The 143,186-nt window shown below is 48.5% G+C and overlaps 4 protein-coding genes and 1 long non-coding RNA gene across 5 annotated transcripts; 2 read left to right on the top strand and 3 right to left on the bottom strand.

The window, feature by feature from the left end:
• Positions 1–29,038: 29,038 nt before the first annotated feature.
• Positions 29,039–38,412, bottom strand: NPTX2 (neuronal pentraxin 2; the record flags this gene model as incomplete). Its single annotated transcript, XM_080354165.1, has 5 exons — positions 29,039–29,266; positions 31,120–31,299; positions 32,676–32,920; positions 36,343–36,559; positions 37,960–38,412. The coding sequence occupies 5 exons, from the start codon at positions 38,410–38,412 to the stop codon at positions 29,039–29,041; spliced, it is 1,323 nt and encodes a 440-aa protein (XP_080210291.1).
• A 32,463-nt stretch (positions 38,413–70,875) lies between these two features.
• On the top strand, positions 70,876–102,454 carry BAIAP2L1 (BAR/IMD domain containing adaptor protein 2 like 1; the record flags this gene model as incomplete). Its single annotated transcript, XM_080354074.1, has 14 exons — positions 70,876–70,926; positions 79,814–79,889; positions 80,500–80,586; positions 94,229–94,290; positions 94,389–94,460; positions 94,766–94,903; positions 96,419–96,571; positions 97,016–97,183; positions 98,288–98,438; positions 99,586–99,793; positions 100,089–100,166; positions 100,516–100,681; positions 101,907–101,947; positions 102,379–102,454. 14 exons carry the CDS (start codon positions 70,876–70,878, stop codon positions 102,452–102,454), a joined length of 1,527 nt encoding a protein of 508 aa, XP_080210200.1.
• A 1,450-nt stretch (positions 102,455–103,904) lies between these two features.
• On the bottom strand, positions 103,905–115,529 carry BRI3 (brain protein I3). Its single transcript, XM_080353641.1, has 3 exons — positions 115,147–115,529; positions 112,319–112,433; positions 103,905–104,286 (listed from the first exon to the last, which is right to left on the bottom strand). Exons 1-3 carry the CDS (start codon positions 115,310–115,312, stop codon positions 104,154–104,156), a joined length of 414 nt encoding a protein of 137 aa, XP_080209767.1. The 5' UTR covers positions 115,313–115,529; the 3' UTR covers positions 103,905–104,153.
• A 161-nt stretch (positions 115,530–115,690) lies between these two features.
• On the bottom strand, positions 115,691–118,274 carry LOC308046027. The gene is made up of 3 exons (XR_013922848.1): positions 118,217–118,274; positions 118,020–118,140; positions 115,691–116,804 (listed from the first exon to the last, which is right to left on the bottom strand). It is a non-coding gene; the product is annotated as an uncharacterized lncRNA (long non-coding RNA).
• Positions 118,275–120,421: 2,147 nt separating this feature from the next.
• TECPR1 (tectonin beta-propeller repeat containing 1) lies at positions 120,422–142,235 on the top strand (the record flags this gene model as incomplete). The annotated part of the gene is made up of 24 exons (XM_080353879.1): positions 120,422–120,652; positions 122,073–122,255; positions 122,669–122,791; positions 123,443–123,568; positions 124,989–125,163; positions 125,258–125,358; positions 126,062–126,163; positions 126,548–126,693; positions 127,503–127,981; positions 128,823–128,965; positions 129,887–130,042; positions 130,544–130,693; positions 131,318–131,475; positions 132,106–132,233; positions 132,505–132,607; positions 133,251–133,347; positions 133,734–133,813; positions 134,132–134,188; positions 135,659–135,833; positions 137,000–137,135; positions 137,465–137,557; positions 138,265–138,371; positions 138,838–138,957; positions 139,620–142,235. The coding sequence occupies 24 exons, from the start codon at positions 120,422–120,424 to the stop codon at positions 139,806–139,808; spliced, it is 3,558 nt and encodes a 1,185-aa protein (XP_080210005.1). The 3' UTR covers positions 139,809–142,235.
• Positions 142,236–143,186: the final 951 nt, after the last annotated feature.

Here is a 143,186-nt window from a genome sequence, read left to right as displayed (position 1 = left end):
ATCTATAAATATCTCCCAGAGCCAGGCAAAGACAACTACTTTTATGTCCTTACAGCCCTTTTTTCTCTAGTTTGGTTCACGTAGAATATGATTTTAGATGTTGCTGTTTCTCTTTTTCCCAATCATAAATATTTGGTTCCATTTTCATTGCTTCTTGTCCCTTATCTTTAATATCATATAAATAGAAACCTGCACAGCTTCTCCATTTACAAATACATCAAGATTAATTTGCACACTGAAAGCTTAAATCAAATATTTTAAACCGGACATGGATAAAACAGTAATCCACTGCTGGGCTGAATTCCAAACCAATAAATAAAATAGATCTCATATCAAAGCAATAAACAACAGCAATGCCAATTAATCATTAGAATTCCTACTCTGCAAACATGACTGACAAATACTTTATAAAAGCAATGCAAGTACCAACAAAAATCTCAAGCCCCTGCACTCCCATTACTCTTCACGCTTTCCTCCTTGTCTACACCACGTTGATATGTGCTTCCCAAATACCTGGAGCTCTGAAGCACTTAGGGGTTAGAGTTCATTTAAATGCTGAAATCAGCCTATGTGACAGGAAAGGAATCAAAGCATTTCCATCTAATTTCTAGTTCACCTGTAAGACAGCAAAACGCCAAGGCTCATTCTTTTCCTGAGCCACCAGTGGTACTGCGTGTAACGCTGCACCCCTATGTGCTGCAGACACCCGTGTTCCTGCAGGGCTGTGCTGGGAGGCGCTGGGCTGGGAGGCGCTGGGAGGCGGTGGGCGCTGGGCTGGGAGGCGCTGGGCGCTGTGCTGGGAGGCGCTGGGCACTGTGCTGGGAGGTGCTGGGCGCTGGGCTGGGAGGCGCTGGGCGCTGTGCTGGGAGGCGCTGGGCACTGTGCTGGGAGGTGCTGGGCGCTGGGCTGGGAGGCGCTGGGCGCTGGGCTGGGAGGCGCTGGGGGCTGTGCTGGGAGGCGCTGGGCGCTGTCCTGGGAGGCGCTGGGCGCTGTGCTGGGAGGCGCTGGGCGCTGCCCTGAGCATGCACTTGCCAAGCCAGGCTCGGTGAGTCAGGCTGAGTCACGCGGCTCCGCTCTAGCGCTTGGTCGGCGGCTCGATGCAGTGGGGACGGTGCCCACGGGAAGCGGCGCTGGGTATTGCCAGTGTGTAGTATTGGGATACCGTGAGTCAGCCCCCCACGCTGAAGTCAGGTGGCTGGCTTTAAAAGTCACGTCGTTTTAAAAATATAAAGTTTGCGATAATTTCTTTATCACTTTCTGATTGTTATTTTTATCTGGTCTAAAAGCACGCCTTTCTCTCCCACCTCCTCTCCTCTCCGCTCTCCTGCCAAGTGAAAGGCGAGATTCTCACATATTGACTCGGTTTAATGCTTCAGAAAACACACTCATAATGCACCAGGCAGGTCCAGACCTCGGGGGCGGCACCACCCCCCTCATCCCACAGACGTGGGTCAAGTCAGGATGCCAAGAATTCACTCCAAATTTAACATCTTTTGTTCTTTGCCCCTCTCAATGCTCTGCTGAAGGAATAACTTCCAGCTGCATAGCAGGGAGCATCTCTATCTATATAAAGATTTTGTGGAGGATGGGAGCATTTGTTTCAAGCCCCCAGAAGCGGGGATACGTACTGAGCAATGGCTGTCACCTGCAAAATCTCACTCAAATCTTCAGGCTTTCACGGGTACAATTTAACTTTGCAGCAACAATTCCTCTCCCCTTCCTTTCTGCTTGTGGTGGCCGCTGCACAGCCAGAACCTATGAAAGCAGGTTGGCCGCAGGAGCCAGGCAGCCTCCGCGCAGCCCCTTGCACCGCCGGGCAGACAGAGCGCAGCTACACGAGCGGAGAGCAGGGTCTGCTCCGCACCATGGAGACCCCCAGCCCGCAGAGCCCCACGGATCCGCCTCGTGGATCAGCCCCACGGACCAGCCCCATTGATCAGCCTCGCGGACCAGCCCCACGGATCAGCCCCGTGGATCAGCCTCGCGGACCAGCCCCGTGGATCAGCCTTGAGGATCAGCGCCACAGACCAGGCTCACCAGCGCCGCGCTGCAGCCCAGCGAGGGCCAAGTGGCCAGATGGGAGTTTTGGCCTATGGCCCCAACTTTGTCTCCACCGTACTGAAGTCAGACCTAAATACCATACATTGGAGGGGGGAGCGTTCAGAACTTGTATGCGTGAGGGGAACGAGCACCCAAAAGAGCACCTCTGCAGTAGGTGACTGCCTTTTTGAGCGCCTGCCTTTAGGGCTTTTCTTCTTGAAGATACACGCAAGGCTCCTTGTAGCCTGGTAATGAAAATCCCTTCCCTTGTTGCTCAGTAATACCTCCCTGTGTGGCAGAGCTCAAAGGAAACGAGCTCTGCCCAGGGCTTCATGGATCCTGCAGCCTTGATCTGCTCGGAGGTCGGTGTCTGTGTGAGGGGCTGAGGATCCATCCTGCTGCCCGCAGCGCCGGGACAGTGCTGCCTGGGGGGCTCAGGGAAAGGCTGCAGCACGGCTTCACGTGGCAAACACAGCCAAATGGAAGCACAAACAGGGAGGCAACACATGCTGATGTTGTTTCCTTTAAAAAGGGAGAAATCCAGCGTTCTCTTGAAGTAGCATTAGTTTGCTTTTAAAACAAACCCAGCAACTTCAAAGTCACTGCTCCTTTTCTTTCTTCTCGTTCACACCAGTAACCTGCAGCTCCTTGTCCTGAAACCCTGCTGTGGAGCGGGACCGAAGCCCTGGGTCCGGCCCGCGTTCGAACCAGCAGCGCTCCCGAGGACCGCGCAAGCTGCTCAGCAGCGGTTTCTTTTCATTTCCATTCACAAAAAAAGGTAGGAAGAAGCACAAAAGAAGGTTGTCGTACCCTATAAGCCCTGTCTCCTAAAAAGGGGCAGTGCCTTTGAGGACAGCACCATTCTCCTCTTAGAAACAACAAAAAGAATCTTTACCCGTTGTCAGGTGAAAGCAGCTCTTCTCTTTCTCCCCTTCGTTATTGGCATCACAAGACAACATATTGTTCCAAGAGTTTTACCCCAGGTTTAGGCATCTCTGGCTTGTTCAGCCTAAAGTTTTAGAATCTCTCCACTATTAGTGGATGAGAAATCATATCAATAGAAAACCACCTAAATTTAAATCAAGAGGAATCACACAAATAGGAAGGAACAACTTGCCATAGCACTCTGAACTGAATACCTGTATGTGGTGATAAATCTAATACAGCAGTCCAGACAGACCACTCCACAGAAAAGGCTAAATATTATACACTTCTAAACATCAGTTTTCCCCACCAATGACATTTCTTGAAGGAACAAACAAGAACAGCTTAGCACTTACGAGTGTTTAACACTTCACAACGACTTCTATATTTATTTTTTTAATCGTGTTGTAACATGACCATCAACAGACACAGCCACCAGCTTTTCCAACCAGGCTTTTGTGATCATGGTACCAGCACACGCCTGTGACTAAGCTGTAGTGAACAGGATGTCCTCCAATCCACGAGCAAAGACAATCTCACAATAGGGCAAACACTAAACCTGTTTGGTGGGCAGTGATGTGTCGCTGTCTGAAAACAAACGCTGTTCCCCTGGATTTAATCTGCCGTGACTCACACGCCGGTATTCTCTAACAAAGAGTATGCTGGCAATTTTTAGCCCACCTCCCCAGGGCATCAGCTCCTTGTCAGGAGGTTGCCATAAATCCCAAGTGTCCAACTTGCTCACATCGATGTCAGAGAAAGTCCTTTGAGACTCTGCTCCCCCGCAGGGAAGCCTTTGCATCCTCATCCTAGGAATCCTTGCATCTATTTTTCAGCAGTATCAGTAGAATAACAACACTGAACTGCTACACCACATCATTTCTACGGCGCCCACCGAGCCCCAGACGGGCCAGGCCCCTGGCGGCAGCCGGGCTCTGCCCCCAGCGCACAGCGCTGCCCGAAACCACCGCAGGTCACCCGAACGACTGCTTTTGGCTGTAAGATCTTAAATCCGGCCACAAACCCCCTCGCCTTTGACGATCACACATGCAGTTTCCTTTATTTCCACGTCTAGAGGAAACTGGACCTGCGTTTGCGCATTCTGGACTCTCCTGGCAGACTGGTAGCAGAAGATCAATTGCCATCAGCCGCTCTTTTGTTGCCAGCCCATTTGTTCCCATCCATTGATTCTTCAGGAACAAACTTGCACTGGTCATAGCTTTACCATAAGCCAATGCTCCATGTCTTCTTTAAGAAGAAACTCAGAGTAGTAAGTCACTCGGTTAGTTTCCAGGACACGATCTGTGTGACAGCAATGAATGACCAAACTCCGCACAGCAGGTCGGGTTTGCCGTTGGAAGGCTGGTGGTAAAATTTAACTCGGTTCAGGTTTTGGTCCCGGTGGGACGTTAACACGTCTGGGCCAGAGGAGGGGAGCGATGGGGCAAGGGGACAGGGCCAGCCCGGGCCAGCCGCCATCCTCGGGCCGCGTGTCCCACTGCCTCAGGGGAATATGGACGCAAACATCGCCAGGCTGGAATTTCACTCTCTCAGGGTAAACTTATCAAGCAAAGAAAAATGCCATCATTTTAAACCCCTCACTTTCCCAAATACACCAACTTCTTTTTTCCCCTTTCCTCTTTTTAAGAAGGAAAGAAAAAATACCTTTTAAAATAAAAAAATCTGTAACATAATCAAAACACAAAGCAGCTGGAAAAGTCAGAGTAGTACCAGGATCTCCTTGGAAGAAAGTGGTAAGATCTGAAAATCCACGTGGACAGGGTCAGTTTTTAAATCCTTCAGAGAACTAAGCTCAATCTGCTGTTTCATTTGTCAATGCAAAATACAAACACATCAAAGCTCAGCTCTCATGCAGTCCACCCTTCAAGAAGGTCCACTTTCAGCTTCGGGTTAGATTCCTTCTTCAAGCTTGTTGCACAGGAAAGTTGTCCATCAGATTACTGGCCTCCTCGTTGCCTTTTCTAAATTCCGTGTGGCTCCATGGCCCGTTTCCTGGGCCGCTGTAAATCCCTCTTCCAACACACAGAGAAGGAGAAATCTGGTGTTTTGCTTTATCGTGCGTATCATTCACAGGGTTTTCATTCCATTCAGTAGATTACTTTAGGAAAAAAAAAAGACGACGTAGAGGACGCCTTTTCAGGGAAGACAATTCCTGCTAACACCTCCTCAGCTCTTCTTACAAGAGAGACATCAGTACCATGTCATATTTAACAAAGCACTTTGTAAGCATTCATTAATCATGTAGTGCCCCTGAGAGGCACATTATGTAATGTTTAATCTGCTCAGCTGAGGCTGTAAGTACAAGAAAACTCTCAACATTTTATCAGCTTTACAATAAGTGATGTATTTTAAGTATGAGCAGCGCAAGCAAGCACTCACTGTCCTCTCGTGGGGCCACCACACCCAGGTCCCTCCATCAAGAGATTTTCCCCACTGATGACAACAGAGCCACGCTCAGGTTCACAGAGACGATGCACTTCTTGCTTCCGAGAGCCACTGCAGACTCTTTACACACAACTTCTGGGCGCCCGGGTTCCCGCTCCAAGTCCACAGTAGATCCAGCAGAACTGCTCCAAATGAAGCTGGTGTCCAGCTGGACTTTTCCTCAAGAACCAGCCTAAGCAGCAGTTTGCTCGGTCGCATCCCTCGGTGTGTGTTCCCTCCCCAGCAGCCCTGGGGGAAGGAACACAGCAGCACCCAGGGAGGACGGTGGCGCACAGAGGCGGGACAGGTTCAGTACTTTGCCGGGGCTCCCTGCAGAGGTCCCACGGAGCAGGAAGGTCCCGCCATGGGCAGGAGCTGGGCAGGACCACGTACAGCCCGAGGAGCGTGGAAGCGGCAGAGCTGCCCCGGGGCCGCTCCGGGGTGACGGGACAGAGCCGCACGGGGACCGGGCTGTGAGCAGCGTGGGCAGCACTGGGGGCCACAGCCGGTTCCTGCCCCCCCTGCCTCCAGAGCTGTGCTTCCCAATACATGCGCATGTGTTTCAGGATCACCGGGTCCCTTTAGTTATTATATTTTTCCAGTCATTGAGAGATGCTGATCTACCTTTTGATACAAACATGTCAAATGTAAATCATTCCTGACTTAAGAGTGGAAAACTGCCCTCATTCCATAGTGCATGTAGCTTTCTGGGACAGAAATGACCATTTCTGAGTTTTCTGTTCATTTCTTGTATTCCCCTCCCATCTCCCAGTTATCAGTATTTCAGTTCCACTCTATGAGAAGTTTCCTTGCCACTTGTTTCCTCTATTGCCACGGATCCCTAGGCAGTCTTTAAAACTTTCATTTCAACCAGTTCTCTATTTCAAAAGCTCTTGCTTTGTGGAGTACAAAGCTTTTTTAAACATTCATTTTGTAGGTATGGACCTGCTTCCCTGTATTGCTTTTATTATGAGCTGGTCCATTCAGGCAAAAGCTGAACAATAGAATCAAGCTACCAAGACAACAGAGCTGTATATTTCAAGCATGCTGTCGGTCCTACCAGCCTTTAAAAGAAGAAAAAAATCAGCAGGTTCGCACTTGTGAGAGTTATAAGGGCTTCTGCAGCGCTCCTTCTGAAATAATCCATTTAAATGTTGTATGACATCTGTTTCCTCTCTGGGAATATCTCTGTAGTGTTTCATCTTCCTCTGCCACCACAAAGAGAGCTGGCTGCACCACTGGAGACCACGCGTGCTCAGCACCCTGGGGCTGCCGGTGCCTTCACGTTTCCTGACATCACCAAACCCATCACCTCCCTTTGCCTTTTTGCAATGGAAGTTCAGGGGACAGCTCAGGTTTTGCCAGGCTTCTTGAATTCGTATTGTTCATCCAGCCCTGCACAAATGTGTCCCAGCATGCACACAGCACCGGGGAGTTGTGGTAATTAGCAAGAGCAGGAAACGAGGACACCGGAGCCCTGATCTAACCCCCGACACCGGCACACAGCCGCAGCACATGATTTGGGGCGGGTCTGGGGAGCGTTTCTGCCGTGCCAAGGAGCTGGTTGATAATAAATGAGTTTAAAAGAAAAACTGGGGGGCAGGAGAATTGCTTAGAAAAGAGTGGAAACATGAATCTGGAGTGTCCTGTTTTCAGAGCACATCACGTGAGGTCCTTGGAACCAGATACATCACAGTGCTGATTCACAATTACGCCACCTTTGCAGAGAAAAAAACGTAGCAATGTACATCAATATCTCTGTAAATTCTAGAGGATGCGTGACTGGCACCTCTTCCTTTAACATAAAAAGCATTTGCCCACATTACAGTTCAAGCTGCCTTCTGTTTAAATAATTCATAATAAGGCTGAAACACAAGATGACTTGGGGAGTGGAGGTTAACCCAAGTTTAAAGCAAGATATGATTTTTTAATGCTGGATAGTGGAGAAGTGGCGTTCTTATGCCCAAATGTACAGTATCAAATCACAGGGCACAGCTACAGACACCCAGGTCAGCATCAGCGGGCAAGTTCTGCACTGGGTAGAAGTACAAGACGTGTCTGCAGGGGCTGCAGAGTCACAGTGCAGAAAGACCCTGCCCTCCCTCCTGCCCTCCCTCCTGCCCTCCCTCCTGCGCCCAGCTGGACACGGCCGTGGCAGCACGACCAGGGCAGCGTCTCCGAGCTGCACACACCACGACCGGCGCTCTCACCTGCTCCAAGCGCAGCACCGTTTGTCATGTGCTTGCAGCGGTGTGAATCAGAACACAGCCCACTCAAAGCCTCGGGCCTGTGCCAGCGTGTACGTGGGCGGCAGGAGAGCATGAAGAAGGAGAGGCTGCACCTGCCCGCGGGCACCAGCACCGGGCAGGGCTGCACCCCATTGTAGAGCTGCACCCCATTGTAGAGCTGCACCCCGCTGTGGAGCTGCACCCCGCTGCGGAGCTGCACCCCGCTGCGGAGCTGCTGTCATACAGCCCCAACAGAGGCCTCGGCCATTTGTTCCCACAACCACCGCTTTTTTGTTTGAGAAACACTTTTTCTTCAAAGCACTATACAGCAAGATGTGATAAACTGGAGCTCTGGGAGCAGGGGATCTCTTTGGTCATAGCAGCAGTGGCAGAATACAAATGTGTCAGCTTCCCTGAGAGCAATTCAGGTTTGAGCAAAGAGAAATTGCTGCTGGTGTGTCTGCTTATTTATTCCTCTTCCACCTCCTTTTTTTGGTGTGTTGTTTGCACAACAGAACAGAGCGTTGTTGAACAGAGTGATACTATAATACATGATATAATGTGCTACAATAAGCAAAGACAAGTATCTTTGCTTTAAAAAATCATTTCCAAATTGTATAAGATGTAGCAGAGATTGTGCAGAAACAAATTAGCAACTGATAGAGAAAACCAACCCAGTTTGCTTATAAACTCAACTTGCAAATATACCTTTCATCATTTCATCTGCTGTTTGTATATGCACACACAAAAGCCTCACAATAAACTGGCACGCCAAACCTCCTATTAAATATATCAGCACTCAGAGAATAACGTTTCAGACCATGGAACAAAGGAGGAAAAATCACCAACCAGAAGGAGGAGAAACAAGCCCAGTTTCCCGAAGCCTCCCTCATCAGGGACAGACCCGGCCTCGGGCTCCAGAGCCCGCTGGGCTCCGCAGGGCTGTTCCCCGACACCAGCGCCCCGGCCCGGGCCGTACCAGAACCAGCAAACATCCTCTGTGCAGGGCTGGTCTGCAGCGCCAAGACACCCCGTGACCAGCCGTGCCAACCGAAGCACGGCGCAGGGGTGCGCAACCCGCTCCCCGTTGTACGAGACACCAAAAAGAAGGGGGTGTCATTCAGCGAAACCGCAAACACGAGGAGCCCCTGCAGGTGCTGGGTCTGCTCATGGACAGCACCAGGGATTTGTTGCTTATTCTTACCCTGAATTTCCCACCCCATCCCCAGAGAGGGTGAGAATTAGGATCTGTCGAAACTCTGCATGTGCTGAAGGCAACCGGGCCTCCAGAGAACCGGCCGAGCAGTGGACTGGCACCCCTTGGAATTAAAGCAGCTGAACATGGGCTTTGCTGGAATGAGAACGCCTGCAAGAGAGCTGCTCAGATCAAGACTTCAGCTTGGTCAGACACGTTCGCCACGGCTCGGAGCTGCCCAGACAAACTGCAGTCAGCAGGTAGCTGTGGTGATTAGAGAGGGAAGAGGAAAGGAAGAAAAGAAAAGAATAAGCAAACAAAACCCCAAACACAAGCTTGAAACATTGAGGCCAATCAGCTGTGTCACGCAGAACAAGACGTCTGTCCTCTCTTTGCCCAGTCAGCCCCACCAAGGGCCCCTTTGCCAGCGCTGGGTGACAGAGCCCCCAGGGCTCTGCAGAGCAGGAGCACGTGTGGTTTCACCCACAGCCACCTCTGCTTGCGGCTCTCACCTTTCAACCAGCCAGAAAAGGGGCTCAGTGACCCAGCTTTGCAACACTATCTGCATTTCCAGGGCATATCTCCTGTCTCAAGCGAGGATGGGTTGCAGGACATGACCTTCACTTTAGCTTCACATAAAAAATAATACCACTGGCAATTTTCCATAGGTAAGCTGAGGTCCAGAGCAAGAGCACCGCTGAACACCGGAGAACCTCGCCACTGATCCAGGACTCTGCCTGAGACATTGTTAGAACATTGCTTCCCGTCGATCTGCTCCCAATAGCACCTGATGTATAGCAGTGATGGGTCTGATACCGAGGTCCACAGCCCCGCTCCCGCTGAAACCACAGCAGAGGATCCCGTCTGGAGCTCCCACCTCATTTCTCCATCCCGAGGTTCATCTCACCTGCTTCTCAGCCTGCTTCCCCACGCTCCCGGTCCGAGCAGGCAGCGGGAGCTCCCGGCAGGGCAGCAAGGCGACGCGCGGCATGGGACAGACACCGGGCAGGACAGAACAGGAGGGGACAGACACCGGACAGGACGGGAGGGGACGCCTCGTTTACCCTGCAAGATTTCACGCCATGGTGACCAACCGCTGTCCCGCCAGCCTTGCAAGCCCCGGCCCCAGCTCCGGTGCTGCCCATGCAGCCCCAGCTGGAGAGGAGCCGAACTGGCCAGCACACGGGGCTCCCCGCGCCTGCCACGGCTTCAGCCTCAGAAGACTACAGTTTAATTATGACTGTGTTAGAGCAAAATCAGTTGCCTAATCAAGCTTAAATTAAATGCATATTTAGCGATATTCATGCTAGCATTCTCAGAAATGTGATATTTGCACAATGAATTATTTACTTTGTATAGATCACAGGTATTTAAAAAAACCCAAAATCAGTAGACCAGCACTCCAGGAAGGCAGGTAAATAAATTAACAACACTTTTCTGATTAACCTTCTCCCCTACTGTCTTGGCTGCTATGCACTTAGAGCTCTCACGGTAAAATGAATGAGGAGCATTCCAAAGCTGCCAACCAAATGACAGTGTACACTTCCAGTGTAAACACGGATGGAAGGATTCTTGATTAACAACAGCCTAGAGGTAACATTTGCTTCATTTCCGAGGCTGGAGCTCCAGAGACAGACTTGCTGCAGCAGGTAGTCCAAAAATAGGTATTTCCCTGTTAGCAGGCGAGTGTAAAGCTCAGGAAAGCCACTGTCTAAAACGACACGATGCCAATGGTAGTCGCCAGGTACCCTGCTCAGTGCACCACGAGCCGTCTCCAAGGACATGCCCTCACCTGTGCACTCATCAGTGCCCCATCCAGCAAACCGCTGCCTGCAGCCAAACCATTAGCAGCTATGCAAATCCCACTGATTCCTAGTGAATTTTAGGAAGGATCATCTGAAAGTTAATTAAATTGACTGGGAATTTTGGTTACATAGGTCTAGACTTGGCAGAATACCTAAGTGACTGAACAGGCCTAGAATTAAGCATGTGCTTCAGGTCCTGCATACAGACGGTGCTTGGCAAGGCTGAGTACTTTACATCCCTGTGCAAACCTCTACTTGACTCTGTTCCAGCTTACCTGTCTATTAAGCCAGTACGACAGCACTCACTGTGCTGTTATGAAGCATGAACAATATTGTTTAACAGTTCAGATCCCACAATAAAAAGTGATATGAGCACCAAGTATGGCTATAACAACACAGCATTATACTATAGAAGTAATAAGTGTCATTAGAGTTAGACATAGGTATTTAATTTTAATGCTGTGCAGTTTCCTGCCGAGTCCATTAATGATCAGCCATTATAGTAACGATAAATTACTTAAGTAATAACTGAAGTACTTAAGCTTTTCACGTTGTAAGCAGTAGCTGAAGTTTAATGGAAGCAACAGGTTGAATTCCCAGAGACACCTGAATTTTGTACATCATCTGGTTTAGACAAACAGCAGCACAGAAAAAGAGGAATCAATGTAGTAGAGCTTTCACTGAGCACAGAATGATCTTATTTCAGTTATCCATCATAACTCCCACTGAAATCGCCAACATCGAGGGGAGCAGAGAAATCTGTAACAGCACTTTGGAAAAAGCAGAAGGGGATACTTTCTGCAAGCCCTTAAAGCCATAGAGCCCTTTCTGAAGCTTGATAACCTGTGCTTTAACAGTAGTTGCAAATCAAATTCCATTGTCTGTGACTGAAAATTGGGGTCCAAAGCTATGTTTTCCCCTAATGTATCAAAGTCCACCGTCAGTTTTTAATTTTTAATTTCTTTAAAATAAATGAGTTTCTAGCTGGGAAGAGGCCTCAGATAATGGCCAATTGCTGAAAAATCTGAGGGAAGAAACTCTGTAAAATCATTATATTTATAATGTGCATATTTGCACTTTAAACCAAATTTTTTATCACCTCAGAGTACCGGTGCTGAGAGCAGAAAATTCGTATATAATCCAAAAGCATTCAACAATTTCGAATGGGTTCTAGAACATGCACAAGACGCCGCTGCTGGAGGGTGCTCGGCAGGACCACAGACCGCTGGACACGGGTTTCTCTGCCAAGCATATGGCTGCTCTGACACAGACACAGCACTTTGGATTAGATATTAACACAAGGAGCGCAGAAATGGACTGTCATATGTTAGATCCTGCACAAAAAGCAATATCATATCTCTCCATAAATCTAATTGTCTGTCTGGGCTTCCCAAAGAGGACTCCAGCTTTTAAAGCATTAAAGGCATGATTGCCACCACTGCCACCATGGCAATGCTGTTTTGAGCAGACAGGCCTGACGTGCTATCACTCTCATTGCTTTAGTCAAGGCTGCTTTAATAACAGCAGAACATGTTTTATTCATATTCATAACAAAGCTTTAGAAGAATGCACATTTCACCTGTGTTACTGGCAAATGACTATGTTGAGTATCCCAGTTTGCCATCACAGCCCAGTTGGCGGAGCATAAATTTGAGGAAACGAGCTCAGAAGTGTTTCCAACCAAAGGACTCGGTTTCACAGGGAAATGACCCCCACCAATATTCTCTTCACTTGGTTTCTCTTGCCACTAAGAGGACAGACTGAAATGGACCTTGGTGAAGCAACCACTCAGCTCCTAAAAATTCCTGCACACCACCCCCTGCCTTCCCGCATTTCAACAAGCCCTTTAATTTGGTGTTCAGAGAGTAGCTGGGACATGAGCTGATCAACGTTGTGCTCAAGATAGAAGGTAAAAGCGTGAGAGACCTAATCTACACAACCTACTGGAAAAATCACAGGCTCGTCCCAGCACTGATGGCGGGGAGGCGTTCAGGCGGCATGTGAGAGTAGTTGAGGAGAAAACAACCCATGAACGAACAAACCCGGACGTTCAGGCTCTCTCCCATGACAGGGCAACCGCCTCCGCTCAGGCCATCGCCAAGGACAAGGTTTGTGTCACCAGGGCGACAGGGGGTGCTACAGACTGTCCTGCAATGGGCAGCTTCTCCAGGGAAGTCCAGACCCCCTTGAGGTAGAAACGTCTTCTCCACACATTTCCTGCATTAATCTTAAACCAGCAGCAGCTGTAAATCCCATAATGGCATCTCACGGCATAAGGCTGATAACCCGCTGTAACCTCAGCCTTGCCCTTAAAGCAGTGTTCACAGCTGCCCAAAATAGAGCATGCGAGCAGATGTTCGGGAGAACAGAAAGCGAACATCTGTCCTGCTGGAAATGCGACTCCGCCATAGGCAGCCCTGCCGCTCTGAGCTCAGCACCCATCCGCCCCTCCCGCAGCGCAGGACCGGCCCCATCCCCACGCTGGGTTTGGGTGAAGCGCAGCATCAGGCCCAGCCCGGTGTCGCCAACGCAAGCCCAGGCTGGCTTCCCTCCCACCGCGTCCAAGCAGACGGGCTGGGGGTAGCGGGATGCCCAGCTGTGTTTACCAAAAGCAGTTTTGCACTAAAAGCAGATAAATCACTCCATCACATGAGGCCACGCGCACATGTGAACCACGCGCGTACGCGTGATTCTGCTCGGTCGCTTGCGACACACAATGAAGCTGAGCAAGTGCGAGAAGTCCCGGGAGTGCCAGAAGGAAGCCCTAGCTGCTCCTTTAGCCGAAAGCGCGCTTGTTTGCTGCGTTCTCTGCTGGCAGCGAGAGTACTTTAAATAAAACATGGCCAGTAATTTATTTAGCAAGCAAGTCTTTGAAAAGTCCTTTTGCACAGCTCTTACTAATTTATGCCACACAAGATTAACCCACCTTTCACTCCATATGTCCATGTGCCTGAAGTGACTGGGGACAAGATCCACATTAAATGCTTTGCTAAAATACAACACTTGGACACCTTTCTAGTTCTGTTCCAGCCACCCGACTGCCTCAAAGAGCTTCAGGAAATATATGATCCAGCCAAGGAGTCAGTTTGATTCTTACCTCAGTCAGTGCTTTTCCTCAGGAGTATACATTATTCATCCTGCCTGTTACGGTGCTGCTAACGGAGCTGTAGTGCACAGACTCCAGTCGTACGTCTGAAATAAGGGGAAAGACCTTACGCAGTGCACACGACGCATTCCACATGCACAGACGCGAGCACACGGCGGCAGCGGACAGCGCGTCCCGCGGCAGGACACGGGTCCTGCGGCTGCGCCGAACTCCCCGCCGAGCGCGGCGCGCTTGGGGCTGGGCTCGCGTCGCCGGGGGTTGACGTACACGCTGCACCTCAGGTTTGGTCGCTCCTCTGCCCACGGTGTGGGGAAGCACACGCATATTGGTGTGTACACAAGCAACTTGACATATGTGTGCACATACATGTATATGTATGTACAAATGTGTACAATCCTTGCAAGACAAGGATACACACACAATGTTTGTATACACAGAAAAGTTATTTTCCCCAGGAAAAAAAAAAGTGAGGAATACATGTAAAAAACCCCTAACGACAACAGCCGAACAAAGCCACCACGTTCTTCATGTCCAGAACAGGCCGTTTATCCTCCCACGAAATGGCACCAACTTCAAGATAATGACCACAACTGCCCAGCATTTCTTATGCATTTACAGCCTGGCTCATCTTCCATTGCTATTTTCTATCCTCTCTATATTATTATCTAAATATATTCAGGCTCTCATGTGCTGAGGAGTAACCTAAATCTTTTGAAAAATATATTACAATTTTAAGCAACAATAGGGTAAAGTGATTACAACTTAGCCGTACTGAAACTCAAGAGACTACTGTACTGGTGTGCCCGGGAGCCCTGGGACGGCAGCAACGGCTGTTCACAGCTTCGGAAAGTTCACGCCAACCATAGCGGGTTTTCAGCTGTTTGGCAGAACTTCAGGAACTTCGTGCTTTGTCTGACCAAAGTCCCAAGTCAGCTACAAGCACCAAAGCGATGATAAAAGCACGTGCATATATACACAAGCACACATACACAATAAATGTATATCTTTCATATAGTATAAAATGGGGTGTTTCAAAAAGACGGACTCAATTTGAAATCAGTACTGCTTTGAAACTGAGTCCATCTCTTTGAAGCACCCTGTATATTTGTTTGTATATTATTATACAGTAATATTTATAAACCATGTCTCGCTTTAGTAGCATTGCTTTTCAGATCACATTTTGGGAATGTATAAAAACCAGTTATTCAGATATGAGTTTGTTCTACCATATTTAGTAGAAATCTTAGGAGCATGTTCTGAAGAATCTGTAAACCCAGGTGCTTTTACACTGCAAAACAACTAGTTATCAACTCAAAATGCTATATTTAGAACACAGTGTTATTTTAGATGTTTTGGTTGTGAACTTGGTGAGGATGGAACAAGAAGAGAGGAATTCTTGGATCTGTGCCTCCCCAGACATTCGAGTGCCCAAAATAGACGCTACTTTGTGTTGTTTTCCACAGCAGCAAAGGTTCGTGTTCCACGGCCACGGTGTTCACGGGCAGCAGCATCCCTCGGCTCCCTCCGAGCATCCCGCCCCGCTCCTGTGCCAGACGCCCAGGAAATAAACCTGCTGCATTGTGCCCCTATAGATTTTGGAGAGCCAGAGCACCTTCAGGAAACAGAGACTACAACTCGGATAAAGATTATCTGATTAACTCTGCAATTTTACTTATTGCTACTAGACCCCTTTTCTCTTCTTAACGGGATTATTGATTTAGAGCTTATAGCAACTTCAGTGTAACAACAAGACATGCTGTGCACGGAGATAAAGCAAAGAAAGAAACATTAACTTTTATCAAGGAGAACAAAATAATACTTCTCTGAGCACATAAATGAAGACAGCCCAGCTGTTAAAATAATGGACTTGTCAAGTGTCTCCTGTAAAAGGTGGGATGAGCGCACGCGGGGTGTCCGGCTTTGCCCTGGCACAGTGGCACCCGCCTCCCCAGATGCGCCTCTGCCCTCCCAGGGGCTGTCCTGGCTGGGTGGCCGGGGGGGCCTGGCTGGGGGGGGCCGGCCTGTGGGGCTGGTTTGTACACCAGCGTCCCCCCAGTTTACACCAGCATGGGAATACGGGCCACTCACCTTCCCCACCCCATGAATGGCACCTGTAGAAAATCTGAGACTTAACAAATAAGTGTATCTGTAAGAAAAAAGTACTCATATTTAGCAGTGAACATTACTATTATTGACCCCTGAATGGTTATTTTTTAAATAAGTGTACACAACAGCACTTAAACACAACCAGATAGCACAGAGTGAGGAGGTGGAAATGCGGCAGAACCACGCGCTGCGCTCCGTGGTGGAGACGCCCTGCGGAACGGTTACTGTACACAGAAACGGTGTTTTGCAGAACAAGAAATCCAAGCTGGTCCTCCAAGAAGGGGAAAAAAAAACACAACAAAAAACAAACCCACCTGAGCATTTAACCTAACAAGATACCAGTCTCCAGCCAGCTCTACATGCTGAAGTGTTTCCCTGAATTAAGCTGGGGCTGTTTTTTGGAGAGGCAAAGTTATCTTTCTATTGCAACTCCCACAAAAGACAACGTTACCATGTACATGAGGAGAGTTTGGATAGAAAAGCTGAGAGACATTAAAGAGGAATTCGGTGCTACAACTTGAGCACGCTGCAGAAATCTCAACAGAATGTTAATGTCAAGAACTACCTATTTTGTAGGGCAACAGTCTATGCTCTGTCGAACGGTCCAAGAGGTTCAGTCCCTAAATAAAGGGGTGTTGGGTGGGAGCAGAAAGAGAGAGAGGCAAAGTGAACAGGTATTATCAGCTCTGGGGACGTGCTGGGAGGAAGGACCACACGCACAAATCAGGCACCTGAAGACTCCCGGGGCATCAATTTTAACATATTTATTGTACCACTTTGTAGTTTCAATTAAAGTGCATGTTAAATGAATTCAGGGTGGGGGAAGCAACACATCTCCAAAAGTAGATGTCTACAGGGAAGTATCAGCAAATGACTCTGTGGTCCACATGGATTCACACCAAGCCTCGCATACTCACGACTGTCATTTCTGATATGGAAATAAATAGATATTCTACTAGCAGTGAACTTACAGACTACACAAAGAACAGCACATTAGTAAATAAAGATGGAAAGAGGCCAAGAGAGTGGCCTGGATGGCTTAATAGATTGGGCTCTTTCCAACAAAATAGGCTTTAATAGAGCCAAGACACAAAGCTCCATGTCTAGGAGCGACCAGCACTCAGCATGAGAAACTGCATCCTGGAAAGCAGCCTGAGCAAAGGATTCGGACAACACAAAGAACAAGCAATTTGTTAGGCATTCCCAGTGGCAAAGCTATCTAATATCATCCCTGAATACATGAATCCAAGAACAGCGGCTGGGAGCAGAGATGTTATTTGCCTTCTCCACAGGGCATTGGCAATAACCAATTTCTGCTGCAGAGCTGATGCTGATGAAAGACTCATGATAGAACAGCAAAACACCAAAGTGCGAAGGGCTGCAAGAAGTACACAAAATTGCTCCCAGTTGTCTATGCAACAGGCAGAAGGAGGATGGGCACAGCCCACCGGCAGTGAAGGAAGGTGCCCAAGAGACAAGCACGACAAGGACTAGCGAGTGAAACCTGGAGCCAGAAGATAATCAGATTAGGAAAAAAGGCCTTAACCTGAGAGAACTGGCTGGAACACAAAGGGAAATGCGGATTCAGTGCCCGCCGACAGCTTCAGACCGCTTTCCAGGGAATCTGGTTACAGAGCACACCACAGGCTCAGTCGAGGAGCAACGGGGACCTGTGTGTCTACAGATCTTGCTACCTGGAACATGTTTCAAGCTGAGAATTGTGATTTCCTTTTCTTTGGTAACTACTGCGAATAAGGAGTTCTGAGATCCCTGTGCCGAGTTCCCAGAGCAGGCCGTGCGCAGCGAGGAACGCAGCCCCTCGGACCCCTCCTCCAGCCGACCACCGAGCCCAAGAACACACTCAGAAGTGCCGGTCGCAGGGAGAGAACTCCCAAACAACAGCTGCGATGCTGAAGGCGTCTTCAGCCCACCTCTCTTTCCACCCGTGGAGGAGGTTTCTGCGATGACTACATTATTAACACAGGTCCCTTAAGAACTGGTTCTCCTGCCCCCATGCACTTCACGCTCAGGCCAGGCTGGTGACCCCACTGAGATTTTTGTAGCTGCTGTTTTCTTCTAAGCCTTTTTTAACTGAAGTCAAACACTTTCATTTCTGACCGTGGTGTAACGGCGTTCTTTCCTCCCCAGTGCACCCGTCTGCATTATTAATTTCAACACAAGACAGTATCTGCTATTAAAAATTTCATAATAAATACTACTGCCAAGTGCTGATGAGCAGATGTTGAGCAGCATTTAAAGATTACGAGACCAAGGTAGGTCAAGTTATTTTAGTTCTCTGGGATCTAGAAAGCCTTTTTAAGCTGATTTTATGATGAACCTGATCGCCTGCTTTCATTACTAGAAATTCACCATATCTAATCCCCTTGTTTCGTGTGGCGGCGCGTGCTGAGCGACACACGAGTTTCTCTTTGGTCAGTTTAATCAACCAGCTGCAGTTGCGTTCAGTCATCGTCACTGCAGAACGAGCCTTCACTCGTTAGGGCTTCAGCCAGAGAACAAGTTGGTGTGCACAAAGAGACCAGGGCTGCCGATGACTGTACCGCAACGTTGATTCAGACCTGTAGTAACAGTCTGCCTGCGTCAGGGACCCAGGATACACATAAACAGCTTGTGTAAGTCTGAACACCATGGGCAATAATGCAAACTAATTCCGCTTACAGCTGAACGAGCGGCAGGCTATCTGAATGGCGGGTGGAGCCCCGACTGAAGGTAAGAACTGAGTTAGCTTTCCGAGGCAGTCTGTCCCGTCAGCCGTAAGAGGGCATCACCCTCCGGAGGACGACCGCGCAGGGCCCGCGGGCCCGCTGTGCGCAGCTCTCCGGAGGGTGCCCGAACATGCGGGAGCTCACTCTTGTGGCCTGCACCAAAAACCTGTTTCAGCGTGGACTCTTACTGACTTGCCCCTTCCCGCCGCTATTCTGTATGTAGCTTTCTCCTCGTTCCAGTTCCTACCACCTTCTGCGGTTAACGACTACGATGACACCACTGGCACAACCAAGGAGGGGAGGAGAAAGCAAAACCAGGGACCACTATCATGATATTGTACCCGGAGGAAGTGCCGGGGTAACAAAGTCTTCAGGGGGCACAAAACCTTTGGACGGACAGCTCTGGTCTTTGGGGAACTGTCACGCCGAGATGTGGAAACCCCACCCACTTGCTCTAATGGAAGTAATTAACAGTCACAATGAAGTTTCCTTTCTCCCATCCTCTATGTGTTTTAGAGGAAAACAGACATCAAACCAAATTGTGCACATTGAAGTCTGAGCTCCGCAACAATTATGACAGAAAAATATAGAGCAGAGTAGAACTTAATGGCTCTATTCAAGTATTTTTTCTCTCCTAAGGGACTGTTTCAGAAACACAGCCGAACTCGGAGGCACGGACTTTGATTTCCTTCCCCCAGCCTCCCAATTCAGAAAATCATTTCAATTACAGGAGTGCTAAACTGACCTTGCGCTCTCCTCTGCCTGCCTACTAATTAGAGCTTAACAAGTGGTGCTTCCAGCCCTCCACAGCACATCCAGAACAGAAAGTGATGCAAATACGAGCTGATATGATCAGAGAGCTTTACCCTACCATCAATTTCTACATAAACCCAGATGGGACATCAACAGGAACTTTACAGACAGACGTGTCCCAAAGCCAAATGAAAGCAGCACTAATAAATCTTACTGTGGTCATATTGTTCTGTTACACTTCCATCCTTCTGGAGGCTTAAAATATCACAGCAATTCCCGCTTGGGCAAGGCCCAGAATGTAATTTCATTCTGTTCTAATGCTTCCAGGTGACAACGCTGTCAACAGGCAGGTTTCAGCCAGGGAGACCAACACAGCTGCAGTGAGCCAGGAGCACTGACATCTGAGATACACTATGCATTAGCAAACACAATATACCTTAGCATAGCTCTTAATTAAATCAACACGCAGTTGTTGCTTAGGCCTTGATAATGCAGCATATCACAGTGATTTTCCTAGGAAGAAAGCAAGGCTCCCTCAGAATCTCCCACCAGTCTTGATTTTCTACTCCAGATGGATTTTCAAAGTCCTATTTGGAATTCACCCTCCCTGTTATACAATATCCATGTAGACTGTTCTTAGACATATAATTTGATCGAACCAAGATTTATGGGCTTTTGGTTTGAATCTGTATTTTTCAAAGCCAAAAAGCATACAGAAATGTTTTAATAATGTCTGACACACTGCTGAGAATACAGTCAAATAACAAAGAGCCCGCGTAACTAGATTTGTGCCACGCACCATTGTAACAGCACCGCTAATGCAAGAAGATGCAGAGGTATCAGCGGGATGCTGAGGAAGCACCATAACCATGTTTCAGAACCAAGTAGCATCTGTCAGCTCTTCAAGACACACAATTTATGTACAAGTGTCTCTAACAGCCTTTTCTGCTGAGGGGGAAGGGGAAGGGAGTGCCACAGAACAGTTTCCCCCACACCACCGAGCCCTTACTGGAAGCTACAAAAGCCTGGGATGCGCATGTTGCACCTCGCACAGACTCCAGTGGACGCGGGCACTGCATCCAGAGTCCCCTAAAGCTGACGGACGGTTCCGAAGCTCCGGCACACTCCCGACCAGCCCATCGCGCAGTCAGTTCCCTGCCCCTCCGAATGGCACCACACACCCGCTGCCGGGCCCAGCGGTGAGTTAGTAGTGAAGAGTCATTCCTCAACACCACTAAACACAAAAATAGCTGAGGAGTTTTTATTGCCCCGATGCACACCAGAACCACTTGCAAGTCTGAGCCGGGTTCCTACAGCACCTGTTTCAGCTCGGCACTCGGTTCGGACGGCTCCAGAGCAGCCCTGCCAGCGCCCGGGGACAGAAACCAGGGCGTCCGGTGACAAAAAGGGACCCGCTGCACCCCCCAGGACAGCGGGGTGACAATGAGCGCGTCTGAAGGCAGCTCATGCAGTCCGGCCTCCCGAAATACAAACACGGCTTCTATGCAAAGCCCAAGGGGAAGATGGTTCTTCCCGTATCTACAATGATCACAACAAGACATTATTTTCAACTTCTAGTGCTGAATTCAGAGACAACTTCCCCCTTACCGCACATATTGCGACGGTCACCGTTCCCTTCCAGCCCTCCTCCCAGGTGGTTTATGTCGTTTCCCCCTCCTCCTCGTCTTCCTCCAAGTGCAGGAAATACAGTGAACAGGGAAAAACAACTACATCAAGAGAACTGACACGTTTAGCGCAGTGAATGCCATTGAAATTTGCATCCTTCAGCTGAAATACAAGTATACGAATCACCAGCCTTTGAATTCAAGCACTGAATATAAAACCAGGACCAAATCCAAGCAATTTTAGTATGATTCTGCTATTATTTATTACAATTAAGTTAGGTTATTTCTTAGTGCCCACCATCAGCTGCAGGGAACTCATCCCCAAGGGCTGGTGGAGAGAGAATGAGCAGACAAAGAAACCCCCAGCACAACCCACCCACCAAAGGTTTGTCCCAAGATTCACTAAGCAAATGACAGGAAGTACCATCCAGTTTTCCACAAAAACAAAGGAAGGAAGTGAAATTAATATTTTAATTAAAACAATGAATCAACCACCTTCTTTGGTTCTCTGAAATGGCTTGATGTAAATTCTCACCTACTACATTTTTGCTATAACAGACAGGGACGTGCTGAATTGGCAGCGATATTTGTTGTGCTCGGCCGACACCAGCGCGTCGCCCCGGTCACACGCAGCCCCGTCCGAAGGCGCCTCCGCTCACCGTGTCCGCAGAGCTACCGAGCGCGAACAAAAACCAAGATTTAAAAATAAAAGCAAGAAAGAAGGACACAACAGACTCCAGTGACCCAGAGCAACCCACTCCAACTTGTGGTTTAAAAACAGCTTTAAAGTCACACCAGATTTTTTGTCTCATTTTTACCAGTATGCTCAGACTGGTCTCAAACCGTTTCTTGCTCTTCTCCCATTCAAATCTATGGAAATGTTGCCTCCATTGTAATCAGAGGAGGAAATTCAGTCCTATGCGTTTCTCCGGAGCAAAGCGACCAGGCAGGCGCTGAGGGCAGAGCCAGCGGGGGCACCACTACTGTGGAGTCACTTCATAGCGACCCTTTTCCAAACTCTGCCCGTGGTGCCGTACAGAACAGATCTCACTGAATTTCTGGGACCTAAGCAAGCCCATGTGCCAACTCAGCTCACAGATTTGCTCAGGATCAGGCGATTAAGGTCAGGGCTACATCCCCAGAAGGCCACCCCTGCAGCACCTTGCACCTTCCTCACTCTAACCCCAGCCCCGGTCTCCCGAGAGCTGCTGACATCTCACCCTGGAACCGTCAGATGGCAAACAGGTCTAAGAAACGCACAGCGGCCCTTCCGCGCCCAGGGATCACGGTTGCGCCGCGGCTGCTGGTGCCACACTGCGGTGCGGATGAGCCAGCAGCACCATCGCAGCTCGGTCCGATCGGCACTGAGCCGCGCAGGAGCCTGGACTCCTCATCAGGATGCTCTGGTTCGTACATCCTGCTTCCACCTGCGTGCACAAAGCTCTCCAGCCTGCAGGCAATTCCCAGAACAAATAGGCTGACTTCTATTTTCAGCAGGAGCCGCTGTCATTGCGTGAACTCACGTCAAGGTGATGTTTTTCTTACGCTTTTTCCAAATCCCAAGCATAGGGAAAAGCGACAGACAGTATCCTCCATGTAACTTGTTCAAACTCATGCGCCAGGTCTTAAATTAACAAGCGAGAGCTGCATTCTGTCCCAAATACTTTGTTCAAAGCTCTTCCAAGCTGACCTGTGCAGTCAGTGATGCCTGAGTAACCATAGCAGCATATTTGAACAATGCCAAATACTTGTGAACAGACACACACAGATTCGAGAGGTGGAACGCACGAAGCGCCTCGGCAGAACAGAGAACAGCGCTAGAGAAAGCGCCCGCGCTGCTGCTGAGCGCCAGAGCAGAGTCAGAGCCGCTGCTTGCCGAGAGCGCACCGAGTGCCGCGGGGGGGGCGACACCGCGAGCACAGCACCGAACAACAGCACCACACACACCCGTGAAACTGGCCACGAAACCAGCTCTGGAAGCGCCCTGAATCGCGCAGGTATCTGTGGCCACCGTGGGTACCCAGCTGTCATGTTCAGATCACTCCCTTACAAAAGCCTGGCTGGTACTAATTTTCCACTTGACAAGAACCCCAGACAGGAGAGAAGTCCAAAGCACATATTGACAGGTTTTTCCAGTTACATTAAATTATACTTGATGCAGAGAAGCATTTACATACTGCAATTATCCCTGGAGCTGGAAGTATATCCAAGACCTTAGAAGCCTTGAAAAAGCTAATTAATGCACTGCCATAAATAATTTGATCTCTTAGGAGGATATGTACTGTCTGCACAGTAAGTAACAGCTTTCTTTAATGGAAAAAAGGATGATTTGTCAATTCATGTCTGTGTTTTATTATAGGTGTTTATCAACCATTTCTAATTTGCCATAAAGAAAGCAGAAAAGGTACAAAGAGAAGCCCTAGCCTGAAACATGGCACATTCCTGCAGGCTGCACCATCCCTGGAAAGCAAATGAAGGTCTGGCCTGTTTTGTCAGGCACAAACCATCTCCCGCAGGGGAACCTCACATGAAATTAAGAGTCAGCGCAGATCATTTCTCCAGCCGCTTCTGCGGTTGTAGAGGCAGGAGCAGGCAGCACAGAACAACTCCCAGCTCCGCACCCGGGGACGCGGCCGCCGGCCCCCTGCCCTCTGCACCGGACCAACCAAATGGCTCCCTGTGGCAGAAACCAGCGGCGCCCGGGGCCGCGGCACGGCGGCACAGCGGCCCTCCCGCCGCAGAGCGGCACAGAGCACCACGGGTAACAACAGAGGAGTGTTACAAATCACCTGCTTACCTAGTGCTGCTACCCAAAGGTTTTAGCACACTTTTTAATGCAGGAGGTTGCCCTTTAAGTGGGTTTCCTTTTGTCCAGTGAGGTCAGGAGAGCAACCTGTTGCTGGAGATAAGCCTTGGTGACCAACTCTGTTGCAGTAGCATAAGGACTTTAAGTTACTCATGAGATGGCTGAAGCATTTTAAAGATAAAAAAGAAAAGAGTGTCTAGTACCTTAAAAACCACCTAAACCCTCCTAAGAAATAGTCATTCCATTCCCTTTCAGAATACTTAATAAGCACTCCAGAACTGCTGGTGGGAACAGATAGTGATCTAAAAACCAGGGCAAACCTCTTGCAAATGCCTTGTAGAACAGAGGGAAAGCGCAGCCTGTGCCACGCATGCCTGAGACCACCCTTTGCAAGGTGACCGTGCTCCCGTGGCCCAGCACAAGCCACCTGCAGCAAGGTGACCGTGCTCCCGTGGCCCAGCACAAGCCACCTGCAGCAAGGTGACCGTGCCCCCGCGGCCCAGCACAAGCCACCTGCAGCAAGGTGACCGTGCCCCCGCGGCCCAGCACAAGCCACCTGCAGCAAGGTGACCGTGCCCCCGCGACCCAGCACAAGCCACCTGCAGCAAGGTGACCGCGCTCCCGTGGCCCAGCACAAGCCACCTGCAGCAAGGTGACCGCGCTCCCGTGGCCCAGCACAAGCCACCTGCAGCAAGGTGACCGCGCTCCCGTGGCCCAGCACAAGCCACCTGCAGCAAGGTGACTGCGCTCCCGTGGCCCAGCACAAGCCACCTGCAGCAAGGTGACTGCGCTCCCGTGGCCCAGCACAAGCCACCTGCAGCAAGGTGACTGCGCTCCCGTGGCCCAGCACAAGCCACCTGCAGCAAGGTGACTGCGCTCCCGTGGCCCAGCACAAGCCACCTGCAGCAAGGTGACTGCGCTCCCGTGGCCCAGCACAAGCAGCGCGGGAACAGGTGTGTAACAGAGACTGATGCTGGGCGTTCTTCACATGTGGGGCACCTGAGGACAGCACTGCTGGCAGCTGAACCACGCGGACAAACGTGTGCCGGGGCCACCGCAGCCAGAGCCCCAAAGCATCTTTAACACGTGAAACCATTTTTCTCAGTGGCATCAAGCCGCCAGGGAGATTTCTGTATTTGAAGCTGTACCAAAACATGGCCCAGCCCTCCTGTGGAGAGAGAAACAGACCTTTGAACTCCTTGTGCAAATTTACACTTTTCTAAGTGCTGCCTTTTAGAAACGGCTATAGCCAGGGGTGCAATTAATTCAATTATTTCCAGAAGATTTTTAGCTCTATAAAACTCATGTATTATTTAAACCTCACAGCTTAAACCATGAACATTATCAAGATCCAGCTTTTTTTTGGGGGGAGGGGGGAGAAGACGTTTTGGTGAAAGATCTCTGGAAAAAAGCCCGCAATACATTCAAACCCCCAGAAGCCCCGGCTCCCAATAGAGACCTTCCATTTCTGCAGCGATTGCGATGGCACCCGGCTCCCCATCAGCAGGTCTCTATTTCAGCGGCTCTGTGCTGTGCCAGCCTCAGATTCCTACAGCGGCCACAGAGGAACGTGACCTGCGCCAGCAGCCTCCGCCGGGCCCTTTTCACCTACCTGCGCCCCAGGAAAAGGCCGATCCCCTCGGGGACGCCACAGGGGCGGCTGAGCTTCCCTCGCAACACGGGTAACTGAAACCAGCTGGATGAAGAATCCTTGTACACACAGATAGGTGCCACCAGCAAACAAGAAATAAATTTAACCTGTAGTTATATAAACACTTTTTTACAACAGTTATCCTGATTGAGAAAGATACACCTAATACAAGGCACCAGCTTCGCTACTGGTTGGCATTCCATCTTTGGGAAAGGCCTGAGGGAAACCAGCTCTCCGGAGCAAAACAGAATCGGTGTGTGTAAAGATGATGGTGGAGCTTTCACCAGCAGGAACGCCTGTGGTCTGCCTTGGCTTTGCGAGACCTACACCAGCAGTGCACTGAGCAAGCACCACCCCACAGGAATTCAGCAGCGGGAGGGAGGTGTTCCCTGTTCACCAGGGGGCCCAGAGGGATCCTTCTCCCTCAGCAACATGCGGCTCTAGTTTGACAGCAAGTGTGCGACTGAAGCCTTCAAGCAAATACCAAGCATGTGGTATGACCTGCATTTTCCAACGGGCAGCCAGTTAGTCAGAACAACCCCAGTGTCTTTGAAGAAATGTAATTTGGATTTAAACATACCAAATACTAGATCCTTTGCTGCTCAACAGCCATTAAATGCATGAAGGACACACAGAGCAGCGCGACAAACGAACTGAGCAGCGTTCACACCTGCAGACGTGGCTCCCGAGGGGCCGCCCCGCGGGGATGGCGCTGCCCCCCGGCCCGGCTCCCTCTGCCTTTACACAGGTTTACACGTGCATCACCGCGTGTTCCAAGTGCTGTAGCTGTCAGTCAGTTTGCCATAAGTTATTACTTCTGTGTATTCAGAGCAGTTTGGGAGCTGAAGGTTGTCTTGTCACTTCCACACTCCGTAAACTGTATGGATGCTGGAATATGGTAATATTTACTCCTGTTTTGCCATCTGCTTATGCATGCACATAAAATATGTTACTCCCAGAACGTGGAGCAGCAGAACAACAGCCATAGCTTTTCATTGCAAGATAAAGGTACAAAAAAATCAATACGCATTTTTTCTTTTTAGTGAAAAAGGTACTATTGCACCAAAGAAAGAAGAAAAAATATGCATAGTTTAAAAAAAATACTAAAACATGAACTTTTCAATGGAATATATACTCCTTAGCTTTGAGTTTTACTGAAGAGTCAGTGTCTAAAAAACCCAAACCCCTCACCAAACCCCTGCCATCGCGGCTGTGTAACCAGCAGCACCCACCCAAGCTGAAACAGAGGACCGGGCTGCCTGACTTTGGGAGGAAAGAGCCAGCCCAGCATCAGGGCAGGATGCAACAGGATGAACGTCCCCAAACACCCTCTCAGCTGAGCACCTTGACGTACCTTAGAGAAAAGCCAACTTCTAGCGCTGATTCGCAGGCTGAAGAGAAGCTGTGTTACACCAACAGCAGCACCCGGGAAGAAGCACCAGCCAAACCGCAGCCCCAGCGCAGCTGTTCCCACTGTGCACAAACGGAGCAACCACAGCCCCCAAGCCCTCCCCAGGCAGGGAGGCTTCCTGCTCAGCTGTTTATTGTTAAAGTAAAGACAGACCTAAGGTTCAGTGTGTTTAAATAACTACAGAAAGATCAAGACAGCAAATCAAGACTCTCTGCTTCCCTCAGCCAACAACTGAATCCAAACATGGCCCCAGTGTGTCAAAGGACAGAGCAGCCACACGCAGGCTCCCAGGGAGGCGCCCAAGACCATGTCACCATTGTGCCCTTCAAAACCAGACTGAGATCTGCAAAAGCTATTTGCGGAAAGGGCAGAGCTCGGCACAGTAACTCCAGACCCCAGCTCCTTCAGCTTATTGTGAATAGAGCCGAGAAAGCAAGGTGGGTTGAGTGGAGGGCCGGCGCCTCCGCTGGTTTCTGGTTCCTGTGAGATGAGAATTTTGCAGTCTCCCTGGTCTTAGGACAGATTCTTTGGGTATTGACGGGTTTGGGTTTGTTTTGGTGTTTTTTCCGCGGTGGTTGGGGACAGCTGAGCACAGCCGGAGCGCCAGACCCCCATCACACCCAAACACGGAGACCCTCTCCCCAGTTAAGATGACACACACCACAAAGCCTCTTCTGGCTGAAGACTGTAATGTAAGACATGTAGGGAACAGAGGTAGCTTCTTACAGGACTATCCGTCTAAAGAGATGGAAGCTGAACTCATCGTAGCTATGAAAGAGAACATTCAGTGTCTTGCGTGACTATAAAAGAATTAAAAGACTCATTTTACAGTGCATTTTAATTAAAAGTTCATTATAAGAATTTTCTTGTAAGGACAGCATACTACATATTCATGGAAATATGTAACTTTATCCTACAAATGGGACTGTCACCATATTATTCTTACAATTCAAACATATGAAAAATAAAATATGATATTTAGCTTTATAAATTCTCCCTCCCCCCCCTTTAAATCCTTTTTCTTTTAAATAACAAAAGTATCGACTCTTTGCCAGTACAGTGCATTTGCTATCTGCGAGTCACAAACCAAGTATTCACAGCAACGCCAAGGAAACAGCAACACTGGTTGCAAAATATTGAGAAAATTAGAAAAATATAGTAGTCAGCCTGGTGCTTACAGAAAAGACAGTCAACAGGGACCAAGAACCAGCACATTTTCATATTACACAGGACCATCATAATAACATAGAAAACAGTGCAGAAGACTTATGTTGGAAAAATATATAGCGATTCTCAACAAGCAGAAACTGAACTTTGGCACTTGCTCATAAAAAGGCCTTTCAAAGCAAAACAAACTGGAAATTCACTTAATCACAGCTTGTATATTTAAAAAAATAAAGACATTGACTAAAGCAAGAGAAACAATAGAGAAAAGTTTACAAGCCAGGTCACTATGAATTCAGTACATTCAGCCTACAGAAAATACAAGTGCAATCTTCATCCGCTCCCTGTGCCGGGATGCTGGTTGGCCAAAGACAGGCTTGGGATAGAGCCTCACCTGGGGCACCCGCGTGCCAGCGGAGCTGCGCTCATTGCACAGCCCCTTCTAATTGAACTGGAACAACATGTCTCAAATACATCGCCTCCGCATCACAAAACAAGGATTGCTAACCTGCAAATTAAACACCAAGATCCTCGCACTCAGACAGTGGCCGTTCTGCTCTACCCACAGTTGCACCAGAACCACTGTAGTGTAAGGATTAAGTCATTTTTTAAAAAGGGCTAAACAAGAATGGCTTCAATGCAAAGGGGGGACAATAGACTGGAAGGAAGGATTCACTGAGCCTGTTAATCTCAGCGCTGCGTCAGCACTGCGCATGGTCAAAAGGAGCACTGTGGCTAACACGTGCACAGCTGTTTCCCGCCCCGAAAGAACTGACATCCTAAACTCAGGCCCGACCAAAGGCTGCTGCAGGCCACAGCTTATTTCTGGATGAGGCCACGAGACAGAACGGGCTGCGCCAGCCAAGAAGTGCTGGTTCCGTTGTCGGGCTCAGTGCCCCAGACCAGCCGCGATCTTTGCACCGACGCAGCTTTCTCCATTTTTTATTCTTTTGAGGAGTTATGATGGGGAAGGGCAGAGAGAAAAATAAGTGCTTTAGATTGCACAGAAGATTGTCCTACTAAAGGGGGCACTTGAATTGGAAATGACTGCAGCTATAAATCTAGCAGACGCTCTTCACATGTCTCCACAGGCCATTTAGTAGCACCTCCAAACACATCAACGTTGTTATCGACCCAGGGTATGATGTTGCCAGGCATGTTGATAGAGCAGTTAGCAATATTCATGATGTCTTCAGCTTTTAAGACCCTGTCCCATATATTGAACTGGCTCATCTCCCCAACGAAGGCTTGAGTTGCATCAAATCTTCCTCCTACTGTGTCCTTTAGGCACACAAGAGTTAGATTAGACGAGAAGGTTAGTTCAGCATTTTGTTCCAACTCGCAGACCCCCCAGCCACATTGCCAGAAGGAAGCGCAGAGCCAGGTCACAGCCAAACAACCGCAAGTTCCTACAAGGGCTACTTTGGACAGAATGTTCCATGGAGCAGTAAAAGCTCCAATCTGAAATGTGTCAAAACAAGTCAAAGCAAACAGTGGTGACTTGATACCATCACACAAAGGTTAGACACAACTAACCCTTTCCCCACGCAGCAGAGAAGGAAGTCAGCCGCAGATATTGAGGCTAATTTAAGAGCCACTTTGCAAGCCTGGCACAGGACAACTTCAGCAAGAACTGCACAGATGCGCAAGATTATGCTGAAAGTTTTATAGCTATAGATTAAACCATAACTGCAGCCCCTGACCAGTTGTCTGCAGGGCCTATGAGACCTTTGGGTGTAAATACACAGGCTGCTCCAGTTGTACCAAATGACTAACTCAAACTGCTACTGCATAAGCCTAAAAGGGTTTGTTTGCTCCATCCACTACTTAAGGACAGAAAACACACATTTTGTGTGATCACACTCACAAGAAACTGATAGCAGAGGATAGAACCAAACGGAGTAGAGGCAAATGGCACAAGAGAGTTACAGAAAAGCTGCCAGCCACTTAATAACGAGCTGAAGCATGTGCTGTGCGGAGTGTATCAGCATTCTGCATTCACCATTCTGTCATTAACGTCACAGGTAAGTGTCTACTGAAATCAGTATCACGATAAAACTGTTTTTTCATTGCCTTGCCCCATTGTGAACCTGGAAATCCTGGAGAAAGGCTATGTCCTGCTACTCATTACAAGATTACTTAAGCATATGTATAATCATGCAAAGAACAGGTAGAGAAAAAAAACGAAGAGCCACACAATTTGTAGGCAATAGCTCAGTAAGACGTTAACTAGCAGAAGACAGTTAAAAATCTTTTGGGTTTTTGTTTGTTTGGGGCTTGGTTGTTTGTGTGTTATTTTTCCAATATTCAAAAAGGACTTGAGCTCACAAATGCTTCCTGTGGGCAATACTAATACTCAAACGTTATCAACATCTGCATTAGGAGAGTTATTTACCTACATATTTAATGAGAAACAAAATGTCTGATTTAGAGTTTGCCCCTTTGACTTCAGACTCATATTTAAATAGACAAATTGTGAACGAGAGACAGGCTCCACTATTCTAAAACTGTGTGACATACCTGAGAGCTGCAGAATTGGGTCAGGAGGGAGCTCTCCATAAGAACCAGCCATGCCCACAAGCACCCTAGTGCTCGCAGCTGTTGGTCCCCTCACCCCAAGCACACACTTTCCTTGGTCTGCTCCAGGGCCCAGGGACTGACATTCTTACTGTTCTTGGGACCAAGACAAAGGGAAGGGACAAACCAGTAAGCTGCTACAGGGCACAGTCAGCTTGGATTGAATTTAAACAAAAAAAATCAAAGCAATTCTGCTTGGTCCACTGTCAGCACTGGCTACTTCTGTCCTTGTCTGTAACTTCAGTGGTCACATCGCTAGTCACCAGCAATCCAGTTCAAAGGTTTTAATATAAGGCATTATTCAGTTCACTGACAATGTTGCACACTGTAGCATTAAGAGTAGAAATAGGAATAGTTGCATCATGAATATTCAATAAATGAAACAAAATATACCAATGTGTGATCGCATTAAGTATTTGTTGCTTCGATTTAGTCTTTCTGATACTGTGTATACAACAGGACTAAGTGTTTAACAAAGAAATTCTTTTCTTACAGCTGCTGTTTGGCGAGTTTTGATGTATATTTTTAAACCCTGGAACACACTGTCATTCACTCACCTGTTCCTGACCCAGGATCAAGACACCTCCGGGTTTAATTGGGTGCCAAGGAGCAAGATTCTCCCCAGTGCCCAGCTTCTCTCCATCCTGAAAAGCCTCCCACATCCCATCTCTGGTGGTCCAGGTTATACAGATGTGATGCCATTTTCCATCACTAATGAAGAGAGGGAGCTGGGCAACCTACAAAACCAAAGAATAATGCATATTCCAAACCAAGTCTACCAGGTCAAGCGCAACATTTAACAAGGGACAGAATCTACTCTATCCTCAGGAGCCAAAAGTTCCCCACATCTTTCTACTTTGTCCCAGCTCTCCTGCATTCAGGACAGCCATGCTTCTTATTCTATATGCGAGCCTTTGTTCCATCTAGAACCAAGTGACACAAGTACCACAGTCCAAGCTGTTATCAATCCACTGACCCTGCACATTAATATGTGGCATTTCTGGTTTAAATTTCAGTGCTTAGACCTATTAATGACTTTTCACCCAGTGCTCATATTAAGTTTCTCTTAAAACCTAGGGTTTGCTGCACCATTTGCAGTAACAGCTCTGACAAAAGGATCTGCCTGCTTCCAGTAAAGCTTGTGGGAACTGTTACGTAGGGCTCCAAATAAGAAGGAACTATGGTCCTTTAGGAATGTGATCTGAAAACTTACTCAACATGAAGACACACAGTGGTCTATGGAGCAGCTGTGATGTGGGAGAAGGAAAAGCCTCAAAGAACATTAGTAGTACTGACATAATATTGAAGAGAAAAAATTCTTGCTAAGGATCAGCAGATTCAAGTTTCCTTCTCTTTCATCAGCCATTAAAAATAATCAGCTTTTCAGTTTTATTGATTTGGGAAGATAACAGGGGTGTTAGAAATCCTTAACGAGCCACCCAACGGAAGCCCCCGAGTCGTGGTGCAGGTCTGTAAACGCCTGATCCCTCAGAGAACAGAGTTACTAGGAAACCTAACCGAATCTGGTTTAATGCCAGCTTTCAATGGGTCTTGTTTTCCTCAAGCCTCATCCCGAGGCTTGTCGGAAACCATTAATTGTTGCTTTTTGTACATAAAGTCTGAAAAAACTGTACCTAAACTGAGGTACAGTCACTGAACATAAAACCAGCCACAATTACATGCCTCTCGCTCTCCGTCTTGTGCAAAATTCACTTTAACATATCTGAACTTCTAGGACTAGAAAGACAGAAATACTGCAACTGTCTTAGATCTTAGAGGTTTTGCAACAGTGTGCCTTCAAATATTGCTTCTGTTTCATAAACTGAAAAAACAGAGGCCAAGATCCGCTTGTGAATTCCGAGGACGTGCCTAAGCGTCTGCACATCTAGATGTCATGCTGCTTTTTCTCAACACAAATATATGCACCCATGGGCTTTGTTTTGAGGACTTTTATGAACTTAGAGCAAACACAGACATCAACAGACAAGCAGACACTACCAGCTCAAAGGCCCAGAACCGGCTTCTCTCATAGGGAATGAAGGAGTCACTAGAGAGGGGCCAAAAGTTTACGCCTATTCTGACCATATAAATAAAGAAGTTAGTCGATTCTCACCTTATCATTAATTAGCAGTTCAATTGGATTATTCCCCCATTCTATGAGGACAATCTCGTTGGCCTGCCCGGGAACCGCGTAGGAGAAGGGCGTGCCGATGCCGGGCGAGGCGCTGGACCTCAGCCACAAGCACACGGTGAACGCGTAGAGCTCCGGCAGCGTCTTCTTGATCTTCCCGTACAGGTAGTTTGTGCGAAGGGGAAGGGAGACCTTGAACTCGTCGGGTGACTTAAACGCACTGTTGCCTAGAATTACATTGGGGAAGGAAAACCTTTAGCTTTAAGCAAAACCATGCATTCACAATTCAGGTTAAGAAACAATATAACTGATATTGAGAATCTTTGGAATTTTAATCACATTAGAGAGATATACAAAAATACATTGCAGTATTAGTGAACGTGGATTGTGCAGCACAAAAATACAACTGTATTTTATACACATCATGCTCATTACTTAGCCTATTTTTCCTGCTCATTTAGAGCAGAAGAATAGATGACAAACAACTCATGAGAGGCTGTTAAACATTTTTGTTCCCCATTGCTGAGTCCATGGCTGAAGGCCTGCCTATTCCAAACAACTCAAAATGTTTTGGAAGGTATTTACTGTTACCAGACATGCATTCTCTGGTATGCTCATTATTAAAGCATCACAGTGCTTCAGAAACCTATTTCTTCTCCTCTTGCCGCCACACAGGGAGCGAGCAGCAGCATCCCCGGGTTACAGACGGCAGCCTGAGGAAGAGGCTGATACTCTCATTTTGAAACAAGAAAAAGCTGCCGTGTTCCAGAAAGCAGAGTTAAACTCAGAGGAACTCATCTCTGCCTGGTAGACACATCGGGAGGAGGTCTGAACAGAAACATAACGCCCAAGTTCAAAGTGACCTGACGAAAACCGCAATTCAAAGTACAAAAACATCAGGTGTTTTTCCTAACAGTAGGAATTATTCTTTAGATTTTTCTAAAAGATGTGATAAAAACTAGTGAGATAGTCCACAGAGATGTTTGTGAAATTGAGAACTCTTAAAACTTCACGAAGATGCAACACTCTGTACTAGTTTGTGTATACTTCTGTAGTTGCTTATAGTAAAATTCTATAATTAAATATTAAGATAAGAGAAATTCCACATTGTGCCACAAAATAAAACCCCACAGTTCTGTTGTACAGCATTCCCCTCAACCTTTCAGCAACCTGTTCTTCTGAGTCCCACTCGTTTCCTTTACTCACATTCCTGCAACAAATTCTATCCCTTTGCCATACTCCACACTCCAGTCCACATGAAGAGCTGTCGCCACAAAAAGTTGCTACAGTTGTCATATGTAATTTGCAAACTGTTGGCATTCTCTCAGTTGCCATTCTTAGAAGCAACTGAAGTGTTTTGACTGCACTTTTCACAGAAGAAGGGGGTGGAAAAAGAAGCAGCCTGTCTGATGCTTGGACCTGCCTTGAAACTTACAGACCAACATCTGAAATATTCCAAACTCTAAGCAAAAAGAAATCCCAGGGTCCCAGGGCTGATTTGAGCACCTCTACTAGGCTGGTACAGCCAGACTCATACTAAAAAAAGAAAAAAACATGCTCCATCCAGAGCATTAGTCGTTTCATGAAAGAACTTACAGAATCAATAGTGAATTGGAGAACAACATACAATATTCATCTTTTAATATTTTTCACTTTGTTGTCATGACTTGAAAACATCCACAACTCCAAATGGTAAAAAGATCCTCCAGTTCTGGGCAATGAGCACATGCATGGGATAAGACAAGACTTTTCCTAAAGAATCTGAATTATTCTTGGACAAGATGTGCAAGATATATGGTTATTCCCTTTAAGAGATGGAGAAAATAGATTTAGACATAGCAAGTGAGCTCTTGTGCCTGCAGCAAAGGCAGGAATCACACTCGAGTCCAAGCACTACCAATTGCAGGATCATTCGTCCACCCAGTCCTGCTTTCTAATGCACCATCTACTGCTGGCGAAGGAGACGACCAGTGAGGGAGTCACCAGAAGACTTCGTGAATCGCAACAGCTGTACAGACTGCAAACTCTGCCCCAGTGGTGACTACAGACAGCTGCCACAGCTACAGATTAAAACATTACGAAGTTCACAGGGTCACCTTATAAGGCCATTTAGTCTCAGGACAACAAAGAGCTTATGACACTGGCTAGTTGTCAGGAAGAGATGCTAAACAATATGCCATTTAAAAGAAAAGCACAATAGAAATACTATTTTGAAAAGAGGTCGGGTCACTTCAAATATTGTTTGCATTTAATCTACAAAATCATTAAGTTCTCAGATCTCTATTACCCCCACTTTGATTTGACAGAGGCACAGAACAGCTAGTAAGAGGGAGCTCTGTAAAAGAGAACAAATTACACAACTAAAAGAAAGCCTGTGTCTTGGTTCCTGGCCCAAACTCTTCAGCTCCTTGGAGACTTTAAGACAGTCCTCTCTCCTCACATAAAAAACAGAGGTGGAAGCACTATTTTTAACCTCAATAAATTACACATACTTGAGCTCCCACCACTCCCTTTCTCTTTCTGATGACTTGCTGGTATGAGTCACACCTTTCAGAGACAGGACTGGCAACACTTGCCACATAAGACATCAAGAGGCCACAAATCCTCCAGAATTTTAAGTGCAATTTAGGTTTTATCCTGGCTCTCAGGAAATACCAAATGATAGAACCCATAGAAGATCTCTTCCTTTTCCCCTCCTTCACACTTTCTAAATGAAAAGAATAGGTATGATATTACACAAATGGATCCATTAGACTACATGTTAAAATTCATGAGATGCATGTTTGCACCGTTTTTAAAGCATGTCCATTAAGTTACTTTTAAGCAGAAACCCTATTCACCTTGGAAAATAATTTAAAGTGATATTTACTGGTACTCTAGTCCCACACAGTCCACTCTGTGGGTGTCTATAGTCAATACAGAAAGACAGTTCTGTTCTTTAGCTCATTTCCATGAGCATTTATACGTCAAATAAACAGACCCTACCCAAGCACAGAGAGCTCAGTAATAATTAATCTAAGTATCTGAATAAATGACTAGGATTAAGAGAGTGTCCCCCAGTGGCACCATGTGTACTCTGCTGTAAACTCTGAAGGCGACACACTGGGGACAGGACACAACTCAAGTATCTGCAGTCACCCGAAGTCATAACCAGCAACAAAAGGAAAGATCACCAGCAATATTTCCAAAGGAGGAAACAGTTCTGGCACGAAATGCCATTCACTACACCAAAGGCAGTTATGCTAATTAAGTTTAGCCCATCTGATTTTTCACTCCCAATAAAGAAAGGCAGCTCTACCGGAGTGTGCACATCTAGGTATCCGCCCAACACCAATGTCATGCTTCCTCCCACTTTGACTTGTTTCCTTACATATCTTTCCATCCCACAAACACTGAGCTCCATCCTAACCACCCACATATGCCAAATTAAGAGACAGGGAGCAGAAGTCAAAGCCATTGCGAAGGCCTGGCAAGCAGGAATCCTGTGACAAAAGGAAAAAGGGTCTCAAGTATGTGCACTGTCACCTACTATTTCACCCAGCACCTTGCTGTCTTTCCCTCAAGACCCACATCCGGAGTGCTGCGCTGTAAGGAAGGAGTAAACACAATCAATCAGCCTGGAGCAGCGCTGCGGCTCTGTGCAGGTTACCTTTCTCCAGTTCAGACACTCTTTCCAGCAACGCATTCAGGGCTGTCTCCGTCTTTTGCCGATGGGCTGACGTCTCATTATGAAGCAAAGACTTTTCATCCTCGAGCTCGGCCACTTTGCTCAGGAGTTGGCGTTCCAGGTCCCCGAGCCTCCGCTGAAGCATCTCTCGGAGGTCACTGGGCAGTGCTGCATACGACACGTTGGCCTGGAGTTGGTGCTTTAGGGAAATGAGAATAAAAAAATATGTCATTTCTAAAAGAGAAACTCTGAAATGTGGATATGCTTCCGATTCAAAGGGAGGAAAGCACGATCACCCATTCCTCCAGCAAGCACAGAAGAGGCATTGCTTTTAGCACTCGTCATGTTCAGTGCTTTTATCAGCACTGTAGCTAAACAGGCCCTGAAACAAAGGGGCACTTTTGTCAGAGGCTTCCAGCATTCCATATGTAATCTTCGTACAGTCGAGCTCAAGAAGATCAATGTAGGAAGCCAGGCCTGATGCACTTTCATTAGCACAGGTACATGTGGCACACCAGTTAGTTTTTCTTTACTTACTGCAAGTGACACTGCCAACTTAAGTAAACAGAAACACTTATTTTTTTAATAGAAAATTAAGCTGCTTTCAAAGCAAGTTTACCCACTTTACCAAAGTTTCCTCAGTTTTGATTTCCAGAGTAGGGAAGTCAGATGCTCTTTAGATCAACGGTAATTATTACCAGGTAAAAGTATTTTTATTCAAACCACAAAAAGCACACATGCTTTCTTATCTAACATTGGTATCTTTAAGGATACCAAGAACCCAATGGTTCCAGGTGCCATATTACTGTAGTAGCTTCCCTTCTACAACATTTTAAAAAATGCCTCAAAAAGAAGAAAACATAGTAAAAGGAAGTACCAGATCACTCAAAATGGCACTTGAAAAGCAGCCCAGAGCATTCAGCCCTCGCAGAAAAGCCTTGCGGCAGCTACTCACCAGGACAGCGGAGCGCCCGCCGGCGGCTCGGAGCGTGGCAAGCTGAGCACAACACCCAGCAGGAGTCCCGTGCCGATGCTCTGAGTACGCCCGTGTGTGCCACTCAGCCGTGGCACTGTCCAACGGTGCGTGGAAATCACTAACCGGTGGGCTTGGACCCAACCCGCTTTCTATTCACAGGCACACAGAACCAGGTTCTTTTTATTTTATGTCAGCTCTAAATACATCATCTTAACTTCACAATCTGCACCACACAATCTCCTCATTACCATTGCTCTGCTCGGCTCCATATGGCAAGGTCTTACTGCCCGAGACGTCAGCTTTATACCTCAAACCCCATGATGACACATGCCCGGAAAGAGAGATTTAGATGTATTAATACAGAAACTAAGCTGGTGACCAGGAGGAAAACCATAATCTCCCTCCGTGCAGTGGGAGAACACACTTACAGAGGAGCCCTTCAGGTTTTTTGCCATTGAAGCGAGCAGACAATGGGGAAAACCGGACAAGCCAGCCAAGGAACTCACTCCCAGGGCTTGGCCAGTTGCATTTCCACAGGGGCTGCGCGCAGCGGCCGCGCTGGCCCGGCCAGCCGAGCCCGCCGCACGAGCTCCGCGGGGCAGGCGCGCCGCGCCCGGCCCTACCTCCAGGCTCTCCAGCCGGTCCTTCAGGGTCTGCATGGTGCGGCTCAGCTGGTCGATGACCTGCGCCGGGTCCCGCGGCAGGTCGCCCATGGTGTCCTTGCCCTTGCCCAGCTCCTTCTTCCAGGTCCCGGCGGCAGCCTTGCCGTCGGCGCCCTCGCAGCGGCTCAGCTTGCCGGTGAGCTCCCGGATGGCCTCCCGCTGGCTGCCGATGGTCTCCTTCTGCTGCAGGACGGTCTCCCGCAGCTGCAGCACCGTGGCTTTCAGCTCCTCCTCGGGGGGCAGCGCGCCGCCCTGCATGGGCACCGGGGGCAGCGGGCAGCCCGAGCCGGCGGCGTCCAGCGGCAGCGAGGTGCACACGAAGCGGCTCCCGGGCGGGCTCTCCTGCTCCCCCGCCGCCGACCCCCGCACTCCCGCGGCTACGGCGAGCAGGAGCCCGGCGACCGCAGGCAGCATCCCGGCTGCTGGGCACACGACGGCGGGGGCCGGCGGGCGCTGACACGAGCCGCTCCCGGTCCTGGTCCCGCGCCGCCCGCCCGGTGCCGTCACGCTGCTCGCGGCGCTCCCGCGCTCGCGCCGGCACGCGCATTTATAGGCAGCGCGGGCGCGTGGCGGGGGGGCGGCGCGCGCTGGTTGGCTGCAGCCCGCGCTGACGCCGCGCGAGGACCGGCCGGGCGGGACCGGCGGGATGCGGCCCCGGAGGGTCCCGGTGCGGCCCCGGGGGGGTCACGGTGCAGCCCCGGGGGGTCACGGTGCAGCCCCGGGGGGTCACGGTGCGGCCCCGGTGCAGCCCGGCACTCGCAGTCAGCGCCGGGACCGGCGGGATGCGGCCCCGGAGGGTCCCGGTACAGCCCCGGGGGGGTCACGGTGCGGCCCCAGGGGGTTCCGGTACAGCCCCGGTGCAGCCCGGCACTCGCAGCAGCGCCGGGACCGGGGGGATGCGGCCCCGGAGGGTCCCAGTGCGGCCCCGGGGGGTCCCGGTGCAACCCCGGAGAGTTCCGGTACAGCCCCGGTGCAGCCCGGGACTCGCAGCAGCGCCGGGACCGGGGGGATGCAGCTCCAGTCTGCTCCAGACGGGTCCTGGCAGCCTCCACGTGCCGAACCTCTGGTCCAGCGTCCCCACGGGGAAGAAGCTGCTCGCTGTGTCCAGGCTGAACATCTGACATCAAACTTTGCTACCACACTTCTGTCCAGCCACGGTCACTAGTGCAACCTGCAAAACCTTCTACATGAGCTGGGAGGCTGTGTCTCGTTTGTAAAGTGTAGCTTAAGGACGTGAAAGACAGTATGTAAGTGACTTTAGATGGAAGATGTACTTATTATTTGTTTGATACTTCCGTTTTGTTCCACTAGTTATTGTCCAGATGTTCAGTGAAATATTTGCCTAACTATCTGAAAGGCTCAACTTAGTCTAGACCTACCGATCCGGGTTTAGAACCTTTTATAGATGATCTAGAAGTTCGGGTCTTATTGTAATGAAGTTAAGCATTTAACTGCCTAGTGAAATTTCCACACGTGTCAACCGTCCAGCTCTGTCAGTGAGGACCTGAATCCTACAGCCTGGCCCCAGGGACACTCCAAACACCTTTAATGTCTCTACACATCCCTTCTCTGTTTATAAAATGAGCACGTTGTTCCCTTTCCCCTCTGGCCTGTCTCACGCTGTCTATTCCCGTATGTCTGTGCATCACAATGGGACAGTTTTCCCTGGTGCTCGTGGTTTGTATCAGAGTGGCGTTTATCCTAGCTAGGCTATATTAGTCCATTTAACCCAAATTATTTCTTTGCTTCTAAGAAAATGCTACTTGGGCTGCCATTTAAAACTGCCATAAGCTTAAAAAAAAATGCACAGTTCCTTAAGAATGTATCACTTTGGCAAAAAAGACCAATTCCACTTGTACGGTAAGAAGTCTGGCAGAACGATAGAACTGATCGCCAGCAACAAAACCAACTACAGCCAGAATCTCAGAAGGAACCCGTCATTAAGAGACATGCTCCCTTCTTCTTTCCATATCCTAGGCTGCTCTAAGAAAATCATAAATGAAAAATGTATTCCCTTTTAAGTCAACAGGATTTTTCCCATTGATCTGAAGAAATTCAGGATTTCTCTAGATCATCTAAATGATGCATTACGTTTCTGAGAATTGTTAATTAGGATGACCCTCCTTCTAGCAGAAGGCAGGCAGACCGTACCGCAGAGGTGCTCCCGCGGAAGCTGTGTCGGGCAGATCCGCTGCGGAACTCCGAAAGAACGTGAGATGTAATGTACCGGCCTTGTGACAGAGAAAGGAAAGAACACACGAGAGATTAGAACTCCAGGACAAAAGGCAGCGCCTGTCCAGCAGAGCACAGGCCGCAGAGCACACGCAGCAGAGCACACACAGTGGAGCACACACAGCAGAGCACACGCAGCAGAGCACACGCAGCAGAGCACACACCGCAGAGCACACACCGCAGAGCACACACCGCAGAACACACACAGCAGAGCACACACAGCAGAGCACACGCAGCAGAGCACACGCAGCAGAGCACACACAGTGGAGCACACACAGGGGAGCACACACAGCAGAGCACACGCAGCAGAGCACACGCAGCAGAGCACACGCAGCGGAGCACACACAGCAGAGCACACACAGCAGAGCACACGCAGCAGAGCACACGCAGTGGAGCACACACAGCAGAGCACACAGCGGAGCACACACAGCAGAGCACACGCAGCAGAGCACACGCAGCAGAGCACACACAGGGGAGCACACACAGCAGAGCACACACAGTGGAGCACACACAGTGGAGCACACACAGCAGAGCACACGCAGCAGAGCACACGCAGCAGAGCACACACAGGAGAGCACACGCAGCAGAGCACACACAGTGGAGCACACACAGGGGAGCACACACAGCAGAGCACACGCAGCAGAGCACACACAGCGGAGCACACGCAGCAGAGCACACACAGTGGAGCACACACAGCAGAGCACACACAGCAGAGCACACGCAGCAGAGCACACACAGAGGAGCACACACCGCAGAGCACACGCAGCGGAGCACACGCAGCAGAGCACACACAGTGGAGCACACGCAGCGGAGCACACGCAGCAGAGCACACACAGTGGAGCACACGCAGCAGAGCACACACCGCAGAGCACACACCGCAGAGCACACGCAGCGGAGCACACGCAGCAGAGCACACACAGTGGAGCACACACAGTGGAGCACACACAGTGGAGCACACGCAGCAAAGCACACGCAGCAGAGCACACGCAGCAGAGCACACACCGCAGAGCACACGCAGCGGAGCACACACAGCAGAGCACACACAGTGGAGCACACGCAGCAAAGCACACGCAGCAGAGCACACACAGCAGAGCACACGCAGCAGAGCACACACCGCAGAACCAGCTCATCCTTCGTGTGGGTGAGGGAGCTTTTCAATTCTGTTAGAAGTGCAGTGATAGCCTTGAGTTCTACAGGGATTTCCCTCCTCCTCTCACATTTTGTGCCTCTTTCTGTGGCTGACAATTAGAATCGCTATTGTGTCCTGACCCATCCGACATGTGAAATGCCAAAGCACCCGGTGTTCTGAGATGATGTGAAGTCGGCTCAATAGGTTTCATCTCAGGTTGTAATGAGTGTGACAAAGGGACGATCCATGGAGAGGCTCTGTGGAGTTCTGGGAGGCCAAGAAAAGAAAGTCGTTGTGGATACAGTTTTTGCAGAAAACTCAGATGTGCCCAGATGGAATAGGATTAACACAAGAACATGACAAAATAAAGGGTTACGTAATTCTAGCTGAGGGTTCTGTGCCAAGTGTGTTTCAGACAGAGCAGCTGGGGCCAGGCTGCAGATGGGATGGTGAAGCTGGAGATTAGTTGATTTACACCAGCAATTAGATTGTAGGTAATTTGGCTTTCCTGCGCTCCACAGCAGCTCCAGCGCTGACCTGAGCCGCGTGTCCCGCCCCTGGCCCTGCTGGGGTTATTTGCGCTGAGAGGTACTTGTGTGTGAGAAGAGTCAACAGCTCAAATCTGTTTAGATTATAATGGTTGAAAATGCATTTACTTGTCACGTTACTAACTCTATTTGGCCAGGCTGCAATCATCTCTCCAGAGGGGCAGATCTAAATAAACTTACTTGATTTTAATGCTCCTAGCAGATTTACCTTCCCCTTCCTGCCACTGGCCCAGTTCCATTTGGATTTAACCTGCTATCATTTCATCATTGAAGATGACAAGATCTCTGATTGTCCATTTTCTATGTGTTCATAGCACCCAGCTAACTCTCCACTGACAGCCAATACAAATACTCAGTATTGTAGCTGCATTACCTCATCTCTGCTTCCATTACCTGAGATCTGAATTCACCGGTACTTTGGTATTTCGTGGCTGTCCGGTGTCACACAGAACGCCACCGGGAACGGCGGCACAGACTGAACCTCTTTCCTTGCAGACCGGGGGATGCTCATTAGAAAACATGCACCGAAACAGCAGTGATGCAATGTATACATTTTCAATGCTTTGCGTTTAAGCGGTTAGTGATATTTGAAGTATTATGAAGTGAATGGCGCTGAGGTAATTCATTTGTGAAACAAATCCTGCTTCAATGTTCTCATTCTATAATGCACGTCAAAAATCTGCAGTCCCAAGTGACGTAGATTTCATTTTAAAATAAAATGGAAAATATTTTGCTCCTCAATCCCTCATCTTCGGGCCGTGAAGCACACCCTGGCCTCCGAAAGAGCACGTTCCGCGTCCTCACCGCGCCGCGGCCGGTCTGGGCAGAGGTCTAATGAGTGCGAATAGCGTGAAAACCCTGATCGTCAGGCGGTGGGGCAGGAGAGATCCCCCGCCCGCGTGTGATCGAGACTCAGCGAACCGCCGGCGCCCACCCCACCGCGAAAACGGGACTGGAGGCCAAAGAGGCATTAACAGTCGGCATGTTGTGCATCTGCTCCACAGATGATTTTCACACTTCACAGATTTAGCTGCAGATCACTCTCACAGCACTTCCTAGGAAGCTAAACCCCTTCTCAACGGAATTATTAAAAACAACCGAGAATTAAAGCATCAAAATCTATGCTCTCAGAAACCTTTCCAAAACGGTAATAGTAATGATGAACAAAGATAAAGTAGAGCACTTACAGCCAAATCTTCAAAATAATTAGATGTCCGTACGTCAAAATCCAATCAATCTGCTCGTACAACGCTTCAAGCCTTAGTCATCTATTTATTTAGCACTAACTCTGTGAATCATTAACCATACACCAAACTGATTTTTAACTGTGATTATGGAAGTACAATATGACTTCAAAGGCTGTTCAAATTATAAGGATGAGACTAAGAGCATCACCTCAGCTTCTTCCTGCTCATGAAACGCCTGCAACCAACGCCTCCAAAAAGGACGACTGGAAGCTATCCAGTGAGCTGCCGTCTGACGCTGGTCTAGTCTGGATCAACACAGAGCCACTGAGCTACCACAGGCAATAAGGCGAGGAGTTTCTTTTCTGTGTTTGATGTGCTAAAGGGTTCAGCGTCAGGGCTGTCAAGGAGACGCTGGAGATCCAGAAGCGCGGGCTCAAGGCCTGGCCCGTGTGGCACAGTCGGCGCTGAGCCGGAGCAGAGGTGCCGGCTGGCTGAGCCGGAGCCGGAGCCAGAGCTGGAGCCGGAGCCGGAGCCGGAACCAGAGCCGGAGCTGGTCCCAGCTCGATGCGCCATCACCATGCCGTGGAGAGACAAGTGAGATCCTCGAAACCAGGAGGAAATGCTGGAATCTCTTCCCTAATATACGAAAAATAGGGCAAATATTTATTTTTCTGCAAGAGTATTTTTAACCTTTTCATAAGTGCCACAAACATCAGGCTGCGATAATATTTACTAATTTGCATCCAAGTATCATTTTTAGTGTCATCCTATCATACTTACATAAAATCCTGTTTATGAACGAAAGCCCCTAAGGGGACTATTCTAAAAATAAAGCCAACAAGTGTCGGAGTGGCTTGCGGCGGTGCTGCCCTGCAGAGCTGTGCTTTGCGACACCCGCACCGAGCCCAGCACCAAACCTCTCCCTCCGTTTTCCAAACCAGAACATGAGAGTTAATGCAACAGTGATGAAACTAATTGCTGGGAAAACCAAACATCTTCTCTTCTCATGAACAGAAACCTCTTGTTAGAGGTTGTAATGTTTCTGCCCAGTCAGAAAGATCGCTCCGTTGTGGAGTTAGTTATCGGTAACTGCTTTTCCTTTTTCTCCCAGGTAAATTTGATACACGCTCTTGATGCTTCGGATCTACAAAGATAAAGCAGATGAGAATGAGAACCGAGGTAAGGTCTGCTCCGGAGAAAGGCAAAGGGCGGGCGCTCTTGTGAATGAGTTTCGTTATGGAACTGCATTTGCTCCCCAGTTGCCCCAGTTGCAGCAGAGGCGAGACGGTGTGAGTGTGTCCCTGCTGACTGCGGCACGGGGACTGCTGGACAAACAGCTTGATCTCAGTAGTAACTCTGATGCAGGAAGGATTGCCAAGCAGCAGCCAGAGGGCTCCAGATTTGACAAGTAGATTGTTGCAGTAAGAACCACTTCAAAAGCAACGGCCATCTCCAAGACTCTTTATCTACAGCGCGGTTCTTTGGGGCTGCTAAGGAGGTTGCGCAAGGTTTATGAGATATTTAGTAATGTAGCACAAACATCGCAGCTTAAAATTCAGAGTCTTAAGAGGTGTGCGCTCTCACCTCAGCAGTATTCTCCTGAGTCACAGTTTTCGTTATCCCAGATGTTTTAATTTTCAGTTTTATCCAAAATCACGAGCACTGCCAAACGGGATAGTGGTGTCCTGAGAACTACGTACAGATGGGAGGAGTGTTCACCTGAGAACTGTATTCAAACGAACGCACTAACAGAGTGCGAGCCCCTGTGTAATTGCCACACGCACACAGAGCTGCCCAGTCCACGGCCACCCCAGCCAAAACCAGAGCTCGGATCTTGCAGTGAGACACAGCGTTTCACAATATGGTTTATTTAGCCAGTGCTACTCTGAGGCACTCCAGTCTTCCAGAAATGCCCCAGTGTATTGTATGCACCTCTCAACAGACGTGCGGTGAACTTAAACACGTCATGAGAACAGCGGGGCAGCTCCAGGATCAGCTGAGCGAGAGAAGGGGTCCCTGGTTAGCCTGAGGCTGGCCTGGAGTATCCGGAAGCATTTGTTGAGAGAGGTTTAAATATTCAAGTACTATTTCAAAAAATCACACATGAGAAAATGATTTTGGCAGGATGGGTTTCCCAGGATCCGCAGCGGTGTGTCCCGGGTGCGTTTCTGAACTGCCAGAGAGCCCAACGCGCTGCAGTGGCAGCCTCTAATTAATCCACCGAGTACCATTAATCCAGCTGCCGGAGTGTGCGTCCTGCCTGCGGAACCCGCCCTTTGGAAGCAGCACCTCGCAACGGGGCGCAATGAGGTGGCTGCACGAGGTACCTGATATCATTTTCAAAGGGCATGTTTATATGTGAAAGCCAATATATATCATATTAAGGAGGTGTATATTTAGCACATTAGCTTTCTGGAGCACAATTTTCTACATTCAATTGAAACCTCTTTATATTTATGTAAATTCATTAACTCTTCTATACACAAGTCTACGTGGAATTCTTGCTCTGGCTGTGATTTCTCTCTTGCTGGCGCTCACCGGTCCCACGCAGCATCACTCGACGCTCCTCATCCCCACTGACTTGTTTCTGAGTCAACTGCAGAATCTTCTGCCAAGTTTTTAGCATCATAAATTTGGTTCCTCTGACTTAATTCTTCCAAGATAAGTTTTCTTTTTGTTGTTGATGAGATGAAACTTGTAACATCAAATCTTCCACGTGGATGCTACATCTTATGGAGACGATTGTTGTGCACACAAAGGTTGTGCTGGGATTTTCTGGTGAATGTTCCCAGTTATAAATCCTGTTGTCCAGAAACGCAAGAGGCTGAAATGAATTCAACTCAGCATCCAGTCAGCCACAAACCATGTCTGTTTAAATCTGCTCGGCTGCACGGGGGATTTCTGAAGCATGTCAAATTTCTTTGTAGTGAAGTCACTACACGTCATGGTTTAAACCATTCACAGGTTTTAATTATTCCCTTTATTAAAGCTGTATTCCAATGATCTAACCAGTCTGAGCATGTCCTTGTCAAAGCTGTATCAATAACCTCACCTCTGTGTGCCCTGTTCGAATCGCCTGTAAGCATATGAAGACATGATTCTATGTGGCACCTGTAATACACTGTGCACACCGATGGCAGTGGTTGTAGCCCCATCAGCGTTGCCTCGAGGGAGCAGTCACGGTGTAACCACAAGGGCTCAACCAGGTGTTGTTCTTTGGGCTGACAGACAAACGAGCCCAGGATGTACCCAAGCGTTAACTCTCAGCCCTGTTGCTGTAGGGTTCCAGTGCGTCCAGGAAACCGTTTCCTGAACCAGAACTAAAGGGCTGCAAATAAGATCCACCAAGGAGTTCTGCTTTGATACAAAAATACATTTTATCCTTCAATTGCAACTGGAATTATTCCCTGGAGATGCCCAGCCTGAGAGGAGACTCAGGATATCAGACACTTGTTGCTTCCAAAAATCAGTTTAGAAGTGAAGAAAATTGAATCCTTGAAAAGCAAGCTAGAATGAGAAGGAACGTTTGTCCTTTATGGGAGGCCCGATCCTTTTCTCATTTACACTTGTGTCAGGATGGGAAATTCTGCTTCGTCATCAGCTTTTAATCTGTTCTGAAGTCCAGTGAAACTAGAGATAAAACACTGCATTTCAGTATAAAAGTATAACCCTCTTTGCCTAGAACGCTATTGTGATTCCACAGTATTTGCAGGATTTTGGATTCATTTGGCTGTACATAACGACTCTGGACGCAAGGAAGCGTTCTCGGTGCCTTGGCCGTCAGCAAGCGTTGCTCCATTGACTTCGTTTTCAGCAATCAGCTCCCCAGCTCTCCTCTGTAAAATGGATGGATGGTTTCATTTGGGTTGGTTTGGTCTGCAGAGCTAAATAATCCATTTCTTATACCCCCGTGGATAGAATCAAAGCCTCTCAAGTCAGAGAGGGTGATTAAGGCTTAGAGCACACAGATAAGCCTGTTAGAGCAGACGGGATCTGCTCCCAGTAACACTTACAGAATCTGCTCTTACAACACCTGGTAGGTGTTCATCTGATCTGCTGCCAGGGCATCTTATTTACCGCTGGGGACCAAAGCCAAATGCAGGTCAGACATTTTCCTATTATTTAAAACTTTAAGAATATATTAGCAATCGAATTACTATCCACCTAATGGCTCTAGGGTAGCCTGTTAGTCAATGCAAAAAGTGCCTGTATAGAAGAAAATCTATCAGCTTTCCTTTAAAAACGTTTGAAGAAATGAAACTGCTGGGTGGCCCAGCACGGCCGACCCGCCGAGGTCGGCGCGGATCCCGGTTACGTGCTGTGCCGTTAACTGTCCCGCGTTACGTGCTGCGCCGCTCCCCCTCGCTCCAGGAAGGCTGCTCACTAGTTGTACTTTGGCAGCTTTCAAATGCATTTACAGTTTTAGCTAATTAACAAAAATATTTTTCAAAATATCTGAGTGGAGGTAGGCAAAAGAAAATACACACAAAAACTCTCCTTGATGGTGCCTTTCGAAGACCAATGTATAGAATAGTTCCACAGGGAACTATAGAAAGCCAATGACTGATGTACATCAGACTGTATTTTAAAAGTACCCAGAGTGTGAAGAAAATCCCAAAGGGGAAAGGACAAAGAAACAGGGAATAAGCTATCTAGCATACAAGCACATCTTGGAAAATAGTCAAGTAACATCTGCGTTCAAATGGTCAAATGGCAGCAGCTCACCAGAAGTCAGGGAGCAGTGTCTGACTGCAGCGGGGACGCGCTGCGGAGGGGGCTGGCCCAGCTCTGCTTCCCCGCTCTCAGCTTCTCGTTCCCTAACCGCAGGAAATGTGATCGACACTGCGGGGTCCAGATCACTGACGCAGAAAGAAGAACATCCATGCAGTAGCAGCAGAACGCTGCCACCGTCTGTAGGGCGCGCTGGGCAGAGCGGTGTGCTCCCTGATCCACAGCATGTCCTGCAGAGCTGCTCGTGCTGCGCAGGCTGGCCCGTCACACGCTGCGCGGCCACCGTGGGGCTGACCACGCCACGCAGCCCCCGCGAGCTCAACGGCCAGAAGCGCCCAGTCACTCCTATGTTGTACCCGTTTAAATCTAGATCTACAGTTCTCACTTTCCCTTCCCAAATGTGCCTCTGAGATTCCTTGTAGGATTTAAAAAACAAAAGGTGTTTTTTTCACTGTACACATATTAGCATATTATGAAAGAAATAATTAGCATATCAAATGCTGGGGATCAATTAGCTGCCAAAGCACCAGTCTAGACACGAGCACCTGACACTTGTAATAAAATCAAACCAGGCTGGCCAAGCGCTGCTGCTAACTCAGCGTGGCTGCTCAGAACAGAGCCGCGAACGTTCATTCATTCCCCTCTGCACCAGCAGTGCCGGAGCTAATTAGCCTCTGCTTCCATTTACTGCCATTGTTGAGCCAAACCCTCAATGAGTTCACAGATTCGGTGGCTACTCGTTTATTGTGTGTGGCCACTGGCGGTGCGGTTCCATCCTAGCTGCCGCGGGGTCCCAGACCCGCCCAGCAGGCTGCAGAGCCCCTGATTTTCAAAGGAATGTATGAAGAACAGCTAATTTGTACTTCTGTCTTGTGCTTAAGATACACTAACATGCACCCTATACCCTAAGAAAGCCAAACCGGAGTGGATACGGACCCCTGGAGGAACAGAAGGCAGTGCAGAACACATCTGCTTCTTGTATGATTGGAAATGTTGAGGGGCGGGGGGAATGAACAGATGCATTTCAGTTTCACTTGCTGTTGTCATTAGTGCAGATTTAATGTAACAATTATAATTCAGGTAATCTAAATTCAAAGACATCAGCCTAGTAAGAAAACACATAAATATATTGATAACTTAGACATTTTGAGTGAAATCATCTACTACTTGTCAAGAATTGAGAAACTCCTAAACATCTGCACTGAGCTCAGAAAAAATACCACAAATGGCTAAGAATTCCCCGAATGTCCATTTCATTGGTTTGTGTTTAATTTGCAGCATATGAGTTTTTATGCTAGTAATTGTGTAAAATCAGCAGTTACGAGCACAGACAGTGACGTTCACAGAAGCAGACGCAGGCAGCGCAGCCATGTAACAGCGTAATCCATTTTAAAGGAAAGAGAAGAAGAAACCCAAACACCTGGCACAATTTCAAAAACATAACGTGTTCTGTACGGCTGGAAGAAGCATTTATTATTTATACTCCGGAGGCTCTTCGTTCACATCTACCAACACGTTTGCCATCTGGAATGAGATGGACTAGCGAGACAACAGCGCAGACACTCCTTCCTCTGCACCACGTGTCCGGCGCAGCGGCGCTCGGGGCGGCCGCTCCGTTTGCGCTCCGCAGCCGGACAGCGATGTGCGCGGTGCGGAATGCGTGCGCTAAGCTGGCGGATGCTATGTCACACTGTAATTTCTGGATTTGGATGCATATCTGAGGTTAAATGCTAGAAATACATTTAAGCCTGCCAGGGTAGGCTGGGGTCATGAGTAATGTATCGCATTCTACAACAGAGGAGCCACCATAGAGCCTTTCACTGCTGCCCATTTAGCTGCTGGTCCAACACACCGAGCGTGGATTATCCCCACAAACGCTGCCTGTGGATTTGCCTGCGGACACAGGGCCAGCGACTGTCGGGGCACCAGTCGGCACAGGCCAACAGTACAAACAGCCACCAAACCCGCAGAACACCACCTCGTTGTTTCAAAATCTGCCTGCATCATTTGTGTCACACTTCTGTCAGCCACACCAATAAATACCTGCACTACAATCACGGCTGTACTCACATGCACAGAAAATAATGTTTCAACAAATTGCTGAGAACGATTCAGCTCTCTCTTTGTGGAGATAATCGTTGTGGAAAAGCACTCGTCACCTCACCTGGTTAATCTTCACCTTATTTCAAGTTGTAAAAATGCAAATTCCCCTTTGACCCTTAAGACAGCACTGGAGCACACCAACCTCCGTACACATTTTTTATTCTATTTCGAACAATTTCTGCATCTACATCTCAAACTACACCAAAGCCAGGCTTGCCCCAGCTGCTTCCCAGCACCCCTTTCCACCTCAGGGCCCCCTGGACAGAGAGCTCCTCCCTGTGCACAGCTCCAATTACCCATCCCGAGAAGCCCTAACATCTCGTTTGCTGAGGGGTCTAACCCTAGGATGGGTTCAAGACATCCTGTGGCCAGGATAATACAGAGCTGCTAAGTCTCTGTTGTAAGATACAGGTGTGTATTTTCATACATGTATTTTAATCATGGCCTGGAGATCAGAAAACTCGGAAAACAAGAGGTTCAACACTACAGTAGCTTCAGTGTCACGGGCTGTGACTGTAATGTAAAGGTTCCTCGGTACCCGCTCGGGAGTGCTGAGCAGAGCTCACAGACCGGTCCATCGCGGGTCCCACCGCAGCTGCGCTGGAGCCTGGCACGGTAACACTCCGGCGACAAGCGGTGTGTCTCGGGGTCCGTACCGGCACCAGCACCGATTAACACCCTCATCAATGCACAGGCAGTGGGACAGGGGGCACCCTCAGCAAGCTGGCGGGTGACACCGCGCTGGGTGGTGCGGTCGACAGAGCTGAGGGCCGGGATCCACCCACGGGGACCTGGACAGGCTGCAGAAGTGGGGCCATGTGAGCCCCAGGGGGTTCAACAAGGCCCAGCGCCGGGTCCCGGGGCCAGGGCAGCCCCGGTAGGAACAGGGGCTGGGACGGAGGGCTTGAGAGCAGCCCCGTGGGGACGGACCCGGCGATGCTGGCGGATGGAAGGCCGGACATGAGCCGGCAACGTGCGCCTGCAACCCACTCGTGTCTTGCGCTGTATCACAAGGACCCTGCCCTCTGCACTGCAGGTGTATCGCGCCAGGTCTCCCCCGCTTCTTCTCCAGATTTTGTTTTCATTGCCTATAAAAAGTTACTCTGACAATTAAGACTATGGCAACATAAATCTCCAACATTAATCTATTAATCTACTAATATTCAAATCTATTAGAAAGGGAAAGAAATAGCTCGCGTTGCCCTGAGAGCCCAGGTCAATAGTCAGGACTTGCTGCGTTTCTAAGAAGTCTCTACCGTTGCAGAATGCCATCAGGAGACAGACAGCATCCTAGACACGTCTCAGGATGTATTTTTTCCTGTTTATTCAATTTCAGAAAACAGATACACTTCCCTTAGAATAAATCTATCATGGAAAAATCCATAAGACTAAAAGAATTTCATTGTTTTGTCAATATTTCAAAAGAGTAAATAGTGTGACTGTTACTGTTTTGAGTCATCCACCTTAATATTGATTTCAAGGAAAATAATGCAATATCTGATGGAAGATTATTACTTACTCTAAAAGGATTAATTCTATTTCATAGCACTCGGCAGGTTTGGGGGAAGATAAGTCCTGTCACGTCAAACGCTCCCACTAACAAATGACAGCAGCTCTTAACAACACATTTCTGAGCATGTTCAAGCTTTGAACTCAGTACCACACAAGCTTCTCATTCTGAGAGACAGAACGCTCAGAAGTTCTGTGGCAATATCAACTTGGAAAATACTTTCTTGATACTACATTTCTTAATAAGTAATGGTCAATTATTTAGGGTGAAAAGCAACCTAGAGGCCTGCTTCTCAGCCCACGCGTAATGTATTCCTTTACTACAAATACAGAACTAAAGCTGTGCATGTCTGCAAAAGGAGTGAGGACGCACAGAACGGACAAGGGTGAGCAATAAGAGAACAGAAGAGGGGGCTGGGTAAGCTGGGCTCAAGGGTTCTGAACAGCCACGTACAAACTCGCGGTGTTGAAATGAAACACTAATCCCTGACTCTTCAAAGGACCTAAAAATTGTCAATGGTCAGTATATTAATATGAGCCACCAATCCACAAGTTGAGAAAACAGCTGAAATTTATGATCTGTGGTTTTGTAGACAAACATATTAGCTGCTCATTATTCTAAATGTTACTACTTGTAAAATCTATAAGTAACAAGTGCTGCAGAAATCATTTGAGCTGAGTTTCCCCTGTGTAATCTCATAATAGATTACATCAATCACAATGCTGCTGCTGCCATTATTGACACGTTTGTAAATTGGAGTTTGTTCTTTAATGCTTCTGCAATTCTGACTTTGATACCTGGAGCATATCAAGAAAAAATCCATAGCAGCCAGCCATGGGCTTGTCGGATTTCGCACGTTTGATTTGAAGCAAAGCTGCAACGGGCTTGATCAATGATGTAATATGCTGAACCTGGACACAACTATGAACAACACCACTCGCATTTATAGAAATAAACTTCCACCGTTTTCTAAGTAAAATTATAGACCTGTAAGAGCAGAAACGTACCGAGGCAAGCAAAGCCAGCGCGCCTGCGCATCGCTGCTCCGCGAACAGCGCCAGCCTTGGTGCAGCGCAGCCTCTCACGGCGAGGAACAAACGCCTGTCTAATTGTCACGGCGAGAGGCGGGAGGAGAAACAATGCTGTTCATTAAACCTTCGTTTTTACAGGATTCTTTGACCCAGTCAAGTACAACAGAAAAGCTAAGTATCACTGTCACTACTATTCAGTTTTAAGATTACCAACGAAAACAATGTTGCAGATTTTTCATTGGATTGATGAAAGGATGCACAGCTATTTTCTGGCACATGTATGGCATAAAGAGAAAGAAATACAGATTGCAAGACCAAGGTCTGCAATTTGCAATTGGAAAGCAGCAATGGACTAAAGAATTAGGAAAAAAAGCACTTTCAAACCCTGAAGGTTGTTTGGAAGCATCTTTCTGGTGATATTTCATATCAGAGCAGATATTTGGAACAATGACACAAAGCCAGTCTGTTCCTTTTCCTGGGCACAAGATACAATGTGCAGCAGTAACGTTTAAAGAGCGGATCACAGGATCCTCATCTTCCATTGCAGGAAGAGGCTGAAGGGATTTGCCGTCTCTAGTGGCATCTCCATGTTTGCTAATTCTATTACCCGCGCTCTGCCAGAAATGATGCCCAGCACCAGCTCATGCTGCACTAGAAATGATGCCCAGCACCAGCTCATGCCGCACCACGGCGTGCCGGGCTCCGGGGCGCGCGTTCCAGGCGGGGGGTGGACGCCTGTCCCTGCAGCCGCACCACACCATGGCATGCCGACGCCTGTCCCTGCAGCCGCACCACACCATGGCATGCCGACGCCTGTCCCTGCAGCCGCAGCCGCACCACGGCGTGCCGACGCCTGTCCCTGCAGCCGCACCACGGCATGCCGGGCTCCGGGGCGCGCGTCCCAGGCACAGGGCCCCGCGCGGTCCTCCTGCCCCTCTCAGCGCTCCTGTGTCCCGGGGCCAAGGGCCAGCCGCCCCTATTCTGTGCATGGCACCCAAACCCGTCCGCTCCAGCGCAGCGCTGGGGGTTATGGAAGTGCCTTCGGTACGTGGAAAAGCAGACGGGTGATTGATAAGGAAACTGTAGCCCATGGAAATGCTAATCTCATGAACTGGAAAAAAAAAGGAAAAATTATAAAAACTGTATGGCATTAATCTCATGAAGAGATAGATTCTAAATTATACGTTTTATTATCCTATGGAGATTTATACTCCCATTATCTCTTACACCCACACGAGATAAAGCAAGTGTAAATCTGTCTTTCTCCATGCAGGGAACTTCATAATACTGTATTAGAGAGGTGATTATTCTATCCCCACATCTCATAACATTGTTTTCTTCACAACCAGAACCACTCTCATTTAATATTAAGACAGATGTTTGACTGAGATGGACTGTGGATATGTGCTGAAACTATAAATGAAAAAACATATGAATAAATATTGACATGTACATTAATCCTTATTCTAAGGGTGATCTTCCACAAGTAGTTAAGATGCTTGGCCAAGATTTCCTCTACATATTTGCAGCAGCCAAAGGGATTACATTTTTATGCAACTTTTACAAATCACATTTACTCAAATTGCAAAACATCCAATTCTTTCTTGTTCTGCTAATTGTACACTGGGTAGGGCCATCACACCAACTCACACTCACATAAACAACAGAAGCACAGGCTGATCGCATCCAAATTTAGGCACAATTTTTAACAATGCAAATGGTATGAGAAGAAATTTTTGTAAATATGTCAAATTTGTGTTTGACATATTTTCCTATACCATCCCACGGCATGACGCACACCATGGATCCAGCTGCTGAGGCTTCTGCCTGCAGCTCGCTGCCGTTTGCAGCTGCAGCTGCCTGCTCAGACCAGTAAGACATTCCAGCTGGCACAAGGCTCCCTGGAGAACACGGCGGCTCGGGTAGGAACAGTCACCGCTTTCCGGTTATGATACATTAAATTCATCCTGTGACTTAAGAATGTAATGGGTAAGACAGTTTAACCGTTAGAAAACTAATATGAAGAACTCCTAAGAAATTCTTGATTGGTATTGGAAATAATTGCAGGAATATTCTAATGAAAGAGCAATGTTTGTAATTTGAAACAGCCGAGGTTCCTTTCAATAGTACTAAAAGGACATTGTTTGTTCTATAACACTTGTTAAATTCACAGATTGCATAGTAACTGAAATGTGATTAGTGGAGATGTACTGCAACACGGTTATACGTGCCGTTTCATAGACGTACGTTACAGGTATCTATATGAACTAACATTTTCATGCAAGAGAGCAGTTTAATGAATTGCAGAACCATGTACGTGAAGCAGCAGTAACGCACCTTGGAGAATACTCCCAGCTCGATGCTTGGGAAGGTTTGCATACCAAACAGTGCTCCTCGGAGTGCAAACCTAAACCCCCGGCTTCTCGAGTGAAAGCGGCGATTCCTGGTGGAGATTTCCGCTGAACCGAGGGGCACCCGCAGGGCAGAGGCGAGGGGGCACCTCCCCTCCGCTGCCCACGAGCCCCACGGCCACCCCCGCCCGGGCCGATCACGGGACGCTTGGGGGCTCTACATGGTGCCCCAGCCACTCAACAGCCTCCAAGCACCCGAGCCCAGCCAGGCGCTTTTGGGCTCCTGTCCCGCCAAGCGGTGCCGCCCCGGCCCACGTCCTGGGTGGGTTAGCACGGGGAATCCCCCACCAGCTGCTGAGCTCCCTTTGCAACCAGCTCCGACCCAACAAAGTAGCCAAATGCAGCAAGAAAAAAGATTTGTATATAGAGAGATATGCCTCTTGGTATTTTGCACATATTGAACCAGATCCTCATCGTAGTTTGATTAATGCAAATCCAGAAGAACTTAATCACAGCTGAAGCAGATCTTACCAATAAGTCCGTCCTGACCTTAGGGAAGTCTTGGTTCTGCTCCGAGCCACTCTAGTTACTTGGTTTTACATTCCTTCCAAACTGGAGCTTACATCATTAATTTCAGTTCTATTATTGTAACTTTTAACAAAGCACAGAGCATCTGAATGGACAGACAGACCTTCTGAAAAAAACTTCAAGCTTGATGCAATTGCTTAAGACCCAGGAAATCAGGTTTTTAGGTCATAATCAGAAGCAAAAAGAACAGCAGCTTTTGAAGAAACAGGGAGGGGAAGGTCAGCAACATCCCATTAGGATGTGGCAGAGACGATGAGACCGTTTCCTTGGGGAGCTGACGTTACTGAGCACCTTGCACGGGCAGTGCCTGCGCTGGGTGCTGGGCAGCCAGGGGCAGGAGCTGCCACGCGCAGCCTGGGCGCAGTGCCGCGCGCGCCGGGGGCAGGGCCGCCCCGCTCCGAGCCCTCCGGCCCCGTTTCTTCGTTTCTGCTCTCAGCACACAGCCCATCTCCCCTCCCAGACCTCCGCCTGAAATGGGTTTGGACTGGAGGCCAAAATCGTGATGGCTGATGGCAGTTAAGTCATCGTGTCGCACTTGTTAAAAATAGGGTTGGAGGATAACTGTTCTCAAAACCCACAGCTGTCATTTGACACAACGCTTCTTGTGATGTGAAACTGCTTGAAGAACCGGGCAACACTTCATGTTTTAATATGTGCAGAATCAAGAGATACTTTAATTTCTTCTATAAAATGATGAGAATATTAAAGTATTTCTAAAAAGTTATTTATTCTCTTTTAAAAGTGCTTTCAAAGAGGGTGTTAACAACTGATTTATTTCATTCCTCCTACATTCGTCTGTTTGTCTTCATCATTACACTTCAAGGAAAAGCTGTTCCACTGTTTTAACTTGTGGGCTGTTATTTTTTTAGCCTGACTGGCGTTGTCACATCCAGTTTCTCTGTGAATCGCTCCATAAGGCTCTGCACCTTTCATCAGTTTTGCTTCTGCTACTGTTGTCCCTAAAGTCTGTCTCGGAACAATGACTGTCCTCATCTCATTGAAACTGCTGCACCATATGTCAGTGATACGGTTCCAAAACAATTGTTAAGCTGTGCATTCCAGAAAAATACTCTCACGTGTTTATTCACAGCAGCAGCTGCTTTAAGCGTTACTGTTGTGTTGGGCACCAAGAAACACTCAACCTTACACAGAACTGACAGTGACGTGTACGTGTTTCCTACTGATTTGATACGAAATTTGCTGTCACTTCTACCACCCCTCAGCAGGAGAGCTGAGCAGGTTCAAACACGCGTTTCCACGCGTGCCCTTCCTCCTGCTCCACGGGATGGCCCGAAAGCAGCAGCTGCAGCCTCCCGTTGGGCACAGGAGCAGCGCGGGGCGCGGGACGCCGCTCTGCCGGGGAGCGATGGAGCCCACGGCCAGGCCACGGCAGCCGCCCCCTGGGACAGGACCCGCTCAGTGATGTGCCATCCGAACCCCGTTGGACAAACAGCGGATCTGAGCAGGTTTCGCAAGCATGCTGGTATGGCTGTGCAGAGTGTCCTACCTAGAAATGCAGGTTTTACTGTGTTATTTCATTTGGTTCAGTTCCGCTTGTGAAATAAGACAATGTCGTCTATATGGACTTTTATCACAAGTATGCCAATGATTTTACTGCCTCTAAGCACTGACGAAAGGCTATTTTCTAAGTGGGATGGAAGATATTGTCAGAACTGATACATTGGCTGCAGTTCCTTGCTCTAACACCACGCTCTGTATATTCGAGCCGAATGGCTTGGCCTTAGTTTTCAAGCTGTGGAAGAAGCAGAAGTTTCTGCACTGACTCCGCAGTACTGCTCTAGGGCTTTATTCATGCACACCTTGTGTTTTCATTCCTTACAGTACGTACCATTCCACAACTAGTCCCGTTAATTCTGGTGGATATTCTCAGCTGGATTTCTATTGCTCTTTGTGCAGGTCATAGACTTTTTTTGTTAAGAAACAGCAGTTGCTTCCCCCACTTCAATGCCTTTTCTAATTAAAAGTACATTAGCTACTTGAGAGCACCAGAAACAGAACTACCTTCTCCTCAAGTTATATTTCCTATCTGCCCTTATTAAAGGGGAGAAAGACCTACCTGACACCTAAGTTGGTTGAAGCCCTGGCAACAGAAACAGAAGTTTTCCTTTCTGCATTACTGTTACAAACAAAGACACGTTCCCTTTTCGTTCTGCTTTAGCCTGAGGCTCCCGGTGTGTAAAACCTGCTGCCTAAAATGACACTTACACATTTAATAAGAATTCAAATCTGTCTGAGGAGAATTGGCTCCTTTATTAACTACATAAGTCTGAAACTCAGTGAGACACTGTTCGGAGTTCTGTAAATACGTCCGTATTTCACCGTGGACGTGTTCAGAGACCAGCAGCACTGTAAACAGGGTGACTCCCGAATGAACGTGGCGTCTTTTGCTCAGAGTGGTAATATCCACCCAGCTACTGGGTACTTTACTCTTTCCTGCAATGTTCTAGCGGGGATTTTTGGCTGGTTTTTTAAGGGAAAAGAAACTTGCAAAGAACAATCAACATATGAACAGCAAAGTTATTGCTCATGTTTTTATATGACATCCAAAATTGCAATTACTATACAGACACCGTGGGTACAACACAGTGTTTTGGTTATGAATAGAGCTACATATCTGTGCTACCTAAAAACCAACCAAACAGACTGAAAGGAAAGAAATTCCTTCCCTGCCTGCACTGGAGGGAAAGAGAGGAGAGGGGAGGGAAGGGGAAGGGGAAGGGGAAGGGGAAGGGGAAGGGCAAAGGGAAAGTGAAGGGGAAGGGTGTTGGTCGCACTGTCAGATCCCGGGACTGCTGGTGCCACCTGGCCCGCGAGTTCCGTGCCCGCAGAACTCCAGATGGGCAGATGGCAGGAGCCCCAGGAGGGTGACGCATTTTCTGCTCGGCCCTGGCAGTCGACAGACCGAAGGGTCTGATGTTCCTCTGGCCACTCAGGAGCCAAGACCGAGTCTGTGTCTGAAAGACAGACCTCCCCGAGTTCCTCGGCTCCGCTGTCAGCAGCTTTGGGAAAATCCACAACTCCAGTGCAGTTGGGATTTGAATTTTTTACCTTTGGTGGGAAAAAAAAAGACCAAAAATGAATATCTGAACCTTTACTTTTAAATCTCCAAGGCAGAGGTCAGGTTGCCAAGCTCTCCGTTGTGAACGGGATTTGTGTGTTTGTACCAAGCCACTCGAATCTGGCTCATGCACCGGAACACCTCATAGAAACACTATAACCAACGGCCAATAATCAAGAAGGGCAAGAATACAGCCCGTACAATTTTCAAATACCTAATTGCACTTTTTACTATAATCTTTACTTACATAATCAAACCCTTGTTTCTCAAATAATCCAATATAATATCATGCATTTTTCTTAAGGACTAATTTAGAACTGCACACACTGAAGTGATTTATATGTTAATTCCCGTGCACTCATCTAAATTGAATTTAATCTGACGTCTTATTACCAAGTTCTATTACATTCTCCTGAAGCTCTTAGTAATCTTTTCTAATGTTGCCCAATTGAAATGGGTTGATGACAGCGGCGTGCATCGGCAGCCTGCCCGTCACCCCGGGCAGCCAGCGCGGCCCCGACCGGCCGGTGTACGAAGCCCCGGGGAACCCCAGTGCCCGTCCCTCTGCAGCCCCCCGGCAGACCCTGCTCGTTCCCTTCCTGCCTCTTCGTGCGTTTTGCACGACTGGCAAAACGTTCCCTCTGCCTTCGTTTCTCCAATTTTCCTTAATAACTTTGTATGAGTTCCTTTAGCAAAAACCTCTCAAACGTCTAAATTACAGCTCTCAGTTCTGTTGTTCTGTGTCTCATTAAATCCTTCAAGAATTTGTGGGAGTTGAAAAGATGTCATTTAACTTTATAGAAGCTATGCGGAGTTGTCCTTTGAATTACTTCACATAATATCACTCATAAATACAGATACAAGAGATTTTTGTTATCTTTTATGACCATCTCAACTGCTTTCCTGGCTCTAGCAACGATTCTTCATGCTTTCCTCAGATGAACTGTTGTCTTTCCAAAGGGCGACTGCAAACCTGAGTCCCCGTCAACCTCTGGCACAGACAGCACCGGTAATGGGAAGTTATGGCCTTGCTGTAACTGTTACTCTGAAAAGTCCTGCAAGATTCCCCCCAAAACTTCCACTGCAAATTTATCCCAATATAGATCTGAAGCCTGATTTCTTCACTTTCCCTCCTTTCTCTTTTCCCAGTTTCACTCCCAGCAGAGTAAGTGCTGTTCTCCTTTAATGCCTGTTTCCATAGTAAAACAAGACAAAAAGGCAAAAGCTAAAGAAGAAAGCAAATCAAAAGCTGTTCCCAGCTGAACAGAAATGTATCCAGCAGAAAATATGGATTTAGGTAACATAAAACATTTCACCTTATTTATTTCAGATTTTTATCCTCTTTTAAAGAATATGGAGAAATCCAAACATATAAAGATTTTCTTACACTGTAATAAATGTCATCTAAACATTTCAGGACTAAAAAATTAAACCGTCTCTCATGTAAAACTTTTATTTCAATTAATTAGCCTTTCTAAAAAATAAAGGGGGCAATCAGAATAAGAACGAATTGTTCCGGCCGTCAGCAGCTCACACACGATGGGCAGATATTGGGTGGTTTTCTTGGCCGGGGTGCCGGGCACTTCACGTGCACCCACCGGCCGCTGAGCGTTAGGCGCAGCTCTCCTGGAACCGCGTGCGCACGCTGGTTCCTTCAGCGAAAGACTGAATTCTGTTACCTGCCCCATCACTGCCTGTATTTGGTTGCTATTCTCATTTTCTTGGCAATAACTGTGTTTATGCTGAACTAACTTGCCTTCCCCAGGAGCAGCTTCTGGTACGAGTCGGTCGCAGGTGAAGGTCCCGTCTCACGTCAGAAACGGTGACAGCGCAGTGCAGTAACTGCAGCCCAAAGCCCATACAGCAATCACACCATTGCACCGACCTCTAGGATTACTTTTGATTCATGTACAGGTTAGTCCTTTTTCACCTTCTGGCCTTCTTTGAGAATATAACAACACAGTAACCTTGACGAAATTGGAATCAACTGTTAATTAATATTCTGCTAACTGGAGATGAAAGCCAAAGCATTCTGACTAAGAGGACACGGCACAAGGCATTCTGACTAAGAGGATACTGCACTTATTACGTTAAGCTATATATAACTGCATCAAACGGAATATTTAAGCATTTTAACTTGAGCATTTTATGCGTTAGTAATTCACTTAATTATTTTCTCTAGAGAACAAGTGGTATAATATCATGCTGATGCAAACAAAGGAATCTTCAAGCATGAGGATAGGATCGGTTACCCAAGAGCCCCAGTTAAGTCAATAAAAGCAGGAGGAAGCAGTGGGAAGGACGCGGCTCCCGGCTTATTTCACATCGCCGTGTGTGCAGCAGGTACACGAATGATGCTGAAGACCTAGTTGCCTTAACTTAAAAATGTATCTCAAATTTCCACCGTCATAAAAATCAAGAGCTACCTTTGTATGTTACATTCTCATTTCAAGTGTGTCTGCTGGCCCCCTTGCTTCACAATAATCATGTTCTAATGAGTTTGAGCTGTTTAGGTCACATCATACACAGTCGCTACGATCCCAGAAAACAGGTGAGAATGAATCAGTAGAGAGTGAGGGTGTAAACAAGCAACTTCACTAACAATTCCCTGCAGAGCAATAAATTAATGTGTCGCTATTCTCCAACACACAACCTCACTAACTCAACTAAACAGCCTTCTCTCTCAAATATTTCCCTCACTATGAACTATTTTTATAGCTCTGAACTTGATATGGGAAATATTACATCTGTAATCAACAACTGCAGAGAGGAACTAAGATGGGAAAGAGCCACAAAATGAGCAATAAAGGCAAGGAGAAAGGGACATTACGTCAGAGACCTGAAAATGGAATTCTGTCAGCTTGTCTGCATGTGGTTTATTTCATAGAATATTTTCACTTTATTATCTCGGAAAACAGTACTCACAGGTGCGCCAGCAGAAATCAAAAATCAAAGAAACAGAATAAGAGGCTGACTGAAAACTGGTGAAGAAAAAGGAGCTGGGACCTGGACGGGCCCCGTCCCAGCTGCACGGGTGCTCGGGGCCGGGCGGCAGCCAGGGGCTCCGTCCCCAGGCCCCAGAGCCCCCGGTGAAACGCGGACCCGCGGTGGGTCGGAGCAGCACCAACGTCGAGCAGAACCCCGCTGCAGCACTGCCCCATTCCCACGCCGCCCGCCCAGCCGCCCGCAGCTGCAGCGAACTCCCCGCTCTTGCTGTGCTCAGGAATTTTAGCAGGTCGCTGCAGATCGCTGCAGGAAAGTTGACGTTAAGCTGCTGCGGTAGTTGCCCACTATCCAGGGATTCCTCCGCTGTGAGTGGAATTCCTACCCAACCACTTTGTCTGCCTTCTTAACTACTTTGTGCTGCTGCTGAAGAGAAGATGTGATTTTCGCCCACATTGTCTAGAATCAAGAGCTAACAAAATATGACACATTTTTACCTTAACCCATTAACATTACCCAAACAGCACCAACTGTTGGCTCTACTTTGCAAGCTGAGTATTTCTGAACATTTTGGGGAAAATATCCAGCTGCTAGCTGGTGAATCACCATAACAAAATGTTCATTTCTCTGTGAAGTTATCCATCAAGCTAAGCAATGCGTGGTTTTAAATTCCCAATTACACAGACCAGTTGACTTGGTCATTTTGACGTCCCTCCCGACGCAATGCCAGGTAGCTGCCATAGTTCTCTTGAAGACTTGGAGAACTCCCCACAATGAAAGAAAATCAAAGGAAATTAACTATGCTATTTTCCCTCCTTGCCGGCAGTTATTCCTGTAATTAGTTTCACTGTTGGTACTAATGAAGGTGTTCGAGATCTCCTTGTCCCTTTGCTGCAGTGCTGCTCACCTTTGCCCTTTTTGTTTCCTGTGAGTACAGATTTTGGTCCTTGGCTGTCAAGGATGCGTTTATTCTTTTTGTAAGTTTTATTCCATTATGAATTCATAGCCAAGCACAGTAAACCCAGCTTTCAGCCCCACCTTGCAGCCCTTGTCGAGTTGTCATTGCTGCTGTTTCGGCTCTGATCTCACCTGTGCGATTCGCAATATCCCTTTTTGCCCGCGCAGCCTCCGGGTGACACGGACAGACGTCCGCTGGCCATCGCCCAGAGCGCGGCGAGCGCGGCAAAGCGCTTCTGCGCACAGAGGCTCAGGCAATAACGCCTGGGGAATGAGGCTGTAGAAACTCCCCCGTGCGTTCCAACCGCGGTGCTGAAGAAGTACTATTTGTGTTGACATTTTCATCGGCAGTATTAACTCTACACACCATGTCTTCCCTTAGAAATTTCCAGAAAAATCAGCAAAACAGGTTAATACTAGAAGCATTAGCCATAAAATTGAGAATTAAAATGGAGCAGCGGAACAGAACTTCTGGAAAGAAAGAGCAGCCCCTGGTGCTCACAGTGTGGATTTTGAAGGATTCGGAGACTGGAGGAGAGAGATGAACCATCTGCTCTGTCAGCTGGGGAGGAAGGGGACTCCGTTTACTGATCTGGAATAAGCGCCCAGTAAAATATTCCATCTTCTTTGGTACCAAAAAAAGGGGGAAATCTTAATTGTCTTTTTTTTTAATGTATTACTACGTATTGTAATACTTTTGTCTCATCCTTGTGTCTGTAAATGCAACCTACAGAACACCAAAAGCAGAGCCCAGTCACTCTGGCAACTTTTCACGCTTAAAAGTACAAAACCAATGTCAGGTCCCTGAGCTTCTGGAATTTTCAGATCCAAACTGACACCTGAATTTTGCAGCTTTGGCCCATCTCTGTTGTCAATAAAGGGTTTGAGTGGTTTTTTGGTTTTCTTCTGATTTACTTCTAGTTGCTAAGCAGTATTACAATCGCAGCAATGTGGGCAGAGAGATAAAACTTTATATAAGGCTTTAGCTGCAAAGTTTGTCTGTTCCTTGATACCAATGAAAAACAGCTTCACGAAGAAGTTCCATCTCTATCCACAGCACAACCAACTGATTGACGAGGAGCAGGCAATAAAAACGTGGCACGTACAACAGCTATCTCCTCACATTGTAAGAGTCAAAGGAGGAGGAAATAGCACCAAATTACGTTTCACAAATCCTATCAGTGTAAGAGTTCCTGAGGAACTGTTTTCTCTCTTAAAAGTTCACATTACTCCAAGCTTAACACAAATCAAGAGAACAAAAATGAAAGCTGAGCTTCACAGAAATATATCAAAAACTCCAATTGATTCCAGTTCAAGCAAAATTTTGTCTTAAATTTACCAGAGACATAAATCTCATAAATGACCTTGATAAAAAGACCTACTCCATGCCTTTTTCCTTACTTTGGACAAGTGGTATTGTACAGGCTTTCTATATGAAAAAATAGCTTCAAAATTCAACACATCATCCATGTAGAAACCCCTGAAATTAATAAGAATCTTAATATTGGATTAAGGGAACTCTAGGGTGGTGTGGCGTTGATAAGCAGCATAAAAGCAACTCCATTTATCTCCTGCACCCAGACACAAGATTCTCTGGTTCCAGGACAGAGCGAGCTCTAAAAGATCCCCAGGAACCCCTGAAACTGAAACTACAGTCCTTACGTGAAAAGGACAAGAGAAACAGCAAAATTCTTCTTCCTCAGAAGCCATACAACGGAGCAGCCATCGTGTCTATATTGTAGCACAACACAAACAATTCTTACCTAATAAGTTTTTTGTAACTCTGATAATTCACTGGCTTCATATTGTGGAGAATTCTGCCTTGGAACCCCACAGCAAGTCAGTGGCCGCTGTGCAGCTGTCAGAAGCCAAGCGCTTTCTTCTCCTGTGCCAGGTGAGGATGCCAAAGCAGCTCCTTAGTCCAGCCCGAGATCCCAGCTCCCTGATCATCTGCACAACACGTGTTACTTCACACGCAGGATCTCTTTTGCTGCTAACTTACCTTTAAAGTGAAAATTGAGCTGCACACGGAGAAAAACTCATTGCAGGGGCCCACCTTAAAGGCCAAACATATACAACCACCTTGCATTTAGGTGCCTCCCCTCAGCGTGCTGCTGTAACGCTGCGCAGCTCCATTCGCCCTCAGACTGCCCAAGCCCTGTGCCAAGCCCCAGGGCACGCACCACGCACCTGCGGTATCACTGCAGGCAAATGCTACTCATCCTCGGATGCGTTCAGACGCTTTGAACTGAAAAATGCAAACCAAAGTAACGGTGAAGGGTTTAGAGCCCCAAGGGTGGAGCGCAGCAGTGACCCAAAGCGAGTGTTGACCAGCACGGCTGCTGTCAGTACGCTCCAGAGCAAACCCACCAAGAACCAGGTGGATTTGAGCCATCTGTACTGACTTCAACTAAGACAGTTACTCATGAGCTGAAAAGCCACCCGTAATCCCTCCAACTTCCCTAACCATGGGATTTTCCCAGTCTTAATGTGACTAAAGTGAGGAGGTTTGACCCTGGAGCTACCACCTTTCAGACAACCAGACCAATCATCCTCTCCATCAAAATGTCCAGGAGTGCCCCCAGCAGTCTAAGCTGATCAACGTTGTCCCATCTTTGCAGAACAACCCACTGCCTCCAACCATGGCCCTTCCCAGGCACTTTGAAGCCCAAGTGGAGACAGTAACCCTCAGCGGCTGCTTTGGGGTCTGCTGCAGAGACACACGCCGTGCACACACTTGTGATAGGCGGGATTATAAACACCCATCATGTGCTGCACGGATTGCTCCCAAATGTGCGCTGCTGAGCACCAGCCACCACTGCCCGTGTACTTTGTGGGAAGCAGTGGCAGCGTGGCCGCCAGGCAGCGGGCGTCTGGAGCGGACGTGGGCAGGCAGAGCAGCGTCCCGCTCTGCTCCAGCAGCTCCCCCGAGCAGCGGAGGGGAAGGCAGGCTCACAGGAGGCCATCCAGAGAAACTTCAGCACAGTCCAATCCAACAATATCCACGTATGGGTTTGGAATCATCATATTTTTATTACCAAAAAGTAAAAATTGATTACTTTCTTGGTATCAGTACAGCTTCTAAAAAATGATCATAACTAAATGGTAAGTTACAGAAAGAATGCAATGGTATTTTCTTTGAACTGTTTATTATTAATACTATCATCTTTCCTGAACATTTTTCTAGAAATTCCTCATTACAGTACAACTGCATAAAAGGGCTGTTGATGAGCTACAAGTTTCTTCTCAGTACGGAAATGCAGTTCTAGGATTTTTGCCATTTTTCAAGTACAATCAAATTATTAGTATTATGTACTTGTTCTGTAAGGACAGCATCAACATTTATGTTTGAGTTCTTGGAAAATACTCACAGAAATGCTACTGGACGCCTGGTGCACGTTTAGTTCCCAGCCCAGCAGCAGTGGCACGTCCCACGTCCCACGTCCCAAGTCTTTATGTTCTACCCCATAACAAACGTTGATAACTCTTGCTCTGGCTGCAGTATGCAATCTGTTGCTGTGACTAAGACCAGCAATGCGTAGATGCTGTGTTTAGCTGCAGTTCTCTGCACTCAGCCCCAGGCAACCCCGGTTTATCCATCTGGAACAGAGTACACCTGTTGTTAGTTCATCTCAAGTTGACAAATTACAAAAAGGGAGAAAAACAAATAGGTAGTTATTTAAAATACTGTGGTTTTGGCGTGAGGCAAAACCCTGGAACATAAACGGATAGAAGTTTCTAACAACAGTTTCACCAAATGTTGGCTTCCTACTAGTGCTGACTTCCACGAGGAAGTCCCAAGGCATACCTAGATTTCAGTAACACGAACATCCTAACAGCACTTACACTCTTGAGAAAATAAACCCAGGGCTGTGTATGAGCAATATAAAGGCTGTTCCATTTGCTTACCACTAATATCTATCTCGTTACATTGCAAAACACTGGGAGAAGGCCTTGAGCATAAAAATGAGACGTTTCTTTTGTTGCATCGCACATAGCTTGCTTGCCATCTAGTGGACAGAGCCAGTGAATTAAAGCCAGCATGTCTACTTCAGCAAGTGAGCATGACCTACCGTGGGCATAATAGCTTTTAATTAAATATTGCAATTAGCAGCAGAAAAAGATTAGGATTGCTAACAGTACTGCCTATTAGATTCCCTTCAATGCTAAATTTCATCTAAATCCTAGGCAATGTAAAAAAACCTTTAAAAAAATGCATTCTTCTATACCATACATTCTTTCCCTTTTCAAAAAATAAACCACAATGGAGAAATCAGATTATAATTCAACTTATAATATTGCCAAAACAATTTGCAACATGAAACAACTGAGGCACAAAACACAAACACCCGAAGCGCTCACCTGCAAGACAAAACCATCACGCCAAGTCTCGTCAGAAAGGAGTTCAGAAACAGCATTTGGCACCTCCTTGATTTTCCCCCCATAAAGTACAGTGAATTAATTACAGGTTTATATTAAGCATTTGATTAAGTGTCTTCCCTGATCAGAGTGCTCAGTATCTTATTGAATTGACCTGTGGTTCTGAGTTACAGCTCATTTGCTCTGAAACCAGCTCAGGACAATGAGCAGCAGGGAACAAAATGATTTTCCGCTTGCTTGCACCAGTTTAAAAATGGGGTAACTCCACTGAACTGATCAGAGCCGAATCAAACCCAAGGGTTCAGTAAGCCTTCAAAAGCTTTATATACATCTTTTGAATGACACTTTGTGTCAGTTTTACTGTGCTTTTGTATTGTCAGATTGAAGGGATTAAAATACCTGAAAAATTCCTTCTAAGGGTCAAGAGAGAACAAAAAGTAGATACCAATCAGAAAACCAAGCAGGTAGAGTCACTTTGATTTCCTGTTCAGAAAGTTTCACTCTGACTCTGAATGTTGTTCGATATCACTAAATAACATGCAGTGTACAGATTTTTTTCCTTAATCAAGTTCAATGTCTGCTAATGACCACAGGGAACGCAACGGGCCACGGCCGTGTCATGCATACGCGATTGCTGCTTAGCTACAACTTATGTAATTAGTTACAGTCATATTAAGCTATCTGAAACATATGTTAAAGATCTAATGATGAGCTGACATGAACGGGTCATTACAGCATACTTAAATAGTTTCCAAAGAATATTGGAATATGCTGCTGACATGCAAATAGGATACTTACAGAAAACAATCATACATAGAATAGTACTGATTTGAAAGAAATGCATCTTTTTACTCAAAAAATATTTCTGAGTATGTACTTTTTCAAAATAGATATCAATTATCTCATTTTCTTATTACAATTTCAATTCCATAAGGCTGACAATGCATGGGGAAATTTTTATTGCTGCTACTCATGTTCCGAAGCTTAAACGCTAGAAAGGAGAACTGGCCTTCTGTGTGGATTAAATTTAAGCACTCATTTTGATTTAGTCCCTCAACAGCAGTTTTGCTACCAAACGTATGTGATTCTACTAACCTGCCGGGTCCCCTCGAACCTGCGTTACTCTTGAGACACAATTATTGCTTGAGATGCAGTACAAATATGGACACAACGAACATACCACAGGATGGGTTCACCATCGAAGTAAGAATATTCCCTTCTTCATATTTTCTGGCCATCAGAACAATACATGTTAAAAGTAAGCGGCAGAACATAATCAGGTTAATTTTAGTTTCAGAGAGCACATATGACCAGTGATCACAGCCACTCTCCCGCTCTGAACTCCTCCCCAGAGCAAGGTCAGCAGGGAATCCTTGAGTCTCTAAGAAACCATTCCAGATTCACAGCCCTGAGTACTCAAACACTGCTGTGCCCAAAATCCAGCGCTAGTGATGAATACAATAAACCCCAAAGTAGTAAATAAAAGCATCATAGCTGATATGAGCATGTTTCTTATAAATGCTTACAGTAGTACATAGGCAACGGAGCATAAAGTTGTATTCATTAGGGTTTCAGTTTTGCAAGTTATTAAGTATTCTGTCCTGAACAGACAAAACACAAGAGGCCTCCTGCACACGTTTAAATGTAAGAGCATCCTTAAGTAACTCGCAAAGCTTAAATCTCATTGAAGCGTTCTTAATTCGTGTTGTTTGCACACATCAGGATCAGTTCTAGCTAAGTCAGTAACGTAACACTAATCTTAACACAACGCAAGATCAAAAATTCCTAAGAGAACAAGATACTTGTACTACAAGCTCAGGCAGACTTTTTTCTGAGTGAATTTGAAAATTGATGATTTATAGCAAATATCTGGATACTTGTACATTAAGAACTGGATTTGCCTGTCAAGCTTCAAGCTTTCCAGTCACTCGGTAAAACACAATACTGAACTAGAACAGAGCAATACTACCAATCATTCTAATTTTAAATAGTCTACAGCACTAAAAACTTTAAAAAGCTTACATGAAAACTCTAAAAATTGTATATACATGAAGCGTGCGAAAACTAACACCAAAGGTCAAGAAGAATGCAAGAGAATATGAAGTTCAGCAGACCTTTAAAACACTGACATCTGCTTACAAAGCAAAAAGACCTTTAGAAATGTGGATTTTGAAATGCTGAGCATCCCCACAATATGTTAAGTATTGTACCATTTTTAAACAATTCTGCCTGCATTACTTACCGTTATAGTTTCTTTCTGATATGTGTATTTCATTAATACCTACATTGCCATTTACTACAACTGAACTTTGCACACCAGTTGGAAACCAACGCACTGAATCGCAGGTGAGCTCCAGAGGCCAGAGGAACCCAGACAAACGCTTTGCCCCTAACGGGAGTAACACCCTCCCTGCTATACAGTGGACTCCCTGCTATACGGTGGCCTCCCAGCTCCTTTAGCAGGACTCGGAAAAGGAAAAATCCTTTTCTCCATCTCCCTTTAGACACCTGCTCCCTCAGATTTGAATGCCACGCTGTTGCGGAGGAGCATCCTTCCCGTGCACTGGCACATGCAAGCAGTAAAATCTCTTCGGACAAAGGACTTGGGAGTAAACAGCGGGATTCTTCATCCTGCTCTCAGGCGAGCAGCCACCTCACATTCGAGAGGACTGTCTGTATGAGCAAACGCTGCTTAGTGGTAACATGAATTGTAGACTTGGGCCCAAAATAATTCACCATACCTACAGGATAATGTTATAAAGTGGATTATTATGGAAAGGTGATGAATACCATAAATACCAGAAGTCTACAAAGACTTTACCTGGGAGTACGAAGTCTCATAGAACTCTCTCTGCCCAGCATTTTAGCCGTATCCAAGATAACGCCCTAAGTGCCCACTTTTTTTCCCAGAAGCTGTAGTTCTAGAGGTACAAACACCTCCATGTGCTTGAATGAAAACATTTTTACAGCTCTTGAAACCTGATAACAACCTTGTCCCACACCAGAGTCCAACACCGAGGGTTCTGTTCCAAGTCCAGTTTTTGTTGCGTGCCTGCCATGATTTTATGGCTGCAATAAAGTGGGGGAAACGGAGAGAGAGTGCCCAAGAGAAGGATTTCTGATGCTTGAGGATGGTGATTACGCCTGGGGCGCTCAATGCCTAGCGCTGTGTCTGAGTTTTAAATACCCAAGGTTATGAAATTCCCATAAAGTCCTTCAAGATAGTGCTGGTATTATATTATCAGAAAGATATTCCAACAAGCATACTTTAAATTAACCTCACAATCTCTAGACAATTTATGGTCCACAAAAATTTATAGCTCGCCCCAGTCTTCCTTCCCCCTCACCCTGCCCACGGAGGCCTCACGAGGCATTTCGCAGAGGAAAGATCGCCGGGGCACTGCTTTATTGGTGTATATTCAAAAGAAACAGAAAACCTAAGCACATAGCATGGGGCTCAGGTGGTGCCTGGACCAGGATTCAGGAGAAGGCCATTTCTGTCCTCGCCTGAGAGGAAACCCCACCCTCTCCCTCGTGTGGACGGAGAAAGGGACCTTCACCAGCAGCGCTGGGGCTATGCTAATTAATTCTGACAGGATTCATTAGTTAATTCTTAGAGAGCCCTCAGCTGCTCGGAGGAAGAGTTACCTCCGACTTCGCTGGGCACCCACCAGCAGAGCTGCCTCCTGACGGCCCCGCACGGCCCGGGGCCCCCGCGGAGCCACGGCCCCGGAGCCTCGGGGGAGAGCCGGGCGCTCCCGGGGAGGGGAGGGGAGGAAACGCGGGTGCTCCCGGGGAGGAGAGGAGAGGCGAGGCGGGTGCTCCCGGGGAGGGAGGCGGGCGGCGGGCGGGCGGGAGGAGGTGCCCCGGCCGGAGCGGGCGGTGCCGGCTCAAGTGCAGTGAGCGAGCGGGGCGGTCCCGCCCAGCCAGTCCTGCCGCGTCGGGACCGCGGCCCCGCAGGCCCCGCTCGCCCCGCTCCGCGGCTGGTTCCACAAGTTTCTGACAGTTTCTCCGCGGCGCAGGAGCAGGCGGGGCTGCCGGGCCGGGCCGGGCCGAGGCGCTCTGCGGAGGACGAGGCCGTTCCCCCGGCCGCCTCCCCGCCGGCACCATGTCCCGGGACCCCGAGGAGGTGAACAGGCTGACGGAGAGCACTTACAAAGTGAGTACGGCCGCCTCGCCTGAGCAGGCGGCGGCCGCCTTTGCCCGCCGGGCGGCGCGGAGCGGGCGGCGGGGCCGCGGGGCGTGCGGGCCGGGCGAGAGCTCGGGGCAGCGCAGACCGGACTCTTTTGTTTATCTCCCCCTTCTCTTTCCCTTCCTCGTGAGGGATCTCGCCCGTCCCAGCGTGTCACAGGCGTGTGAGTAACGCGAGCGGGCCCTGGCCGCAGCCCCCGGGCGCCCCGCCGGGTCGCTCCAGGGCCGGGACCGGCGGCGCCGGGGCCGCGTTCGCCCCCTCGGGCGGGCGCGTTTCTCCAGCCAGCCGCAGTTCCCCGGCGTGCTTTGACGATGAGGTGGTTTGGAGATCTTGGTGCGTGTGGTCCTCTGCTTAAACCGTTTCCTCACACGGGACAGAGCCTGAAAATGGCTTAACACTGCATTAAGTTGCGTGGCTGCGTCCGAGCTGGTAATGGGGTCTGTGTGGTACACCCAGCACTGCCCTAAAGCACCCACCAGTTTAGGACTTTTAACCTTTCCAAAATGCCTCATTACTTGTAGAATTAAAAATATTTTGCATATGGGTAGTATCCAATTGTTTTGAACCTTTTTTTTCCTCTATAAACTCAGCCCTTCAAAAACCACCAATTCTAGTTGGGCAAAATTCCCTTAAGAGTGGTACTTTGGTTGAGTAGTGCTGGGTCTCTAATCTTCGTTCTGTACAGTGTGTTGAACGAGGGAAAGCACTTAAATTTGCAAATGCATTTAATCATGCAAATGAACTTAAAGCTACAATGCATTTGCAGCTCTGAGCCCAAAGGAGGGCTTTCTGGGGGGCTGTTTTATTTTACCATTTACCAAATCTTACTGGTTTACCAGCGAATGTTTTCATATTTCTGATCATGTTATAGTTTAAAGCTCTGTAAGAGCGTTTTCTGGCGTGTTTTGTTGTTCTCTAACACACTTAAGTCAACTTTGCTCCTTCAAGTAGTCCACGTATATTGACATAGTATTTGATGTTTACTTTGTTTAGACTTAGATATCAAATTCATGTAGAACTACAGAAAAAAACTGAGATGCCCTGACTATGAATGTTGTCCTCTAGAATCGGTGCAGGTCGTCTCAACGGTCTGGTGCTTTTTGGTATCAGTTACGTTCACAGCAAGGCCATAAGCAAACAAGAAAGCCTCTTTCCCAGAAGAGCAGCCTGTAAATACAGGCTCGCGGAAGAGACACCTGGGCAGCTGACTGTTCAGGGCTGTGCCAACAAAGGAACGTCCTGCCCTGGCTGTGGACTTCCAGAATGGAGCTACAACAGTTTGACAGAGGAGAGGGAAGCAAATCTCTTGTGTGTTTTAATGGATAGAATATAAAATAGGCTTTAAAGGAAGGACAGACCTCTAAATAAACAAAACCTTCCCTGTTACTCAGTACTTATTTCCTGGGAAAGTTTACCCTTTTATTTTTTCAACTAATTCAAAGGGATACTTAAGGCTGAAACAACCAGCAAAAACACAGTACTGCACAGTTAATGTTGAGGGTGTGATGAAACGTCGTCTCTGTGGGTATTTTGAGAGGTCTGGTATGTTGCATCACATAGCTGGTACTCACAGGCCTGGAAACCTCCTGCCCTGCCCTCATTGCAAATGGAAACTTTAACCAGATAAGGTATAAAGGCTGCTTCAGATAGAGAGTGGACTCTGAGGCTGCTTTAGAGCAGTTATTTCTATATCGAAGTTAAAATCTTGGGAATACTTAAGGGCAGAGAGCAGTGGGCTGCGTATTCAGCACTTGCTGTGACTGTGATCACGGCTCCCTCATCTAAAACAAATGAACACCTCTTTGTGCCGTGCTCTCCTCGGCTCTTGTTGTGTGCCGTCCTAGCAGCACAGTGCGTGGAACGCTGCGCTGGGATGGGTGAAATCAGGAGCGGTGTTTGTGCTTCCCTTACCAATGAGAAGAAAGGCTTAGTCTGGGGAAACCAATTCAGCACGGTGCTGGCATCTGTGTGCCTCGGGACTAAACACGGGCTTCTGCCTTCTCAAAAAAAAATCCATTTTTGAGTGACCTGGAAAAAAATAATAGAAAATGAAATACCTTGCTGGTCTGTTTTCCATTGCTTTTCTTTCTTACAGTGCTAATCCATTGGATTTATTAAATACATAGTAACCCGTCTTACACAAAGCTTCAAAATATACTTACAGAAGTCATCAGGTTGCTACGTAATGCCCTCATGTTTTTGTTATTCACCTTTTTTGTTGGCAACAACATTGGAAAGCAAATACCTCAAAGTTTTTTAGCTAACCTGACTAAATAAACAACATAATCCACAAATAATGTGCGTGTGTGCGAACACAAACATCAAGGCTGACATTTACTCTTTATGTAATACCTGAAGAGTCACTTCAATGCATGATCGGAATGGCACGTGCAAAATGAATCCCAAGGGTGTGGGAGCTGATGACTGCGCTCAGAGCCGCCCTTTGCCAGGGCCCTGCTGAGGGTTCACTGGTGACGCGCTGCCCTGCCCGGGACGTCCCGCAGCGCCGTGATGAGCTGCCCTGCCCGGGACGTCCCGCAGCGCCGTGACGCGCTGCCCTGCCCGGGACGTCCTGCGGTGGTGTGACACGCTGCCTGCCTGGGACGTCCCACAGCGCCGTGACACGCTGCCTGCCCGGGACGTCCCGCAGTGGTGTGACACGCTGCCCGGACTGGGACGTCCCGCGACAGTGTGACACGCTGCCTGCCCGGGATGTCCCGCAGCGCCGTGACACGCTGCCCTGCCCGGGACGTCCCGCAGCGCTGTGACGCGCTGCCCTGCCCGGGACGTCCCGCAGTGCTGTGACACACTGCCCTGCCCGGGATGTCCCACAGCGCTGTGACGCGCTGCCCTGCCCAGGACATTGCCATCCTTGCACACACACTGTCAGCCAGGAACGCTGTTACATCTTGGTGCGTTACCGCGGCTCGTACAGATTCATTTTATCTGCTGTATATGGGGGAAACCCTTTGGCATCCGCACGGTGCAGGGGCAGGGGTGCGAAGCAGGGAAGCACTGCGCCACAGACCTGTCTGTCCGTCCGCGTGGTCTCGGGCTGGGCGGGCGGCTCACAAATCACTCCTGTGGTCTGAGGTTTCCGGAGCTCTTGATAATAGCGTGATGGCTGTAATTCATCAGTACTTGTAGTCTTGGATTTTAAAGATGTATTTCTCTGCATTCAAGTAAATCTTGCACAGAAATTCTGATAATCAACTAAAGTGTATGATTAGACTGTTTAAAAAACAAATGAACAAAGTCCCACAAAACAAAACCAAACAAACTGAAGCCACAAAACTGTGTTCAATGGAGTGCTGTGTTCTCCTGAGGGACATGCATTCTCTACAGGGGCATGTGGAATTCTTTTGCTAGGCTATTGGTTTGCACCACTGAAATAGAAATTTCCCCTAATGTAGGGAAAGAGTTTTTGAGGGTTGCGTGTGTATAAAGTCCACTGCGATCTGGGTGCAAATGATGTGTTTGACCTTACTTAGAGCGACGGCTGCTGAGAGTCTCCTGGCCCATGTGTTCATAACCTGAAAACTTTGTATTTGTAGCACACTGATGGATGATGTATTAATATTTCTCTTAAGGAAGAAATGTTCCATCAAGCTGAATAATAATTAGTCATCAGAATTAGTCTTTTTGAATGAACACTGGTGTCCTGATTTAGCTTTATGTTATTTTAGAACAGATTTAACAGAATGGAAAAAAATAACTTAAAACTGAGATAGCTTAATGCGAGATGTCCTGAGGGCTTAATCAGGCCCTCTGAAAACTGCACTGTGGATTTCAAACGCTAAAGGACATGAAATGAGTAGTGCACAAAGTGCTCTCCAGGGGGTTCTCACATACAGTGTAGCGACACTAAAGACTTCTCCCAAAAACTTCGTTTTGCTGTCTTCCAAATTGAGGAATAAGAATTTAAACTAAATTATTAGTGCTATAGAAAGGTTAGCTATGAATCGCTATAGTGATGGTAATATGAGTTCACGTTAGACATCAAGATCTGTTTTTCTGTGCTAGTTTTATAATTTCAGATTTCTGCCCAAAAACATTGTTACCCGCTCTTGCAAAAGCGCCTGCAGGATGTAAACTTGAAACTACAGGGAGTCTATGCATTGTTCAGTTGTATTCATACCTGCTGAGCTATTGTTCTGCGAGGTGTGTCTTTAAGTAAAAAGCAAAGCTGAGCATTTACAGGAAGGCACTTTTACAATGGCTGTCATTTGTTTTGAAGATTAACGTTGTTTATGTGGCCGTCAGGAACTGCGGAAGGTATGAGCCCTGTACCCAGTGGAAATGCGGGCCGGTTCCCCCGCAGGCCGGTTCCCCCGCGGGCTCCTCGGGGCGACTCCCGATGGTTTGTGTGCGGAAAGGCACACAGCAACTTTCAGACCTGATTACATGAGGATTTAGTGACTCGAATGACCAAAATAGGTTTTTCTTATGCCTTTTCTTGGAATGTCACTTTTGCGAACTCCAAAATTCTCTGTATAAAAAGACGTTTCCAGTTGCCTATTTGGAAAGTGTCTCCCTTTATTTCCATTCATCCTAAATAATAGAAAGCTGTAGGATCTGATCATGTGCCTCCTCTTCTGTTCTAGTTAATTGCTCTGCTCGTGAGAGGTAGTGTGTCACTAGAATATAGGACACCAGACTGACAATTAGGGCGCTGGGTCCATGTTCCTCGCTGCACGGGCAGATGCTGTGTTGTGAACTACTGCGTATCCCCCAGTGGTTTTCTTACTTTGTCGTGTCTATTGGGATTAAAACAAGGGTTTATTCCCGCGACTGTACAGCGTGGCAGATAGCAGGATTGCGATATTTTTCTGAGACTTTTGACAATTTTCAATTAGTGGTGCTCTTGGTCAGAAATTCTCTGTTTGTCTCTCTGCTCTCATTTTGGAAGTTCTCAGTCCAGTTTTAAGAGCCGACTTGCACTTTCGCGCTGGAGTTCAGTCCCGCTCATCTTCATGATCTTTCCTTTAGACTGCAAATAAGGGAAACTATAAAACTGTAAGACATCATCTGAAAAATAAATAGTTATAAAATAGATTTCTGAGGGGCTTTCTTTCCGCTATAACTTGTGGAGATGAACAAAATATTCTGATCATTTTAACAGTTCTGAAATGTCTTGGCAATATTAGTTGTACCTGATCCTGAAGCGGGAGCTGCCAGTGACGGTTCCCTTTTTCGGAAGGTTCTCTAGATGTCTCTTCCCGGACAGCAACAGTGGTTAACTGTATAAAACGAGCACTAGAAGCACAGCCAGGTTTTTGTTTGCTTTGAGAATCTAGTCTTCAATAGAAATGTAAAAATACATACTGCGCTTCTTGCTGATGTTGAAAAGAGGAGAGCAATCTAGGGATTATTTCATTAGATCATCTTGTTCGGGGGGAGAGGGAAAAGCAAAGTCTTTGTGTCAAACACAAACCCTCAGCAGGAAAGCAGACGGGCCCGCTCAGCGCCGTGAGAGCAGCTCACCGTTCCCTGGCTCAAACCAGCCCGTTCCAAGGGGCATTTCCATTGCGAAGGTTTTTGCTGCTCCTCGGGCGTTCACGTCTAGAGACGGTGCAGACGCCCCTGCTAACAATCAACCACTGTGGCAGTGAGGACTGAAAACCTTCCAGAGCGGCGTGGTCTGATGGAGAAAAGATCCCTAGTTGTACGCCTTCCAGCTGCTGAAGGACCGAGCTATAAATTGTTGCTCCGTGTTTCCCAGCAGCTTTACGCGCGCGGAGCAGATGCGATGTGCTGGAGCTGTTCGCAGCGCTGTTTGAGCAGAGCCGCTGTGTCTGCGCAGCGTGCGCTGTGCCCGGTGTGTGCCGAGGCCCCGCTGAACGGAGAGCCGCGGCTCTGGCTGCGGAGCCGGAGCTGCCGAGGGCATTGGCGCTCCTCATGGCTCCTCCTCAATGACAGCAACTGGCATGGGAGCACTCGCTGTTCTCTGCTTGAAATCTGGATTAGAAGAGGTCACAAGAACTGGAATCTTAGCCCCTGAATCATTAAAAAAATCAGTATTTCCTGACCAATAGGTATCATGTTGCCATTAGAATTTTGGGTGAGCAGCAGTAACGGCTTTACCCTGGAAGTTCTTGTTGTGAGGAGCAGGGTAAGCAGGGACAGGATCTGTCTTTCAAGAAAATCCTTTTCAGTATTCAAGGTGGCGCTGCGATTCTTGCTGCCCGTGCACACGCGCGGTTTCTGCATCTCATACACCTTTCCTCTCCCTCGTATCCTCGGCATACAGGGCTCTATATCCCAGCATAATACCCTCAGTCACCCCTTTTTTCCTTATGATTTGCTGATTCCATATACACCAACAGAGATCATATTTAATACTGCTGGGAAGAAATGGCAAGAAGTTGGAACGGGCAGAGACCGAAGGCTGGGAACAGCAGCCTTGCGGCGCACGGCCTCGGCTCCTCGGCAGCGGTTACGGAGCCGGGCAGGGGTGTTCCCAGGCTCCGGAGCCGGAAAATCATCCCGTGGAGTCGTCACAATAGCCCTTGGCATTGTTGGCTCCTGTGAAACAAACCTTCTCAAATGGTTTCTGGATGTGGTTTATGAGTTAACACAGATCAAGGGCCCGGGGACAATAAGTAATTCGCTTGCAGTGATCGCGTTTGGTGGGTAAGAGTTTAGTAGGAGGGACCAGAAAACACTTCCAGTTGCATTTAATTTGTACAGTGGAGGCAGTGGGGCTAGGTATTGTTGTTTGCTGGCTGGTTTTGATCCCGTGTATACTATACCTGTGTCAGAACCTACTAGTTTTTTATATATATACGCATATTTAATATCTACATTTTTTACTCAATATGACTGTTAAAACTGGTGAAATCTGGAGTTAATCCTTCACTTTTTAAATTGGCTGGAATTCAGGTATAGCACCTTATTTGAAAAATAATAATAAAGTTCAGTCTGAATGACCTTGCCTGAAAGTGAGAGAAATATGACGGTGGTTCTGTTCTTTCGGGTCCACGTATGTACTAAACATGAATATTTTCATTCTGTTAGCAGTATAACAGACAAAAGCTTGACTCTATTGCACTTGTCCCGGGTCTTGTGTTTCTTGTAAACAGAACGTGTCTGGTTTGAATTCCTTCGGTTGCAAGTTCTGCTGTGTGAACAGTAACTAGAAAGATGGCAGTTGTGTCACAAAATATTGTCATAAAACAGCACGAATGACAGAATGGCGGCTTCAGGTCTTTCATGATCTTCCTTCCATGACTGTACAGTTTCGCAGGGTAATGTCACAGCTGAGGTTTGTTAGGAAGACTGGGAAAAGAAGGTCTAGAATCTGCAAAAACTTCAAAGGAAATATAGGGCTTGTATTAGTGAATATTTTCTTTTAAACATAAATTTATCAAATTGTTCCTGAGACTTAGCAGCTGGTGTTATCTGAAATGGTATAACTGATGGAAGAGGCGAAAGAAAGGGTTAGAACGTTGTGGTTACTTTCAATGACCAAGGATATATGGCAAATTCTAGAGCACTTGTTCAGAGGTAGCTATCTACGGACACACAAAGGGGTTTTGTTAAGCAAACGTGCTGTGTCCTTAACTCAGACAGCAATTCCACCTGAAGAAACCAAGAAACCAGCAAACAAGGGCAGCTCAGGGAGCTCTTGCCAGCTTCTGTAGCATTATTTAAAAGTCAATTGCAACATGCGGTATTTTGGAATACTGCTATCTATGCTACATGTGTTCCAGACATCTTAAAGGGAGTAGCTGCTGCATCTATATCTGCATGTCAGCATTTCTCTTTTGTCGGCGCCTATAACAAGGTAACAGTAAGTCTGGGGCACTGATTTGGGGCGGGAGGGTCGCTGGCTCTGGCAGCGCGGGGAGCTGCGGCGAGCAGGACCCCAGCCCTGCGCGGGCTCCTTTTGGGGGGACAAGACTTCTCTTCTTCCTCAAACAAGTTCAGATTTGGATTCATACTTCATGGCTTAACTTCTTTTCTACTTTTGACACACTTGAAACTTTTCTGTATAATGGTGTGGCTGTTTTCTTGCGCTATGAAACTACTGGTCACAGTTCTACCACCTCATCAGCTTACAGAAAGTGCCGGGTGCGAGAGCAGTCATGCGTGGAGCTGCTGCGCTTCAGATTCGGGTTATTTCAGCCAGTAATTGTATTTCACAGCCAGAGCAGCTGCACTGGATTTTTTTCCCCTCCTTCTATTTAAATAAAGTCATAATTTTCACCTTCTTTCTACAAGAACTACAGCTTCACACCATCAAATGCAGAATTGCAAAACTAAACCCAAACAAACAACAACAAGAATACCCAGCTAGTTTTCCTAAATGCTCTCTGATGCTTAGAAAGATGAATAAAGTGCTTGTTCTTCCCCTGTTCAGATATGTGATGAATTGATTTCATTTTTTCCTTTTCCCAGCATTATTATTTCTTTTCCAGTGGGGGTGGGGGGAAAGAACTCAAATCTTGATCCATTGTCAGAAAGTTCTTGTTGTTGTCTGACTGTATAGAACAATCAGTGGATGAAGGGTTTTGTCATGTTGTTATGCCACCATCACCTGCTGTAACAGAAGGATCTGTGCAAACTTGATCATACACTGCACATCCTTTTGTGTTATGAACAGCCAGATCCCTTTTTACCCATTGAAATAGTTCACCTGTTTTTCCTGTTTGTTGATCTGAAATGCTCCGTTTCGTCTCCCCTCCGTCCGTTGCTCTTCCCTTCCTCCCAAGTCTCGTTTCTCACCCGCCCACAGACTCTTCGGGTGCGCGGTGCCCATAAACGTGAGCCAGGCGCGGGGGGCCGGGCAGGTGCTCCCGCCCGCCGCGGAGCTGCCTGGGTCCTAACGCAGACTCCGCTTTCTGTTCTCTAGAATGTGATGGAGCAGTTCAATCCAGGACTGAGGAATTTAATAAACCTGGGCAAGAACTATGAAAAAGCTGTTAACGGTAAGTGCTAATGTTAGAATGTTTAGTTTTCATCTGAATATGCATATTGGATATTGGTTGAGTATAAACTTAATTTCCAAGTGGAACTTTGGATGTGTTTAATTCAGTGAAAAAAACAAAAGCGCAAACACCCAACCGCACGTACCTTCTCTCGCTTGTGTTTCAGTGTCCTGCAGAAGCTGGGTCCCAGACACTTAGGCACAGAGCTACTGCAGAACAAATTGAACATACAGTGTAGATAACCCACATCAGAATAATAATATAAATGGAAAAATACCAAGTTACGTAAATTAAATATTCTCTTTTTTTCCCTGGAAATACCTTCCAAAAGTATTTCCCATCGCTAGGCCTGTTCCCGCTCCCCTGTGCACATCACTGCCCAAGTGACCCTGTGGACAGAACAGCTCGAGGGACGAAGGGTTGTGGGACCGGGTTGATTCTTTTCCTTATCCGTACTAAACCCACTGGTACCCTTTCAATGAGTCAAAATTGGAACGGATCCATCTGAATCTACGGACCGAGTCTCTCACACTTTTTGTAATGTGGTTGCTCACATGGAAATGGAAAATACTTTGTTTTGTTTTTAAACAACATTTTTTCTCCCCCTCAGCCATGGTGGTGGCTGGAAGAGCGTATTACGATAGCCTTGCGAAGATTGGGGATATATCAGCTGATTCTCCAGTTTCTAAAGAATTAGGTAAGTGAAATCTCATTTTTCAAACTTGCTTCACAATATAAACCGTGTTTCTTTTCCTGCTGGCAGTTCACAGAACGGATGTGGAGAGGATTGGGAACAGTGGTTTACTCTTAAATAACGTGTGGCTGGAAGGGATTAGATACCTTTAAGGCATATTCTTTCTCAAGAAGTAATGCTTTGACTAAATCACCTTTTTTAACTTTTGTGAATATATTTCTATGCATTCAAAAGCGTGTATTTTTTAACTTCACATAATACATAAATATGGAAAAATGTGTAGCTTGATTTTTAGTGAAGATGAATGTTGAATGGCTTGTGTTGAACATGCGCGTGGGCAGTGCCGGCGCGTGACAGCAGCTCTGGCTGGAACCGTGTTCTGGGTGAGCTCCCTGTGAAGAGCTCAGCTCTGCTTCACCAGCTCTGATCACATACATCACTAAGGGTTCTCTGCATTGTATTGCTTTTCTAGCTGAACTTTTGAAAGAGAAAATGTAGAGTCAAAGATGAAGAACATTTACATTAATGTAAAATTAAGTTCTTTACTTTCCTGAAAATAATTACTGAATTTTTAAAAGATTGTCATCAGCTCTTCATTTTGTTCTCCTTCGGCAAACAGTGAAATGACAATGCTCACTCTGCAGAAGCGAAGGTGTCATCCAAGTATGTGTAATATTTCTGACAAAAGTTTCTAACATGGCTACAGAGTGAAGTAGAACCTGTACCGCAAAGAGGAAACATTTGTTTAAAGCTTTTTGACAAAAACAACTTGATAAAGCGTCTTGGCTCTGAACTTTGGCTTATGGGCACTGTAGGATTCTTTCTGTGATGTAACACGCATCTGCTCCTGGGACTGACGACAGTACATTAACTCAGCTGATTTAGCAGGTTGTTTTTAGTGAACGGTTTTCAATGGTTCTGCTGGGGCAGAACTGGGGGGAAGGACTCTCCTTGGCCGGCGGCACCTGCACGCGCGCCGCGGTGGTTCCGAGGGCGCTGCGGTGGTTCCGAGGGCGCTGCGGTGGTTCCGAGGGCACCGCGGTGGTTCCGAGGGCGCTGCGGTAGTTCCGAGGGCGCCGCGGTGAGCGCCGCGTGCCGTGTGGGAGGCTGGGAGCGGCGGCACAGCAAACAGCCCGAGCAAACAGCCCCAGCGCTGCGCGCGGTGTTTGCTGTGCAGGCTGGTACAGCACGCGGGCTGGCTGCTTTCACGCTGGACAACACAAGTATGAGCAAGTTAAAAGCAATAACCGTGCAGAGCCTTTTAAAAATATCCACACATGCACAATTACAATTTTTGCAATCATGCAGTTGGTCAAATGCATGGAAATAATCTATTTATTGAACTTCATGTGACTGGGATATTATCTGCTTGTTTGAAAACGTCATTGGGTAGTCTCGAGCTGAGTTCTGGAAGTAACTGGTTTTCTCTGTTATTGAGGACAATACAGTATTATGATTGAAAATATATTTTTGTGTAACTATTAATTCTTCCCCGCAATTATAAACCTTTTTCTTGATATCATATTGAGAAAACGTGGCTTTCTTCAGGGTCGGGCCTCTGCCACGGCTCCTGTTCATCTGCTTAAACTCCTACAGCAGAAAAACATTTTCTTAAGGAAAACAGCAACTCTGGATTTCTTCCAGCGTTCTCACCAACAGAGAGCGTAATTAGGGATAAGAGAAGTCCATGAACGTGGGAGAAGGCAGGATAGCGTGGTTAGGATCCTTCCGAGCCGCCAAACCCGGCTCTGTGCACCGTGCGCCCTGGTTTTTGCAGAGCGGAGATCGGCGGTGGGTTGTTCCATGGTGTGCCTGTGAGCTGCTGCTCTGGAACGTTCTGGAGCGGCGAGGGAGCTGACCGGCTGGCTCGTCGTGCAGCAGCACTCGAGAGGGCACTGGCGAAGAAGCAGAGAGCAGCAATTTCTGATTTCACGTGTGTGTGTGTGGTATCTGTATCCAAGTCTGTTTAGAACATTTCTGTAGCTTTTTACCTTTCCCTTGTTTCAAACTAGAAGGCCTCTTCCTGTATCCTGTATTAACTTGAATCAATAGCAACATTCCCACAGAGGTCAGTAGGAGATCATTATATTTTTAACATTAAAGACATTATCCTGGCTTTTCACAATGAATTAGATTAACAAACAATGGCAAAGTTCTACAGTGGCTTGGACCGCTTTAGCTCCTGAGCACAACCCGAGGTACTGCGGTCTGGATTTCCACTCTTTAGGTCTTTGGAAAACCGCAAAATGTAGGAGTTTTCTCCTCTGAGTAATAAAAAATGGAAACATCCAAAGTAAATATTTAAACCAGGCCCTCCATGGCTTGCGAGTTTAACCACAGCCAGACAATTGGCTCGTGGACTTCATAGTGGTCAGGAATCCATGGGCTGTGGGCTGGGTTTTTCCAGCCTCCTCCCACCTGCAGCAGAAATGAAGGGAGAGCATCTCTGCCAATTAATTACCTTTGACTCATCTTAAAAGTACTCACTCCTCCTCTTGCTTTGCGTGTCACCCATCAGCCAGCACATACTTTTTGGCTGTAAAATGAGGTGTTAGACCAGGATTCCCCGCTTTCCCCCTTCTCTAACAGTTAGTGTATCAAACTATAACTTTTGCAGATACAGTTCATATTAACATGAGTTTACTGAATAACAAACAGGGGAATGAGGCAGGAACGAAGGTTTCAGGTCTTTCCTGTAGCAACTTCACCTCCAGTAGTGGCAGATGAAAAATAATGTATTATTCTAAATTCAGTTGTGTTGCATTAACTTCTTACGCTTAGTTAGGAAAGGACTACAAGGCTCAGGTGGCTAAAACACAATATTATTAAGAATTTATGGAGAGTCTTTACGGGAATATCGCACTGAGTCACTTTACAGTTCAAACCCAAACCTGCTGGGTGACCTGGAGCACATTTACTGCCACGTGTGACGTCAAGATTTGTATCAACAACACAGTCAGCCTTTGCTTCTCCTAAGGAAACGCAGAACGTGGCCTTCCTGCAATGAGACGCTGAAGGGGACTCCAAGCGCACGGCAGGGCAGAAATAGAAATGGACAAGAAATAGGGAAGAAAGTTTTTGAAGTAGAGAGTAAAATCTCAGAGAGCAGAGAGGAGGTGGGGCAGAGTGAACGGAGACGCCAGCAGTGCCAGCGGTGCCAGCGGTGCCAGCAGTGCCAGCGGTGCCAGCAGTGCTTCTTCTGTCGGCTGAGACAGGAGCAGGAGGGGAAACGAGAATTCAATCCAAGTCTGATATGCCAGCTGGTTCAGAGCTTTTGTACTAAGCATCTGTACCTTTCATCTGTCTGGTTGAAGCTCTCTGCTTTATTTTAGTACAGAATAACTTAATATGAGTAAGTTGAGGAAGCAGAAGAATATCCCTTATTCATAATGATTCTATTATGAATGGAGAATAAGTTGATTTAGATCAACATTCTTTCTATTTCCCTCCGTTTCTAAGCTTGCAGTCCCTCAGTCGTGGCCGAGAGCTTTTAGGAACATAACCTCCATTTCTGTAGTTCAGGTTACTCTGCAATATGAAATCTGCATCTTTTCCTTTCCTGGGCAGCTTTTGGAAATCCCACTAGGAGAAAAGGTAGGAGATGTGAAACTGCACCTTTAAAGTGCTGAGATTTCACACTATTCAAATTCCAGCATACCGCACCACGTCAGTGCATTTCAATAATGACTGAGAATAATTTCACATAGACACTAAACCACTCAGTGCTAAGATAGTCACTTTCATGACGTGTTGCTATTTTTTTTTCTCTTGCCCAAAATACAGGTTTGTGAGGCTTTGTCTTATTGATTTCTGGAGTGTTGAATTTCAATAAGCTCTCTCTTTGTAGTCGTCACTTCTCCAAGGAGTTAGGAAGTTGTTTCCTGCTCACTCACTGAATGTCGCTACAACTCATTTGTGATACCGGGCGTGTAAAGTCCGAATTTGTTTGCTGTGTAGCAACAGTATCTATAGCAGTCGCCCACAATTATATTACGGCTCTGTCCCTATAGGTTATTGCTCAAGACCCAGTAAGTGTAAATTATGCATTGCTTGTCAAACTATAAAAAGCCAAGCTGTAGGAAAAAATATTACATTGCGTGGTCTTGACCAATGGAACTAAACTGCAGAAATTCAGCATGTTAATAGGAAAATCAGGAGAGAAAATTTCTACCCTAGTCTGACCATGATGGGTAATTTACTTAGCGATTGCTCTGTGTTATAGGCTTGTTTTTAGCAGTCTCCCTGTGTCCAAACGGATCTGCAGGTCTGCAGAGCGTACGCTCACCTGCAGCCCCGAGTGTCACAGTGTGGAAACACGGGTGTTCTTTTCAGGAAACGTTTTATGGTTCAAAACCTGGGAATCCCTGTGGACGTTTTGCTCTCTCCTCATCTCTATTTGCAGAAAGGAGAGATTTTTGTACATCAGAAGCTGTGAGCTTTGTGGCCACACATACAGAAAAATGTCTGGAACCGAATTGGAAAATTCTTATTTTGCTCAAAAGAACATATTTCCTTGATGGACAATTTCTAATCAGACTGTAATGTAACAAAATAACGTCTTTTTAAAACACTTATCTTGCAAGTATTTGCCATTCAAAACTGTCTGTTTCCTTCCTGATTAACAAGCAGAATTGCCACTCGAGTGGGTGCTTTTCCAAGCGGCTCCTGTGGTGCAGCACTGAGTGTCTCTCTCACTGTTGGGAAAGCCAAAAAAAGGAAGAGCAGGAGAGGGATGGAGTGGTTGTTGTGGGCTTCCTTTGCACATCAACTGACCCCTTCGGCCGGAGCCCTGTGTCCCTTGTCTTGGAAAGATGACACCGTGCGCCCGGCCCAGCACCGGCTCCTGTGGAGAGAGGAGATCCGTCATTCCCCCATCTCCCTGCGGCAGTTGTGCTCTGGGAACGGGCTGTGTTGGAGGCGGGCGCCGCGGGACCGCGGGCCCCTGGTCTGCCGGGGGGGCCCCGGGTCTGCCGGGGGGGCCGGAGCCCCGCTCAGCGGCTGCAGACGGAGCAGTCGTGCGTCGGGCCAGGGTTCCTATGGAGCTCCGTAAAACGCTCTGCCAGTCTGTTTATAATGGAACTGCGTTGGAAGAAGCCGCTTCATACTTATAAAAGGAAAGTACGCAGAGAGCTCTCTTGAAAAGGAAATACAAAGTCATTGTGTGTTGTGGCTTTGGGGTTTTTTTAAGGAGTGAGGTTTTGTATCTTCTAATTTGATAATAGCATTCTGGGTTTGTGCTGTATAGACCTCCAGTCTGCTCTAAGAAAGCTAGAAGGAGGTGAGCCAGCCTTTCTAGGTACATTTCTACTGATGAAAGCAGTAACTGCATTAGCAGAAACTTCCTGCTATTCATATTTCTGCTTTTCAGGGTCATTTTTAAGGTGAAAGCAAATCAAACAATCATACTGACAAACGTTTTTCTCTAGAACTGATACTGTGGCTTTTGACCTTCAGTATTCTACACGTAAACCTGTAAGAGAAGCCTTCTGGAAGAAAGACCAACTTCTGCCTTAGATTGTTAAATATGAACAACTTAACGCCACATCTGATGGTGTGCCTGGCCATCTCTCGCAGAGCTTTGGAAGCTGTGTCTGTTCGCTGATTCGTAAATCACTGTAGCTGTTCAGATGTTGATGAGCCCATGCCCTGCCAAGGCCCAGCAAAAGCTCCCGCAAGTCGCCGTTCATGAACCGCGGGGAGTACTTGGCACGGTGCTGTTAGAAAACCAGAGAGAGGGGCAAGAGAAGCCTGTCACCGTGTCACTCACCTGCAGTGAGTGTGGGCTTACGTGGTATGTCCATGCTGTGCCGCAAAGGCCTGGGCAAATAAAAAACCCCTTGAAGGACATCCTTGAAGGTTTTCTGAGTGTACTGGAACGATTCGGTCTCGCCGGGGTCTCCTGTGGCGGAGACGTCTCTCCTCTGCAGCGCACACCCGGCTCAGCACGCCCTGCCCCTCGCCGGCGCGCGCGGTCCGGGTGGACTGCGGCCTGTGCTGGTGCAGAGCGGGGCGCCGGCGCAGCGCCAGAGCCGCAGTAGAACCTGCAGTGATTCCGTGCACTTTATTGAGTCCTATGTAACATTTATAACGATAACTTACATATTATCCTCTCTAGTACTGGAAACCCATAAAGAGCTCCAGTTTCCGCTGTTCAGTGTGATTTGTGTGTTCCAGTCCTGCTCAAAACGCAGCTGGCGTGCGGTCGTTCCGAGCCGCCGTGCTGGAAGCAGCAGGGCTCCCGCGGGCAAGTCCCGGCTTGTGCTTGTGTTGTCAGCTATTTTCTTTGCACCTCACCTGTGTGGATTACAAGTGGCTTGTTTAGCACCATTGCAGCTCAAGTGTGAAAAACTGTTGTATATAAGGCGTTCAAGGCCGTATGAAAGACAGTCTCTGGCAAACGTACCTTAATATATTGTGGGTTTATATGTTTGAGTAAAAAAGAAGCCTGCAGCAGTCTTCATATATATTAGCAACGGAGTAACAGGTGGAAAAACAAGTTTGCCACTTTTCCTGCATTATTTATGTGTCATATGCTTTCCTTTCCTTTTTTAACATTAAAATCTAGTTACTATGCTTACCAATCATCTGAAACAAGATGAATATCTCATGTTAATTAACATCTGTTCAACGATGCAGCAGGTTTAAAAAATCATAATCTCCGAATTCTTTTGACTAAGAGATCAAAACAGCTTGGGAGAGGAAGGAGAATTAGACCAGCAGGCTGAGCTTTGCTAAAACTGTAATAAAGTCACATTCCTCTTTAAAATATAATGGGAGCTAATATCTTTGTGCTGTTTAAAGTTGTGAGATAGGAGCATCACAGCAAGAGCAACCCAGAGTGACTGGGCACGGTAATGGTCTCGGTCATCTCTGAAGGGCTCGCTCTTGGGAACAGCTGATGTATGAACCATTTATCGCCCACTTTATAGCATGTAGTGCATGGTGTGAACTTTGTAGTACATTTTAAAATCACTTGTGTCAACCTGAAAGAATTTGGCATTGATTTTAGTCTGAGAAAGGTGTATTTAAATAGCAAGTTGATCCTTGGGTTTAACTAAATATGGCTTTTTTAATCAACAGTCATAGGCTTTCTGAGCTATAAAGAGCTGAGGAGTTCTCTGTATCATTTAGTACTTAAATATACCAAAGTTTTAAAGAAAAGTCATGATTTTAATTCTGTCTTATGTATTGGGAAGTACTTCACTATGCAGTCTTGCACTGTTTTCTTTCACGTGATCACCAACAAGGTTTTAGGAGAAGATGATTGCGTGGTTTGGATGCTGAACGCGGCAGAAGGCGCGGTGAGCAGCGGAGGTGCTGGGCTGCGGGGCTGACGGGCCGCGCTCTGCCCCTCGCGTGTGCCGTCGCAGGGACCGGCTGCGGCTGGCGGCGTCCTGCTGCCTGCTCTGGTTCTGCCGCTGTTTGCCCCGGTGCAGCGGAGCAGGCTGGCAGTGAGGTGTAGATAGGAATCTGGGTGTATATGCTATATATGTACATACAAATATGTACATATCAAAATAAAGCAAATCTTTTGGGAAGCACAGAACTTGGTGTACAGCATTCGCTGTAAAAGGGTAAAAGGTCCTTTTCTTCCAATAGAAGAAGGTATGTTGTACCTAGAAAGTAGTTCCTGCAGATTGAAGCAGCTGAGGACTCTGTTGAAGTAGCTGGAGAGACGTTATCTGAGTGGATAAAAACAGAGGCTGTAGTCGGTTTTGTTTCATTTACTTCTTTGCTTCCCCTGCTTGATTTTTCACTTGGAGCAGATGCAGCTTTGCCTTGGATCAAACGTGCATAAAAACCACGTGCATAAAAACCAGGTGCATGGGCTAGCAGGTATTTTTGCACGAGGGACGCCCTTGAGGAGCGTGGGCCGGGAGAGGGGGGCAGCGCGCTGGGGCGCGGCAGCTGCTCCCCACGCAGCCCCGGGGTCCCCGTGTCCCGGGGTCCCCGCGTCCCGTACCGCGGGCCCCGCTCTGCGACACCTCACCTCTGCGTGTCCGTGAGACCGGAAATGTCTGAAGAGATCAAGTATTCAGAAGTAATGGAACTTCTGAAAAAACAGTGATAAACCTGAGCTGTGGAGAAATTGAAACTTCTTAGCTGAGCGTTCAGTCAGTGTCAGATAATTACTTGAAATATTGTGAGCTAACTTGAGATGAGAAATGGTGCTTTTAAAGCAACTTCATCTAAAATGCTGACACAGCTAAAGCGGAGCTGAAAGCATCAGACTCTGTGTTAGATGAGTAACCACTGCTGTTTATTTAGTGTTTATTTATTTAGGGAGCCTCCTGTAAACAACTGACAGCACATGCTGTTAGCAGGGCTGCATTTCCAGGTCTTTATGTAGCTTCATATATCTTAACTGTATAGCACTTTAAATAATGTTTTTACATACCCAATAATATCGTAATGTTCAGTTTCATTCCTTATGGTTCATCATCAATATCACTTTTGGATTTTATTTGACTGGACTAGTACATGAAAACCCAGATTTCGGCCATTGTGTCTTGGAGGGGTTTTTCATTTCCTTTACCCCAGGCCTAATCTGTTTTAAATTAATGGACTTATTTGCTAGTTATATCACAGAAACATATCTGCTGTTCACAGCCTTAGAGAGAGCTCTGTGCATTTGAAAATCAGATTTGATGTGAGAACGGCATTTAGAAGAAATTCTCTCTGCTTCTATTTTTGTTTTATTTACATATTTTATGTAGTTATCTGCTGTTGTAGCAGAACACAGCTCCATAGAACCCAGCAGAACCCAGCAGAACCCAGCAGAACACAACAGAACCCAGCAGAACCCTGCAGAACACAGCTCTGCAGAACCCAGCAGAACCCAGCAGAGCACAGCTCTGCAGAACCCAGCAGAACCCAGCAGAACACAGCTCTGCAGAACCCAGCAGAACCCAGCAGAACCCAGCAGAACCTAGCTCTCTAGCGGCGCTGCCTCAGGGCGCTGCGTCTAAATACTCATTGCACTCTGGAGTCTCTCCTCCTTTCTTTTGGGCTTTATTCTGGTTTGATTCTTCACCTTGCGCCGTCACCTTCAGAAAGTGGCGCCGAATGGTCGCGTGTCAGGGCCATTTCATAAAATGAACTACGGAGCCGTTTCCTCCTTGCCTCCTGTTCCGCGTCCGTTCATGCAGTACAGAAGGGCAGACCTGACCTAGTCCTGTTGATTTACGAGCGTATTTGGTTTAATTCTACAGCTTGTGGATTTTTTAAAGCAATGTGGACAAATTGTATTAGAAGCGAAGTGCAGTTAGAGCTCGGAAATTTTTACGTTACTTTATCCTTCTTTATGATTTTATTCTTTCACATTAAATTCCATTAAGGCTTTTTACCTTCTTTAAAGCATCTGTTGCACAATTAAATCCTTCTGCAATAAATCCCTCTTGTGAGAGAATGATAAATACAATGCATTTGAGGCTCAACAGGTGCTTTGTTCAGTCAGTTTTACTTGGTATGCTGTCTGCCTCTGAAACTTTCTGGTTTACCATCTCCAGGGGCTGTTGGCTTGAAAGGACTTTGTTTCTGCCTTTCCCTGGCCATGAACGGCTTCCTGTGGGCAAAGGGTGACTTGGGGAAAGAGATCTTGACAGAAACGAAGTCTAATAATGTACTTGAACCATATTGTCTCCATGTGTAGCTTTGACTCAGCCTTTCATTCTCTTGCTTAATGTCTATAATTAGGCGGTTTAATCTCCAAGACGTGAAGTTACTAGACCTGCCTGAATGCAAAATAGGGCAGCAGGAGATAAATGAGAGATATAATTAAGCACTTTGTCCGTTCCCAGACATCTAAGAAAATCTCTCTGTTAAGAGACCTGAAATTTTTCAAGAGTGGCCTCCTCTAAATAAAACAAAATTGAAGCCTATTTCAAATAAGGAGTTGCAATGAATACCGTCTTCATTCTAACACAGCCATTTAGTATTTTTAAGTGAATTTGTTGGTAGCCGTTCATATTTGTTTCTATGATAGAGCTCTACTGATTGAGCTCCGTTTTTGTTTCTGATTTCAACTAGTTCTTCCAGTCTCCTATGGGGAAGCAGACTGGAACAGCTGAAGAGGTGGGTAACCGGCGCGGGGCCGCGGGGCCGCATGCGCTGTGTCCTGGCCCTGCGGGGACGGTCTGCGGTGCGGGCTGTTCCAGCTGCAGCGCGGACAGCTGGACGGGACGGGCGCCGTGTGCGGAGAAAGAGCTGCCGCGCGTGTTGGGGTGGTGGCTTTTCTCTTTGGTAACAAAACCGACACCATTCATGGAATTCTAGTCTGTCTTATTTTCTCACAGAACATATAGAAACAACTAATAGCCTTGGTTAAGCCTAAAAATATTCCACAAATTCCTGAGATTTCAGTTTAAAATATCTTTCTATCTGTGCATTGAACCTCTCTGAAACTAAAATCAATTTACTACGGAACTGGGCATTACTGCTCATGGTCACGTTTCATATTACAGCCGTGTTATGCAGGATGGTCTCAAGAACCGCGCAGGAGATGATTTCTTTTCTCCCCTGTAACAGCAAAACAACAGAGCAGTGTCTATCTGTAAACACTCGCAACTGCGGTTTGCTTTCCTAAAACAGATGTGGGAATACTGAATGTCACAAAGATTTCACCTTCAGAGCGGGGGATGGAAAGCTGAAAGAAGTATGTTGGAAAGGCAAGTATTTCAACAGTTTATCATCCAGACCGGTGGTTTGGGATTATTAATTAATTGCATAATGTGATGCCTAAAACCGGTTCACGTTTATGGTCTGTCTGCCACAAACTGGACCTAAGTGGCCTGTGATCTTGCACTACAGTCAGGTCTTGTGTTTGTTGGGTTCGAGGTTTGCCAATAAAGGATGACAAGGTTAATATTTGGTTATTGCATATTATGAGCTCTCAAATACAAAACCTGATCATGAGCAGCTTTAATACACAGGAAAATATTTTTAGTCGCTGTGAGAAATAAATGTTTGTCTTCATCTTAAATAGTTTTCTGTACCTTGTTATAAGATGAATAATTACTGAACATTAGAGCCTGGCCTTAGCTTATGCTGTTATTAATCCAGAGTAACCCATTGTCTTCATTAGAGCTATTCTATAATTCACTGTTGTAATTAAAATCTAAATATTATACTGAGGCTGATGAATTTCCATTCCACTTGGACATGATTACATGTGGGCTCGGTGTCTGTGATCCCGGTGCGGTGTCAGTGCAGGGGGTCCCTGGCTGAGCAGCCGGAGCGTTTCCTGGTGCGGTGTCGGTGCGGGGGGTCCCTGGCTCAGCAGCCGGAGCGTTTCCCGGTGCGGTGTCAGTGCAGGGGGTCCCTGGCTGAGCAGCCGGAGCGTTTCCTGGTGCGGTGTCAGTGCCAGGGGTCCCTGGCTCAGCAGCCGGAGCGTTTCCCGGTGCGGTGTCGGTGCAGGGGGTCCCTGGCTCAGCAGCCGGAGCGTTTCCCGGTGCGATGTCAGTGCCAGGGGTCCCTGGCTCAGCAGCCGGAGCGTTTCCCGGTGCGGTTTCGGTGCTGGGGGTCCCTGGCTGAGCAGCCAGAGCGTTTCCCGGTGCGGTTTTGGTGCTGGGGGTCCCTGGCTCAGCAGCCGGAGCGTTTCCCGGTGCGGTGTGGGTGCCGGGGGTCCCTGGCTGAGCAGCCGGAGCGTTTCCCGGTGCGGTTTCGGTGCTGGGAGTCCCTGGCTCAGCAGCCGGAGCGTTTCCCGGTGCCGGGGGTCCCTAACTAAACAAACTCTGTTGTTTTATTAATATCTGTATTTCTTGAATTTCTTTTCTTGACTCCTTTTAACACGTTTTCCTTTTTAAGTTGCAGATGAGTGTTTACAAATTTTTCCTACTGTTAACAGCCTATTACAGTCTAAACTGTATCTTTTCAGTTGAGTTTGGTGAAACAGAAACACTGTGGGCTAATGTGTATTCACTTCTACAGCCTTAAAATAAGCTGGCTTAACTCATGCCTGTTACTTCAGCTGTTTATGTAACTACATTTTATTTACTTTTCTATTGCCTGGGAGCAACTACTTACTGCAGCACCTCCCAGTTCTCTTAGTATTTATATTTCTGTAGTTACCAGCAACTTTAAATACGACCAAAAAAGTTTAGCGCTCAGGACTAGGGGGAAATGCAGCATCCCCTGTGTGTGCCGCCCAGCTCTGAGCGCGAGTTCCTTTTGTACCAGCCCAGGGGCTGGTGTTCTCGTTACATTCCGATCCGATCGCTGCTTGGCGGGCTCCGCGGTGCGCTGTGCACGGCGCAGCATGCGGCCGGGACACAGGGCACTCCTGGAAAGGCAGGAGGGACGCGAACTTCTCCCGAACCGCCTCGTGTTTCCCATAAGCAATAACGCAGACCACACTTAGAGTATTTAGTTAATTAATTAGGACTGGGTAATGCAGGAGTAGTTACATTTATCCAGTCCTAAAATTACGTTCAGCCCTTTGAAGGCAACCGAGGCAGATGTGGCCCCGGTGAAAATGAGTCTGACAGCTCGGGTGTAAGATAACAGGTGGGACGGGCGCACGGAGCAGTCCCGGGCGGTGACCCTGCCGGTGATCGCGCCAGGAACGCAGAACTGGGCACGGCTTTGCCAGGCCCGCCCGCGCCTTAGGACAGCACCAGAGCAGGTTTAGTCCTCCTGCTTGAGACACGGTCACTGCCCACAGGTCTAGTGGGGTGAGGTCAAACCAGACACTTTTTGGCACTTTTGGCTGCTCCTCTCAGGAGGGTGTCGCAGTCTCCCAGACAGGGCTGGCACACAGGCCTGCGTCACGGCCAGCGCCAGGGACGGAGCGGGGATGACGTGGCACCGTCCCCGCAGAGGGAGGTGATGTGGCACCGTCCCCGCAGAGGGAGGTGATGTGATGTGGTGTGTCTGTGTGTGCACAGGGCAGGACCGGCCGGCACAGCTGACGTGGGTTTGCACACACAGCCACACCCAGAGGACTGAGGGTTTTTCCTCTATGTCCCCCAGAGCACAGCGCAGCAGGCGGGAGCGGGAGCGGGAGCGGGCCGTGCCGGCCGCAGGCGGGAGCGGGAGCGGGAGCGGGAGCGGGCCGTGCCGGCCGCAGGCGGGAGCGGGAGCGGGAGCGGGAGCGGGAGCGGGCCGTGCCGGCCGCGGGAGCGCGCGGGGGCCGGCTGAGCGGAGCGCGGAGCAGCCTGCGGCTCCTCGCTGCGCTGGCGCTGGCTCAGGCTGCGGCCGCTGGTGAAGCAGGGTGGACGTTCACCAGCGTATTCATCCGGTCTGTTTTAGCAGGTGTGCTGTGAATGCATGTGAAAGGTTACTTTGTTAATTCTGAAGGTGCAGTTAGTTAATAAAGTTTAATTTCCAGACTAAACACGGATAGCAGCTATTTGGATAGTAACAACTATCTCTGGTTCCTGTATGCTGTTCTCTGACCTGGCAAGAAAAGAGGCTGTTACTAAATCCACATGACTGTTCTGGGGAGAAGGAAGGATTTATTTTGCCTGGCACTCCATGTTCCTTTTGCACAATAACATATGATTTATTATTCTTCTATCACTTATGAGCGGTATCCCTCTTAAATGTATATTCTACTTAATAAATATATAGTTAAATCTGGTTGATTACTGTGCTTTGTTAACTTCAGAACTCTATGAAATACACAAATATGCTTGTATATCAACAGGCCAAGTTCTCGTAGAAATTTCAAGAACACATAAGAAACTCAATGACAGTCTAGAGGAGAGTGTAAGTTAAACCATTTCTTTTTAAAATTGATTTTCCTTTTGAAGTTATACATTACTTTTTCTGTTTTTTAATAACCCTTCATTTATTTGCTTTTGAAGTTCAAAAAATTTCATAAAGACATTATATCTGAACTGGAGAGGAAAACAGACCTGGATGTAAAATACATGACGGTAAGTACATTCAATTCTAAATGCCGTATTTTATTGATCTATTCCTAGTCACAACATTTTTCAGAAATTGTTCCCTAACAGCTAATGAATCAACACGTTAGAACTGAGCTTTAGATACATAAACATAGCAAAAAACCTCAAAAAAAACGATGCATGACTGAATAGCATTTCTAAACTAAAGGTGAGGAAGGCGGTTTCCTAACTCGATTGGTGTGTGTCAGCAATACCTCAGGGATTCTGACAGCGCGTTTTGGTCGGTTACACGCAGAGTGCACCATGAGATGTGTTAAATGCTTCCATTGCAGGCAACGTTAAAGAGGTACCAAACGGAACACAGAAGCAAACTGGATTCCTTAGAGAAGTCCCAGGCTGAGCTAAAAAAAATCCGAAGGAAAAGCCAAGGGGCACGAAATGTACTGAAGTACGAACATAAAGAAATGGAGGTCAGTGCATTGTCTCTTACGTTACGTGTCTCTTTCTTTGTGTGAGGAATGGTCAACAGAACCTGTTCAGCTATTACAGGTCACATCTGAGGCCGTTTTCAAACTTGTGAAGCTTCCCACCATTTCTGCATCTGCAACATTTCAACCTTCGACCACTCCTTGATATTCATATTTAAAGTACCTCTGCAACGACACCTTTATGCAGAGGTTTGCGCAGGGAGCCAGCCGTGCTGTGCAAATTCAGTGCTCGTTTGCTCTGAGTTCCCAAAAGTAGGCAACTGCCAACTTCTGTTATCACTTATTCTTACCTTTCCTATTGCTCTTAAAACAGCATTGCCATCTTGAGGTGAAACAAGAAATGGCAAGGCAATGAGGAGATATCATAGCAAGCCAGACTCTGGTTGTCATGTATCTCTCACGCTGGGTGTGCACGGAGAGAACACTGGGTGTGCACGGAGAGACCGCTGGGTGTGCACAGAGCGCTGGGTGTGCATGGAGAGAAGGCTGGGTGTGCATGGAGAGACAGCTGGGTGTGCACGGAGAGACCGCTGGGTGTGCACGGAGAGACCGCTGGGTGTGCACGGAGAGACCGCTGGGTGTGCATGGAAAGAAGGCTGGGTGTGCACGGAGAGACTGCTGGGTGTGCACGGAGAGACTGCTGGGTGTGCATGGAGAGACCGCTGGGTGTGCATGGAGAGAAGGCTGGGTGTGCACGGAGAGACTGCTGGGTGTGCATGGAGAGACCGCTGGGTGTGCATGGAGAGAAGGCTGGGTGTGCACGGAGAGACTGCTGGGTGTGCATGGAGAGACCGCTGGGTGTGCATGGAGAGAAGGCTGAGTGTGCACGGAGAGACTGCTGGGTGTGCATGGAGAGACCGCTGGGTGTGCATGGAGAGAAGGCTGGGTGTGCACGGAGAGAAGGCTGGGTGTGCACGGAGAGACTGCTGGGTGTGCATGGAGAGAATGCTGGGTGTGCACAGAGAGAGCGCTGGGTGTGCACGGAGAGAGCGCTGGGTGTGCACGGAGAGAGCGCTGGGTGTGCATGGAGAGAAGGCTGGGTGTGCATGGAGAGAATGCTGGGTGTGCATGGAGAGAATGCTGGGTGTGCACGGAGAGAACATTGGGTGTGCACGGAGAGAACATTGGGTGTGCACAGAGAGACCGCTGGGTGTGCACAGAGAGACCGCTGGGTGTGCACGGAGAGACTGCTGGGTGTGCACAGAGAGAATGCTGGGTGTGCACAGAGAGAATGCTGGGTGTGCACAGAGAGAACATTGGGTGTGCACAGAGAGAGCGCTGGGTGTGCACGGAGAGAACGAACGCTGGATGTGCATGGAGAGAAGGCTGGGTGTGCATGGAGAGAATGTTGGTCATGCATGGAGAGAAGGACATGGCAGCAGAGCTGCCCTGCCCTGCCCACCTGCCCAAAAACTTCTAAGGCTTTAGGAGTTTCCCTCAGTAACTGGTATAGTTTCAAATAGAACTTGGAGACTGTATGTGATTCTTTTTCGTTAGTACTTGGAAACGGTGAGCTCCCGCCAGAGTGACATTCAGAGGTTCATCGCAGAGGGCTGCAGAGAAGCTCTTCTTGAAGAGAAGAGGAGATTCTGTTTCCTGGTTGACAAGCACTGCAGCTTCACCCAGCACATGCACTTCTACCACATGCAGGTCGGTGGCGGCAGCGCGGGCAGAAGGGAAACTCCTGAGATCGGGTGGCGTGGGAGACGTTCAGTGTCTCCCGCAGTGTGGAGAGCACTTGGGAACAGTGTAGTGCCAGGAAAGTGTTGTGGTCAGCTCAGAGAAATAGTTTACAATGCAATAGTTTCTTAAATGTATTGTAGCGACAATAAAGGGATATGGTGACTTTGTAAAAATAATATACTAAGAAAAAAATGTATGGACTGATCAGGTATTCCCGGTATCTGACCCTGAAGGAGGACAGCCTCTTTCTAAACTGTATTATTTATCCTGAAGAGGTATTACTTGTGAAAATATTTTCAAATACTTGCATTTTGAAAGTGTTCTTATTTTGGTATAATAATAATCAAGTAGATCTGTGGAATTTTATGAAGAAGCATATATTTGACAAGTATGTTTTAAACTCGGGCGCAGTGTGCAGACTTCCTGAAGGCCAAGCTGCCCGGCTGGCAGGAGATCTGCAGCGACGCCACCAAAGTGCCTGAAAAAGTCCGGATGATGATCGATGAAATAAGGACGCCCGGGTCCACCCCGGTCTCAGGAACTCCACAGCCTTCACCAATGATAGAGAGAAGCTCCCTGGTATGTTGTTCTTTGATGGGTAGCGGTTCCCTCTCTCAAAGGGAGCAGAGCAGCTCCGCTGGCTTCCTTTGTACCGGAGCATTTGGGGCTGTGTATGACGTGCGCTCTGCCAGGATGTACTGGGGATGGGTGCAAGAGCAGAACCGTGAAGCTGCAGCTCTGCTGCTGAAGAACCCGGTCTGGGGCGGCTCTGGGGGCACAGCTCGCTGTGCATGGGGCACGGCTCGCTGTGCGGGGGGCACAGCTTGCTCTGCAGGGGCGCAGGGCTTTGTGCGGCTCGCTGTGCGGGGGGCACGGCTCGGTTTGCAGGGGCCACGGCTCACTGTGCGGGGGGCACGGCTCGGTTTGCAGGGGCCACGGCTCGCTGTGCGGGGGGCACGGCTCGCTGTGCATGGGGCACGGCTCGCTGTGCGGGGGGCACAGCTTGCTCTGCAGGGGCGCAGGGCTTTGTGCGGCTCGCTGTGCTGGGGGCACGGCTCGGTTTGCAGGGGCCACGGCTCGCTGTGCGGGGGGCACGGCTCGCTGTGCTGGGGCACAGGGCTTTGCGCAGAGCTCAGCCTCAGGACTGCTGTTCCAACCGCCCCGTGTCCTGTGTCCTCATCTCTACGCGAGAGTAATACATACTCAGTAGTTCAATGTAAACAAAATGTTTTCTACTTACCTTCCTTTTTCCTCCTTCCCTCCCTGATTCTCAATGGCGTATTAGAGTACAGGTTAAATTCTATGGATTTTTACCTTCCTTTTTCCTTCTTCCCTCCCTGTTTCTTCATAGCATATTAGAGTAGAGGTTAAATTCTACATATTTGTATGTTGTGTCACCATTAGTAGTTAAATTTTTAAATGATATTAATAAACTTTTTAAAAGATCTGGAGATTATCCAGGTGTAGCTGTGCTATTAGTGGAACAGAAGGGCCACCATGGCATTCCCACTAACGAACGTTTAGCATGGGACAGCAGCAATTTCACGGGAACGTGAGGACTTTCTGGCGGGTCTAAATACGTACCATTTGGGAATATTTAAGATTGCTTTCTAGAATTTAATGTTGCACATAAGTTGCCACTGTCTCCTCAGTACTGGGATGCTGTTGTTCTTGTGACTCTAGATTGGAGATGACTTTCATCCTCACCATGACAACGCGTCGAAGGTGCCCCCGGCGCCCCCGGGCCGGGCGTTCACCAGCCCGCTGGTTGACATGTTCAACAACCCCGCGGCGGCTCCCAGGCCGTCTCCTGAAAAGCCGCCCGGCTCAGCAGGTGAGCGTCGCCCCTCGGCACTGGCGCGCACGGGGGTCCGCGGCGCTCGGGTTGCCTCGGGGGCTCCTCGCTGCTGCGGTGATGTGAACGCCAGGACATACACAGGAGCAGAAAATGATCTTTACAAAGTACTTACATGTTACTTAGCAGGAGAAATATGCCTTATAAGAAGAGAAGACTTGTTTGCAGTAAAATCCAGGTCAAGATGGTTAAATTCTATTTTAATCACCGTGTGTCCCCGATTAACCCAGTTTAACTGCTCTTATGACTTCCAGTCTTATTGGAAGAACACATTCTATAATTTTGAACAAGATACATGTGAGTGATCATTCCAGCGCCCACGAACAAATCACCACTGTAGCCCTGCTTTGGTTTCCTTTGAGCGCACGTGGCAGTCAGGGAGGAAAGCACAAGGGACAAAAGGAGCACAGGCTTGTATTTCTTTCCTGAAATGTAAACTACTATTCAGATTTGTTTTCAAAGTTTCTAGTGTGTTGATTTTTTTACTTTCTCTGCTGTAGGGAAGGAAGGGGAAGAACTGACTCTAGATCACAGCATTAAGAAATGCAGAACACTGCAATGTGATAATAGCAATTCCAGCATTTCTTCCTTGAGAACGTGTTTACAATATATTATACTGGGCACACACTGTGTAATTTTGAGACCTCCTTTAAGTCGTCTTCTGGTGAACGTCTGGGCTCTGCGAAGCCCCACGTATCTGCAACTCCTGTCGATTCAGCTGAAGCCGAGTGCAATGCACATCTGAAAGAGAAATCTTGGAGTTCATACGCACATTTCTTTAGAATGGAAAATTCTTCAAGGTTTTTTTATAGCTGTGAACATTGAGCATTTTTCAGGCCAAAAGAGGAAAGAAGTAGCAAGTGAAGCTTTACATAAGTTTTAACGTCTGTTGGCTGAACTTCACTGTGATGCACGTGCTGTTAAGCACGGACGGCGGTGAGAGCCGGGCAGGCGGTGGGAGGTGTCTGCCTGCAAACCAGAGCAGTGCCGAGTCTCAGAACTCGGTTTGCACTCGAGTATTCCTTTATCTGCTTCTGCCTTCCTGTCAGATTCCTAATTGTAGTTAATTTTGCTAGTGTGTGTGTAGCTGATTTTGCTTTTTTGCTTTGTTTTTCTTTTTTGACAGAGAACTCGGACGATGCCAGTTTATCGCGCTCAGCTTCTGTTGCCACGGGACTGAATATAATGAAGAGGCAAAAAGTAAAGACAATTTTCCCACATACTGCTGGAAGTAACAAGACATTGCTCAGCTTTGCACAGGGCGACATCATCACGCTCCTCGTAGCTGAAGAAAAGGATGGCTGGCTGTACGGGGAACACGACTCCACCAAACTGTAAGATAATCCATAGATTACCCATTGAACATGAAGGAAAACGGGTCTCATCAGATTTTGTTAGCAGATATCGGTAAATGCCGGCTGCCACTGACTGGGCACCTGGACGCTGTCTGTCAGGTAAACCAGCGCACTTGCCTCAGGGAGGTTTTGTAAAGGGATTTGGTATCAGCAGAAATCGGGTCTTTAGAAGGTGAATCTCACTCCACTGAGTCTGGTGTTTTGTCCGCTGTTGTCTTGTGAAAGATCTTTCCAATTCTGCATAATATGACCTTGAAACCCTTTCCCGTTACAGAAAAGGATGGTTTCCATCATCATACACTAGACCACTGCAAGAACCAGCGGGAGAAAAAGCGTTTGTCCCAGTTCCAAGGTAATATTTTGGGTAGGACTTGCAGAAATGCCTTAATCTTCTCTAGCACTTAGTAAAAATGTTATTGTTCTCCTTATGTTCTTAGTTATTCAGCGATATATACATTAAGTGCTTTCCAACAGTCTGTAGTATGATGCCTTGATTACATTAACATGTTGTAGTGGTTACACCCAGACCCAAGAACTTGCTTCACCGCAACCTCAGAATTCCGAGTCCCACTGATTGCAATGGGACTTCACGCCTTCTGTCAGCGCTCAGCTCCTGCACTTCTGTGCTGTCCTGGGGCTCAAGATAAGTGAGACAGATGTTATAGGAACTGAGCCGTTGATGTTTGGGTTCTGTCTTGCAGCCCTGCACCAGTCCGCAGTGTTAGTTCTGTAAATCTTGTGGAAAAAGGCGATGTTGTCCTCCCACCGCCAGACTATCTGGGCTCTTCACAAACAGATAAAGGAGGGGAGTCTGCCAAAGGTACGACTGTTAAAACACCAACCGACAGACCGGAAAACGCAGGTCCGGTAAGTAATCAATACCTTGAATCCAAAGGTTCTGCCCTGTTTGCTTTTCTTGATGTACGTAGCTGAGCTTTAAATGAGGCCCTGGGATACTTGGCTTTAGCCACTTGTACTTCAGTGGCCTTTGCTGCAGCTGTTCGGGGATCACGGCTCGCGGACAAACCCTCTGGTTGGGCTGGGAAACCAAGGGAACGGTGGATCATTCAGGTGACAGACTAGAACAGTGTATGCTCTTGGGAGGCCAGAATGAGAGCCACAGCCACAGTGCCACAGAGCCACGGTGCCACAGAGCCACAGTGCCACAGAGCCGCGGTGCCACAGAGCCGCGGTGCCATGGTGCCACAGAGCCACGGTGCCACAGAGCCACGGTGCCACAGAGCCGCGGTGCCATGGTGCCACAGAGCCACAGTGCCACAGAGCCACGGTGCCACAGAGCCGCGGTGCCATGGTGCCACAGAGCCACAGTGCCACAGAGCCACGGTGCCACAGAGCCGCGGTGCCATGGTGCCACAGAGCCGCAGTGCCACAGAGCCACGGTGCCACAGAGCCGCGGTGCCATGGTGCCACAGAGCCGCAGCCATGCTGCCACAGCCACGCTGCCGCCCCGGGCGGCTCCACAGCGCCACAGGAACATGGCTCTTTACTCACCACCACCAGCAAAAATCCCTTGTACTGCATAGAGAAACTTCTAGAGCACACATCTGCCCTCAGTTCAGGCTTTTAATAGTTAAATATGTCATTATGCGGGTTGCTGGTTCACACACAGCTGCTCGTTCTGCGAGATCTGCCCCCAGCCTAGTTGTGGCATTTTTGCTGTGAAACTGGCAGTTGTGTTACAGAACTGGTCTGGTTGATACTTGTGCTGCAAGTAGTTCTGTCCTTTTTCTTATGGCTGCCGGTTGGTGCAGTAACATTTCATTTGCTGTTGGAACTGTGAACTGCGCGGCTGGACCCCAGGTGCCTGCTGATCCGAAACCTGGGAGGGTGGGATGGACACACGAACAAACCAGCCGCGTCACGCTAACACCACTTTTAACTTTCTAATAACTCTGATAATGCTGCTCTCCATAACTGCCCGTCCACAGTGCAGGTGAACTACACAGCCATCATTATTCTGCATGGCTGACTATTTCAGCCCGCGGAATGAGAGTCTTTCCCTTAGCAGGGCGGCAAGATCACCTGTAACATGGTTTTGTAAATCCATGCAAATATTTCTTTTCTTTTACAGAAACCTGACCTGAATGGCATTATAAAACCACCTTTTCTAAGGTATATTTTTAAAGCTTTTACACTAATTGAATTGTGTTGGGTTTTATATTTGCTTTTGTGTTGATCGTGAGGGGAAGTGAGGCTGTTTTCCTGCCCTGGTCTCTGGCGCTGGTGGAACTCGGTGCCCGGAGCGGGTGCAGTCCTGCAGAGCCGCGGCGCGCGGGGCCCAGGCGCTTCTCGGCAAATGGGGCAAAACTTAAACTATTAAAACCAAAAATCTGTCAAGACTGGGAGCTGTTTAGAAAAAAGGCCCAGATCTAACCGGGCATTAACTTCCCAACTCGTGTGCATCTTCACATGTAAGCTGGTTCTAAAAACTCAAAGCTCGGTTTAACGTGCAGTTCCCTGGGTTGCACAGACCCGCGGGGCGGGAGCGCCCGCGCTGCAGCCGTTCGGGTCTGTCTGCAGTGACTTCGTGCTTTGCTTTTCAGCGGAGAAAACCCTTTTGCAACTGTGAAACTCAGACCAACGGTAACGAACGACAGATCAGCGCCCATTATTCGATGAAGATACCCGGTCTGTACCCTGCACTTCCTCCGTATAAGGACCATTCTCAGTAATGACAACTACTATCTAAACTGGCTCTAAAAACATTTAAATTTAATTACTGTACAATAGAATCATACTGGATGGATTCTGATTTTCTCAAAAACCTGTACTTTCTAATGAGTTAATTGCTTTAGGCTTGACTTTACAGTGCGCCTCTTTGTAGTAGGAATTGTGCAGATCCTGGAGCTAGTTTGGAGCGAGTTAAACCAGTGTAACTAGTAGCTCACAACTCCGAGTCTCTGTCAGTCGTTATTTGGACACCAATGGTAAGTTCTAGAATATAAACCTGCACCTGCCACTTACTAAATCAGACGATTTTCTTTTCCAAATAGAACAATGTAACAGCTGCCTTATTCCAGAATAGAGAATCGCCTGTATAAAGTGATCATGTGTCCTTTTGTTTAAGACAGACACACTAGGTTATAAATAAATATTTATCCCTTAAGAATAGACAATTTGTAATGCTTTGCTTAATGTTCAGATATACATTTTCAAGTGTCAACATAAATCTATTTTGTCTAACGTACTGTCCACACATTCTTCAATGATCATTCTCTTTAAAACATGCTGTCAAACTACAGTCTTATAAAAAGTCATAATAAAACAGTGCCATGTTTTTTCTGAAGTGCTGATGTGAAAAGCTGCTGCTGAAGTTGCCCCGTTACTGCAGCCGCGAGTCCAACGGCGCCGGTTTGAACACGTTAAGTGCTCAGGCAGCACAGAACCTGCTCTCGGGCTCAGGCACGAGCGGCTGCAGCATTTGCTACCGCAGGCCCAGACCGTCCCGTCCCCACGGAGACGTTGTCTGAAACGCTTTTCATACAGCAATGATCATCTCAGAAACTGATCTAGGGTGTTACACCTGGCCCTTCACACTGCGGCAGCGCTGAGTGGTTTCGGACGTTTCCCACCTGCCGTACGGGGTCTGTACTGCGGCCGCTGCCGGTGACGAACCTGCCCCAGGTCCCTGTGCCTTCCAGCCGTACACGTACAGCCCCGGAGCACCGATCCCGCCGCGCCTGGCTCCTGTCACAGTGAGCTCGAGTCATGTGAAATGTCTTTCGCTTACTTAATAGCAAAAAATAGCACATGAGCACGTGATGGCTGCGGAACCCCACTGCGCGTCACGTCCTCCGGCTTCATCCGCTGGGGACCCTGCAAACTGCCACCAGCTTTCCAGACGGGTAACCCCCACCAGGGCCCGCTCTCTAAAGCAGATCCAGGCACGTCACCCACCGCCTTCCTCGGAACACCCCTGTGCTTCAGGTACAGCTCCAAACCCTGTCTTTTAGTATCATAAGGATTCTGCCAAATATTTATCCCTCTTTGTCGCTGGGATTATTAACTCCACTTTCAGAGCACATGTTATCAGACACATTAGTCACATACCTAATAATCCAGCCACGAGTTGAGGATTGCAAAAGGAAAAGCAGTTTTATTTAGTTGTCAACAGGTGCCAGTAAACATGGAAAACAAGTTGGGTTTTCATGTTTTGCAATGCACATGCTCATAAAAGATTAAATTACGTGCAAGAGACTAAATTTCTTCACACTTTACAAAACAGGTCTGAAGCAAATAAAATGATTGTACATGACATTTACATTAGAAAGAGTACGCTAACAGCTGTCGCTTCCATACGCACGTCCACTTCATCCCCTTAGCCAAAAGCTGCCCCACAATTGGGGCATCTTCTCTGCCTCAGCGCAAGACAGAACAGAATCCCAATGGGAAAGAAGACGATGGCACACAGGACCCCGAGGCAGGTGAAGGTGTCCTCCAGCACGCCGACCCTGCGGAACAGAGAACAGGCTCGGTCAGGGACAAGCGCCACGGCTGCCCAGCACTTACCATGTTGTGATCTGGCGGCCACTGAGGCACACACTGTTTTTATAAAGCAGGATAAAGCACAAAGGGTTGGGTTTTTCTTATGGCTTGTTTTGTTTTTCCCATTAAAAGACAAGATTTTGAGTTACACCACTTAAAGGAAAACAGGAAACGTGCAGATGATCCGACTGTAGATAAGAAAGCTACCAAGACAGCAGCCATCCTCCTGTCACCGTACTCCGGGACTGGTACACAGAACGACCTGCGGCCACCGCAGCCCTGGGCAGCTTCGCCAGCTCCAGGTACCGGTGCGTCGGGTGTCCTGCCTCGACCCCAGGTCTCCACAGTGTATGTGCACTGCAGCTCTTTCAGAAGAAATAATAATAATTAAAAAACCACTCTCTAAATGTTTCCATCTGATGATTCGGTGCTTTTTCTCAGCTTCTTCCTAAGGGCAATATTTGAACGTGCAGCGAGTTGCGCAATGCCGGTTCGGGGCTTTGCTGAAACACCAGCTCACGCTTTCACTGGGCAAGTGAAACCCACTGCGGAGAGCGGGTGCGAACAGGTTTGTGTCAGCCTGTTACTGCAGACGAACACAGCGTGGCCGCGGCCGGGCCTGCAGCGCCAGCACGTTCTCGCAGGTGCGCTGGCCTCCTCCGGAGAGCACAGGTCAATGCGATCAGCGTGCAGAGGGGCAGGCGCACCGGGCATGCAGGGCTCTGACCTACTGAGCACGATAAGGAGAACTTTAAAAGTTCCACCTGTAGATTCTGGGTGAAGGAGCACGTCACGAGCCAGCGCTGCGCAGGGTGCCGGTTAAATAAGCGTGTACAGGACCACGCTCACTCCTCACATTCAGACTCCCTAAGTCCCCCAGCTCGGGAGTACAGCACTACGGTCATACACTGGTTCACGAGTTCATTTCTGGTAGCTAGAAAAGTCCAAAGGCCAAACACACATCACCGTTAAAATAACCCTCGGTAGGCATGTCCAGTTTCTGCTTCCAAAAACGGATGTTCCTTTAGAACTATAGGAAAATCTGCTATGGACATCACTGGGCTGAGTCCCGGATCAATGACCACCCGGCATGAGAAATGCTGTTCCCGCAGCTCTGTGACAGAATCCCAACGCCGGTCCCCGACTTCTTCCTGAAGTGCTGTACACGAACACCCCCAAAATGGAGACAAACATGAAAGCCTGAGTATCCAGACTTAAGACATTTGAGCAGTCATACTAAATAGTCAAAATCTGGAGTTTAGCAAAACACTTGGATGTGTCCTCTTAAGATTCCCTGGTACAGCGAAAGTCAACAAACGGATGCAGTGACCCTGGAATACCTGCTACAAGCTGCGTGCCAAGGCCAACGAGCTGTTGTTTCCCTGCAGAGCAGTCACAGCCTGTTGTGAACAGAGCGAAGGGACAGACGCAGACTTGGAGACCATCTCCTTACTGCAGTGGGTAAAACATTACAGCTCCTTTAAACGTAAGAACCGTTCTCCTTCCCCTCAACCAGCATAAGTGGCTTTTCAAAGCATTCCTGATATTCCGCTGCTTACACAACTTCATGTTCCACCTAAGTTTCCAGTATCGGTCCCTCCTTTTGGTGAACTGACTTTATTTCTGTTTACAGAGTTCTTGCGACAGAAGTCAACTTTATATTTGGTATAAAGGAACTGTCAGGGTACAGCTGATCCCAGCAGCGGTTTTATGGTTTCGTATCCTCACATGAAGCTCCTTTGGGGTAATAAGTTAAACAATGCCGACTAACGCTCAAATCGGAATACAGATCCCAGATCCTAGTCTCGGCACACAAGTGTCCCAAAGCTCAGATCTTCGCAGCCTTGTGGCTACTCCTACAAACTCAGCCTAACATCCCCCGCTCCTCCTGCCTTCCGGATCGGTGTCACCGCCTGATTTGGGACGAGCCCTTCAACCGCTGCTCAGCCAGCCACTACATGTAGAAGGAGAAAAACCCAACACTTTTCATAAAGGAGAACGAGTATTTTAGCTTTGCTTGTGTATCTCACCTGAGCTACAGAGCAATTAGAGACTCCACATTCAAACTGTAGATTCACTGATGTAACCAAACACAAATTTTGTTCTACAGCATAAACCACATCAAAGCTGATTATAACTGCACCACTCCCCATCTAAAAATAAAGTGGAAAGCTTTATTTATACTGCAAGGAGTGTCTTGGATTTAAGCTATAATTGCAGCTGCCAACTCCATAAAGTAACATCGATTATTCCCACTGACAAATATTTAAAACGAAATCACTTTTCGGACAGTCCCCTTCTCGAAAGTAAGTCTTAAAACATTAACATCTTAAGCCAAATGCTCGAGATCAGAAGGCCAACAGCGAGATGTGCATACACAGCATCATACAGTTTAACACTTGCGTTTTCAGACTTGACACTCCACCGCACTATTAAATGTGTGCTTATCAGCATTCTTCATCCCTTACTAATAAGCTCAGAAGGTCATCCCAGCTAAGCAGAGCGACTCCGGTTGTACGACAAGCTCTGCACGGCCCGAAAACAAACGGCGCTGCGCTGCAGGGTGCCCCGGACGCGCCCCGCGCAGGCGCTCCCGCCCGCCGAGACAGGGACCCTCAGTCGGCGCCACGCCGCCCCCGCCTCTGCGCCCGGCGGGGCCGTCACCGCGGCCGCGGGAACGCCAGGGCAGCCGCAAGCATGGAGACCGGAGCCTGCACACCCCGTCCTCACCTCTAGAACGTAAAAATACAGCCAGCCCTTCTTTGTGTGTCTGTCCCAGCCAACGCAACAGCGGCAGCAGCAAGGCCAGGCGCGTTTCAGCTCCGCCTGAGCAGCGCTGACAGTGCAAATACCAAGTGTGCGCGGGATGCTTACGGTGCTGATTTCCACGGAGAGAGACGCGGGCTCCTCCAGCCTCAGCTTGAAGGTATATTGAACAGTGTTGATCCGTATCCACAGAAAGGAGCCCAAACCTATACAGAGCAACTAGCCTGCCCTCCTCAACACAAGCCACATGCATGTAAACAAAACTGCCCTTAAAAGTCACCTTCAAGTAAGACACCCCAGTACCTGCAGCTTTGTCTGCGCCTGCGTTGGCATTGGCCCCCACTGCCCTGCAGAGGGCCGGCTGCAGAGCCAGAGACGCCGGCCACGAACAGCCTTCATCTCGGCGTCTACAAACCACCAGCCTTCTCCAACACAGCGGCACCAGCGCTTTAACTCCAGCTCTGAGAACACGCTACCGGCGAGACAAGCCTCGTGGCTTCACACCAACAACCCGGGCTCGCGGACCAGGCTACACCGCCAGTCGCCATTCCCGCAGCTGGGGGAACTGCGACCTGGGCAGCGCTTCCCTCGCTCACCTGCACACGCAGCCAAACCGGTATCGCCTCTGGTTACCAACAAACCCGGCTGGTTTCCTCCTCTCACCCAGAACAACTCATTGCTACAAAGAACTCCTCATTGCCAGAATACGGACACCAAGACAAATGGTGACACTAATTAAAGAAAAAGCTATCAACTCAGGCCCAGTGACAGACCGGGCATTAGGGACCAGACTGTCGTTTTTATTTGGCCTCGTTAGGGAATACATTGCTGCTCTATCTTATTAATCACATGAAGTCTCAGTCCTTAGAAAACTGTGTTTTGCTTATTGTCCACAAATCAGTTCAGACCAGTAGAACACAAATCCTCAGAAACAGCAAGAGCTGTGCTGTTCTGGCGGGGACCCTATTACCAGGCTTCCCGGCTGCCCTCCTGGGGCCGCGGCTCGAGCCGTGCGGGGCAGCCGCGTGCCCGGCTGGGACAGCCAAGGCTGGGACAGCCACGGCCAGGAGAGCCACCGCTGGGACAGCCACGGCTGGCTTTCCGCATCCCGTGCACGCGTCGCTGCTGCATTCCGTGCCCTAACTGCTGCAGCCACCGAACCGCGGGAGCAGCGCAGGAACCACCGGAGCAGCGCGCAGCCACGCCAGCTGCACGCGGCGGTGCTGGGCGCAGCACCAACCCCAGCACAGGCTGATCACCCTGGAGACCAAAACCAGTGTCGGGAGCTGCTGCGCCGTGCAGCGTCTCCTCTCCGCAGCGCTCCTGAAACGGTATCTCAAAGTCGGCTTCGCTCACAAGACGCGAAAGGACCCCCAGCACGCCAGCCTGCTGCTAGAAACTGAAAAGCTGCACATTTCCTTGGAATATCAGACATGCTCTCTAAATAATTCCTTGCGTATTTAACCAGCATATATTATGAAATTATATTTGCATAAAGTTTAAATATAGTTGTTGTGAGTAACTATAGAAATCCTGTATCCTGAACAGCCTTCTATCAACCTCACTAGCATTTGTGATTGAAATAAAACCAGAAGACTGAAATTCTGAAGTACTTTACCATCTAAGTGTAATTTTCCCAGAGTATATTGTCACTTCATCGAAGAAAACATTTCCACCAAAACAAGAGAACTTACTACTACATCCAAAACCAAACCAAACCACACCACGGGTGTGGCAGGAAGAAGGCGGCGAGTCACCTGGGAACAAACGCAGCGTGATCAAACCAGTCCCGGACGAAGCTTCAGTGCTGCTGTGACCCGGAACCGCCGCCGTGTGTCTCAAGCGGTGCCTGGGCTGTCAGAACAGAAAGCCACCCAACGCAGTGGCGAAGGTCCCTCCCCCCGCCCCTGCTGCCAAACAACCGAGCGCGTGTTGAACGGGAAAACAAAAACCCAGCGGGGTCTATCACGGGCTCTGTCCACACTTTGAGAGAACCGGCTTCTGCAAACATCAGGTGCAGGTCGTGTTCTCACAGTGTTCAGAGGGACCTTTCTTCTGCTCAGTACTAAGCAACCAACCTTCGCAGTTTGTTCCACCCGCAAAGCAAGACAGAGAAAGAGAAACTGAAAGTGAGCACAAGAGGAGCAGCCGGACCGCGTTCTCCGAGCTGGAAGGACGGCAGGGCGGCCGCGATGGCCCAGACTGTGCTTGAACACAAAGTATTCCAAAGGCACAACTAGGCTGATCCTTCAGTGTCAACTACAAACAGCAAAGCTGACAATATTTGCAACTCGGTTTAATTCTCCATACATCAGGGCTGGGAGAAGAATTCTCACTAAGACAACAGAATCACAACCACCTAAGATGTTTTAATAATGCAGGGAGGGACAGAACACACGTTAACACTGAAGTCTGTAATTAGAAAGTAACACCAACCAATGATGAACTAGGGTGATGTGACTAACGAACAACTAAGCACGAGGGACTGGAGTCAGCGCCCGGGTGCAGTAACGCCTGAGAGAGAAATACAGCGACCAGGAGCACGTTACCTGCTTGTGAGAGGCTGTTCTGGAGATACTGTGCTTTTTATTCCTCCATAGCACAAATCAAGCCTGAAGATCTACCTAGATCATTTGTGACTGCACTAAAACAGTCTCTTACCCAAATAACAGGCCAATACTGCGTATTTCTCCTCAACAGCATATATTTTAAGTTGGAAATGGTTTCGATTTCAATTAGCAACATTCCCGAATGCCAGTGTGCAACAGACTGGTTTGTATCTGTGGTGGTGAAATGGCCCACGCTGTTGGTCACATTACAGCCACCAGCACGGCTCTTTCCTCACACTTGAGGCAGATGGACTTCTCTAAGGATCGAGCATCAAATCAGAACAGTAACAGCACAACTACCTTTAATGAAGTTACTTTATATATATATATACATATATATATAAAATAAAGCAGTTTAATAAAGTTATTTATGTATCATTAGTAACTTTATGTTTAGCAATGCCCTTTCAACAACTCTTCTGTTCAGTGTTGCATTCAGAGTATAGCTGCATGTTGCATTCTTCATAAAATAGGTTTCTAGGCCAAGGAAGTAAACTGGAACTATGTTTAAGGTCCTGAGAAGTCAAAGAGGATTATGAGCTCTAACAGAATCAGCCACCATAGCTGCCCAGAACATGAACCCTGACCCTGCAGCTCCTGCGAATGTTTCCAGGATCACGCTTCCCACGCGGCCGCCCTGTCCCTGCTCAGGCACCAGAGCGGCAGCTCCTCCGGCGCTCACACGACAAGCAATCTGACGTTCCTTTCTGCCTTCTAGCCCGACACTGGACTCTTTTTCTAAAGACAGCTAGGAGAAAACCAGCAATGCTGCACAGACAACGGCGCACCGTTACTAGACACGGTCCCTTGTCCTTGGGATCAGAGCGCTCCAGCAGGGCTGCCAAGAGCCCTGCCCGTGAAGCAGCGCGCTACTGCGCCTCGCAGCAATCACCGTGCCACGGCTCTGCACACAACTTCCTATTGTTCACAGCCCAAAACCAGACGCGAGGATCCCAGAGCAAACGGGCTTTTGGGGCGGCTATTTCGCTTAGCTAAGAGCCCGCAATGTACGGGGCGCTGGTACCTCCGGCAGAGCGAGTCTGGCGGCTTCACTTAAAAACACCTTACAAAAGAAAGCTCACTTTCCCAAATTTGGCTAAAGTTAGATACTATATTTGCAAATGACTGTGTCAAAGGTGTCCCCTAGAACAGCCCAGGATAACTTCCAGAAAAAGGAAAAAGTCTTAGGGATAGCAGCAATAGTCTGCCAGTCTTAAGCCACTGCAAAGACCACTCCCATAGTAAAATGTCTTGAGATCTACTGGGTTTAGGGCTGCAAGGTCTGCAGCAACACTCCGCCTGCCTCTTACCAGCCTACTCATACATCTCTCCTGGCTACTGGTGGGGCTAAAGCATAAGCACTTCAATGCAGCTGCTCAGGTGGCAGGATCCACTGCCCCCTCTCAAGAGCTCGGTGGTTCCTCTCCCTCACTGTTAAAATACACAAGTTCTAGAGCAATAGCTCCAGCTGCTGCAGGTTTTTCAGTCTTAACTAGTGGCACTTCAGCAGGTACCTGTTCTTACACAGCACCACAAGAGACGTATCTGACTCCACCTGTGAAGGCTGGTACTGACTCTCAGACAAGCGCCAATTCCAACAAAACCAAAGGCCTCTGCCACTACAACCTCTATCGCGTCCATCACACTGAAACCTGGTACCGCTGCAGCTATTCTAGCAAGTCCGTCTCTCACACTGTTTGAAACGGGTGTGCGGCGGCTCGGACTTGCAGAATGCCAAGTACTTGTTCACGAGACGCCACGAGGGTCACCAACTCCCACACGTTACCGGCAGGGCACGATTCTGCAGGGGAGGCGAGCCGGCTGGGCGCACCCGTGCCCCCGTGGAACCCGGCTGCCCTCAGCCCTAGCCAATGTCCCGGCACCAGAAGCGAGGAGCGCGGGGCTGCAGCTGCTTACAGCCCCGGTGGGCAACGGGGCCTCCTTCCCTCTCTGGCGGCTGCTGATCCCCCGGGGGAAGCTGTTCTTTTGTTGCAGCTCCAGCTCACAGCTGTCCACTTTTTCTGCTTTTCACCACTTTCAATCAAATCTATTAATGTCCCTGTTCTTCTGCAGTCAAAAGACCTCTAAAGTCAAACATCTTTTAAACCCTTAAGATACCGCCGTCTTCAACCAGCCGTGACCATTGCCCAGCCGGCTCCGCGGTCGGGGTGTTGGGAGCGGAAGCCCTTCCACAGGACGCCCAGATGACCACAAGTGACTGTGCTCAGGAATTACAGTTTCACAACAGTCACGCTGCTCACTGTCACAGGGCACAGACACCAGAAAGGACTTCCTGTCACCCTCTGGAGAGCTGAGCCCTGACAGCGTGACTGAGCTGCCTCTCCATTAAACACACCACTTACAGATCCGCCTACATCATAAAGAACAAACTCATATATAAAGTCTACTGTATTAATTACAGCGGTTGTCACGAGCCCATTAGGACAAGCTCACACTTCATAAATTAAAGCTCTCCACTAAGAGAATTCTAGATTTTCAATTAATTCAATTCTAATACACACACAATGAGAAACTATTGAAAACCAAGGAATTCTATGGATACCTGTACTTTAAAAAGTAAAACCTAAGACCGATTTATTTCTCAACCAGAGAGCTGTATTACCTGCAGGCAGGACAGCCACCAACTACTACTACAGAAGTGGTGGTGGCGGGCTGTTGAATGATGGTGTACGTGCTCGAATAGTTTGGCTGTGATGCCGGTGGAGGAACAGCATACCCTAAAATAAGAGAAAAACCTCAGTCACTGCATGTAAGGCACAAAGAACAATGATAACAATTAAAAAGTATGGAAACAGAATGTAGAATAAAAACCAGAAACGTAGTCTTGACCAAGCACTTCAAGAAGCTCCATCAAAATCACAGCTGGAAAATATTACTCAGCAAATCTATTAGCAAAGCCACTTCATAACCCCAAGCATCTAGTACAATTTAACCATCTATAAAGGACACTGAGCTAATAATTAACTTTGAGAATTTGTTTCAACGCTGTTTGAGGGCCTGGAAAAAACCAGTTTAAGCAAAGAGCGATCGCAGCTTTCCCTCCGGACGTTACGCATCAGGTACGTTACGCATCGGGTACGTCCCGCTCAGCAGACAAACTAGTTGAAACAGCTAAATCTTCCTTGGGTTTCCACCTTAACTTTCACATATTAAGTTTATAACTGGAGACAGAAGTAGGAGTGGTAAGATGCAAGTGGAAACAGGCTGCATAGCAGAAAACAAAAACCATCCAACCCCACAGCTTTCAGCAAATCCATGGTGTTAGCTAGTAAATGTGCAATGTTAACAGCTGTAGTTAGGAAACACAGGCCCTTAACTACCGCACTAACACTAAAAGGCAATAAAAAGCTTTAAAAAGGGATGGCTAGATGTATGCGGTGTATCAGACGCTCAAGGTACACTCTGCCCAGGTAAAGCCCATTTGGAACTCTCCTAGGCACAGTTCCCAGATTTTCTTGATCTGTGAGGTCCACCAAACTCACTACTTAGACCAAAAATAATCAGCAATATTTGTATTGTAGGAAAATAAGCTCCAAGTTCTTAGCAGGAAATCAATCTGTGGTCCCAATATTCACCCTTGATGACTGGGGTCAGTGTCTGCTCTATTCAGTGCGTTCTTTTCCATTTCTGAAGCGTTCCCCTAACTCCGCAGAGCGTTTCCTGAGGGGCCACCACGCTGTGACAGGCTGCAGGTCCCAGATCACCAACACAAGGGCCGCATCCACTCACCGGCCTGAGTCCCTCCAAGACCACTGAAGTGTATCAGCAGAGAACAAACGCTAACCAGAGGACAGAGACCTGCACGCAAAGCGTCAGTTCGGGTGTTTCAGCGCGGCACAGCCGCGTCTGTGTGTGCCAGTTCGGGTGTCCGCGTGTGCCAGTTCGGGGGTTTCACCATGGCACAGCCGTGTCTGTGTGTGCCAGTTCGGGTGTTTCACCGCGGCACATCCGTGTCTGTGTGTGCCAGTTCGGTGTTTCACCGCGGCACAGCCGTGTCTGTGTGTGCCAGTTCGGGTGTCCGCGTGTGCCAGTTCGAGTGTTTCAGCGCGGCACAGCCGTGTCTGTGTGTGCCAGTTCGGTGTTTCCCCGCGGCACAGCCGTGTCTGTGAGTGCCAGTTCGGGTGTTTCACCGTGGCACAGCCGTGTCTGTGTGTGCCAGTTCGGGTGTTTCACCGTGGCACAGCCGTGTCTGTGTGTGCCAGTTCGGTGTTTCACCGCGGCACAGCCGTGTCTGTGTGTGCCAGTTCGGGTGTCCGCGCGTGCCAGTTCGGGGGTTTCACCATGGCACAGCCGTGTCTGTGTGTGCCAGTTCGGGTGTTTCACCGTGGCACAGCCGTGTCTGTGTGTGCCAGTTCGGTGTTTCCCCGCGGCACAGCCGTGTCTGTGTGTGCCAGTTCGGGTGTTTCACCGTGGCACAGCCGTGTCTGTGTGTGCCAGTTCGGTGTTTCCCCGCGGCACAGCCGTGTCTGTGAGTGCCAGTTCGGGTGTTTCCCCGCGGCACAGCCGTGTCTGTGAGTGCCAGTTCGGGTGTTTCACCGTGGCACAGCCGTGTCTGTGTGTGCCAGTTCGGTGTTTCACCGCGGCACAGCCGTGTCTGTGTGTGCCAGTCCGGGTGTTTCACCGCGGCACAGCCGTGCCTGTGTGTGCCAGTTCGGGTGTTGCAGCGCCATCGCAGCCGTGCCTGTGTGTGCCAGTTCGGGTGTTGCAGCGCGGCACAGCCGTGTCTGTGTGTGCCAGTTTGGGTGTTGCAGCGCCATCGCAGCCGTGTCTGTGAGTGCCAGTTCGGGTGTTCCACCGCGGCACAGCCGTGCCTGTGTGTGCCAGTTCGGGTGTTGCAGCGCCATGGCAGCCGTGTCTGTGAGTGCCAGTTCGGGTGTTTCCCCGCGGCACAGCCGTGTCTGTGTGTGCCAGTTCGGGTGTTTCCCCGCGGCACAGCCGTGTCTGTGAGTGCCAGTTCGGGTGTTTCCCCGCGGCACAGCCGTGTCTGTGAGTGCCAGGTCGGGTGTTTCCCCGCGGCACAGCCGTGTCTGTGAGTGCCAGTCCGGGTGTTTCAGCGCCATGGCAGCCGCGCCTGTGCCGCTGTCCCGGCTCCGGGCACACCGGCCGCCGCCGGCTCCCGGGGGCAGCCAGGCCGGAGCGGGGGGAGGCGGCGCCTGCAGACCCCCGCCCCGCGCAGCCCCCTCCCCGCGCCGGGCGGAGCCCGGGAGCCGGGGCACGGGCCCGCCGCGCTCCGGACAGGGGCTCCGAGCGGCCCCGCTCCCGCCGGGCGGCCCCGCAGGCCACGGCCGCTCCCCGAGCCCGCCGCCGGCCTGCGGCCCCGCCAGCGCCGCCCCGAACAGCCCGTCCGGGCCGCTCCGTCCCGGGCACGGGAGCGCGGCTCACGCTCTGCGGCAGCCCCGGCGCCCCCCGCCCCGCAGCGCTCAGACCCACCTGCGGCGGCCGCGGCGCCCGGGTAGGGGTAGGGCGGGGGCGGCTGGAAGCCGGGCTGCGGCGGGGGGATGGCGCCGTAGTTGCTCTGCCCGTAGTCGTAGCCCGCGCCCTGGGCGGCGGGGCTGTAGGCGGGGGGCCGCTCCTGCAGCAGCGGCTTGTTGTCCATGCCGGGCCGCGGAGCCGAGCGGCCGGAGCGCGGGGACGAGCGGCGCCCTCGCTCAGCGCCCAACTTGGCGGGCGCCGCCCCCTCCGCCCCGCCCGCGGGCGCCGGAGCTCAGCGGCGGCGCCTCGTGCGGCCCGGGCCGGGGAGCGACCCCTGGCGCGGGGGAGGCTGCGCCGAGCGCCCCGCACCGCGCGGGCCGCAGCCGCTGCGCTCGCGGCGGTCACAAGACTGCGCCCCACGTGACGCCGCTCCCAGCCGCGCGGGCCGCCCGCCAGGCCGCGCGCGGAGCCCCGGCCTTAAAGGGGCCGCGGCACGGGGAGCCGGGCGCGCCGCGCGGGTGCCCGGTGTCGCGGGCGCCCGGTGTCGCGGGTGCCCCGGTGTCGCGGGTGCCCGGTGTCGCGGGTGCCCGGTGTCGCGGGTGTCCCGGTGTCGCGGGCGCTGTGCTCCCGGCGCTGGGAGGAGAGCAGCCGCCCGGCCGCCGCTCGCTGCCGGCAGTCACCGGGCCTGCAGGGCACCCGGTGACTGAGCCGCTGCCGGCTTCAGCGCGCTCGCTGAGACCCTCGGGTTTCGCGCATCGTTCTCCTTCGCGTGCTCCTGCCCCCACATGCGGCCCCTGCTGGACCTGCCGCCTGCGCCAGGACGGGGCTCAGTGCTGCGCTGGTCCCAGCTGAGGGTGCTCGACCCCAGCGACATGAACAGAAAAGAGGGTGCAGAAAGTGGTTAATTCTGCACCTGCGACAACATCAAGAGCCACTTCGAATCGTACAGTAGCCAAACGACCCCAGCTGAGCTCTGGAAACATGGGAAGGTCGAGGGAGTGGGACTGTGTCCGTGTGTGTACGTATATACACATTCTGTGTGCGCGTGTTTGCATTTACACAGAACCCCCGGTCTGAGGAGACGGCAAAAATCAGCAGGAAATAGTTCTGCGTTCTGCAGTGACTTCTGCAAACCCACATCCCACTGGGAAGAGCCGCACTCGAGCATTGAGGGGAAAAACGCGAGAGTTCTGGGGGTGCAGACACAGAACGGGAATGTCGTAAAAAGGGGCAAAGTTTTTGAAAAGAGATTGAGGGAAAGCCAGAAGAAGAAATACAGAATCAATTAAACAGAAAAAGAGCAAGAGGGATGCTGCTTTCTCCTGCACAGCAGACGGAAGCAAGAAGTTCAACAGCGCTGTCACCAGACGCAGCTGCTTCTGAAACCCGGGTTCTTGATGGCAGGACAGCTCAGGATATTAGATGTCTTTTATCACCAGTAAAACTCCGGCCTCTCCCCTCCACACCTTCAACCCGTGAGCGGTCTGATTCACCACATCTTTTGTTCTTGAAATACGCACAAGTTCGTCCTTCCCTACAGGCACCAACACGGCCCCTGCCCCCACGGCAAACACTGCGTGACCCCACGGCAAACACTGCGTGACCCTACGGCAAACACTGCGCGACCCCACGGCAGGGAAGGTTTGGCCTGTTTCATAGGAGGAGGTAAACAAAACCTAAAAAAGGAAAAGAGATTAAACCATTTGCCTCAAAATCAGACAGACTCTTGAAACAGATAGAGATGGTGAGCACACAGCCCAAAATCCAAGCCAGCGCCAGCATCACATGATGGTGAGATGATCCCTGCCCTCTTGCCGTCCGTCTGCTCGCTGTGGTTTGCAGTGCCTGGCTCGTCAGGCAGTGGCACCGCTCATGGTTTGCAGGGACACCGCTCACGGTTTGCAGGGACACCGCTCACGGGTCGCAGGGACACCGCTCACGGGTCGCAGGGACACCGCTCACGGTTTGCACTGGCAGTCACAGACCGCTCCTGCTCTGAGGAAACATTTTGCTTACTGTAACTGCAGTTATATAAATATTACATGAGGTTTTTGAAAGAAAAAACTAAAAGGATAAATGCAATGCAGAACTTCCTCATTAGGGGAAAGACACTTCCCTAAAATGAATGTCAAGTGACAAGGAAAAACCCCCCTTTTAAATAAGTGAGATTTGGGAAAGTGTGGAATAGCCAACAGTAGGGAAGCTGCCTGTATGAACCACCTCCAGCTGCGTTAGGACAGTGGCTGCAAAACAATGGAAACGATTTAAAATATCTTGACTATGCCTTGGACAGAGCAAAGTCTTAATAACAAGAGATTTAAAAACCTGCACAGTTACTTCTGGAGCGTTCTGGCCGTGCCCAGGTCAGGGATGTGTCCCAGTCGCAGGGACCTCCCCTTGCTGTGTTTTCAATAGAGCCACGGTACGCCGGTCACGCAGCTGCACCCACCGGCCGAACAGGGCAGCCTCCCCAGCCAGCTCGGACAACCTGAATGGAGCGAAACGTGGTCTGCCGGAGGTGACTCCTGCGTCACGCAGTAACCACAGACCCAAGGGCAGAAGTGGGAAAGGATACTGCATGTTTCCTCTCTCTTTTGCAAAGCTTCAGAGCTCCATTCAGGGAAGGCTGGGGGTGCCCCCTCACCAGCCACAGACTGGGAGTGAGGTTCACGTTAACCCACTGCTCCAGGATTAATCAGCAAATCCACTGTTCAAATTGATGGCAAAAGGAAAAGCTGTTTACATTTAGCTGTTTGCTTTTGCAAAACCTTCCTCTCGTGACCTCCTTACAGAATAGAAGTCTGATGGCAACAACAGCAACTGAACAAAGCGGGGCTCAGCATCGGCCACCCAGAGCAGGAGTTTTCGTAAGGCATCAGTTCATTCCTGACCTTTACAGCACGTTACAGAGGCAGCAGCGCCAGCGCACCCGTCCGCTGGGCACACGCCACAGGAAGTTTCGCGCTGCTGCGGTTATGGAGCGTTCGGTTGGTTTCACACGTGAGGTCCTCCCTGAAACGAGCATAAGAAAACTGTCCTGGTTGTAAATGACTTATCATGTGAGCTCCCTGCGCAGTCAGACATTCACCGTCACCCCGGCTCGCCGCTGCACATCCCGCTTCGTCGTCGCAGCCTCCGGTCCCCCGCCCCCCGGCCCCAGGCAGCGCCCCCGCGCGGCGCGGAGCGGCCCTGCCTCGCGCGTCGTGACGCGCCCGCCGCGGCCCCGCCCCGGCAGTGGCGGCGCAGCGCTGTCCGCCCCGGCCGCGCTGCGGGCCCGCCCGGCGGGGCGCGGCGGCTCCACCCGCCAGCAGCGGCGGCCGCGGGAGGCAGGTGAGGGCGAGCCCCGGGGCCGCGCGGGCGCAGAGCCGCTCGCTGGGAGCGCGGCGGGAGATCGGGCCGCCGCTGGGCCCGGGGCGGCCCCGCCGTGTCCCTGCGCCCGCCCCCGCGCCGCCCATCTCGGCGGCTCCGGTGCCGGCGGGAGCAGTGCGCGGGGCCGCGCGGAGGTGCTGGCGCCTTGCGCAGCGCCGCGGCGAAGGCGCACAGGGTCCGCGGGGCGTTTTCGGGCCGCGGGGTCGCGCCGCCGCTCCCGGGAGCCGCTCCCGTCCTGCGCCCGCAGCACAGCGCCTGCTCGGTGCGGGGAGCGCGGGGAGGGGGCGCCGGGCCGGCCGCCATGTCTGCCGAGGGCCGCCCCGCGGCGAGCAGCCCCAGTGCCCCGGCAGGGACGCTGCGGTCCCCGGGCGGGGGGGCCCCGGCCCCGGCCCCGCGGGGCTCTTAAGCCGATCCGACCTTAAGGCCCGCGTGGAACAGCAGCGGGCGCTGCCCGCACCTCGGGCCGTTCCCGGCGGTTATTTCCGCCTTGTCGAGTTCGTAAAGCGCCTGGAGATGCCGCGGATGTGAAGCGGCGCTCGCGCGTCTCGGTGCGGTGTGAGCGGCAGGTGTGCCCGTGTGCACCGCGCGTGGAGCTGCTCCTGTGGCGGTGAGTTCACCGCGGGCACCCGCACGAGCTCCTGCCACCGCCGCCCCTGCAGACAGGGGCACGACAGCTCTCCTGGGGAACCTCAGTGCTTTTATAATACGCAAGAAGTTGGCATCTTTTTCTTGAGTTCTGTAGCAATCAGTGTTACGCCACACAGCTGAAAATTTTAATTAACATATCATCTTAATTTAAGTAGTTTTAATTCTATGAGAAATTACCTGGCTGACCGGAGGGATGAGGAGAATTAGCAGGTGTGGGTGTGATTTTTATTCCAGTCCCCTGAGAACACCAGGCAACTTGTGCTGAATGGCACATGAACTCCAAGCGCTGAGCATCCTTCCGGCAACATTTGTCTTCATCTTCCACAGCACAACCAGCGCAAAGGGGCCTAAACTGAAGGCTTAAAAGTAGTTTATAATCCCAAATGCATTTGGGATTTTTCCATGATTCTCCACTCAGTCTCAAAAGTTCAGAAGAAAGAATATGCAGAAACTCTCACTTATCTTGGCTGCTTTCAGTATTTTAATACAGTTGCATCTGCCTGGATTATCTTAATTCTGTCCTGTCTATATTTTTCCTAACTTCATGATCTTTGGAAGTTTCACTACCTTTTCTGAACTGTTCCAGGTACTTGCCTGCCTGCCTGCACTGTCATTTGATGTACAGGCCTTCATTTATGTATTTGCTCACCTTTAATGTACCCAAGCATCACTAGGTCTCTGCTGTCAAACCACACTCTATGTATGCTTCAATATCACACCTATGTGTGTTAAATAAAGACCAGGTCCCAAAGCGGTCACCAGAATGCTCTGGACAGAGGCTTCCTGGCAGCAGTAGGTAAATATGCCCGTGGATTAAAAGCAGATGTGTGCTTGCAGAGAAGCTCCTTTTGGCTAGTGTTCCTTGCACCTGTGCAGCTCTGTTGGCACGCACCCAGGGCGGCCGAGGCGGAGGTGCGGTGAGGTGCCGCGGCTTTGTGGGGCTGAGATGAGCGGAGCGTGGAGCACCCGCAGCACTGCCAGCTCTTCACAGTGAAGCCTTCTGCTGTGAACCGGCCTGGCTACTCCATCTCAGATCAGTGCTGGCGTCTGTCCTGCCGGAGCCGTCCTGTTCCTGCTGCCAGCCCCTGCGGGATGGACAACAGTGAGCTGGTAGAAAGGTCCTTCACATGGCTTTTCAGAGCCATCCGCGAGCTGCAGCTGCAGAGCTCTGCCAGCTTGGCACAGACGCTTCGAAAGATCATTCTTTATTTGCCTGATGATGGCTCAGAGCAGGACTGATCTTCTGCCGTTAATAGCTCCTTTTTGCCTTTCAGACATGGCCATGCCCAGCTCCCTGCTGTGGGCCGTGGACATCTTTGGGCGCACTTACACTCTGTCCACCGTTGGCCAGTACTGGGAGCTCTGTAAGGACACGCAGCTGGAGTTCAAACGGGTCTCTGCTGCCAGACAGTGCTGCTGGGGAATAGCCTGTGACCATCAAGTGTACACCTACGTGTTCTCGGGTGACGTTCCCATCAGGTACCGGGAAGAAACCTACGAGAACCAGGTATGGCGGCCGACAGTGCCGCGGTCACACCGCCACGCGTTCGTCGTGAGAATGCTGGCGCATCCACACACCGGCTGTCTCTGCGGGGTTTTCTCACAGAAGATTGCTTGGGTTTCCTTGTTTCCACTTTCGTGTGATGTTTCTGAAGAGCACACATGTGCCTAACAGCAGGTTATTCTTTTAATAGTTTAATTCGCAAAGGAAGGTTACACCTCACCGCCCTGGCCAAAAGCCACACCGGTGTGTACTCAGCCTGTTCTACACAAGCCATTTCACGCTGGAACATCCACCCTTTTCACCTGGTGTCTTCCTTTCCTTAGTGACAGATACACAATCCCTGTAAGAGAATGTCCAGTGTAACTTCCGTGCAACAAAGATACTTCATCAGAAATATATTATTCTCACGAAAATGCCTTTTTTTAGTGTTTCAAAGACTTGTCCACTAAAGGCATAACTCTCTGTTAAGGTACAACGTTTCCAGCTGGTTTTTGCACAGAAGAGTTAAGTTGATCATTCTTACATGACATACTTCAAAAAGAACTCCTTTAAAGTAGTATTTATACATTATTTAATATTGACACAACTTTCCAGCCACTAAAGAATGTTCCTTTTGTTATATAAACATGTTCTTTAAAAATGCAAAACTTTGTTTTCTTTGTTCTAGGCTACGAAAAAAATGGAAAACAAAATACTAGAAAGCACAAAAGGAAATATTCTGGAAGAGATAATGACAAAATCACACTCAGTTTGCAGATAATGTGCAAAGCAATTTAGCCAGATTCCTAGTAAAAGTAAATAAGATCTTGCATTAAAGTGACAGAAGGCTTGTGCACCGCCCATTTAGGCAGCGTTTTGGAGTAGGTAAGAGTGTGGGCAAAAAAAGACAACGCGCAGCTGCACTGGCATGAACCCCAGCAAGTTATTGTTCTGTAACTGACCGAAGCCAAATCTGCAAAAACCCCTCCTGCTATAAGATGAGATTGAGGGAAGATTTACTGATGCAGCTGTCTGGACAGCTTTGGCACAGAAGCTGTGTTATTTTTCTGGGGCAGGCAGGACACTCACAACCTTCCTCGTGGAGCAGATTTGAGATCCCGAGTCTGTCTGTACAGCTGTGTCCCGGTGCTGCAGGGCGGCGGTGCCACACAGCACCGCAGGAAGCACACATCGCCGTGCTCCTGTTCTTGTAGCTGAAGATGCCATGGCTGGGCCCAGCTCTGCAGTCAGCCCTTCTCTGGTACTCAAAAAGCTCCCTCCAAAGGCTATGTTAGGTGGGACTTACAGTGTGAACACTTTCTCATTCGCCCCAGGAATTTATTCCTCTTCCACTGCAGAAAATAGGAAACGCGTCACTATGGCTCCCTGTAGATGTCCAGTGAGGCGGCGTGATCTCAGATTAAACGTTTTGTTATTTTGGCAGCGCTGGAATCCGGTTGGCGGCTTTTGTGAGCAATTGCTGCCCAGTGACCGCTGGCAGTGGAGCGATGTGAGCGGGCTCCGGCACCAGCAGCTCGATAGCTTCACACTGCCCTCCGCACACTGGGAGTGGGAGTCTGACTGGTACGTGGATGAAAATATTGGAGGGGAACCAACAGAGAAAGGGGTAGGTGAACAACACCAAAAGAGCTCTGTTCTGTGAAAATAAAAGGCACTTCACTTCCCATAGCTATGTGTTTCTGTGAAATGGCTCAACTCTAATGCAACACAAGGAAGGATCTTGTTTGCAGGCTTATTTCTTTTGATTGGGCCATGAAACACTGGCAACTGGATGCCATTGTTATTTAAGATCTTTACTATGAAGAAAGTAAAATGCTTTACTGTGTCTTATTTGTTCTGTATCTATCCTGCCAAGGAATTTGGACGTGATTCATATATTGTTCATGGAATTAGCTGATCCGTTGAGACACGCACAGTAACTTGTACTGTATTGTAATGACTTGTGCAGAATTGCTCTAAGTTGTGATTTCAAGCTTTCCCTTGGTCCTGATTTTCACACAAGAAAACCTCTGTTTGCAGGGCTGGACCTACGCCATAGACTTCCCCAGCACCTACACGAAGGAGAAGAGATGGAATTCTTGTGTCAGACGCAGGAGGTGGATCAGATACAGGAGATACAAATCACGGGACGTCTGGGCAAAGGTTCTGGATGTCTTTTACATATTAAATAAGCTGATTTTCTGAATTAATAAATTATCAGTGCAGGGAAATACATTCTGTATCACTACTCTGTAGCCTCAACCTGGATTCCTTGACTTCCAGCTTGTAATTCTTGCAATGGAAGGCTGGGAATTTTCATAGAAACCTGCCATAACAAGGTGCCCAATCTATGGTAACGCAGTTGGAGATGCTCAGCTCCTCTGCAAATTTCAAACCAACCTTTTACCTTCCTCTGGTTGTCTGGTAACGCACTCTCCAGGTGGCACCTGTCTGGCATCATTCACCAGCTCAGTCCTTTAGCTCTGTGAATAACTGGTGTTGAATAACTGTTGTTCCACTCTGAGAATGTACAAGAATTGTAATTTGTGATGTTCCAGCTTTCCAGTTCAAATAATGTCTCTATGCACTGTTCTGTGAGTAAAAACTTCCTTTAGTCAGGGGATGAAACACAGACTCGTTCCTGCTGCCTCAGCAGCGTTTCTCCTCTCTCTGCACATCGCGGCTCCGGCGGGAGGAGGAACGCGCAGGCTCAGCTGCCTTAGTAAGCGATACCCGAGCCGACCGGCAGGACCCGGGTTAGGCCACCAGCCCGGTCACTGCCTTGTCTCCTCACCCTCCTCCCCTTCGCTGCAGATCGTGTCCCACGATGATCCGGATCAGCTGCCAGACCCGTTCAGTGACATCTCCATCGGAGGCTGGGAGGTCACCGATGAGCCTCCGGGCCGTGTATCAGTCTGGGCGGTTTCGTTACAAGGAAGGGTACGTGCATGTTCCCTACGCTTTCTAACGTGAAGTACTACTGAAAAGTGTTCGATGCTGTTAATGCAAGACAGGTTTGTTGTTGTCTTACGCTGATAAAAAGGCTGTTTGCGCATGTGGCAGAGGATGCAAAAGCTGCTTGGTTGTGTTGTAAATGGAAAGGCTGGGTATCTCATAGGGTTGCTGTTTTGTGGAAGCCTTAAACCTCTGTAAACAGGTGAACCTTAAAAACTTGGGCTGCGTGGTGTCTTACAACCTGAAAAATGCCCAGAGTGCAGACTGCGGCACTGGTGACAAAGAGAAGGATCCTTAAAGCCTGACAGAGATTATGGCAAAGTGTTGTGCCTGTGCTGGAGAGTCAGGTATGATTCAAGAGAGTTTAACAATGGTCTAAGACTTATTGATCAGAAAGTGGTAACTTCCTGACCTGGCTATGTAGAACCCAGCTCTGGAATGCTTTAGATTTATTTTCTATTGAAACTATACATCCATCTTCTTGTTGTTTTTAGGCAATAAGGTCTCTCCTCTTGTGGTCAGTGCTGTAAAGACTTGATTCTTGCTTTCCACCCTTCATCCACCTACATCCACCATGTATCTAACGTTCCTTTGTCTACAGACAGTTTCTAACTCATGGTCTCACAATGTACGACTTTGAACAGATAGCCCGAGATTCCAGTCACACTTGGCACCGCCTGGAGAGGCAAGCAGCATTGCTTAAATTGTTTAAAATAAAATTCCCTGTGCTTCATGCTTGCCAGTAATAAGTGACAAGCATCCACATTCTACAGGCTTACTTGACTGACACTGTAAAATGCTGTTGTTTCCCTAGTAAAAGTCCCCAGAGAGATACAGTGAATAAAGAAATGAAGAGGATCTAGCAGTGAGCAGGCGTGCTCTGGAGCGCTCGTGCTGCCGCAGGACGCTGCCGGCTGCCCCGCTGCTCGGGCCGCGCGTCCCCGCGGGCTGCGCGGGAGCGGCGCTTCCGGCCCGCATCGCGGCAGCCGTGGTCACCGAACGCGAGGTGGGGCTGCCGTCCAACAGTAACGCTTTTGTGTTCTATATTTGTTCATTCTTGGCTTATATCACATGCCCTGAAATACACTGGAGTGGTTTTAAGTGTTGAAACATACACGGCACTTGTAGCAGCAGGTTACTGTGCCCAGTCCGGATTTGCCTCCCTGATGAAAGCTCGTCTGTAGAAAAGCCGCCTCCCTTGGTACATAAGGAAAAAGTCTTCAACTGCATAATCAACATTAAAAAAACACCTTTAAAGGTCGGAGCGCATACACTGCATAAAAAGCCGCGTTGTTAAGGGAGGACCATTCTTTCCAGATTGTCTCTGTGCTTTTCTCAATGGTTTCATTGTTGCACTGATATTTTTCTAAGTTTCGTGTGTTTGGGGTTTTCGTAACTTGCCTAGGTATGGTACAGAGAAAACGTCTGCCATGACAATCCAGAAGGTTCCATGTGGTCCTTAGTCACCACCCCTGCTGAAGTTGTACAGATCAGCTGTGGACCATATGACCTCCTTTGGGCAACTGTTTCGGAAGGGCAAGCCATTGTGAGAGAAGGAATTGATAGAAACAACCCTCAAGGTAAAGTTTGTTGAATGCAGCTGGCAACCCTTTCGATTGGTGTGGCGTTGGATAAGAAACTAACCTACGGCCTGCTGGCGTTTGTCTCTTGCAGGAGTCTCCTGGAGTACCGTGGAGTCTCCAAGCTCAGAGAACGGGATCGTGCACGTCTCCGTGGGTGTCGATGTGGTGTGGTGTGTTACAAAGGACAGGAAGGTCAGAGTCATGCTCTGGTTCTGCGGTTTTCTTCCCTTTTCTGTCTGCTTTTCTCAAACAGGCGTGTAACTTCCATAGGAAATACCAGTGATGTGGAGTCCCTGTCCTCAGGGTTTGGGGAGCTGTAGTTCCCCTTGCTGTCACAGGAGTGCTCTGTGGTTTGTGATACACGTAGTGGCATTTCATTAAGGAGGACTTTCTGCTCTTCTCTTGGAATGCATTTTCCAAACCCGAGTCAGACGGATGTGGTAGGTGGGTGAGGATGTAATAAGAACCTGTTTCCAAGGGGTAGTAAGGATTGACATTGCAGGGACTCCTACCTGCCCTGCTTCTCGCGTTTGAACACGGGAACACTGTTCAGAAGTCCATTCAGAGTGGCCAAAAGTAGCCTACAGTTGACGTGTAACAGAAAGTATTTTTTCCAGTGGCAGACAAATTAACTGTCACAAAACGTCATAACAAGAGGTCTTGCCCTCGGCTGTTCCAGCTGTAGTTGGTCACAAGGACACACAGTCTGGGTACTATTAAGATAATTGTTGTATATTCACCTGATAGAGAACTAAGGAGGTAAGAGACTTCCTAACTCAATGCAGCCAGTCAGTATGAGAGATTAAGACTGATGTCCTAAGGACAGCAAATTCCAGCTGTCTGCTCGCTAGTGCAGAAGGAGCAAAATGTAGAGTGTTTGCTCTTGCTGTTGTAGGTGTGGTTTAGAAGAGGAGTGAACTCACATAATCCTTGTGGAACAAGCTGGATTGAAATGGTTGGAGAAATGATGATGGTAACTGTAGGCTTAAATAACCAGGTAAGACAGCTGAGCTGCAGTTACGCGGGTGTTCGCGGTGCCCTCGTGCAGCCCCGTTCGCGTGGCCAGGACCGAGCGCTGCGCGCAGCTGAACGAGCGGCCCGTGTGCTTCGGCTGCTGGGAAGGAACGTGGGGCTGAATCCTTCCCCAGCACGTGAACAGTCACGTATGTGCTGTGTGGCACGTTCAGGTGCAGACACTTTCTCCTGCTGGTACAGAATTTCATACTGCATCTATAGTATCAGCATTAGGGAAGAACACAGAAGGAAAACGCTGTGTCCAGCAGATTTTGGTGCTGTATTTTCCACAGCTCCACCTTCTTTTGTAGCTGGTATCTACCTGCATTTCATGCCATTTCCTTCACCAAGCTCTTTCCTTCCCTAGGTCTGGGGAATTGGCTGCGATGACAGAGCAATTTATTTTCGCCAAGGTGTCACACCAAGCGAGCTCAGTGGGAAGACATGGAAGGCAATTGTATGTGGCCGAGAGAGCGACAGATCTCAGACCGGGAGCTCAACAAGCCTGCTCAGGTACTCGGGAATACCTGCTCAAGAGTTTCAATGCTAGGACATATTCCTTTACATTGAAATGGTACAGTCAGGGAGGAAGAGCGTCTCTAATCATTTTGTATGCCAAAAAGCATTTGCATTTTTTTTTGCCATTAAAATCAACAGTAAGCAGCAGTAGTGGCACTTGGAGCAGAAACTGAAGCCACTTTGGAATGCACTGCATGCTTGCAGTGAAGTGTGCTTCCGTGGGCTTTACTACCACTATCTGGAACTAGTCTCTAATAAGAGAAGCTATTAGGTGGGAGATAGCACGGCGGAGCGCCAGCTCTCCTCGGGAACAGTCCTGCTCCGGGGTGCCGCTGCAGGTTCAGGTTTCCTGCGCGGAGGCTCCGCCGGGCTGTGCGCCCTGCCCGCTCGGCGGGGCAGCGCGGCGCCGCGGCTCCTTGGGTCGGAGCGCTCCGCGCGGACGCCTCCGCAGCCAGGGCAGCGGCCATGAGCTTATTAACGGCCTTTTAAAAATCCTACTCATTATTTCATATCCAGAAAATGTGATGTGGCTTCAGTGTTTTCCTAAGAGTTGTAGGCAGCCAACACCACTGATTGTTTGAAAAGATCAATGAAATATCGTCCTGTGTTCAGATTTAGTAGACTGGTCTGCCAGATTTGCATTAGACTCTTTGCTCTGGATGATACGGAGTTTGACCTTCAGAAAAGAAGTCTGCTGTTTCTCTTCTAAAACTGAAACTCTCAGTTGATTTCCGTATGTCTGCGGTCTCAGGCCTGTACTAATTTATGATGCTTTGAATGATGATGTTCTCTTTGTCCTTCAGCGCTGGCTGTTTCTTTACTGATGATATTCAGAACCAACCAAACACGGTGGTTCATGGCGACGCAGACTCGTCGTCTGACACGGAGCTGCCCGGCGCAGCCGCGCGCCTCGCCAGCGCCGCCCCGGCAGCAGCGCCATGCACGGAGGAGACCGCGGACCCTCCGCGCTCTGACCAAGGAGGAGCCACCGTTGCTTTGACTGATGAGAAAGACGATCTTGAAATGCATAAAACCTCCACAAACCCAGATCCTTCTGCAGAACTGCAGTGGACAAACATTGACCTGAAGGAGGCCCAGAAGCACCCGGTGCTCTCCGTCAGCAGCTTTGCCGAAACCTCCAGCCTGAGTTCCCTCGGCACGTTCTCGGCGGGAGCTGAGGAGCAGTACGGAGCCGACGAGCACCCGCTGTGGGCCTGGGTGTCCGGGGGGGGCTGCCTGGTGGATCTGCACAGCCCGCTGAAGTGGTTCACCGCCCCGTCAGGTACTGCCCGGTGCCGCAGACCCTCCTTCCAGCGCTCTTTAGGAAAAATGTTGACTTGTTTTTTCCTTTCACAAAACAATGGCATAAAACTCCTGATAACCCACTTACTGTTATTGCAGCTTGTTAATGCACTCCATGTCTGAGGACAGTGTTGGATGTATTTAACTGTACAGCACTTTGGGATTCAGATACATAAATGTAAAGGTGATTTTTTCTCTGAGTTTCTGTAAGAATCTGTAAAATCACCTGTTGGTTCTGCATCTCATTTTCAATTGGGCTGAAGCTGCAACTTCGGGCAAAGCCCATAACATGGGTGCGCAGTGAGTGAGCAGGGGAAGGGCTCTCTGGGGACGCGGGTGCCACAGGAACGGCGTCGCTCCCGTCGCTCACTGCGACAAAGCGAAGAGACGGAAACTACCCCGAGCCGCTGGAGCGCGAGCCCCGCTGGCGCTGGGTGGCATTAGAGTTTAGATTATTGAAAGACAGTGGAATAGAACCATATTTTCAGAATAAACCTAAACCATGAACTGTGACATCCCAGTATTTAACAACAAGGTAACTCTTAATACATTGTATTACCTAATTATTTTGCAGTTCAGTGACAAATCTCCCAATTTTACAAGGTACTGGCCTTGAAAGATTCTATATAAACATGTAGTGATCCCATTTCTGTGCAGCATTTGCAAAGTTTGGCTGTAATACATTGACTCCAAAGTAAAATAATGAGAGAAAATGTCTTAGACTGGGTTGAGTCAGTGAGTGCTGCAGGCAGCGCCGTGTTTTCCCCCTCACAGAAGTGCACTGGAAGCTCACTGGAGTCGGTGCTTCTGCTGTGTTGCAGGTCTGTCGGCGGCGCAGTCGCTGTCCCTGCCCGTGTCGGCGGCGCAGACAGCCGCGTGGCGGAAGCAGATCTTCCAGCAGCTCAGCGACAGGACAAAGCGCGAGCTGGAGAATTTCAGGCACTACGAACAGGCTGTTGAGCAGGTAAGCAGTGAGGACTCTTACCTCTTGTCTGCTAAACACATCTATTGATACTGGGCATCAGTAATACCTTTATATTCTTGTCCCTCTGTCTGTCTGTGACAACTTCCCTGGATTATCACTGTCTGAGATCCCCGTGGGAAACCAGGATCTTACCAGACGGGGAGCAGCAGTCTTTATCTAAGAGAGTCACCAATAGTTCTGTAGAGCAGCAAACGAAGCGTTGGTCAGCATTATCTGAGACACCGAAACCTCAGTTCCACAGAGAAATGTTTGTAACAGTGGAACATTGTATGAACTATTCCACCGCAAGATGAGACTTCTTAATTGAAACAGTGATTCAAGTAGATGAACTTTCCCTTTCTGTGACCATTAAGGGATTAATGTAACTTACATAAATAAAACAATGATGGGAATGTCCATAGCAGCACTTAAATAGCAGCACTTTTGTTTGAGGTTCCCTTTATTGTGACTCCTTGGCTCTTTTCAGATTCATTCACTTTTTTGGTCCCTTCATTACTAATTGCCAAATGAGATCTGGAATTCATTTGATTAAAAACACTTGGAGTCCAGGGGCTTAATCAAGTGTAAAAAGATTATGCTAAAAGCCTTTAAAGTCCAAACAGGAGTTGTGTTGTAACAGGAGCACACTAGTCAGTTACTATCTGTGTGCTGCGTTCTTGCAGAGGTAGAACGTGAACACTTGTACACATGGTGTTTCAGCGCCTTCCCATCCAGTTTTGTCGGTTTTCATTTTGTCTTCATCTTCCTGAGCACTCTGGTGCCCTTCGTGTCAGCATTAACCGACACGATACAGACTGACCTGCAGCAGAGATTTCTTGTGGTCACATAAAATACTGTTTGGGAGAAACAGCGTGAGCCGTGCAGTGTCCTTCCTCCTGTAAACACGTGTTTGCATTGCAGTCGGTTTGGGTTAAAACTGGAACCTTGCAATGGTGGAGGAACTGGAAGCCTCACAAGTGGATGGATGTTCGAGTTGCACTCGAGCAGTTCACCGGCAGCGATGGAATGCGTGACAGCATCCTGTTCATCTACTACATGTATCACGAGGAGAAAAAGGTGTGTTCTGCTTGAGACCCTTGAGAGAGCTGCCTTTGGTAAAGGAGAACCTTTGAAGGGAAAGACGCAAACCATAGTATGCTATTCTAAGTTTTGGGAACCAATTCAAACGTAGCCCAGGGTACTAGCAAACTGCAGCCTTTTCTAAGCTGCAGCTGTGTTCAGGCTATGTCAGAAATACCCAGTCAGCAACCAGCCACATTGCTTAAACCGCCGGCTTCGCACTGATAGCAGTTCTTTGGATGTGCCGTGTTCTTGATGATGAAGAGAGAGCCAAGCTTGGCTGGGCAGGGTCTTCATAAATAGGGCTAATGCATATGGGCAGGAGGAATCAGAGGCAGTGCAGGACTGGAAGCTGAGCCTCATTCCTTCTGCACCAAGAACCGATCCTTTGCTGTGCTTGGCAAGAATGCCTCATTCAGAGTCCTGAGGGGCAAAACTGCTGCCTCTGAGGAGGGTATATCTGAGTTTGGCTTAGTCACCTTTTTTTTCTTGTCCTAGTATATCCATGTGTTCCTGAATGAAGTCACTATTATAGTTGAAGTTCTGAGTGAAGGCAAACACTCCTTTGCACTGTATACACCTGAGAGGACGAAGCAGCGATGGCCAATCCGCCTGGCAGCCGCAACAGAGCAAGAAATGCATGACTGGGTAATTCTGTGAACTCTTCATTTCCAGCTGGCAATATCTGAAATGAAACATAAAAGCTAGTCTCTGAAATCTCAGCATTGTATTTAGAGTATATAAGCTACTTATCTATTCACAATTCAGTGATTTAAAGTCTGCCTCTCTAGGGGCACCTGAGGCTTCCTGTCTCCCCTGAGTTGCACGCTTTCTGATGCTGCAGTTAGCCACAGGAAAACCAATATTGCTTTTCCTTTCCTTCCTATCTCTGGATTTAGATTAGGCTACAAATGAGTTAAGAGTTTAATTCAGTTCGTCTGTTTGTCTGCATTGGTGGAAGAACTGTCACCTGCTGTCACTGTGGTAGAGCCTTGTGTGTGGGCAGGCGGGCACACACACACTGAAGCAACGGAAACCCCGAAAGATCGTAGTGATCAGATGCTGCAAACCACACTGGTGTCAGCGCTCGTGTTAATCATTTCTAAAACACTGAATTCCAGTGCCTTTTGAGAAAAAGCTGCAAATTCACTTTGCTGATTTGCAAGAACATGCAAAGGTAGAATTTCTTTCTGTAATGCTGAAGCATCTATATGGAGATTTTTGTTCTCACTGTAAATGGAAGCTTTTAGTTCTCTGCTTCTTGTTTTGTAGCTGTCTCTGCTGACCATGTCGTGTTGTGAAAGCAGACGGATTCAAGGCCCTCCTTCTCAGCACGCCATTTGGTCGGTTACCTGTAAAGGAGACGTGTTTGTCAGCGAGCCGAGCCCCGAGCTGGAGGCGGGAGCGTCCCCGCTGCCCTGTGACCAGATGTAAGGATCCAGCAGCTCCCTGTGAGCAGATGTGGGGCTCACAGCTGCCCTGTGAGCAGATGTGGGGCTCAGCAGCTGGAGACGGGAGCATCCCCGCTGCCCTGTGAGCAGATGTGGGGCTCAGCAGCTGCCCTGTGAGCAGATGTGGGGCTCAGCAGCTGGAGGCGGGAGCATCCCCGCTGCCCTGTGAGCAGATGTGGGGCTCAGCAGCTGCCCTGTGAGCAGATATGGGTGTCAGCAGCCGCCCTGTGAGCAGATGTGGGGCTCACAGCTGCCCTGTGAGCAGATGTGGGGCTCAGCAGCTGGAGATGGCCTAAACTAAAAGTAAACCTCATCACTGTGATTATTATTTGTATACATATAAAACAAGCCATTAAATAAAAGGAAAGTAAAATACTTCAAAGCCTGAAAACTCCACGTAGAGGCAGACGGGTTCCTTCCATCTACTTTTCAGTAGTTGTTCAGAGGGAAATTATTTCAGCTGGCAACCGCCTTCACTTCCAGATTGGACAGAGGTTGAACAAGCGCGTTACACCACCTGTCCTTACGACTGCTGAGCGGCAGGAGGGGAAGCACACGTTCCTCCTGGTTATGATGCAAACTGAATGTAAAATGTCCTTTTTCTGGCAGGTTTTGGCGTCAAGTTGGAGGCCATCTTCGACTGATCGAGTGCAATAACCGAGGCATAGTGTGGGGCATAGGATATGATCACACAGCGTGGGTTTATACTGGTGGATACGGAGGTGGCTTCATTCCAGGTATGGATGACTGCAGCGTGCGCATCTCTTCTGACAGGGTGGTATTCAAGCTGTTCAGCTGTCCTTCCTAAGCCTAAGTGACATGTAGGGTTATACAGTGAACAGGCCACACATCAGCAAGGAACTGGTATTGCAGTTTTATATATATATATATTTTAAGCTTCAGAGTGAGAAATAGAATAATTAACAATATTACTGTGGATATTGGAACTTAAAACGTAATGTCTTCAAGGTTTAGCTTTACTGTAATCCAAATGAATTATTTCCACAGGTCTGGCCAGCAGTGCTGATAACATTTACACGCAGTCAGATGTGAAGTGTGTTTACATCTATGAGAACCAGCGGTGGAACCTCGTCACCGGATACAGCAGCAGGTTATTCACTCTGTTTACTGTGAAATGAAACAGGGGGTTGTTCTAGCTGTTCCGAATAATTATTACAGTATCTTGGGTCTCCCCCAACACTTACTGTGAACCTGAGATGGAAGAAGCAGTGTTTCTCCATTGTTTAGGTTTGTAATTATTCTTTCAAAATGCATTTGTAGCAAACCATTACAGAGGTGTGCTTTGTGAGTGCAGGAAGCGTGCCCACTTGCAATACCTTTCATTATTAAGGCCATATAGTAAAATTCTTAGCAGGATCTATCTATTCATACACATTATGTATGCTAAATACATTGGGTCCTTGAATAGTATATTTGAAAATATGGAAAAAGCTTTCGCATATGTGGGTGTCTATGCCCGAGAGACTCAGGATTCACCTTCCAATTTTAAATATTGGTGAGAAGTATAATTCCACAGAGAAGAGTTTACACGGTCCTCAAGTTTGGTGTAATTGGAAGCGATTGTACAGATTCTTTCCCACTGTCCTCATCACTCACATGGTATTTCTAAATATAGAGATTAATGACAGTGGACTGTTTCACATACGAAAGCAGGAGGTGCTACAAATAGGCTTTTCTTCCCTTGCCTTTGAAATTCTCTGCTTGAGTGACCGTGCGCTCTTGTTGCACCCCAGAGGTCTGCCCACCGACAGGTACATGTGGAGCGACGCGTCTGGCCTGCAGGAGTGCACCAAGCTCAACACCAAGCCTCCCTCTCCACAGTGGTCTTGGGTACGCTTTGTCTTTAAAGTATTTGTACTGAGAAGACAAGGCTTAGCAAGTAGGATACAAGACTTGGGCTATAGTGACCCAGATTTTCTTATTTTGTGCGTTGTAATATTTAACCTTTGTTTCCCCATCTGTGCAATAGCAATAACTTTCCATAGTCAAAAGAATGTTGAGCTCGGGGTGGGATTTTTTGTTTGGTGGGACTTAGACTGCTGCTCTGATCCCTTTCAACTGAATTAAAAAGACGTGGGAACCGCTGTAGGAAGCATGCAAGTATTAGAAGGTTTCTAGCGAGTCACTGCTCTCAAAAAGGTGGAGGGAAATAGTGGAAGAGGTTATTTTTATTATCCATGTTGATTGTGCTTGTTATTGTCTCCTTTTGACAACAGGTTTCCGACTGGTATATTGATTTCAATGCTGCAGGCGGCACTGATCGGGAAGGCTGGCAGTACGCAGCAGACTTTCCAGCGTAAGGAGATCCCTTCTGCTACCTAAAATACTAGCAGGCAAATGCCATACTTAAGAAGAAACGAGGACTTGTTTGCTGTTTTGCACATTAACTGTGCTTAACAGGGACAAGCGTGCCTTGATTTCTGCCTTGTTACGGGGGCGCTAACACAGCCTTGCCGGGAGGGCGGGCGGTGAGGCGCGCTCAGCAAGCCATAGTTGCAGTGTCTGAGGCAGCAGGCGTGCCTGGGCACATACACAGACGGTGCGCTCCGGCTGGCGCTGACACTGGAGATGCTCTGACATCCTCATGAAGACCCATTTAAATCTGTTTTGGTAGGTCCTACCATGGTCACAAGACAATGAAAGACTTTGTCCGACGGCGGCGCTGGGCAAGGTGAGGAGCTAACATATGAATGGAAGTTTTGAACTTAATGCTAACTGTTCCCTAGAAGTCTCCTTTACTTAGGGGAAGAGTCTGATCACTCCATCAACAAAAGCAATAGTAAAGAAACCTGCGGTAAACAGCCCATCTCCCATAGAGAAGCTGATGATCTTTAGCATTATGGCTTTAACTTGAAACCTTTACAGGTAGATCCCTATTTGATTTTGTGGCATCTGTAGATAGGAGTCAGCTAGTTATTCTCTGTCTCTGATTTTCCGTATGATAAATGATTAAGCATGATAGAGTCTAGGCTTATTAGGGCCTGTTAGGTCGCTTGTAACAACTGGTAACAGGCCATTAATAGTTTTAAGATATGAGTTGCACACACTGCATGCCAGGCTGGATAATCCCAGCCCCGTTTAGGTCATAGGACACCATATTCAGGTGAAACCTGGAAAACAGCAAACTGCCACTATATTATATTCTATTCAGCAGAAAAAGTCTGTGCATTCACTCTTTTTCCAGCTTTTCTGTGCTTTCTAGAGTATCTAACAGCTATGCTAACAGATTGCTGTGAACTTATGCATTGTTCTGTTAGTGATGCTACAAAGCTGGTATTTGGCCCCGTACCAAAGTCTTTGAAGTCCTGAAGCATCAAACTTCGGTTATTCCAGGATATGCAACAAAACAGATGACATCCAATCAATAAAAATGGTGACTTAAACCAAAATGAGCATCTTGAGGAATACTCTCAAGTTTAAACGTTTCCTCTTGTTTTTACTGTCAATTGAGAATTGAAAACAAACAGGAAGCATCTCAGGGTGGATCCAGTTTTTCAGAACTGGGAAATGGAGGAATGTCCTGAGGTTTTTTAGAACATTCTTCATACACAGAAATTACTGTTGTGACGATAGAATCAAACATAATTTCCTTATAGCCAGCAGTACTTTGGTGTATTTTTCTCTATGGGACTGCAACAATTCCCAGAATGAGCTGCCTCCAGCTCTTGAGTTCAGAGCTGCCTTATCTCTGCCTATGTAACTTTTTAACAGGCCTCAGCAAAAAACTAATTGTAAAATGAGTCCCTTGATCAAGACAGAGGGAGGAAGGAGCCGGGTGTGGAATTCTCTCTGCAGCGGGACTCTCGGCTGGGGTCACGTCGTCGTTACCCAGCGTTGCGCAGCGCGTTCTGCAGAGCCGGGGAGCAGGCAGCACGGGCTGCCGGGCGATCGTGGCTTTAGGAGTCACATTTTCACACGTCCAGCTTTGAGAAATCAGTAATACATCAAAATTCAAACCCCGGTGAAACACGTGACTGATTGTCATAAGCCTCTTTCAAATTCAAAATACTAATCCTTGCTGTATGTACCTACTTAATGGAAAGGCTTCAGATGTTTGCACTGAAGTCAACAATGGACCAGGAAACAAATTCCCTTTCAGAAAGTACCTATTTCTGACGGGTTTGGGTTTTTTCTGCTTCAGAAAGTGTAAGATAGTCACCAACGGGCCGTGGCTGGAAGTGCCTCCTGTCACCCTGCGGGACGTCTCCGTAATTCCCAGTTCAGACGCAGCCGATGGAGCAGCAGTAGCGCTGTGGGCAGTCAGTGACAAAGGAGACGTGCTCTGCAGGCTCGGAGTGACACAGCACAACCCAGCTGTAAGGCTCCCTGGTTACTTTTACTGCCTTATTGATGTCTTTAATGTCATTATACGAGTACGTACACACCATCATGCAGTGCCCTCTCTCAGAGCTCCTTGTATGTCCCAGATATGAAGGTCCTTGTCCGGCAGCTGTAACAGTTTTGCTGCCCGCACTTCTTACAGCAGCGCTTCTCCTGCGCGGTCTGCCTTAGCTCGTGCCATCCCTTGCAGCAGCCTCTCCCAGCTCCCGTGTATCTCGTGAAGCGTTGTATTTCCACTGTCTGCACTGACAGCTTAGTTCCTCTTCAGATTTTTTCATTTGTTGATAATGTGTGTATCCCATCTAAATGAACCGAGGAACAGAACGTCTCTGCAGTACGGTCCAGTGCCTGCTCATACCAGCAGGAGTTTAGCCGTTGACTTTTCTGAGCCTGGAACTGACGTGGTTATTTAAGACAAGTGGGCCTGGACTGACCTGCGGATTTGACTTTTTATGGGCCAGGACAGAAACAATGAGTGCATGTTCAGTAAAGCATGCAGAGAAGAGCAAAGAGCTCCAGGAACTTCAATAGGAACACTTCTTTCCTACTAACAGACACATGCTGAAGCACCAAATCAGGATTGATACACACTGATTTTAAGCCATATTTACAACAGCGAAAAAATAAATCTAACAATATACTTTAGCAGAATTTGGAGAAAAACTGCAAGAAGTTGAAAATTTATAGGAATTCTTTTTCTCTTCCTTCGTGTTCAAGTAGCCGCAGTAGCACAGATCGGTAAGGCAGTGCGACAGCAAAACCTGGAGCAGTGTCTGCAATCTGAAGTCCATACCATTTGGTTTTTTGAGACTATTGTTCTAGGTAATCAAAACCAAGGGACTATTAAAAAAAATAAAAGGCTCTAGCCCAGCTATTCAGAGACATGGAGGTGCCTAAATTCCAGTGATTTCAAGAGAAATGACCCTGTTACAGTCCAACATGGCTATTTTCAAAGAGTTATATATCCAAATACCATGGAGGATCAGGGACTTTGTTTCTCTTCAGTTGTAAAGTTATGTAAGAATTATTCTTCACATTTTTTTCACTATGTAGAGACTTTCCTATTTGGTCATGGACGGTACTTTGTCTTGGAGTCTTTAACCCCCGCTTTACAATTCAATTCATTTCCGTGTTTTGATAGGGAACATCCTGGCTGCACGTGGGAACAGACCAGCCCTTCGTTTCCGTCTCCATTGGAGCATTTTACCAAGTGTGGGCTATTGCTAGAGATGGTTCTGCCTTCTATCGGGGTTCAGTGTCTCCAAAAAACCCTGCGGGTAAGTACTTGTACTTTTTTAGTACAGTCTTCATCCTATACATTGTGTAAGGTCTGCTGCACTGCCATGTCTGAAACAGACAAATCTGCTCAGCAGAGGCAAAACAGCACACACGAATAACATTCATGATGACTGTAGCAGTTAATTTGCTCTTCACTTGCATGATTTAAATTGTTTGTTTCTAAAAACAAGCTAGTAAAAATATATGAAGCGCAGTGTCATTCACACCTTTCTTGCACAGCTGTCTGTTTCACCTGCAGGCGTTTCCAAGGCTTCTCATACATAATTGTGTTTTCTCAATGTTTTCCTCAAATATTTCTGGCCTCCAGGTGACTGCTGGTACCATATTCCCTCGCCTCAAAAACAGAAGTTAAAACAAGTCTCAGTAGGACGAACGTCTGTGTTTGTGCTGGATAAAAATGGTAAGGATTTTAAAATTATTTATCAATGCTACAAAAACCAGATCTGTATACATCAGACTGATTGGAAAAGGAGAGGCCAAGTCAGAGCTTCTGCTAGGACAGCTGATGACTGTTGCTCCAGGAGCAGGGATATTTCCTATGGAAAGAGACGGAGAAGGCAGCCCTTGCAGCCGCTGCTTTTGAAGACTGTTCCTGTTCACCCGACAGTGCCCGGGCAGCAACAGCCCAGCGGCTGCGCTGCTCTGGGAGCGAGAGCCAGGTCCGTGTCACAGCTGCAGGGTTTGGTCTGCAGCCCTGGAATGCACGCAGCCGAACAGGAGCACCTTCCGAAAGCCCGGAACAGCAGCATCATGCACAATGAGTTACAAAGCATCCTTCGGTGAAGGAAACAAGCCCTCCACACCAGTCTCCTTCAGACACCATAATCTCATTTGCTTTCCTTCTCTAGTGCATAGTTCCTTATATGAACATTTTTCCCCAACAAATTTTACAAAACAGAGTATTTGCTGTTTTCCAGAAAAGTTATAAAGAGTAACTATAGAAATACGAATTCAAAGGAGGATCTCATTGTCCCTCCGTGTAACATACTAGTCAAAACCATAATGCATTTCCAAAGAACAGTATTGCTGACTGCTGGTTTACGTCTTCACTGGCACTTTCTACAAAGCAAACATCCCGAGTTGTAACCAGGAGCGTGTATTCCACAGGCAATCTCTGGTACCGGCAGGGGATCACACCAAGTTACCCACAAGGATCTACTTGGGATCATGTTTCCAATAATGTCCGTAAAATGTCTGTAGGGCCCCTGGACCAGGTGTGTATTAAGCTTCCTTGTATCTCATTACTTTATAAAAAATTGTGCTTAACATACTCTTGTAACTAAATTAAATGTTCTGGTGAATTATTTTGTTCACCTTTATTTATTCCACAAGGTGATTGCCTAACTGCTGGAATCCTGCTAGCACGACGAAAGCCCTGCCAGTGAAGCGGTGATACGTCCTGCCCTTCCCTCTGAAAACCCTCTTTCATTTTCTCCTTTTTTTTTTAAACAAGACTATTTTATAAAATCTCTTTCCTGCAGAGTCTCAGTGTCTGACAACGTTTTCATTATAACGTTGTTACCTGGCTGTTTGTGTGGGTGTGTTTCTGACTACATTAGAGCGGTTTTGGCCTATGCAAGATCAAGCCGAATTTCTGGACGTGGTCCAACAGACGTAGTTTCCCTGTGTGGAAGAGGCGCAGGAAGCGCACGCGCGATCGCTGCTCTCTGCTCCCTGCAGGTCTGGGTGATAGCCGACAAAGTGCAGGGAAGCCGCAGCCTGAGCTGTGGGACCGTCTGCCACCGCACCGGCGTTCAGCCCATGCAGCCCAAAGGCCTCTCGTGGGATTACGGTATTGGGGTGAGTGTGGGGACTCAATACTGCCCAGAAGTCGTATATCCAAATGCTTACGGGCATGCGTGGAAAGGAAAGTGCCATCCTGCTCCGGCTGGCCAGCTCTGTACAGCTCGCATGTACCCGCAGGGAACCGGCCTCTGTTCTACAGCTTTAGGTTCCTTTTTTAAGTTACTGTACTGCATTATGCAGTTATAGCTGGAAAGTAATTTATTTGCATTTGATAAGTATTCATTTTAAATGGGTAATTTAAAAGTTGTAATGGAAAAATTAGTAAAGAAAGTGCCATTTTAAAAAAATGGATTCCTTCCGAGTCTACAGATGATTATTCCTCCGTGTTAATTTTATTACTGGCTGTTTTAAGAAAGCCCGTTTCAAGGTTTTGGCCCATTTTAAGTTGATGGAAAACCTGCAGTGGCTCTGTTCTGTATACCTGACCCTACTGAGCTCAGTTCCCTTTAACAAAAATGATCCTCAAGCTTGCCAGCTATACAGCTCGTTCTCAGAAGGGTGTTGTGTTGGAGCCTTTTTTCTGATTCAGCCCAGAGCAGGATTACTTTCCCCTCGAAAAAAAGAGCACAAAACTAGCGTACATAAAGCGTCACATCAGATGTTATAAATGTAGAGCGACGTTTCTCCTTTTATATTTCTCTATCGATATTTTACAGGGTGGATGGGAGCACATTACGGTCAGAGGAAATGCAACCGAAGCACCCAGGGTCGCCGTGCACAAGGAAAACCCAGTGGTACCAAAGGATCTCGAAGATGAGGCGAGTAAGGAGAGAACAGAACACTCCAGAACCCCTCTGATGGTCAGTGAAAGTCAAGAATTGGACAGAAATGCTGTTCATTGTTAAGTTGTTGCCATCTACATGTTGCAAACAAGCAGTAGTCAGTATAATTTTAAAAGAAACTAAATGTCTATTGGCTTGAGAGAAAAACCTGGCCTTTTTGTGCTACTAATACATTTTACTGAACTGGAGTTTGCAATGGGGTATTTTAAATACTCGTTTCTTCTACTACATCATGTGTAAAATGTGACTTGATAGAGCTAATGGTTTTGTCAAAGCAGGCAAGCTTTTCAGCCACAATGAATTTCCAACCCTTTACCGCAGCTGCTACACAACCATACGAATGTGAATATCTTTGCAATGATCACTACCTTCTTTTCTAATGAATATTACAGTTCCCTACATTTCTCTCAGATTCACACACCTTGCACACTATTCTTTAGAATCATATTTGAGCAGAGATGAAGATTTCATAACCAATTTAAATGCATTACCAACAGTCCCAGTGATTTGCACTGCAAACACAGCTGGCTCTGACTGTACAGGCATTTATACATGCACGTAACTCGGCTCCTGAGCCCTGTTTATTTGAGCACGTAGGTTGTTCACACTAGTCTTGCTCCCGTCAGTGAGACTAAATTCTGTACACCTCAGCTTAGGGTGCAGGCACCAGTGAGGGCCCATTTCTGCTGTCTTTGCTCACGGTGAGTAATACCTTAATCAACACGTGGAACGACTAGTTACGGCGGGTCTGTGTACAGAGCGTGGTCCTGGTCAGCTCGACTGAGAGTGACAGTCTCAGTCTCAACTGTCAGTCCAGCTGGTGGTAAATCGTGTTCTGTCTGCGTCCTACCGGGAACCACGAGGAGCTGCAGGGCGCCCGGCTCCCGAGGGCCCGGGCTGTGCTCCAGATCCGTGCACCTTCTGCTTCCGTAGTGTGAAAGACAAGAGGAGGTTTTAAATAAGAGCCTGATTTCACAGTGGTAGGAATGGGAAACAACTTTACTGATACCACTGGAGCTCGCCAGCCTACAGTACCGTGGGTTCGGAATGAAGCTCAGCTCTTTGTTTTCAGTGACTGATTCAGCCCTCCTTCCAACAAGAAACCACTTTTTATGCTCCAAATAAGCTTTTTATCCTGTCTTAACATAATTTGACTGTGATGTGAAATTATCATTTAAAATCCAGCCCTTGGGAAGCGCTGAAAAGCCTGCTCCAAATGGCCTCAGGAAGGCACCACATTTTCCCCTAGCAGCAGTTTACAATCATTTATCCTCGCTGTGTGTGACTGTATATGAAGTTATTTTTATATGACGTGCAGTGTGGTGTCGTCTTAGTACTGTATCTGTAGAAGTAAAACTTCTGTTTGCACGTATTGAAAGAATATGTTTGGTATTTTAATGCCAAGGAAAGCACTGTTTCCAAATGTGAATGAGGATTCAAGAGATGCTTTACTGTTTAAAAAACTCCTGTTGATCGTTACAGTATGTGATTAGAGATTTCTGGTTTATACATACATTGTGGGAGTACCATAAATAACATGTTTGCATTAATTACTATAATAGATTTTGCATAACTTGCACAGTATCTTGCCCAGATAAATAACTTTATTACATGTCCATGTTTACATGTCCAACAATCAGACTTCCTACAATAAGCTTTATAATGTACCTTTGCATTTTTCCCTGCATTGCCAAGTTTCAGTTACTTGTAAAAAGCTGGGTTTAAGTGAACAAGAGGTAATTTATAAGTTGTTTGAGTACTAAACATTTGCCTTCTGAAACTCTTATTTAGAAAATTATTTAATTCAAAAATACAATGACATTGTTATGGCTAGTTAAAATAAGGAATAAGTTACTTTAAATTGAAACAATTTTGAAAAATAAAAGCAATTTATCCCTTTTGACACGTCCAATAAAGCAGCACTTTGTAGCAAAGCGGTTGCAGTTCCATTCCAACACAAGGTCTGTGCGGCGGCCCGGGGCCGGCTGTGGTGGGGAAGGGCGACCTCACCCTGTGTGCACGGAGACGCTACGGGCCGTTCTGGGCTCAGCGTTTGAAATAACGCCTGTCTGCAGGGAGTCCTGTCAGAAACGCGCTGCCACCGGCGTTTCGAGTCTGCATTTGTAACAGCAGCGTCAGGAACTGCTTCTCAAAGTGATGTGCAGTTCTTCATCAATGGCTTTTTTTTCCTTTGGTTTCCTTCCTCCGCCAAAGTAATCAAGTAGCAATTGGAACACAGCATTTATAACACAGCCATCCCACAGAAACGCCCCGCGGTGACGGTGAGTGCCTGGCAACTCTCGGGTCTCCCTTATACTGCACTGGTCTAGTGGGCTAATGACCTTTAAATAATCCCACAAACAAAGGCATACGCTACAAGTGCTCAGTCACCCTCCGCTGTCCCGCTGAGCCCGGGACTCGGCCCGGAAGCCCAGGAGGCCCGGCCCGCCCTGGGGCTCCCGCGCCCCGCCCGCTCCCGGCCGCGGCCGCTCAGTCACCCGCACCCCGGCCCCGCCCGGAGCCGCCCACGGCCGCTCTCGCGAGAGGACGAGCCCGCCCGACCGCCCCACGGCCGCGCCCTCGCGGCGAGGCGGGGCCGCCCCGAGCGCCCGCCGGCCCGGGCGGCGCTCCCCCCGCCGTGCCCCCGCCCGCCGCGCCCCGCCCGGGTGCCTGCTGGCCCGGGTGCCTGCTGGCCCGGGTGCCTGCTGGCCCGGGTACCTGCTGGCCCCGGTGCCTGCTGGCCCGGGTGCCTGCTGGCCCGGGTGCCTGCTGGCCCGGGTGCCTGCTGGCCCCGCTGCAGCGCGGGGTCGCCGCCGCCGCCCTCACCGCCCGCGGCTCGCGGGCTCTGGCCACGCCCCTGTGCGCGAGCGGCCCGCAGCGCGAGCTCAGGCCGTCCCGGCGCAGGCTGGTCGGAGCCCCCGCGCGCCGCCCCCCCGCGCGTGCAGCGCGGCCCCCGCGGGCGAACAGCGGCCGGCGCAGAGCGAAGGAAACGCGCGAGCCTCGCTGACCCCCGGCGAGCGGACACGCGGACACGCGGACACGCGGAGCCCCTCACCAGCGAGGAGCACCTGCTGAGGGAGGATAAGCGCTGCTGCCCGGCACGGCCAGCGCGCAGAGACCAGGGAGCGCTGTAACACTGAGCACGGGGAGCGCTGACCGCAACTCATCCAGTGTGAAAACAGCTTGAAACTAAGAAAATCCAAAATCAAGGCAGGATTCAAGTAATTTCTCCAGCAAGGCAACCACACAAAACATCACGTAGTTCTACATCACACCTGTAGGCTGCTGTGGTGAAGAACAGTTCGCGTCCCTCACCAGCCTGTCTGGGAGACCTGGTGGAACTGAGACCCCGCCGGGGCAAAACAAGCGCCGCTCACAGCGCAGCGCCGCGCGGCCCCGCTGCGACGGACACGGCCCGCGGGCCCGCGCTGCTCTGCGGGC

Source organism: Nesoenas mayeri (assembly GCF_963082525.1).
Source record: "Nesoenas mayeri genome assembly, chromosome: 15".
Lineage (NCBI taxonomy): Eukaryota > Metazoa > Chordata > Aves > Columbiformes > Columbidae > Nesoenas > Nesoenas mayeri.
The sequence above is the reverse complement of the archived record's forward strand: the minus strand, read 5'-3'. Positions and strand labels throughout refer to the sequence as shown.

Coding starts and splice junctions, on each gene's coding strand:
- BRI3 (XM_080353641.1), bottom strand. CDS start 115,312: ATGGACAACAAGCCGCTGCTGCAGGAGCGGCCCCCCGCCTACAGCCCC. Junction 112,434..115,146: donor GGGCGCCGCGGCCGCCGCAG/GTGGGTCTGAGC, acceptor CTCTTATTTTAG/GGTATGCTGTTCCTCCACCG. Junction 104,287..112,318: donor GGTGGCTGTCCTGCCTGCAG/GTAATACAGCTC, acceptor TCTGTTCCGCAG/GGTCGGCGTGCTGGAGGACA.